At 43.4% G+C, this 144,179-nt stretch overlaps 2 protein-coding genes across 5 annotated transcripts in view; one reads left to right on the top strand and one right to left on the bottom strand.

The window, feature by feature from the left end:
- Positions 1-2,383: 2,383 nt before the first annotated feature.
- On the top strand, positions 2,384-95,154 carry VSTM5 (V-set and transmembrane domain containing 5). 4 transcript variants are annotated; one of them, XM_077484979.1, is made up of 5 exons: positions 2,384-2,728; positions 64,290-64,616; positions 64,709-64,846; positions 82,395-82,433; positions 94,471-95,154. In XM_077484979.1, exons 1-5 carry the CDS (start codon positions 2,647-2,649, stop codon positions 94,500-94,502), a joined length of 618 nt encoding a protein of 205 aa, XP_077341105.1. In that variant the 5' UTR covers positions 2,384-2,646; the 3' UTR covers positions 94,503-95,154. The 4 variants fall into 4 exon arrangements, with proteins under 4 accessions (XP_077341105.1, XP_077341107.1, XP_077341104.1 ...); XM_077484978.1 differs by having other exon boundaries at positions 2,386-2,728; positions 94,468-95,154; XM_077484981.1 differs by lacking the exon at positions 82,395-82,433 and having other exon boundaries at positions 2,385-2,728.
- A 28,793-nt stretch (positions 95,155-123,947) lies between these two features.
- The window catches only part of MED17 (mediator complex subunit 17), a gene marked incomplete at its 5' end in the record, with an annotated part of 40,679 nt that continues 20,447 nt past the window's right edge, over positions 123,948-144,179 (bottom strand). The window contains 6 exon segments of the mRNA XM_077484982.1: positions 123,948-124,267; positions 128,738-128,897; positions 130,420-130,537; positions 136,069-136,206; positions 138,970-139,154; positions 140,517-140,647. Coding sequence (XP_077341108.1) covers positions 124,062-124,267; positions 128,738-128,897; positions 130,420-130,537; positions 136,069-136,206; positions 138,970-139,154; positions 140,517-140,647 — 938 coding nt within the window.

Consider the following 144,179-nt stretch of genomic DNA (forward strand, 5'->3'; position numbering starts at 1 on the left):
CCCCTACGTACCAATATATAGCATTAAAATACTTTTTTTTGCAAAAAGATCAAAGCTTTCCATAAAATCTACGGACTCATACCTTACTGTTCTTAATCCATGTTTCCAAACATATCTATTGCTTCTGTCTTACTTCCTTACTGACTGTAGGTCATGACACAGGAAGGAGTTGACCAGCTGACCTCATTAGCACATACCCTGCATCATCTACCCTCCTGTTCCCAGCTGCATGTTTTTTAGGTGTATAAAGATGGCCATACACTATACAATCTGATTGTACAATCTCCTTTAGATTTACCAAATTTATATAATAGGAGGAAACACCTATCTATCCAATCACTCTCATAATATTCAATCAGGCAGGCCCTTGCACTACAAAATTGATGGCAGATCTAAAGGAGATTGTACAATCTGATTGTATAGTGTATGGCCTCCGTTATACACCTAAAATTACTAGTTGCGTTCAGTGCCATTAATTGTTAACAACACATCAAACACAGAAGCAAAGAACACATTTGGCATGTGAAAAAAAATGAGTGGAAAATGCTGCAAAACGCACAGTAAAAAACACGCAACCCACAGAACGCCAACATGTCCCATAAGCCACATATAGCACAGCCCATATAAATCAACAGTCTGCCCTATGCGTGGCACAGGAAAAACAAGCCACAAAACGTTGTGAATGGGGCCTGAAAGTGACACAAGAACAAGGAGGCTTAATTCACATCTGTGCGTTTCCTTACATTTCAGAAATAGCCAGCTATAGATGAGGGTGGTGGCAAGTTTTTTCATATCGTATTTGTATTGGTACAGCAATGCACCAACACCTTTGCAGCCATTGTGCTACATGCTGGGTGTTTGGTGTGCTGCATGCACCTTTAAGAAGGGGTGGGCTCCCCTTCAGTCCACCTCACCTCATCTATCCATTAGAATGCATGTGCCTCCACTGTGGGGACACTCATACTTTAGTGTTAGGACCACAGATACCAAGGTGCCTTGACGAGGCTCTGTGGCTTACGCATGCGTTTGCAAATGCGTGCGGACTAAACCCCTGTTTTTAACGTACTGTTAGGTCAATTTGGTTGTCTGCGAGCTGGTGGAAAGTAGGCTTGGATTTTTCCTGGGCATTCCCCAGGCCTTGTTGTTATCTGATTTAGCCTTCCAATGCCACTTACTGCTATAGCCAGCTATAGATGAGGGCGGTGGCGAGTTTTTTTCATACATTTCAGAAATGCGCTGCACCAAAAATCACAGCAAAAAAGTTCACTCTAAAAAAAAAGTTCTGAAGCTTCTTTGGGGCAATTGTTGTGTGTAGGGCATTCAAAACGCCTCCCCCGCTTGCTAAAAAAATAAAAAAACTCATGTGAGAATGCGAGTTCCCGTTATGCAAAGATGTGAATGAGGCTTGACACCCGAGTGTTTCTGTCCACTCCCTTCTATGTACTTGTATAAAGATGGCCATACACTATGCAATCTGATTGTATATTGTCTATTTAGTGAGATGTGTGATCAATGATTGATTGCATTTCATTTAAAAAATGTGCAGCTGGGAATGGGAGGGTAGAGGATGCAGGGTGTGTGCTAATGAGGTCAGCTGATGAACTACTTCCTGTGTCATGACCTGTAAAGGAAGTAAGACCGAAGAAATGGATACGTTTGGAAACATGGATGGAGAACAGTAAGGTACGTGTCTGTAGATTTTATGGAAAGCTTTGATATTTTCGCAAAAAAAGTACATGAATGCTATATTAGTACATAGGGGAGCTGGAATTTAGTATATAAAAAAAAGTGAACAAATGTGAACTTATTCTTTAACCTCTCCAGCAAAACTAGACCCTCCCCCCCGCCCCCCACAACAATAGATCCACCCAGTGACCATAACTCCCACCCCCTGCAGCCAGCATCAGTAGACCCTCCAGCACACTCTAGTACCCCTTGCCATTTCCTACATTCTGTGCTGGAGGTAGCAGAACTGCGTTCCTCCACGTTCCCACTGAAAAAAAGCCCCGGTCCTAAGTATAAACCTGCTCCAAATAAATAACTAGAAAGGTAATAAATATGTATGCTGGGTAAATGGGAACACATAAACATATATTAAGTTTCTCAAATTTGTCTGCAAAGTTGAAAACACACTTTAAGGTTTCTGGAGTTCCCCTTCGGGAATTAAGGGGGGCATATGGCGGGCATGCTAGATTTAGTTGCAGGGTATATCTATAAGCATCAATTTCCCATTAGGCAGAACAGTGCATGTCATTACAACCTAAGTGTAACGGCCTTCCCTCAGCTCTTTGTAGATGTGTCTTTGTACTGCTGCCAGCAAACAACCATAAATCAATATCTGAGCATGTGCTGTAAACAAGTCTGCTGCATTCGCCTTGTGTGTTTCTTTTAAAGGACGTGCCTATGCAAACTGGTTAAACCAGAGCGCCTGTGACAGCAGACTGCAGCTCCATATATAACGAGGCGGGAGGCACAGGTAACCACACAGTGCAGGTGCTGTGTGACTGGAGGGCTGCCAGCTCTGGAGATCCCCACTATAAATGACGTCATCTATGGAGAAGGATGAATACTGAACACTGACAGCAACATGCCTGGCTGCTGCTCCAGACACAAGGGAACCTGGGATGAGCTGTCACTATCTCTCCCATGAAGAATCTCAGAGACTGGGGACAAGCCAGAGCAACAGTGCTGCTTCTCATACTATGCCTTCTACAGCTGATCCCTCACAGTAAGTCTATGTTCTCTGCCTGTGTATGCACAATGAGGAGGTTGGCACCTATAGAGGTGCCTCTATACAAGGGGCGAACGATCGCTCGTATAGCATTTGCAACAGCTTTGTCTTCAGTTACGGGGACAACCCCAGCAATATTTTCCCTACAAATGTCCCTTATCTAAATGGATCTGGTTTAGGATTTCTTCCCCATTCATTTATTGTGATCTTGGCTTCCCATGTTTAATGATTAAGGTGATTAAAACTGTATTAGTGCACTTGCAACAATCAAGACAGTATTGTCACAACCATGACAGCATTGTTACAGTGTCATGACAATTAAGACAGTTTCCTGACAGTTCCTTGACAGTATCTATCATGACAGCTCCTGGACAGTATCATTACAACCAACCATGACAGTGTTATGATAATTTCATGACAATATCATGACAGTTCCATGACAGTATTTGGACAATTAAGACAGTTTCCTGACAGTTCCTTGACAGTATCTTGACAATTAAGACAGTTTCCTGACAGTTCCTTGACAATATATATCATGACAGTTCCTGGACAGTATCATTACAACCAGCCATGACAGGATTATGATAATTTCATGACAATATCATGACATGGCAGTTCGTGACAGTATTTGGACAATTAAGACAGATTCCTGACAGTTCCTTGACAGTATCTATCATGACAGTATTATAATAATTTCATGACAATATCATGACAGTCATGATAATAATGACAGTTTCTTGACAGTATCATTGCAATCATTTTTACTCAATTTGTTTTTATTAAATTTTAATTGACAGAGAAAAAAGGTACAAAAACAGAAAAAGTAGTAAAAGATAAGGGAGAATACAAAAATACTTCAGTATCCATATTTCCTAGCCATGTATAAAGTCTAGTCATATGTATTTCTATGCATGCCCATATATATCTTTCCTTCTCGTTTTATATAAATACTAATATCATCATTATTTTTTCTATTGGACTCCCTTAAAAAAAAAAAAAAAAAAAGGACAATAAGAAAGGCATACCCAAATAGGGGGTGTATTTCACTTTACTACCTCAATCAATTTCACAGATACAAAGCTTCACATTAAGGTCCTAAAATCATCTGTTTCTATATGTATAATCCAGGGGGTCCACCTTACAGTATCATTACAATCATGACAGTATTATGATAGTTCCGTGACAGTATCATGACAATACTTTGACAGTATTGTGGCAATCATAACCATTCCTTGAGAGTATCCTGGCAATCATGACAGTATCATGGCAATCATGACAGTTCCAGAACAGTATCATGGCCATCATGACAGTTCCAGAACAGTATCATGGCCATCATGACAGTTCCATGACAGTAATGTGGCAATCGTGACAGTTCCAGATCAGTATTATGGCAATCAGGACAGTATCATGGCAATCATGACAATTCCTTGACAGTATCATTACAACTATGATAGTACTCAATGGCTTTTATTGCAAATTACCTGTTTTGGAGAAAAGCTCAAATTCTCTAAAGCTGTCCATACGTTGCAATATAATTGTACAGTCTATTAAGATAGCAAAACACTGGAGACCATTGTTGATATTTTAAAGCAATACAATATATGAGTCCTAATAGTTAACCAATAAATCCTAAATGTTTCATGTGACACACCCTTTAAAAAAATGTGAATATTGTTGAGTCTCCACCTTTAAACATCTCATACATGAAGGAATGCATGCTTAAATCTATTAGAAGCATAGCATTTTGAATATATTTGAATTAATTTATTACATATTTTGATGATTGTTGTATTTTATGGCTTGAATATATTTATTAAATATTTTGATCAGCATTGTGTTATATGATTTGGATATATTTATTATAAGAATTGTGGGGTCTGAGATGCTTAAAGTAGGAGATCTCAAAATCTTTTGGTTTCTTTAAAGGGTATCACAAAGAAATTATCAGAGCACCAACCAATCATCTCAAAAGCCCATTAACATTTATTATTGGTGACCATGTGACAACAGGAAGAACAGCAATAAACAGACAACTCATTACAGGACCAAGAAATTCCCGTTCATCAGGGCTTAATGTCAATATTTCTCTTACAGAATCTTCTTTAGGGCAATCTCTTTCAGTAGAAGTAACCATGAAGCCTAATTTGGCTTGTATTCAATATTCTGGTATTTTTTTAAAGGGCATGCCATCTGACATGAAGGATGGGTTCTGATAACGTCACACAGAAATATAAACTTACAAAGCCTAGGTATCAGATTCACTGGGGTTTAAATGAGTAGAGAAGGTTCATATTGTAAAGTGAATGGTCCTTGATCATTGTCAATAAGGAGACGCTGTGTTCATTTCATCCATCTAATCATGGGCAAGCTAAAAACTTGCTTTTCAGTTTCCCTTGCACATCTTTGGGTATTCAAACTAAACATAGCTTCACCTTAGTTAATCTAAGTAAACATTTTCTTAGCAAAATCCTATCTAATCCTTTAGTAAACCTGCCCTAATGTGATGAGAGAGGATGAGATGTCATTGGGAAAGGAAAAGAGGGATAATTGCTACAAATGGTACATGGACATTACTAAAAGCCTGACAGAGGTTTTAGCCATTCCCCAGTCTATCCAAAACTTAAAAAAAAAAAAAAAAAGAAGTAGCTTGGATAAGACAATTGGTCATACCTTTCTATGGGAATCTTAACCTGCTTATACAAATCTAGACCAAGAAAGAGTTTACAAGTGATGGAGCTGACAGCCAATGGAATCAACCACAGAGCAGTGCATCAATCAGTCAAAGACTATAAGCTCAGACACACTGAGATTTGTAGTTCTACATTGGCTAGACACCATCTGCAAGCTGATACTAAAAAGGTTGATCTTCAATCATACATGTTACAACTGTAGATACTGTCCCACTGGAACCTACCTATAGTTCCCCAGAGTAAAGGAACTGCCAACTCTATCAATGGGGGCTGAAGGCAGTGAGTGTCAGCTGTTCTTGAACTTTCATGGAATTAAAATAGGTACAGTGGTAGATATAGATATCTGGTGACTCAAACCTCAGCAGCAAGAATTCAGGGAATAGCTTGGAGTGCATTTGATTGCATCCCCTTGATAATGCCTAGCGCAGTGATGGCGAACCTTGGCACTCCAGATGTTTTGAAACTACATTTCCCATGATGCTCAACTACACATCAGAGTGCATGAGCATCATGGGAAATGTAGTTCAAAAACATCTGGGGTGCCAAGGTTCGCCATCACTGGCCTAGCGTATAACACTTAAGCCCCGTACACACGAGAGGACTTATGTCCGACAGACTTCCGAAGGAGTTCCGTCTGAGTTCTGCTGGAATTCCGACGGAGTTCTGACAGACTTTTCGGCTGAGCGGACTTGGCCACACACGATCACACTAAACTCCGACGGATTCGAACGTAATGAACGTGATTCATAGCCAGTAGCCAATAGCTGCCCTAGCGTCGGTTTTAGTCCGTCGGAGTAGCATACACACGAGCGGATTTTTCGAAGGGGACCGGGTCCGGCGGAGTTCCTTCGGAAAAATTTGAAGCATGTTCCATATTCTAAAGTCCTTCGGACTTTGGCGAGTCAAAAGTCCGTTGCAGCCCACACAGGATCGGATAGTCTGACGGACTCAGTCCTTCGGACTTTGGATGTTGAAAAGTCCGCTCGTGTGTACGCGGCATTAGGGGAATATGTAGATGATGCACCAATAAATGATGAACATAAAAAAAAATGAAAATAAATGGATTATCTGAATACGCATTTGTTTATTGGGTGTATACATAAGCTGGACGTTTGCAAAAATTTGGGTAAAACAAATCTTTTTGTGAGAGCGGTCCATTGACTACCATTCCTGATCATCATAAAGGCCAGCTGTCTCTTTGTCATGCTGATTCTCTGTCTTCAATGCTTCCTACGTTATTGACTTAGATCAAGCGTTGAACTTGTGAAGTCAGAGAACAGTCAGAGAAACAGGTCTGCATACTTAGAAAGTACTGAATTTAGTGGATCAGCATGGCAACCAGTCAGCTACCATGTCTGGTAGGAGCCAGTATGCTGTATCAGGGGGCTTTCCTCCCTTTGGGTAGACTAAGGTTTTAGGGTTCTGCAGGTGCAAAGATTTGTATGTATTTATTTTTGTCTATTGATTGACCATGATGGACAGGAATGTAGCCAACAGCAGTAGCAGCCTATGTCATTCTGGCAGCACTGATTGTTGCTTCTCTCCACTACCTCTTTAGTGCTATCTCATTTAATCTACTACTAATTTACATTTTAATAACTGAAACCTGGTGTCATGAATCCGACACTGTTTCTCCTGCTGCCCTCTCCCATGGTGGCCCTCTCTGGACTCACTTTCTTAGACCCAATGGACAGAAGGGAGGGGGAGTAGAAATTCCTCTAGTCCCGCATAGCACCTTTCAGATACTTCACCCACCTCCCTCACTGTCACTCTCCTCATTTGGGGCACATTAGATAATAAACAGGGTATTCCTGCGCCAACACACAGAATACTAGCTAGCGTACTGCTGCACGCACTGAGGGAAATGTCTGAACCCACGGAAGAATAAAAAGGTAAGAGGATAGTGGTCGCTGTACAGAGAAATACTCAACTTAAAAATAGAAAATAAGTGGTAACCAGTGGCGGTGGCCACACTGATACTAAACAGAGGTATCGGGTGACATAATCCATAATACATAAAGTATGTATTCAAGAAAAATCTGAGGAGATTTCAGAGATGGCATGACATGACTTGATGTGCAATAAAGTGTTTTTAAAAGGAAAAAAACATACAAATAAACAAATAAATAAGTTTCCATAAATGTGGTGTGTATCAAAAAATATTAGCCCTTGTACACACGGTCGGAGAATCCGTCGGAATGTGTCCTATCGGACCGTGTTGTCGGATAATCCGACTGTGTGTGGTATGCATCGGACTGATTCCTTCGGAATATCCGTCGGACCCAATTTTCCAACTTGGTGGAAATATTTTCCGACCAACTGGTTCAATCGGACATACTCCGATCATGTGTAGAGAATTTTGATCGGATCAAGTGCCACGCATGCTCAGATCAAATTCCTACATCAAAGCTATTGGCTACTATTACGTCATCACGTTCTGAATGATCGGATTTTTCGACAACTTAGTCCGACCGTGTGTATTCAACAGTTTCGGACAAGATCCGACGGACAAAATCCGACGGATTTGGTTGTCGAAATCTCCGACCGTGTGTACAGGGGCTTAGACTTAAATATAATAGTGAGTGTGGATGATAATGAACCCACGTGCTAAGAAGGAATAATACAGTGCTGGTCTCCCAACGTGGAATCACAAGTGAAAGAAACAGATAAATGCAATCAATAATAAAACAAGCTAAAAAAATAATTTTCTAAAAAAATAAATGTAAGTGTCCAGGGTGATGAAGTCACGTGATCCGTGACGAACACGCGTCGGGACTGCTGCCAACGGAAGTGATGCTAATCGAGCTTGCCGCTCGTTTGTACACCGCTCATTGATTTATATGTTTTTGTTACCTGTCTTTAATCGAAATAAATGCTGTAAAAGTACTACACTATGGGGCTTCCCTCCTCTTTGCTTTAATCCCTATATATGGTACTTTGGTGAGACCCTCCAACCTGAGCATCCCTAAGCCACCCTTAAAGGGGCCATACGCCGCTTGGAATAGGCAGGATAGGAACGCCAGCCAGGACCTGGGTTACCACAGTAGGATCCTTAAAGGGGACGGTCACCAAGGACCCCAAAGATATATCATTTTTATGCTGTAACCTTACAGCAGTAAGGTAAGGGGACACTCATATAATTACCACAAAGGATTGCACGGGATACCCACCTCTAGCAGCACCTTATACCGAATTAGGTTTACAAGTACCAGCACTTTATGAATTGGATGTAGAATATCACTACACTGTGCACTTTAGGATTTATATCAATGGAATGTTTTATGGACACTTAAATTTACTTTTTTAGAAAATTATTTTTAGCTTGTTTTATTATTGATTGCATTTATCCGTTTCTTTCACTTGTGATTCCACGTTGGGAGACCAGCACTGTATTATTCCTTCTCAGCACGTGGGTTCATTATCATCCACACTCACTATTAAATTTAAGCGTCTAATATTTTTTGATACAAACCAAGTTTATGGAAATGTATTTATTTATTTATTTGTACATTTTTTTTCCTTTTAAAATCACTTTATTGCACATCAAGTCATGTCATGCCATCTCTGTTTTTCTTGAATACTTACTTGATTATGTCACCCAATACCTCTGTTTAGTATCAGTGTTGCCACCGCCACTGGTTACCACTTATTTTCTATTTTTAAGTTGAGTATTTCTCTGTACAGCGCACCACTATCCTCTTACCATTTGAGGCATATTGCATTCGTCTTTACCCTCCAGTCTCTTTAATGCCCCGTACACACAATCGGAATTCTCGTCGGAAAAAGCACTGATGGTTTTCATGACAGAATTCGGCTCAAGCTGTCTTGCCTACACACGGTCACACCAAGTTCCGAACGTTTATAACGTGATGACGTAGAACACGTATGACAGGACTAGAAAAAGGAAGTTCAATAGCCAGTAGCCAATAGCTTCTGTCTCGTAGTTGAATCTTAGCATGCGTGATTTTTAGCATGTCGGAATTGCATACACACGATCGGAATTTCCATCTGGAAAATTGAGAACATGCTATCAATTTTTGGCTGGCAGAAATTCGGACAGCTAAATTCTGATGGAGCATACACACGGTCGCATTTTCCGATGAAAAGCGGCATAAGGATAGTTGTGATCTACCAGCCACCTGGACCAGTAACAGCCTTTCTGATGACTTTTCCACCTAGCTACCCTACTTTCTCTCTTCTGAAATCTCTAGGTGACGTTAACATTCCTGTTAATACTAACACTCCTGCTACTTCCAAACTTCTCAGTCTAACATGCTCCTTTGACCTGAAGCAATACATACATGCTCCTACTCACTCTGATGGTAAAACCCTTGACCTTGTTTTCTCCCACCTAGGCACTCCATGCATCCTCTCCAACAATCCTTTCACTCTCTCTGATCACTACCCTGTTAGTTTCATTCTCTCCCTCTCTTCCACCACCTCTCTCTCCAACCGCCTAACATTTACCCATAGAAACCTTCGTCAAACCTACTTCAACCCGTCTCTCCTCTACTCTGCTACTGATCACCTCTATGACAAATGTCATCCCCGTCCTGCCCGAACTTAGCCACTTCTGTCTAAAACAGCTCACTGTCATCCTCCCGAGATACACTGACCCCCTCACTACACACAAAATCAGGCCCCTACAACCTTGGCAAACTGATGACACCAGAAGTCTGAAAAAACATAACCGCGCTCTTGAGCACCTGTGGCGTAAGACAAAGTCTCAGGAAGATTTCAACCAATATAAATCTGCCCTCCAGAAATACAATTCCTGTCTCCTTCATGCCAAGCAGCTCCTTTTTTATCACTCTCATTAACAACTTATCATCTCGTCCCCATCAGGTCTTCTCTACCTTTAACTCTCTACTTCATCCTCCACCCACTAACTCACTCACTGCCCAGGAGATCGCCAATCACTTCAAACATAAGATTGATACAATTTGTGAGGAGATCTCTACGTTCCTCCCAAGACCTTCTGCTCTCTAGCCTCCTTGTCACCTTATCCCATGTTCCGCTTCAGGACTTTTCCCAAGCCTCTCCCATCCTCTGGAACTCCCTACCTCAATCTGGCTGACAATATTCTACTCTGCTTGCTTTTAGACAATCCCGGAAATCCTTTCTCTTCAGAGAAGCCTATTCGGCCCTCACCTAACTGTACTTTTATTTTCTTCATCAGCTCTTCCCCCACAGTTATTACCTTTTTGTATCACTTGACCCTCCCTCTTAGATTGAAAGCTCTAATGAGCAAGGCCCTCCGATTCCTCCTGTATTGAATTGTATTGTTACTGTACTGTCTACCCTCATGCTCTAAAGCGTTGCGCAAACTATTGGCGCTATATAAATCTTGTATAATAATAAAGTATGCTAGTTTATCTTTATTTTTATTTGATTCAATATTGTTTTGGTAATCTAGAATAAGATATAAATTCCAGAAAATTTATTTTGGATTAATGTGGGGGAAATTAGTACCTCTGTCTACTTTGGGAAAATTTCCTTCCTGCATTATTGAGCCACTGGGCAAAGCAATTAATAGCATGGGTTAAAGCTGGATTTTATTCTGATTATAATATGCCTTCTTTGGCTTCTCCCTCCCTCTCATTAATATACTAATGACATTTTCCTTACATACGTTATTTTAGACCCAGTAAAGTCTTCTTGGTCTATGTGCTTCTCTATGCAGTGCGGGCAGATCATGGCTGGTGGGTAGAGCCAGCAAGATGTACATAGCTTCCTGAAAACCTCACAGTACTTCTCCCAAGAGCTCTAATGCAAGCCATGGACTGGTTGTTGGGAGGAGTTACATATTAAAATACCTTGGGATAGGTGGACATCAGTATGGAGGGGAGGGTACTCCCAGGTAGGCTCCATTTTCATGTAGATCATACTAGGTGACACCTACATGTAGTGCTGAACCTCCATGTTTGGAAAAACTGAAATCCACTGAATGAAAAGGGCAGTCCAGGGATTGTCAGGTTGGGGAAGAAAACTCTGGGTGATGCTGATTGTCCTGCAGCCAGGAAATGAGGCAGTTTCTATCTCACTGCAGCTTCTAATGCACTCTCTGAGAAGCTCACAGTGTGCAGTGAAATCGCACTACAGGAGAGGAGCCATTTCACTCTTGCAAGACTATAGGAAAGGCTGGAGTTTAGCTTTAACGCAGATTGAATTTGCCTACAAATTTGGGTTAATGCATGGTAAAGCCTGAGGAGCATGAAACTGTATAGTGAGCCGTTTAACAACATACACCCGTCGGTTTTTACAAGTTTGTTTTCCCATCGTCTAAATCTGGAGCTTTGATTTACCCACTTCAGCTCCAGGCCTTTCTGAGACTTTTGTTTATATGTAAAGATCATTGTTTTTTGCCAGAAAATTAGTTAGAACCCCCAAACATTATATATTTTTTAAAGCAGAGGCCCTAAAGAATATATTGGTGGGTGTGGCAATTTGTTTACATCGCACGGTATTTGCGCAGCAATTTTTTGTGAAAAATACACTTTTTTGCATTTCAATGCAAAAAACACAATACAAGAACCCAGCCCTCAAAATTTCCACTCGCCTGCTTGCATTTGGCGAGTAGAAATCAGTTGAGGGCGAGTGTTCGGGCTCGGCTCAGTTGGGGAGGCAGGCACAGTTTGGGAATATTCAGGCTTTCTTGATTTTTTTTCACTCTTAAGCCCCATACACTATCAGATTTTCTGCTGATTTTTGTCTTCCGATTTACCAAAACCATATAATATGAGGTCAAACCCTAGGAGTTTCAATGTGTATGCAATCAGGCCCTTGCACTGCATGGTTTTGGTAAATCTGAAGACAAAAATCAGCAGAAAATCTGATCGTGTGTATGGGGCTTTAGTCTTTACTTCCCCATGTATGGGTAGGGATAATCTGATGTCTTGTAAATTTGTAATTTTTACAGCTATTATTTTACATGTGTAGCACTGACTCCCGAAGGAGCTGCTGAGCTTGATTGGGCCGGTACTCTGCTATTAAACCCCCATTGAATTGGCTCAATCCCCTTTGACACAGCTGTGGTGCAATGTTGGTGTGAAGCTAATAGTAATGGATAACCCCACAATGTACAATATAACAACAGTATACCTTTGTTATTACCTAGGTATCCGATGCTCCACCTAGAGGAAAAGGAACACTTCACACCAATTGTACTTAATCAGAAACGTATCTTTACTGGAACTGATGTAAAATAGTAATTACAGTATTTGCACACAAGCATAATGCAACAGCACACTAGGCATTCACAACAGTTGGTACATATAGAGTTGTCTTAGACAATCCCTGAAAGTGTGTCTCCAATTTGGACTACTGCTCAGAGTGACAATGCCTGAACTCTGTGCACCTTCCCACTTCTAGCACACGCTGGTAATCTCAGGAATATAAAGCACAACACAACTACCAGGGAGCTCCCCCTACTTTGAAAGGACGCAAGGCCTTGCAATGAGAGATACAGTCTTTAGTCTTCTGTCTTCTGCTATTTGTGTTGTAGAAATTGTAATCCAACAGTTAAACAAACAAGGATTAAAGTAAGGTGAAAGTAAGGACTATTCTTTTAGTGCAGTACACCTGTAACTGCCTCCGGTGCAATTGGCTTGGTATAACACAGTGCCTGTAGTACAGTGAAGGGTAGGCTTGAGGCCTGCTTAAACTCAGTCCTTTTATTAAGTTCTCCTCCATGGGACTACAGGTCCCAGCAACACTGTGTTAAATGTGTAGGTGTACAAAAGTGCGTTAAGAAACTGTGGGCAACAGCCCTCTCACCAAACTGGGTCTGAAGAATAGCGCAGCTTCGCTCCACTGGTCTCAGTCTTGCTCCGCACTGGCCGGTGCCGTCACACCGCTCTGCTCTGCAAGATGAACTGGGACCCTCTGATGGCTCCAACAGATGTCTCTGGATCCTTTCCGATCCGGTCACGCAGTCTTTCCAGCACTCAGGTACAAGACAGCGTCCCTGGCTGTTCCGCTCCGCAGTGGTTGTAGGCCGCGCTCTCTAGAGACCTCCTCACAGGTCCTTGTAGGCAGGCCACGTGTCTAGAAGAGACAGAAAATTGCCGCGTGTGTCCTTTTATAGCCTACTCAGCATGCAGTTCAGTACTGAGTGTTCCTGGGTAGGTCACTTGGCATTCTAGGTAGGTAGGTCATTGTAAAATTTAAATAAACAGCCACGTCCTCTAATATTTCTCCATGTTCATGAAAAGAAAATAATTGAAGTCCATTTGACATATAGGCCACTAGATGGTACCAAATACCAAATTATAACACTGCTCATAGATTAACATTGCATTACATTAGCAGGCAAAAAATACCAGCGCTACACATGTACTTGCTTTATTTTCTGATTTTGCAAAAATGCTGCCAATATCCTCTTCCTGCTTATTGGAAAAAGCTAGTTATGCTGATTTGTTGTCCCATGATTAGGCTTGGGATAGAGAGGGGAAACCTGGAAGCCAATTGGCTGAACCAGTACACAGTATGTAAGCTTCCACTTGCCTGTTTTGATCATTTTTATTTTTGTAACTTAATTCTGCATAAAACATTTAACAATTAATTTAATGAGATACTTTACAATGGCATGTTTAGGGGCGGAATTGGGGAGGTACAGGGTAGGGGTTGGGTGGCGAGTAACCCTTTAGACCTGGGTAGCAGTTCAGGACTTGAAATTTTGAGCCCTGCACTAACCCAATTTTATTTGTAAAATCTAAAAGATGAAGTTACGCTGAGTAAACAGTTACCAAACATGTCCTGCTTTAACATTTTCTTTTGCTAGAAAATTACTTAGAACTGCCAAACATTATACATTTTCTAACATCCTAGAGAATAAAATGGCGGTCGTTGCAATACTTTGTCACAACGTATTTGCGCAGCGGTTTTACATGCGCACTTAAAAAAAAAAATACACTTTTTTGAATTTAAAAATAAGACAACAGTCACACTTCAAAATTGCGCCCGCTCGTGGAATAGTGACAAACTTTTAACCTTTAAAAATCTCCATAGGCAACATTTAAAAAATACTACCGGTTGCATGTTTTGCGTTACAAAGGAGGTCTTAGGGCTAGAATTATTGCTCTCGCTCTACCGATCACAGCGATACCTCCTCACACGTGTGGTTTGAACACTGTTTTCATATGCGGGCGCTACTCACTTATGCGTTCGCTTCTGCACGCAAGCTCAGCGGGATGGGGCACATTTAAAAAAAAATAAAAATTCTAATTTATTTTCCCTTTTACTTCTACACTGTTTTAAAAAATGTGCCACTTTTATTCCTATTACAAGGAATGTAAACATCCCTTGTAATAGAAAAAAACAAAAAAAAACATTTGTATGTTTTGATAATTTTTTTTTTTTTTTTTTTTGCATTATAAAACTATTTCCCTGTGGCTCTGTCATGTGGTACTTTGAACCATACCCTCTACCTGTTTTTTCATGTAAAAAATATGGCTGTCCGCAGCCCCTGACCACATCCTGTACAATGTCCGCAGCCCCTGACCACCTCCCGTACAATGTCCACAGCCCCTGACCACCTCCTGTACAATGTCCGCAGCCCCTGACCACCTCCCGTACAATGTCCACAGCCCCTGACCACCTCCTGTACAATGTCCGCTGCCCCTGACCACCTCCTGTACAATGTCCACAGCCCCTGACCACCTCCTGTACAATGTCCGCAGCCCCTGACCACCTCCTGTACAATGTCCGCAGCCCCTGACCACCTCCTGTACAATGTGCGCAGCCCCTGACCACCTCCCGTACAATGTCCACAGCCCCTGACCACCTCCTGTACAATGTCCGCAGCCCCTGACCACCTCCTGTACAATGTCCGCAGCCCCTGACCACCTCCTGTACAATGTCCACAGCCCCTGACCACCTCCTGTACAATGTCCGCAGCCCCTGACCACCTCCTGTACAATGTCCCCCCTTACCTTAGTGTATGCACTCAGCTGAAGGTGGTCTCTGATAAACGCTGATATATGGGGGGACTCTGTGCTGGCTGTGTTATATTAACCTGACCTTCATGTATGTTTTTTTACTTTTGTTTAAAATAAACACATTGCTAATTGCACTAGCTACATGTTTATAGTTTAAATATTGATATTTAAACTGTTTAGCACTGAAAACTGTAATTTTAGGTACTTGTATGCAGTACCAGCAAAAAATGCATCTCTGTCAGTAAATGTCATGATTTCTGCCAGTAAAAAGTTGTTGCAGTTTGTAAATTTTGGCATCCTGTAGGTAAATTTCACTTTGAGGGGGTTGGCAACACTGGTCTAAAGCAATGATGCAACAGATGCTGGAGAGAGTTCATGCAGTCTATATAGCTTTATTCTTGACAATGTAGTGACAATAGGTAGACAAACAGTAGCCAATGCATTTCGGTGGGCAAAGTAACCCCTTCACCAGGGCTTGCATTTGTATGCCAAAATCCTATGATGCCGCGACCGGTTTTTCCAACGGAGTTCTGACTGAGTTCCGCTGAAACTGTCTTGCCTATACACAATCACACCACAGTCCGACTGCCTAAAACGTGGTGACGTACAACACATACGACGGGACTAGAAAAAGGAAGTTCAATAGCCAGTAGTCAATAGCTGCCGTCTCGTACTTGCTTCAGAGCATGCGCCGTTTTTGGTCCGTCAGAACAGCATACAGACGAGCGGTTTTCCCGATAGGAATTGATTCCATTGTTCTATTTCTAGGACCGTCAGAATAAAAAAAAAAAAAAAGTCAGATGAGGCCCACATACGATCGGAATATCCAATGAAAAGATTCCGTCTGACTTTTTCTGCCGGAAAGTCCGACCGTGTGTATGCGGCATCAGGGTTAGTTTACACTCTCCTAGAAAGGGATCCCCACCAGAAGACAAGGATTTACAATGGCACAGTGACTGTAATGAAAATTACACTTTTTACCACTGTCTGGGCCTCTCTATTCACTCTCCTTACTCACCCTCTCTATTTGTCCTCTTTACCAATACCACTGAGAGTGAAAGTGAAAGAAAAATCACAAATTTACCAGAATAGGAACGTAGGGTAAATCTTCCAATGGGGACACCAGTTCTAGTGACGACCAGGATTCCCTCTCTTTGGAGGAATTTCCTCTCACTTCCTGTTTTTGCTATGGGCCAGGAAGTGAAGGGAGATCTCCCCAATGATACAGGGGTTATAGCCCTAGTTCACTTTATTCAAAATGGAGGAAAAAAATTGCGTTCAGTTCTTCTTTAAAGGTACCAAAATATAGTAATATATGCAATATATTGAAATGTACAGGTTTTTATTGATGTACCTTAAAAACATATTAGATTGGACTAGACATGTGCAAAAGGAAAAAAATTGTTTAGTTTAGTTTTGTTTTAATTTGTTAATTAATTCATTTCGTTTAGTTATATTAGTTAAATTAGTTAAATTAGTTAAATTCATTTTCTTATTTCGTTTTGTTTTCTGGCGAATTCGAAAAATTGGTCACATTCGAAAATATTTCAACCAAATTCGAAAATATTTCTACCGAATTCGAAATGATTTCAACCTGATTTGAAATTATTTCAACTGCATTCAAAACTATTTCAACCGGATTCGAAAATATTTTGCGACCCGAATTTAGGGCCATGTATCTCGGGGTCATTTGGTACTAGAAACCACAAATTTGGATATGTTATAGTGCTAGTTCTATTGTGTTTGCATACCAAATTTGGTGTTTCTAGCTATAAGTGACCCCGAGATATGTGGCCCCAAATTCGGGTCGTAAAATGTAATTCTCTGCCGCACAAAAGTGCTTGACATTTTGTTACCCGACTTTGGGGCCACGTATCTCTGGGTCACTTAGTGCTAGAAACCCCAAATAGTTTTGAACGTAATAACGTAAACAGGACTAAACAAGGAAGTTCAATAGCCAGTAGCCAATAGCTGCCCTTGCGTCATATTTGGTCTGTCGGACTAGAACACAGATGAACGGTTTTCCCGATTTTTAGTCCATTGGACTTGAGTCAATCGGATAGATTTGAAATATGTTTATTTCTAGGTCCGTCTGACTTTTGGGAAAAAAAAGTCTGCTGGAGCCCACACACGATCGAATTGTCTGACGAATTCCAGTCCGCCGGACCAAGTCTGCCGGAAAGTCCGATCTTGTGTATGTGGCATCAGTACTCTTTATTGAGTACACACTGTAGAGGGATATGCTTTGTTCATATTTCATGTCTGAGGTTTCCAACCAGTTTAACCTTAGACCTTACACCCAGTGACTAGGCAGATGTCCAGCAGGCAACTCATAAGGTGTCTCTTAACAGTTCCACATTTTAAACATCTTATAAAGTGGTAGAATAGCTAAATATGTTTTAGGCTACTCATCAACCTGCTTTCAGGGTTGTGGAGAACCCGCACATATCTTTGCACCTGGTGGATCTGCCCTCAAGTGAAATCTTTTTGGGGTGAAATCTTCTTACTTCTTTCCCAGCTGTTTGAAAAATCTATATAACCAGCTTCATAGACAGTATTACTGAATATGGCACCATCAGAGCTGACCGGGAACCAATCTGACCTCTTCTTTTATGCATCAACTGCTGCAAAACAAACCATCACCGGATCATGGACGTCACAGGTATTGTGTACGACAGCGACTGAAAATAAAGTGACCTAGGCGATGATCCATGCCAAGTTAGAGGCCACCCTCTAGGTAGGATAAGGTGCAGAGGTACATGAGAATTTGGGAACCCTGGATGGATAAGTATTTACCCCCTTTGATAAGTCTTTATTAGAACCTTGACACTATCCCTTTTTACCTCTGGTCATGGGACAACCCTGGATCCCCTCTCCCTCCTTCATTGTCTTCTTTCACTCTCTGTACCTATACTTCAAGGCACTGACTGGCCCCCATCTTGAACCCATAATTTTGGCTGTGGGGTACCAGCTAGCCACTGCTAGTTTCTCCCAACTTTGCCTCTATTGAATCTGACTTTGTGTATTTCTGTGTACTATACACTGTGAAGTGCTACCTACTTCAGTCTATGTTATTATTGGACCTTTCTGATACTTCTCCCTGCAAAGAGATTTTCACCTTTTTTTTTCTTACATGATTTTGTGTGTGATGGTATATGTAATACGCAATAAAATCTTTGAACTAGAAAAACATATACAATTGATTTAAAGACAATACTTATTTTTGCATTCTTCGCACAGTAACCTCCTAGCGCCCTAAAAAAACACCCCCCGCTCGGATCATATATCCACAAACAACTTATTGATTTAAGAGTACGATTAGTCTTCACATTTCCAAGCCGTAATCTGCAGAGGGGTGAAACCGCTTCTCAATGCGTTTCTCAGATAGAAATCTGCTTCCTCAGGAGATAACTAGGAGGAGAAAGATAATTATCAAGATCAAATTATCTCTCACTTCCAATTTATCTCCTGAGGAAGCAGATCTACATCTGGTAAATGCTTTGAAAAGTGGTCTCAGCCCTCTGCAGATTACAGTTTTGAAATGTGAAGACTATTGTACTCCTAAATCAGTAGGTAGGTTGCAGATATATGAGCCAAGCAGGGGGTACAAAATTCAAAGAGAAGTATTGTGGAATGGGATTGCATCCTACCTAATATATTTTTTTAAGGTATATAAATAGTACCCGTACAATTTAAATATATATTTGTGAATATATTACTGTATTTTGGTACCGTTAAAGTCCAATTGTTCTATATTTTGTGGCTATCAAATTGGGGACGATGGCTCTGTTATTAGTAACCAGTCCAATAAAATGATCAATACACAGTGCTTTAGTAAACGAAATGGCACCCTGTTAGGTTGTCTTTAAGTGCTTTTCTAGATCTAACAACAGTTGCAGTCATCTGTGATGACATATGAGAGGGTTTGAATGTGCACTCTCCTAATTGTGGATGTTCAGGCTTCATGCAGACTAAATGCTTTTCTCCTGGCAGTAGAAAACCAGCTTCAAAAACACGCCTAAGCAGCATTTAGGCGCATCAAGCATTTGGAAGTTTATTCAATTAATTGGGCAGAATAAATTAAATATTTGATATAATATATATTACACAGTTGTGCTCATAAGTTTACATACCCTGGCAGAATTTATGATTTCTTGGCCATTTTTCAGAGAATATGAATGATAACACAAAAACGTTTTTCACTAATGGTTAGTGTTTGGTTGAAGCCATTTATTATCAATCAACTGTGTTTACTCTTTTTAAATCATAATGAAGACAGAAACTACCCAAATGACCCTTATCAAAAGTTTACATACCCCAGTTCTTAATACGCTGTATTGCCCCCTTTAACATCAATGAGAGCTTGAAGTATTTTGTGGTATTTGTGAACGAGGCTCTTTATCTTCTCAGATGGTAAAGCTGCTCATTCCTCTTGGCAAAAACCCTCCAGTTCCTGTAAATTCTTGGGCTGTCTTGGGCGAACTGCACATTTGAGATCTCCCCACAGTGGCTCAATGATATTGAGGTCAGGAAACTGAGATGGCCACTCCAGAGCCTTCACTTTATTCTGCTGTAGCCAATTACAGGTCGAATTGGCCTTGTGTTGTGGATCATTATCATGTTGGAATGTCCAAGTACGTCCCAATGCGCAGCTTCCTGGCTGATGAATGTAAATGTTCCTCCAGTATTTTTTGATAACATACTGCATTCATCTTGCCATCCATTTGACCACATTTCCTGTGCCTTTGTAGCTCACACATCTCCAAAAATCAGCGATCCACCTCCGTGTTTCACAGTAGGAATGATGTACCTTTCATCATAGGCTTTGTTGACTCCTCTCCAAATGAAGCGTTTATAGCCAAAAAGCTAAATTTTGGTCTCATCACTCCAAATGACTTTGTGGCAGAAGGTTTGAGGCTTGTCTCTGTGCTGTTTGGCGTATTGTAAGTGGGATACTTTGTGGCATTTGCGTAGTAATGGCTTTCTACTGGCGACTTGACCATGCAGCCCATCTTTCTTCAAGTGCCTCCTTATTGTGCATCTTGAAACAGCCGCACCACATGTTTTCAGAGTCCTGTATTTCACCTGAAGTTATTTGTGGGTTTTTCTTTCCATCTGAACAATTTTCCTGGCAGTTATGGCTGAAATTTTAGTTGGTCTGCCTGACCGTGGTTTGGTTTCAACAGAACCCCCAATTTTCTACATCTTGATTAGTTTGAACACTGATGAGTGGCATTTTCAATTTATTGGATATCTTTTTATATCCCTTTCCTTTTTTATACAGGTCAACTACCTTTTCCTGTAGATCCTTTGACAATTCTTTTGCTTTCTCCATGACTCAGAATACAGAAATGTCAGTGCAGCACTGGATGAAAGATGCAAGGGTCTGTCAGGAGTCCAGAAACTCATTGACCTTTTATACACACACTTATTATATAGTTACATAGTTAGTCAGGTTTAAAAAAGTCCATCTAGTTCAACCACAAAAAAAAATAATAATAATATCATACAATCCCATATACCCAATTCTATACCCACAGTTGATCCAGAGGAAGGAAAAAAACCCCAGCAGAGCATGATCCAATTTGCTAAAGCAGGGGAAAAAAAATTCCTTCCTGATCCCCCAAGAGGCAATCGGATTTTCCCCGGATCAACTTTACCAATAAATGTTAGTACCCAGGTATATTATGTACACTTAGGAAATAATCCAGACCTTTCTTAAAGCAATCTACTGAGCTGGCCAGAACCACCTCTGCAGGGAGTCTATTCCACATTTTCAGCTCTTAGCCCTTGTACACATGGTCGGACATTCCGACAACAAAATCCGTAGGATTTTGTATGACAGATTTTGTCCGAAACTTGTGTTGCATACAAACGGTCGACAAAGTTGTCCGAAAATCCGATTGTTCAGAACGTGATGACGTTAATTCGTTACGACGGGACTACGTTCAGGCTAGTAGCCAATAGCTTTGGTCTACGAATTTGATCTGAGCATGCATGGCACTTTGTCCGATCGGAATTCTCTACACATGATCGGACAAAGTCCGATCGGATCATGTTGTCAGAAAGTTTTATAGCCAAGCTCTCAAACTTGGTCTGTCGAATATTCCGACGGAAACAGTCCGATGGAGCCCACACACTGTCGGATTATCCGACAACGCGGTCCAATCGGACATTTTCCATCGGAATGTCCGACCGTGTGTACAAGGGCTTACTGTGAAGAAACCTTTCCATATTTGGAGATTAAATCTCTTTTCCTCTAGATGTAAAGCATGCCCCCTTGTCCTCTTTGTTGACTGTAAAGTGAAAAACTTAACACCAAATTCACTATATGGACCCCTTATATATTTGTACATGTTGATCATATCCCCCCTTAATCTCCTCTTATCAAGAGTGAATACATCCAGTTTCTCTAATCTTTCCTCATAGCTGAGATCCTCCATGCCTCTTATCCGTTTGGTTGCCCTTCTCTGCACTTTCTCCAGTCCCCCGATATCCTTTTTGAGAGCTGGTGCCCAAAACTGAACTGCATATTCCAGATGAGGTCTTACTAATGATTTGAGCAGGGGCAAAATGACATCTCTCTGGAGTCCATACCTCTCTTAATACAAGAAAGGACTTTGCTCGCTTTGGAAACCGCAGCTTGGCATTGCATGCTATTATTGAGCTTATGATCTTCCAAAACCCCCAGATCCTTCTCCACTATGGAATCCCCCAGTTGTACTCCCCCTAGCATGTATGATGCATGCATATTGTTAGCCCCCAAGTGTGTAACTTTACATTTCTCAACAGTAAACCTCATCTGCCACATAGTCGCCCAATTAGACAGAGCATTGAGGTCGGCTTGTAAATTGGAGACATCCTGTAAGGACGTAATTCCACTGCATAGCTTGGTGTCATCTGCAAAGATGGAAATGTTACTTTTGATCCCAGACCCAATATCATTTATAAAGATATTAAAAAGTAAGGGTCCCAGCACTGAACCTTGGGGTACACCACTGATAACCTTAGACCAGTCAGAGTAAGAATCATTAACCACTTCTCTCTGAATTCTCTTTTAGACAGTTTTCTATCCATTTACAAACTGATATTTCCAAACCTGTAGACTTTACCTTACACATGAACCGTGTGTGCGGAACTGTATCGAACGCTTTCGCAAAATCCAAGTATACCACGTCCACCGCCACCCTTCTGTCCAAGGTTTTACTTACCACCTCATAAAAGAAATCAGGTTTGTATGACAACTTCTGTCTTTCATTAATCCATGCTGTCTGTTGCTTAAAATATTTTTTTCCTGCAAGAACTCATCTATGTGGTCTTTTATTAATCCCTCCAGTATCTTCCCAACTATAGAAGTTAAAGAAACTAGTCTATAGTTACTTGGTAAAGACTTTGTTCCCTTTTTAAATATAGGCACCACATTGGCCTAATTACAAGCAAACAGATCACAGGTGAGGAAGGTTACCTTTAATAGCCATTAAAGTGGTTGTAAACCCTTACAAACCACTTTGACCTACAGGCAAGCCTAGATTAAGGCTGACCTGTAGGTCCAATAAATATCTCCTAAACCTATACGGTTTAGGAGATATTTACAAAAAGACAGCCACCGCTGTCTACGCCGCATGCGCCGTAGACAGCGGCGCGCAGGTGCACTGGGCAGGCCGCAGATCACGGCGATATGCTGCTCGTGTCGGCTCCCTGCACATGCGTGGGAGTGACGTCATCGCGGCTCCGGCGAATCACAGCGCCGGAGCAGGGAGACCCGGAAGTCACTCCGGGATCCATGGCAGCGGTGAACATGAAGATGGAGGACTGCTTTGGGGGCTTCGTTCTCAGGTAAGTTATTCATAATGAGCTAGTATGCTATGCATACTAGCTCATTATGCCTTTGCCTTGCAGGTTCCTTTTTTTATTTTTTTTTCAACTGCCTTTACTTCCTCTTTAACCACTTAAGGACCGCTGCATGCCAATGTACGTCATCACAATGGCATGTACAGGCACAAGCACATACATGTACGTGCTTGCCTTCCAGCGGGTGGGGGGTCCGATCAGACCCCCTCCCGCTGGATGCGGCAGTCCGTTTCGCTGCAGGAGCGATCCGGGATGAGGGGATGGCAGTTGGTTTCTGGCCATCCCCTCTCGATCGTTCCTGGCGAATGAGAAGCTTCCTCCCACTGTGTATAGTAAACACAGGCAGGGAGGAAGTGATGTCATTCTCCTCGGGGCGGTCTTTTTGACCGGACTACGAGGAAAAGTGAAAGTAAGTGTGCACCAACACTACACTAACACGTAGGCACACAGAGGCACACACAGGCACACAAACCCCCCCCCCCGATCACCAGTCACAGTGTCACTGATTGCAGTGATCATTTATTTACTGATCACTGCATTCAGTGTCAGTTGTGACAGTAAAAACTGTCAGGGCAGTTAGTGTTAGGTCCAGGGTAGCCCCCTACCACCCCCCAATAAAGGTTTAACCCCCTGATTGCCCCTAGAGTTAACCCTTTCACCCCCTTTTGCCAGTGTCACTAAGAGATCATTTTTCTGATCGCTGCATTAGTGTCACTGGTGCCGCTCAGTAGCTAGTTACTTTTTTAGGTTCACCGCCAGGTTTTTATAGCGCTAGGTACCCCCATATACTACCCAATAATGGTTTTAACCCCCTGATTGCCCCTAGTTAACCCTTTCACCAGCGATCACCGTATAAGTGTCACTGGTGACGCTGGTTAGCCAGTTAGTTATTTAGGTTCCCCGTCAGGTTTTTATATAGCGCCAGGGACCCCCATATACTACCTAATAAAAATTTGAACCCCCTGATTGTCCCTAGTTAACCCTTTCACCAGTGATCACTGTATAAGTGTTACGGGTGACTCTGGTTAGTTTGCTTTTTATAGCATCAGGGCACCCACCATTTATTACCCAATAAAGGTTTAACCCCCTGATAACCCGGCGGGTGATATCAATTAGGTTTTAGGGTCAGGGTCTGCGTCGCCCCAGGCAGAGCTAGGTTAGTGCCAGTACCGCTAACACCCACGCGCAAAGCATAAACGTAGTAGTATAATCTGTAGAATCTGAACAGATCAATATCTGATCTGATCAGATCTATACTAGCGTCCCCAGCAGTTTAGGGTTCCAAAAAAAAAAACATTGTTAGCAGGATCAACCCAGATACCTGCTAGCACCTGCGTTTTGCCCCTCCGCCCAGCCCACCCAAGTGCAGTATCGATCGATCACTGTCACTTACAAAACACTAAACACATAACTGCAGCGATCGCAGAGTCAGGCCTGATCCCTGCGATCGCTAACAGTTTTTTTTGGTAGCGTTTTATATTTAAATCCGGAAAGGCAGTACTTGGTTTTCGGGGTTCCCGTACGTGGCTAGGCTCCAAAAAAGTCCCCCACATGTGGTATCCCTGTACTCGGGAGAAGCAGCAGATTTTATTTTGGGGTGTAATTTGACTTATGCCCATAGCATGTGTGAGCAATATATCATTTAGTGACAACTTTGTGCAAAAAAAAAAAAAAAAAAATTTTATATTCCTGCAACTTGTGGCAAAATATAAAATATTTCATGGACTCAACATGCCTCTCAGTAAATAGCTTGGGGTGTCTACTTTCCAAAATGGGGTCATTTGGGGGGGGGGTTTGTGCTATTTTGGCATTTTATGGCCTTCGAAACTGTGATAGGTAGTGAGGAGTGAAATCAAAAATTTGCACCCTTAGAAATCCTGAAGGCAGTGATTGGTTTTCGGGGTGCCGTACGCGGCTAGACTCCCAAAAAGTCCCACATATGTGGTATCCCCGAACTCAGGAGAAGCAGCAGAATATATTTTGGGGTGCAATTCCACATATAACTATGGAATGTGTGAGCAATATATCATTTAGTGACAACTTTTTGTAAACTTTTCTTTATTTTTTGTGTCATTATTCAATCACTTGGGACAAAAAAAAAAAATATTCAATAGGCTCAACATGCCCCTCAGCAATTTCCTTGGGGTGTCTACTTTCCAAAATGGGGTCATTTGGGGGGGGGTTTGTACTGCCCTGCCATTTTAGCACCTCAAGAAATGAGATAGGCAGTCATAAATTAAAAGCTGTGTAAATTCCAGAAAATGTACTCTAGTTTGTAGACGCTATAACTTTTGCGCAAACCAATAAATATACGCTTATTGACATTTTTTTACTAAAGACATGTGGCTGAATACATTTTGCCCTAAATGTATGACTAAAATTGAGTTTATTAGATTTTTCTTATAACAAAAAGTAGAAAATATTTTTTTTTCGGTCTTTTTCCATTTATATCGCAAAAAATAAAAATCGCAGAGGCAATCAAATACCATCAAAAGAAAGCTCTATTTGTGGGAAGAAAAGGATGCAAATTTCGTTTGGGTACAGCATTGCATGACCACGCAATTACCAGTTAAAGCAGTGCAGTGCGAAATTGTAAAAAGACCTCTGGTCCTTAGGCTGATAATTGGTCCGGGGCTGAAGTGGTTAAAACCCCTTTGTGCCAACTTGTGTGCATGTTATCAAGCCAAAATCACCAGGGTATGTAAACTTTTGATCAGGGTCATTTGGGTAGTTTCTATTGTGATTATGATTAAAGAATAGTAAACATAGTTGATTGACAATAAATGGCTTCAGCCAAACTAACCATGAGTGAAAGAAAACTTTTAAAAAACTTTTAGAAAACTTTTTGTGTTACCACTCATATTCTCTGAAAAATGGCCAAGAAATCATAAATTCTGCCAGGGTATGTAAACCTATGAGCACATCTCTCTCTATATCTATATCTATATCTATCTATATATATATATATATATATATATATATATATATATATATATAAAAACAGTATACACTATATTGTCAAAAGTATTGGGACACCTGCCTTTACATGAACTAGCATCCCACTCTTAGTCCGTATGGTTCAATATTGAGTTAGTCACCCTTTGCAGCTATAACAGCTTCAACTCTTCTGGGAAGGCCGTCCACAGGGTTTAGCAGTGTGTCTATGGGAATGTTTGACCATTCTTCCAGAAGCGCATTTGTGAGGTCAGGCACTGAGGTGAACGAGATGGCCTGGCTCGCAGTCTGCACTCTAATTCATCCCAATGGTGTTTCATCGGGTTGAGGTCAGGACTCTGTGCAGGCCAGTCAAGTTCCTCCACCCCAAACTTGCTCATCCATGTCTTTATGGACCTTGCTTTCTGCACTGGTCAAAATCATTTGGTGGAGGAGGGATTATGGTGTGGGATTGTTTTTCAGGCATTGGGCTTTGCCCCTTAGTTCCAGTGAAGTAAGCCTAGCCTAGAGTTATGCTTTAACTGAAAAAATAAAAACTACTTTTTATAGAGCCAGACAGATGAAGCTCGGATTATACACAACGCTGAAAAAACTAGGGGAATGGCTCATGCCCACTTTCTTCTTGCTTTGTGTAGATCTCTTTCAATTAGCGATGGACTGAAAAAGAAAGAGGCTACTGCTCTGGCTCTCTCATTTGTGCTATTGGATCCCCCCCCCCCCCCCCTGTTTTTAATGTTGATTTGTATAAGAAAGATTATATATAAAAATAGTAAAAACAAAATTGGGTATAAAAGTTTTTTTTTGTTTTTTTTAAGCATCGAATTAAAATGCCCAAAGTTTTCCTTTAATATCTGGTATAAATGGACGGGGCAAGAAAAGTGGAAGTCTTTTAGAATAGATGTGGCTATCCAGTATATGTACAGTACAAGGTTCAGTGTGATCGTCTCAATGGTGAACACGGGGCTGTCAGTTAACTTCTGCTATGCGTGTGATTAAACCTTCCATCCCACTTAGTACATATTGGCTGAGAGACTGCAAGCCGGCGAGAAACAACTATTATGTGTAAGTCTGGATTTCCCATGTGGGTGATTGTGTTTTAAGGGTGGACCCAGCAAGTGTTAGGGCCCATTCATACTATGTCCAGTGCGCTGCATGGATCTGCATGGGTCAATACAGGCTCAGCACAAACAATTGCTACCTATGTGCCCAGTTCACACCATAATCCTGCAGTGCGTTGCATAGAAGTGTGCATTTCTATGTGGCACAATGTATCCCACCACAGCATGTTGCAATGTCTTCCACCATAGCGTTGGCCTTGCAGTTCGCCTGGTGGTCGGTTCGCTGCAAACTTTGCTCTTCGCGATTCGCCAAACCGGCAGACTTCTGGCGCTGTTCGCCCAAGGCAGACATATGCGTTTACATGACCCATGACACATCCATCATGGGGTACAGGACAGCCAGTTGAGACATTTCAGCACATGGACAATTGGACATTCCCCCTACCTTATAAATAGACCTGATCTGGCGGCCATTTTACATTCTGTCTTTTGTCAGTGTAGGGAAAGGACGCTGTGTGGAGCAGGGACAGTAAAGTCTAATCACTAGCTAGCTAATTAGCTATTACTATTAGGTCCACAAAAGTCCTTTTAAGGATTGGTATAGGTGTACAGTATATAGGGTTGTAATACACTTATAATATAATTTCTTTCAAATATAGAAAGTGTATTATGGTGCACTGCTGACTGCTGTGCTGCTGAGTGCTGCCCGATTCTGCAGCTGTCTTTTATCAGTGTAGGGACTGAGGGACAATTTGGTGTTTGGAGCAGGGACAAGCTGCAATTCACTTGCTACTAGCTAGCTACTATTAGGTCCACAAAGGTCATTTTAACCACCTCGCGCCCGCCCTATAGCCAAATGACGGCCGTAGAGCAGGCGCGTTCGTCCGGGTGGTCGTCCCTGGACGTCCTGATGTTTACTTCCGCAATGCGCGCCGCCGCGGGCGCGCATCGCGGAAGTTCTGTGTTCGCCGTGTCCCCCGGGGACAGGCAAACGCAGATCGCTGTAAACGGCCAATCACAGCGGCCGTTTACAGCGTGATCGGCGTGTTCAATGGGAGATGATCTCATATGTAAACATATGAGATCATCTCTCAGCGCCGCTCTCCCTCCTCGCACAGACAGTGTGAGAGGGGAGAGATGAACGGCTGCAGCGGCAGCCGTTCTGCCTCTAGTAAAAAAAAAAAAAAAAAAGTAAAAACATAAAATAAAAAGTGCCATCCTCCCCCAGCAGTGCCATCCTCCCCCAGCAGTGCCATCCGCCCCAGTGCCATCCGCCCCAGTGCCATCCACCCCAGTGCTACCTGCCCCCAGTGCCATCCACCCCAGTGCTACCTGCCCCCAGTGCCATCCACCCCAGTGCTACCTGCCCCCAGTGCTATCTGCCCCCAGTGCCACCTGTCGTCAGTGCCACCTGTCGTCAGTGCCATCTGTCATCAGTGCCACGTATCAGTGCCATCTGTCATCAGTGCCACGTGTCATCAGTGCCACATAGTGCCACCTGTCATCAGTGCCACGTATTAGTGCCATCTGTCATCAGTGCCACGTATCAGTGCCATTTGTCATCAGTGCCACCTGTCAGTGTCACGTGCCATCTGTTGTCAGTGTCACGTGTCATCAATGCCACTTATCAGTGCCATCTGTCATCAGTGTCACGCGTCATCGGTGCCATGTATTAGTGCCATCTGTCATCGGTGGCACGTATTAGTGCCACGTATTAGTGCCATCTGTCATCAGTGCCACGTATTAGTGCCACGTGTCTTCAGTGCCACGTATTAGTGCCACGTGTCATCAGTGCCACATATTAGTGCCATCTGTCATCAGTGCCACATATTAGTGCCATCTGTCATCAGTGCCACCTGTCATCAGTGCCACGTATAAGTGTCATCATTGCCACGTATCAGTGCCATCTGTCATCAGTGTCACGTGTCATTGTCCTGGTGCTTCAAAAGTGTAATAAATAGTCAACAAGTTAGATGTGTAATTTATGTTCCTAGAACACATGATGGCGTTACCTGCATGTTGGGCCTCTCTATGTGGCCAGGCTGTGAAAAAGTCCCACACATGTGGTATTGTAATACTCAGGAGGAGTAGCAGAATTTTTTGGGGGGTGTCATTTGTGGTATACACATGCCACGTGAGAGAAATAACCTATTACAATGACAATTTTGTGGAGAAAAAAAAAATGAAAAATCTTAATTTTGCAAAGAATTGTGGGAAAAAAATGACAACATCAAAAAGCTCACTATGCCTCTTACTAAATACCTTGGGATGTCTACTTTCCAAAAAGGGGTCATTTGGGGGGTATTTGTACTTTCCTGACTTGTTCGGGTCACAAGAAGCGAGATAGGCCACCAGTACATCAGATGTGATCAATTTTGTGCGGTTTGCACCACACCTTGTAGACTCTCTAACTTTCACAAAGACCAAATAATATCCACTAATTTGGGTTATTTTTACCAAAGATATGTAGCAGTATAAATTGTGGCCAAAATTTATGAAGAAAAATTAATAATTTGCATAATTCTGTCACAGAAACAAAGAAATATGCGTTTTTTTTCAAAATTTTCGGTCTTTTTTCATTTATAGCGCAAAAAATAAAAACCCCAGAGGTGATCAAATACCATCAAAAGAAAGCTCTATTTGTGGGAAAAAAAGGACAAAAAATTCATTTGGGTACAGTGTTGCATGACTGAGTAATTGTCATTCAAAGTGTGAGAGCACCGAAAGCTGAAAATTGGTCTGGGCAGGAAGGGTGTTTAAGTGCCCAGTAAGCAAGTGGTTAAGGACTGGTATAGGTGTTCTATTTGGTGTGCAGTATATAGGTGTGTAACACACGTATAAAATACTTGCAAGTATAAAAAGCAAAGTATAGTGCATTTCCACTGTGCAGCATTGTGACTGCTGAGCAGTTCTGCAGCGATACTACAAAGAGTGACAAACGCAATTAGAAAAAAGTATTATAACTGGTGTGATAGACCAGTGGCCCCCCAAAATGACAGATTGAAGCGGGGTGTTATATACCTTCTTCCACATACATACTGCACTTCTCTAGAGACTTTTGTCACAGGGTAATTTAAAAAATGACAGGCAGAGGGAGAGGCAGGCCCTTCTGCAGAGGTGGTAGGGGTAGGGCAGGAGCAACAGGCTTGAGCCAAAGTGGCAAATTGCAGAAGGTGCGTTCGATTACGTCAAAGGACGCACCAGACTTGGTTGAGTGGCTCACTCAGCCTTACTCTTCTGCACCCTCCTCATCCTCTCGATCTGCACCCTTTTCTTCACTCTCTGCTGTGTGCACCCCCAAAGACACTACCACCAACACCACCACCACCATATACCCTCCTCTTGAGTCACAGGAATTATTTTCCGATCCATCACAAGACATTGCTGATGCAGTGTCAGTGCTCTCTATCTCGGTGCTGGTATCAGTGCTCTCTATCACGGTGCTGGTGTCAGTGCTCTCTATCACGGTGCTGGTGTCAGTGCTCTCTATCTCGGTGCTGGTGTGGTCTCAGTGCTCTCTATCACGGTGCTGGTGTCAGTGCTCTCTATCTCGGTGCTGGTGTGGTCTCAGTGCTCTCTATCACGGTGCTGGTGTCAGTGCTCTCTATCACGGTGCTGGTGTCAGTGCTCTCTATCTCGGTGCTGGTGTCAGTGCTCTCCGTCAGGGAGATAGCAGCGAAGAAGCCAATCAGCAAGCAATGCCAGCACCATAGCTGAGGATCAGCACTGGACTGGCACCTCCAGACCACCGCAGTGGAGCCCTGCATAGGTGGGGGTAAGGGCTGGGCAGAGGGAGGGGCTCAAGCACAGGTTGGCACACTGGGACACTGGCACAGGACTGCGCTGCCCTAACTGTGGCACTGATCATCTCCTGCACCCCCTTCATAGCCTGGCCTTACCTTGCCTCTCCTCCATGGCCTTCATGCGCTCCTGAATTGTCAAAATTTCACAGATAAAAAAAGAATGCTTGTCGTTGTCGATCCCAGATACACTGAATACGTTTGTGTCCATGTTGTGGGACTATGTGTGCACAGCCAGTAAGTATTTTGTGGCTAAAAATATGAACTGGAGGTTTTTAAGGTTCGCCTGCCATTAAAGTCAATGGGGTTTGCCCTTTTGGTCACGTTCGCGGTTCGCGTTTGCGAATCGTTCCGCCGGAAGTTCGTCCATCACTATTCCACCACACCACAGCATGTTGAAACCATACCACAACACACTGAAATGTAACCCACCACACCACATCATGTTGCAATGTATCCCACCAAACCACATTGCAATGTATCCCACCACAGCATGTTGTAATGTATCCCACAACACCACATCACGTAGCAATGTATCTCAGCACACTACGGCACGTTACAAGTATCCCACCACACCATGTTGCAATGTATCCCACCACACCACATCACGTTGCAATGTATCCCACCAAACCACATTGCAATGTATCCCACCACACCACATCACGTTGAATAGTATCCCACCACACCACAGCACGTTGTACTGTGTCCCACCACACCGCAGCACGTTGTATTGTATCCCACAACAGCACATTGCAATGTATCCCCCCACACCGCAGCACATTGTATTTTATCCCACCACACCACAGCACATTGCAATGTATCCCACCACACCGCAGCACGTTGCAATATATCCCATCACATCACAGCACATTGTGTTGTATCCCACCACACCACAGCACATTGCAATATATCCCATCACACCACATCACATAGCAATGTATCCCAGCACACTACGGCACGTTACAAGTATCCCCCCACACCATGTTGCAATGTATCCCACCACACCACAGCACGTTGCAATGTATCACACCACAGTGTGTTACAACCACACCACAGCACACTGATATATCCCACCATAGCACATTGCAACGTATCCCACCACACCACAACATGTTGCAACCACACCACATCACATTGCAATGTATCTCACCACACCACAGAACGTTGTATTGTATCCCACCACACCAGAGAACGTTGCAATGTAGCACACCACACCACAGCATGTTGCAATGTATCACACCACAGCACATTGCAATGTATCATACCACACCACAGCACGTTGCAATGTATCCCACAACACTACATCATGTTGCAATGTATCCGAGCACACCACAGCTGTTGCAATGTATCCCACAACACTACAGCACGTTGCAATTCCCATCACACCGCAGCACGTTACAATGTATCCCACAACACCACAGCATGTTGCAATGTACCCCACCACAGCATGTTGAAATGTATTCTACCACAGCATGTTACAATGTATCCCACCCCACCACAGCTTGTTGCCATGTATCCTACCACACCACAGCACGTTGCAATGCATCCCGTAACACCACAGCATGTTGTATTGTATCACACCACAGCATGTTGTATTGTATCACACCGCAGCACGTTGCAAAGTATCCCACCACACCGCAGCACGTTGTATTGTATCCCACCACACCACAGCACATTGCATTGTATCCCACCACAGCATGTTGCAATGTATCCCACCACACCGCAGCATGTTGCAATATATCCCATCACACCACAGAACGTTGTATTGTATCCCACCACACCACAGCACGTTGCAATATATCCCATCACACCACAGCACATTGTACTGTATCCCACCACACCGCAGCATGTTGTATTGTATCCCACCACAGCACATTGGATTGTATCCCACCACAGCACATTGCAATGTATCCCACGACACCGCAGCACGTTGTATTTTATCCCACCACACCACAGCACGTTGCAATGTATCCCATCACACCACAGCACGTTGCAATGTATCCCACCACACCACAGCATGTTGCAATGTATCCCACCACACCACAGCATGTTGCAATGTATCCCACCACACTACAGCATGTTGCAATGCACTGCAGTACGTAGAGTTGTCATTTTGTGACACTTCAATAAAGTAAAAAAAAAAAAGTTGAGGAAAAAAACACAATAAAATGCATTACACGCACTAAGCAATCAAAAGAAGATCACTTTTCAGAGTACACAGAGAGCAACCGCTGTCGGCCGTTTAGGAGCAAACAGTAATATTTAATGGAACCAACGCACCACGATGGCAAGCCAAGTGCTTGGCTCACGGTTGAATCACAGCCCTATTAACTTAAGTCAGGCGATGCCACTTGTCATCTTGACATGGTGCTGTAAATTTGCTGCGGCCACCACACAAAGCATCACAACCACAGCACATAACAGCCCCCCCCCCCCCCCCCCAGCTATATTGTTTAGGTAGGTGGCCAGGGGTGGTAAAACTGTTTTTATGGCTTAACCCCCCCCCCCCCCCCAGCCGCTGATGTGAAAGGGGCCTAAACCTGGCAATACACTAGACAATTTGATTGCATAATCTAATTTAGACTTGTAATAGAAGATGTTAGTTAACCTACCATTGTAATTTACAACCGTAAACTGTCAATTGCATCTCTGTTCACACCATGCAGTCTCATAATCTGATCAATCAAAATACAATCGTGTTCACAAACAAAACATCTCAGTGCTGTCGTTTGATGCAAAAATATTGACAATAATCTGCCCTGAAAAATGACTCAGTTTGACTGAATCCGATTGAATTTGAGTCCAAATTTATCGGAAGGGAAGTTACGGCTGCTATTCAATTGTTTGCAGATTTGATTATTTCAGTTGAATCAAGTAACGAGTTTATAAAAAATTGAAGCATACAGCGGGTAAAATAAGTATTGAACAAGTCACCATTTTTCTGGGGTTGTTACCGACATGTGGTGAAATTTTCACGTCAATAGCACCTTTAGATATATATTTACCTAAAAAATGGTGATGTGTTCCATACTTATTCAATACTTATTTTACCTGCTGTATAGGGCCAGCATAACAGGGATTGTAGATGTACTCTGGTGTATTTTTGATGTATTTAGATGCTCTGTGGTGTGTTTTTTTTTTTTTTTGATGCATTTAGATGCTCTCTGGTGTATTTCTTATGCTTTTAGATGCTCTTTGGTGGATTTCTTTATGTGTTTAGCTGCGCTCTGGTATATTTTTGATGCGTTTAGATGCTCTCTGGTTTATTTTTGATGCGTTTAGATGCTCTCTGGTATATTTTTGATTTATTTAGATGCGCTCTGGTGTATTTTTGATGCATTTAGATGCACTTCATTGTACAGTCTGATTGTATAGTTTATGATCACCTTCAATACTTTTAAACATAGATCTACACTCAAAGAAAAAAGTAAAAAAAAAAAAAAAAAAAAAAGACTTGATTGGTCCACTTGGTGATTTTCAGTCTTCTATGTTTCTATTTTCTTCCCATGATAGAAGGCCCCGCCCCCCATCCTTCTCATACTCCAATATAGTTCCACCTGTCATTTATAGTAGATAAGGCTGGGATGGGCCATGTGTTTGTTTTACAGTAACCGCTCAGCTATGGCTTGTAGATAAGTCACCGTCATAGCTGCCAACTGTCTAGGAAGTCCCTGGTTAAGAAAATAGAACTATGAATAAGCACAGCAAGAAAAAAATGTATAGTGCAGCCATTGACTTTTATACAGTAAATATTTGACACTGTATACATAAAGAATGGCATTATATATCATATGTCATCATAAACAATAGGAGCATAGAAACAGACATGAGACAGATACCGGAAGAGCAATGAATCACAGGACGAAAGTGGATCAAAGTTGTAAGGCATAATATACACATACCAAGCATACATTCCTTTATATGTGTAGCGCCCTGCTCCTATTGTTTTTGTAAATTTAAATTTGTCTGAAGCTGCAGTTTGGCTCAGACTAATTATGCCAAAGTTCTGGTTTCTGTACCAGTTCAGCTGGGTTGTGCTAGTTTCCATTTGGCCGTGAGTGTCGCTGTCACCACCGGTAAGTGTTGGAAATGCAACAGGCTGCATGCATTGGGTACCCCTTTCACTCAGAAATATCCCAGTGGGAGTGGGTCACCCACTGTGCGTTCTGGGTAAGGGTACTTAAGGTACAGTCGCCATATTTTTGGGGTTCGTTATCCAGACCTCATGGCCCTCCTGGCCTGAGGTGTGTGCTGCCTGTCTCTATGTCTCGGGGCCGGCTAGCCCGAGGTTTTGTAACTGAAAGGCTGGGCCCAAAAGTCTTGGGGTCTACCGATCCAGGGGTGGTCCTGTGCTGTCTTGCCTGCGGGGAGAAGCCAAGCGACTGGAGGATCCAGGGGAGGACTTTTTCAGGAGAGGACCGACTAACAAGGCTGATATCTCTGGAAGAGCCTAGAGACTCAGTTGGAGGACACATCCCGGGTCACCTATCACACAGTATCGCCGGATTGGCTGAAAGAAACTGGTACTATGTGACAACTCTTTAATTTTACAACAAGTTGCTGGTTGTGCTTTCCTGTGGCAGAGGATTGCACAATGATTCCGTTATACTGACAAGTCTGTGGCAGAGACTTTGTTCGAGCATCTCACCGGCTGCTAGGTCAGTGAGAGAGACCTATCCGGTGGTTGCTAGATCCAGCCTGTGGAAGCCATTTATCCTCTGGATCAAGGGAATACCTCTAACCCACAATTATAAGGTACCTGAACTCCCCTTAACTCTCTATCCCTCTATTGCAAAACTTCATGTTCTTTCAAATAAATATTTGGAAAAAGGGCTAAGTGTCGGAGCTAACATTCTTTAATCCACTTAACAACGGAACCCCTAAGACGGACACAGTGAGCAGGTGAGGTAATGGTAAGCCCAACAAAAACCAGCAGCTCCTTCGGGGGTTAGTGCTACACATGCAATACCGATGTAGCAAGGAGGAGAGAACCGGGTTTGGCAACATTTTGTTGGCCAAGCACCCACTTTCTCAAGTCTGTCCTCATCACAGTGTCGTCTCCATGTGTAACAGGGTGACAACACAGGACTGCAATTGGGAGATACTTGTCACCCTATAAAAGAAAGTGCCTGAACAAGAAAATGCCAGGATGACCGGTTAATAAAATATATTTAATAAACAAAAACTAAAGTAAAACACCACTATATGCAAAAATCTTCGACAGCCGCTGTACACTGATTAGTGATTCCAACCCACTAAATGAATATACTGACATATTTGGTATCTATGTAGTTGACACAACCTTATCTTTTATACTTTGGGGAATATGATTGGTTTTGTATGCACAAAAATGACTTTGATTGCATTTAGTAATGAAAATGTAGATTTGATAAGCAGTTGCAATAACATTGTGCAACATATACAGTGCCTTGCAAAGTATTCGGCCCCCTTGAACTTTTCAACCTTTTGCCACATTTCAGGCTTCAAACATAAAGATATAACATTTTTATTTTTTGTGAAGAATCACCAACAATTGGGACACAATTGTGAAGTGGAACGAAATCTATTGGATTTTTGAAACTTTTTTAACTAATAAAAAAATGAAAAGTGGGGCGTGCAAAATTATTCGGCCCCCTTGCGTTAATACTTTGTAGAGCCACCTTTTGCTGCGATTACAGCTGCAAGTCGCTTGGGGTATGTCTCTATCAGTTTTGCACATCGAGAGACTGAAATTCTTGCCCATTCTTCCTTGCAAAACAGCTCGAGCTCAGTGAGGTTGGATGGAGAGCGTTTGTGAACCGCAGTTTTCAGCTCTTTCCACAGATTCTCGATTGGATTCAGGTCTGGACTTTGACTTGGCCATTCTAACACCTGGATACGTTTATTTGTGAACCATTCCTTTGTAGATTTTGCTGTATGTTTGGGATCATTGTCTTGTTGGAAGATAAATCTCCGTCCCAGTTTCAGGTCTTTTGCAGACTCCAACAGGTTTTCATCCAGAATGGTCCTGTATTTGGCTGCATCCATCTTCCCCTCAATTTTAACCATCTTCCCTGTCCCTGCTGAAGAAAAGCAGGCCCAAACCATGATGCTGCCACCACCATGTTTGACAGTGGGGATGGTGTGTTGAGGGTGATGAGCTGTGTTGCTTTTACGCCAAACATATCGTTTTGCATTGTGGGCAAAAAGTTCGATTTTGGTTTCATCTGACCAGAGCACCTTCTTCCACATGTTTGGTGTGTCTCCCAGGTGGCTTGTGGCAAACTTTAGACAAGACTTTTTATGGATATCTTTGAGAAATGGCTTTCTTCTTGCCACTCTTCCATAAAGGCCAGATTTGTGCAGTGTACGACTGATTGTTGTCCTATGGACAGACTCTCCCACCTCAGCTGTAGTTCTCTGCAGTTCATCCAGAGTGATCATGGGCCTCTTGGCTGCATCTCTGATCAGTCTTCTCCTTGTCTGAGCTGAAAGTTTAGAGGGACGGCCAGGTCTTGGTAGATTTGCAGTGGTCTGATACTCCTTCCATTTCAAAATGATCGCTTGCACAGTGCTCCTTGGGATGTTTAAAGCTTGGGAAATCTTTTTGTATCCAAATCTGGCTTTAAACTTCTCCACAACAGTATTACGGACCTGCCTGGTGTGTTCCTTGGTCTTCATGATAGTCTCAGGGTTCTGTTGAAAGTGCAGAGAGCATCACAGAGCAGGTGCATTTATACAGAGACTTGATTACACACAGGTGGATTCTATTTATCACCATCAGTCATTTAGGACAACATTGGATCATTCAGAGATCCTCGCTGAACTTCTGGAGTGAGTTTGCTGCACTGAAAGTAAAGGGGCCGAATAATTTTGCACGCACCACTTTTGAGTTTTTTATTTGCTAAAAAAGTTTAAAATATCCAATAGATTTCGTTCCACTTTACAATTGTGTCCCACTTGTTGGTGATTCTTCACAAAAAATTTTAATTTTATATCTTTATGTTTGAAGCCTGAAATGTGGCAAAAGGAAAAGTTCAAGGGGGCCGAATACTTTCGCAAGGCACTGTAAAATTGCAATAACCATTTTATTCTGAAGATCCCCTGCTTTCAGAAAATATGCATGCTACTCATTTGGATGCAATCCTAACATAACTTGCTGACTGAGAAGGGCCACAACACAGTGCACAATGAAGCAACAAAGTATGTGCGTTGCAGTGCTGTGCACTGTCAACAAAAAGGCGCAGGTCAAAACTTCTGAATCACTGAGCTGTGTGACAGTCAATTCATTTTGAAAGGGCTGACTAACGGCAGCACATGTCTCAGGGGACCCCTGCTATTAGTCCATTGTTGGTCAGTGGGAAAATGCCTCTTACATTGGTGGTGGTAAGTGTGAAGAATGCCCCTTACATTGGTGGGGGGTCAGTGGGAAGAATGCTCCTTACATTGGTGATGGTCAGTGGGAATAATGCCCCTGACATTGGTGGTGGTCAGTGGGAAGAATGTATCTAACATTGGTGGTTGTCAGTGGAAAAATTACACTTACATTTGTGGGGGTCCGTGGAAAGAATGACCCTTACATTGGTGGTTGATGAGAAAAATGCCCCTTACATTGGTGGTGGTCAGTTGAAGGAATGCCCCTTACATTAGCAGTGGTCAGTGGGAAGAATGCCCCTTACATTGGTGGTGATTAGTGGAAGACTGCCCCTTTCATTGGTGGTGGTCAGTGGGAAGAATGACCCTTACATTGGTGGTGGTCTCAGGGAAGAATATCCCTTACAATGGTGATGGTCAATGGGAAAAATCCCTACATTAGTGGTCAATGAGAATAATGCCCCTTACATTGGTGGTGGTCAGTGGAAAGAATGCCCCTTACATTGTTGGCGGTCAGTGAGAAAAATTATCCCTACATTGGTGGTCAATTAGAAGAATGCCCCTTACATTGGTGGTGGTCAATGGGAAGAATGCTCCCTACATTGGTGGTGGTCAATGAGAAGAATGCCCCTTACATTGGTGGTGGTCAATGGGAAGAATGCTCCCTACATTGGTGGTGATCAGTGAGAAGAATGTTCCTTACATTGGTGAGCAATGAGAAGGATGCCCCTTATATTGGTGGTGGTCAGTGGGAAAAATTACCCTTACACTGGTGATCAATGAGAAGAATGCCCCTTACACTGGGGTGGTCAGTGGAAAAAATTACCCTTACATTGGTGGTCAATTAGAAAAATGCCCCTTGCATTGGTGGTGGTCAGTGGGAAGAATGCCCCTTACATTGGTGATGGTCAGTGGGAAGAATGACCCTTACATTGGTGGTGGTCAGTTGGAGAAATGATCCTTACATTGGTGGTGGTCAATGGGAAGAATGTTCCTACAGTGGTGGTCAATAATAAGGATGCCCCTTACATTTGTGGTGGTCAGTGGGAAAAATGCCCCTTACATTAGTGGTGGTCAGTGGTAAAAATTACCCTTGCATTGGTGGTCAATGAAAAGAATGTCCCTTACATTGGTGGTGGTCAGTGGGAAGAATGCCCCTTACATTGGTGGTGGTCAGTAAAGAAAATGACACTTATATTGGTGGTCGATGAGAAGAATGCCCCTTGCATTGGTGGTGGTCAGTGTGAAGAATGACCCTTACATTGGTAATGGTCAGTGGGAAGAATGCCCCATACATTGATGATGGTCAGTGGGTAGAACAACCATTACATCGGTGGTGGTCAGTTGGAGAAATGATCCCTACATTGGTGATGGTCAGTGGGAAGAATGTTCCTTACAATGGTGGTCAATGAGAAGGATGCCCCTTACATTGGTGGTGGTCAGTGGGAAAAATTACCCTTACATTGGTGGTCAATGAGAACAATGCCCCTTTCATTGGTGGTGGTATGTGGGAAGAATGCTCCTTACATTTTTGGTGGTCATTGGGAAGAATGACCCTTACATTGGTGATGGTCATTGGGAAGAATGACCCTTACATTGGTGGTGGTCAGTGAGAAGAATGACCCTTACATGTGTGGTGGTCATTGGGAAGAATGACCCTTACATTGGTGGTGGTCAGTGAGAAGAATGACCCTTACATTGGTGGTGGTCAGTGAGAAGAATGACCCTTACATTTGTGGTGGTCATTGGAAAGATTTCTCCCTACATTGGTGGTGGTCAATAGGAAGAATGTTCCTTACATTGGTGATCGGTCAGAAGAACGCAATCAGCAGAATCACTAAAGCTTATCTGAGCCGTGGGGTGGAGGAACTTGACTGACCTGTAGTCTTGACCTCAACCCGATAGAATACCTTTGGGATGAATTAGAGTGGAGACTGTGAGCTGGGCCTTCTCCTCCACATCAGTACCTGACCTCACAGATGCGCTTCTGGAAAAATGGTCAAACATTCCCATAGAGACACTTCTAAACCTTGTGGACAGCCTTTCCAGAAGAGTTGAAGATGTTATAGCTGCAAGGAGTGGGCCAACTCAATATTGAACCATACGGACTAAGACTGGGATACCATTAAACTTCATGTGTGTGTAAAACCAGGCGTCCCAATACTTTTGTTAATATCGTGTATGTGGTGTTAACAGCTGTAGGGAATGGCTATTCCTATTTACTGTGCAGCACACAATGACAGGTCTTCTCTAAAATCTAGGCTTCGTTTATTCATTCATTTCCAGCTGCCAGACTGGCATTTGCTGAATAGATGCTTCCATGGTGATCTGTACGAAAGTGTACAACACCTTCCATGCTTAGAGAACAAGGATTGCCATGGCAACCCAAATCCATTGCTTAGATTAATACTGTAGTATAATGAAGAACTTTCAAAGGTCAGCACAGCGGCTTTTTTCCTGCGGCAGTACACTTTGTGCAGCTCTCAGATGTAGCTAAGGCTCGGGCCCCGGCATTTAGCTATGCTTGCTTTAAAATGCACATATTTGGACAAATTGGTTTTTATATCAGTAACATAAAAGTCCAACTTAATTGCATTAGTGATTATAATTGGATTGAATGATTCCGGCCAGAAAAGTGGTAAAATACCAAGTCTAAATATAAGCCGTGGGGGAGATGGCTCACTCACCACCAATCTTAAAGTGGAACTATGGTCAGAATCAAAACGAACATACAGCAATCAGCCATAACTTTTTCACCAGCCACCTAATATTGAGTAGGTCCCACATTAGCTGCCAAAACAGCTCTGACCCATTGGGGCATGGGTGCCACTAGACCGCTGAAGGTATGATGTGAGATCTGGCATCAAGCTGTCAGTAACAGATCCTTTAAGTCCTGTGAGTTGTGAGGTGGAACTTCCATGGATCAAACTTGTTTTTCAAGCACATCCCACAGATGCTTGATTAGATTGAGATCTGGAAAATTTGGAGGCCAAGTCAACGCCTCAAACTCATTATTATGTTCTTCAACCATTCTGGAACCATTTTTGCAGTTTGGTGTGCACATTATCCTGCTGAAAGAATAGAGTGATAAGGGGATAAATCCCTCCCTATTTGTTATGGTGGCCTCTGTCACCAGGACTAAAGGTGAAAAATCCAACATTTTTAATTGTCATTAGGTCAGCTATAGTTGAGAACTCTTCCAAAGGGGACACTTATTCCAGTGACACCTGTCTAAGCCCTTGTACACACGGTCGGAGAATCCGTCGGAATGTGTCCTATCAGACCGTGCTGTCGGATAATCCGACTGTGTGTGGTATGCATCGGACTGATTCCGTCGGAATATCCGTCGGACCCAATTTTCCAACTTGTTGGAAATATTTTCCGACCAACTGGTTCGATCGGACATACTCCGATCATGTGTAGAGAATTTTGATCGGACCAAGTGCCACGCATGCTCAGATCAAATTCCTACATCAAAGCTATTGGCTACTAGCCTGAACGTAGTCCCGTCGTAACGAAATTACGTCATCACGTTCTGAATGATCAGATTTTTCAACAACTTAGTCCGACCGTGTGTATGCAACAGTTTCGGACAAGATCCGACGGGCAAAATCCGACGGACAAAATCCGACGGATTTGGTTGTCGAAATCTCCGACCGTGTGTACAGGGGCTAAAAGGGTACAGGAGAAAGATGGGGCTCTGGATTTGTTTGCTCAAGTAGGTATTCCATTTGGAACTCATGTGTAGGAGAAGGTTTAACTTTTTAGGTTTCTCTCGAAAGGGGGATGGCCGAAAGCATGTGTTTTGGGTTGACTAGTGAGGAGCTGTACATTGTATACATCCTAGAAGCTGTATTTATTGAAAGTCTGCTTTTGTTAAAGCCAACGTGTTTGAGGAATGAAAAGGTTTCTGTCTATCAAGGCTTGGCAGATGCAATATATTGGACTGATAAATATAGCTTAGTCCTGAAGAATAATTTATATGGACTGTAATAAGGATATGCTTTAGAAACTGGTTTAACCAGCCTGCCTAGAGGCAGCGTTCTCCAAGTCTGCAGGCCATTAGGGGTTCCATAGCATAAATATTGTAAAAGAGACACACCACAGCCTGCTAGAAGCAACTTCCAGAATAGACTTCCCAACTCATCCTTTTCCTTTCTCCCAGTGTGGTAAGTAGGGATAAGTGGTGTGATTTCAATAGATTTTGCCTTAAATTACCAATTTTGCTTTGGGTACAGCAGAAACTCCCAATTGAAGTCATAGAGCTGCTAAGGCATAATTTATAAAACAAACAAAGGTTTTTTTTCTTGTTGCCTTTACTTTAAAGGTTCCTTTTTTTTCTTTATTTAGAGTAGTTTAGTTTATTTCATTTCATATTATTTCATTTTTTTTTCTATTCTCTTTCTTTGCATTTAATATTTTTTATGTGTTTTATCAAAAAAAAATCTGTTTTTATGTGAAAAAACATAAAATAATTAAAGTGGATTTTTTGATGTCATAATGTAGAGTATAAGATTTCCTATCATTTGAGCCCAGTCTTGCCACAAAGAGTTAATCCATCTCTGGGCAATCCTCTTTTATTGTTCAGTCAGATAAATCTTGACAAACAGAGAAAAATGTTGTCAAATCCTCCCCCTTGCTGTGAGTGACAGGTGATGTACATATCTCGTGCACTAGCCTAAGAGACATGCGTTATTTTTTAATTCCTCTCACTCCTTTCTTCTGCTGCTCTGCAAGGATCGGCTGTTCCACACCTCAGCATAATTGGGCATGCTGAAGTCACGTGGTTACTTTCGTGTCTTTTCACTGGATGTTAGAGATCATAACAGAAGTTCAGTGTAAGAAATACACAGGAGAAAATGCATATTGATAAGGGGAGTGTAGAGGTGGGAGGGGAGTCTACTGACATCACAACTCCACCCACCGAGCTCCAGACAACAGACCCACCCACAGAATCTTCAGATTTTCGGGTCTCATAGCAGACAGGGGGGAGACATTAGACAGGTAAAGATACATGCAGGAGGCATCTATATCCTTATAGATAACCCCTATGGCAGTAGTTTAGAAAGGATGACATTGGGTTTACATCCAGTTTAAGCTAATGAGGAGCTATTTTTTGGCACAAGAACAGGTCCAGGAGACTTGAAAGAAGTAGATACCCTCAGGAGTCATTTAAAACTCATTAGCACACTTAAAACCCACCAAGACCACTTTAATTTTACCTTACCGTTGTCTCCCAATAGTCAAGCAATTTTGAATTGAGGTCTTTAAAATCTCAACGAAATTGTTAGGGTTCATGTTACCCCCTATAAGCAAAATGCTTTGCTCGCACCCTATTGTCTGCATTGGAAGCAGTCAAATCAGTGCGATTCTATCGGAGTCGCACCGATTTTGAAGGAGGGAGGGGGGTGGGGTAAGAGGATTTGTGCTAGAAGGGGGGATGTTTGGGGGTTTGTGCTATAAAAGTAATATGGTAGAGGGGTCTTTTTTTTTTTTTGGAAAGGGAGGGTGGGGGATTTGTACTAGTAGGGATTGGAGAGTATTTGTGCTAGAAGGGGAAATTTGTGGGGGGATATGTGCTAGGATGGGGTATTGGGGACGTGAATTTGTGCTGGAAGGGGGGGCTTTGGAGTGGAGGCGGAGTTTGTGCTTTGAGGGGGAAATTCCAGGGGTAGATGATTTGTGTTAGGAGAGGGGTTTTTTTTTGGGGGGGGGGGGTGGTTTGTGCTGGGGACATATGAGAAAGCGAAGATTTGAGCTGGGGGATGAGGGCAAAGATTTGTGCTGGGAGGGGGGATTTCAGCAGGGAGTGGATTTGTACTGGGAGGAGGGGGAATTTGTGTTTAGGGGATGTTAGCGTTTATTTTATTTTTTTTTTGGGGGGGGGGGGCTGCTGCTACTGATGAATCTGAAAAATGCAGCATACTATTCTAGGAGGGTGTATAAATATTTCTAGACTTTGTAGTCAGAAAGTTACACAGTACTAGTGATTTCTCATTTAATAAAGTTTTTTTATCTTGGTATTAAAATAAACTTTCCAAAAGCAAATATTTTATGTACTTACTGTATGTTTTCCTTAACCCTTGAATACTGCCCCCCTTTAAGTGGAGATGGTGCAGCTTCTGTATCATTTGACCACTGTTATTGGCTCTTACAGTGGTCACATAATAAGGAGCCCATTCCACTGAGCCCTGATCACAAGCTGTAACTGAGAGCTTTTGGTGACAGCTCGGTCAGTGTGCTGGGAGCGCACATCGAGCACATTCTCAGCACAACCTCTGATCATCGTAGACTTATGTTCAAGCAGCTGGGCACTAAAGCCCACCCTCTTTGCTGCTGCATACAGTGGAACCTTGGTTAACGAGTAACACGGTTAACGAGCGTTTGGAAAGACAAGCAACTTTTTTTTTTATTCTGACTCAGTTTGCGAGTGTTGTCTCACAAAACGAGCAGAATTCAAGCTAATGGGATGTACAGTACCGCATTTGGTCAAAGGTGTGGGGGCGCCAGTGACACTCGTAACGGTTCGGAGCCATTCAGAGACGTTTGGAAACACTCGGAAATACTCCATTCCCAAGTGTTCCCGAGGCTTTCCCAGTTCAGCCAAACTGTCCCCGAGTATTTCCGAGGCTCTCTGGAGCCCCCCCACCTCTGGCCACATGCGGTATTGCAATCAATAGAAGTCAGTGCGGAACAAATTATCTTGATTTCAATTGACTTCAATGGGGAAACTCACTTTGATATGCAAGTGCTTTGGATTACAAGCATTCTCCTGGAATGGATTATGCTCGTAAACCAAGGTTCCACTGTATATGCGTTGCGTGGTTGACGAGAGGTTATAGTCTACTTTAAGACTCCTTATTTAACTGTAACGCAGTCGGGCTGCATAAACAGTAATAGACGGGACGTCTTTTTTTATTGCACTATTGTGCTGCAGGGGGAGTGTCTGACCACTGCTCAACTCCAGCGTGCTGCCAGCACAGGACATTTTCTATAGTACATAAAAAAATTTAAAAAGATGTTTTGCCATCTGAGTCCCATTTGTTGGGGAGATTTTCCTTCACTTCCTGTCTCATATGTAAAACAGGAAATGAGAGAGAAAAAAGTGAAGGAATCCCAGGATATCACAATGCTCACCAGAACTAGCGTCCCCATTGGAAGATTTCCCCTCTATTACTATTGTAGTGTTGCGGCTGTAGAAGCTGCTGTTTAGGATGGGTTCTCTGCTCTTTGCCTCGACCTCCATAGGAACTTCAGCCTCTCTGATACACTAGGTTGGGTGTACAAAGCATGCAATACCACAGAAATAACCTAAAGTAATATCTGGTAACCATTAATACTACCATGCCGATGAAAACAGGAACCAGTTAGAATTAGCAAAATTAATATATTGTCACTCAATATGGTGGCTAGAGAGGCAAGCATAAAAATGGATTAACAAAGCAATAACACAATTTAGAATGCAGAGTGATTAGTAATAAGGACTTGCCATAAGATGACATGTGTGCCGCATATACGCGATCGGAATTCTCGTCGGAAGAAGCTCTGATGGTTTTCCAGATGGAATTCCGACGGAATTTCGCTCAAGCTGTCTTGCCTACACAAGGTCACACCAAATTCCAATTTAGAACACGGTGACGTACAACATGTACGACGGGACTATAAAAAGGAAGTTCAATAGCCAGTAGCCAATAGCTTCTGTCTCATAGTTGAATCTGAGCATGCGTGAATTCCGATCGTGTGTACGTGGCATTAGGGTTGGTTTACTAAAACTGGAGAGTGAAAGAATCTGGTGTAGATCAGCATAGAAACCAATCAGCTTCCAGGTTTTATTGGCAAAGCTTAACTGAACAAGTTGAAGTTAGAAGCTGATTGGTTACTAAGCACAGCTGCACCAGATTCTGAGTGCACCAGTTTTAGTACATCTCCCACATGGCATCCAGATGAGCATAAAGAGTAGCAAGGTGGGCAGTAATGTAGTTGAACCTACCGAGTGTTGGAACAATACTTCCAGAGCACATTTTAAGTAGCACATGTGAGTCCTAGACTGACTGGGTATACACTGTTTAAAAGAAAAGGGGATTGGTAGCGGAAGGGGGGCAGGGGAATAAAGGGGCTTGAAGAATTAGTATTACGGGAAGGGGCATTCCTTTGAGATGTTCTTCTGCCTCTCACCAGTCCCTGTGGTGCAGCTGCAAAGTCTTTCTGTGGAAAGGGTTCCCTCTCTCTCTCAGATTCCTCTGATGATCAGCGGTGGGAAGCAGAGGGTGAGAGTACACTCTGGTCCTCCTGCTGCAGTGGTAGAATCCGACCTCTGTGGTCTATGCTGCATGGTCCCAGGCATCTCTCCCTGGGTCTCAGGCCTGGTCCCTGCCAGTCTGGCCCCTCACCAGTTTGTCAGCTTGCAGCAGATATGCTCTCCTTGCTTTCCTCAGCGCCAAGACAACCCACTTTCCCGTGCAGTTTAATAAAGAATCTTTTACTAACTCTTGCTGTCCAGGGCACACTGGAAACTGCATTTCAGAAAGTCAGTTCCTGTTTTAAATGGCTACTGTTTCAGACTACAATGCTCAGGATTCCAAGTGCCCTGCATTGAAATCTATGAGGTTGCTTGGTTTTAGCTCTCCCCTTGCTAGACAGAGGAAATGGAGTGGCATAGTGTCAGTATCTCAGTAGAAAGTGAATGTAAACTAATTGTAAAGTGGTAAATATCTCCATGTTTCTGTAGTCCAGCACCTGGCTACGGTGTTCTGGGGACAACTGAAAACTTTGGACTTTCTTTCACTTTTTGTTATAACAGTAAACGGGACAAAGAGTGAATCTCTCTAACAAGGACACAGACATCGATGAAAGCCCGACAGGGGCTCTAATCCCTCTCCACTCGGTCCAAAACCAAAAAAAAAGTTTTGCCTTTAGTTATATTTTATATTGTATTACATACATCCAGAAACTCTCTATCTAGAAGATATCTGAAGTTCACTGCAGTCACTTAGGCTCCCCAATAAGACACTGCTGAGTTAAAATGTCGGAGACATAGGGCTTGCATTGTTTTCAGTCATTCATACCTGACAAATAAGCTGACTATACACTTTCTATACACTTGACAATTTTTGCAGCGTGTCAAGTTTTCCATCAGCTTTGCGACTGCATGGAATTGAGTAGTCCACAGCAATTTACCACCCACTGTTTCAATCATTTCACAGTTTTAAAGTAAAACTGTGACAAGGCTATGGGAATTATCTAAACCTAATTATATACTTGTAACTAGCAATAAATAAGCTATAAAACTATTCCTCAATGACCTCTGTAGCTGCAGCCACTGTGGTGTAATTAGCCCTCAAATCCCATTTGAGAAACCCTGCTATCCCCTCACTTGTGCACGTGCTCTGTGTTTGCATTGGAGAGTTATGCCCCATGCACACGGTCGGACATTCTGACCACAAAATCCATCAGATTTTTTCCGACTGATTTTTGGGCAGAAAATTTTAGATCCAGCTCTCAAACTTTTTCAGTCGGAAATTCCAACAGAAAAAGTCCGATAGAGCCCACACACGATCGAATTTTCGGACAACATAATCCGATCAGACTTTTCCTGTCTGAATTTCCGACTGTGTATATGGAGTGTAAGTGATGATCTTGTAATGGAAAGTAAAAGTAAGGCCCCTTTCACACTGGGGCGGTTTTCAGGCCCTACAGCGCAAAAAATAGCGCCTGTGTAGCGCCTGAAAAACCGACCCCTTTCACTCCAAAAAAGCCGGAGGGCTTTCACACTGGAGCGGTGCGCTAGCAGGACGTTGAAAAAAGTCCTGCTAGCCGCATCTTTGGAGCGGTGAAAGGAGCGGTGTATTAACCGCTCCTAAACCGCTCCTACCCATTGACGCCCGCACCGCCCCAGTGTGAAAGGGGCCTTAGTGCAACTCAATGGTGTCTGAAACAACAGTGGTCAGCTAGTGTGAAAACTATTTTACTGCTAGTTAAAGCTGAATTTTAATCTGCTTCTATTATGCATTCCCCGGTTACTCCTTTTCCCATCATTAGTATACTAATGAACATAAAAAAGGCTTGTGAAACATTAGCATGTACTGATAAAGTATTTTGTATTCATCTGATCACTTTCATTTGTATATCTAAAAAAAACTTAAAGACTGTAATTCACACATAAAGGGGGACTCAGCGAAAACTAAATAAATACTCAATATAAGGGGGATGCAATAAAAACTCAATAAAAAGGGAGACTCAATAAAAACATAATAAAAGGGGGGACTCAATAAAAACTCAATGCAAGGGGACTTAATAAATACTCAATACAAGGGGGACTCAGCGCAGGTGGGGGGGGGGGGGGGCTCAAATCCTCAATAAAGGGGGGACTCAATAAAAACTTAATACAAGGGTGAACGCAATAAAAACTCAAAACAAGGGGGGACTCAGTAAAAACTCAGTACAAGGGGGACACAATAAAAACTCAATACAAGAGAAACTCAATAAAAAAAAATACAAGGGGGACTCAATAAAAACGTAATAAAAGGGAGAACGAAAAAAAAAAACTCAAAACAAGGGGGACTTGATAAAAACTCAAAACAAGGGGGGCTCAATAAATACTCAATACAAGGGGGATGCAATAAATACTCAATACGAAGGGGACTCAATAAAAACGTAAATAAATGGCACTCAATAAAAACTAAATACAAGAGGGATGCAATAAATACTCAATACAAGGGGGGCTCAATAAAAATGTAAATAAATGTGACTCAATAAAAACGAAATACAATGGGGATGCAATAAATACTCAATGTAAGGGGGACTCAATAAAAACTCAATACAAGGGGGACTCAATAAAAACTCAATAAATATTCAATACAAGGGGGATTCAATAAATACTCAATACAAGGGGGACTCAATAAATACTCAATACAAGGGGGGCTCAATAAATACTCAATACTAGGGGGACTTATTTAAAACTCAATACAAGGGAGACTCAATAAAAGCTCAATGCAAGGGAACTTAATAAAAACTCAATAAATACCTAACACAAGGGGTCTCAATAAAAACTCAATAAATACCTAACACAAGGGGTCTCAATAAAAACTCAATAAATACCTAACACAAGGGGTCTCAATAAAAACTTAATACAAGGAGGACTCAATAAAAGCTCAATACAAGGGGGACTCCATAAAAACGTAAATAAATGGGACTCAATAAAAACTAAATACAAGGGGGGGGGGGGGGCACAAAAAACACTCAATGCAAGAGGGATGCAATAAAAGCTCAATGCAAGGGGGGCTTAAGAAATACTCAATAAAAACTCAATACAAGGGGGATGCAATAAATACTCAATACAAGGGGGACGCAATAAATACTCAATACAAGGGGGACTCAATAAATACTCAATACAAGGGGGATGTAATAAATACTCAATACAAGGGGGACTCAATAAATACTCAATACAAGGGGGACGCAATAAATACTCAATACAAGTGGGATGCACTAAAAACATAAATAAATGGGGCTTAGAAAAAACTCAATGCAAGGGAGACTCGATAAAAACGTAATAAAATGGGGACTCAATGAAAAATCAAAACAAGGTGGAATTTAGGCTCAAAACCTGAAAAGGTGACTCAATAAAAATGAAATAAAAGGATGATATAAAAAAATAAATAAAAGCGAGACTCGATGAAAACTCACCAAAAGGCTCTCAATAACAAGGACATCTGCTAAAACAGTTATTATGAATGCTTCACCTATACAGCCTGTCCTTGGCTCTGTCAGTATCTTCTATTCTTTAAGGCCACAAACTTTACCTTGGATGGGGGGGGGGGGCACAATTTTGCTGGCAAGAAGGACCCTTTCTTTCTGTGTGGAAGTAGTAGTTTCTCTCTAGAGGTCTGGCACATATATCCAATCAGCAGGAAGCATTAGCTTTGCAGAATAGGGTGCTCTAGCAGGGGCTATCTGTAGAGAGTCCACTGCTTACACAAATAGCAAGTATTCTTTTCTGCAGCATGCTGCCAGGGAACAGGCTTGATGGGTGGCACCTCCTGTCAAACTCACCCATTGAGATCAGTGGGGCTACAGTGCAAATGCAAGCAAAGCACAGTTTTGGAGGGGCCCCACATATCTCAGTGCGACTGGTTGCGTCGCCTGCAACCCAAAATTAGCAATTAAAGAAAAAGGTAAAAAAAGAAAAAAAAAACAGGTATCAGGAGGCAGAATTAGCTTCTCCTGAACACCTGCCAACCACTGTTATACCACCCTCTGAAAAATGATCCACTATGGATCATCAATTTTTAGAGGGAAGTAAGCAGCATCACTGCCTGTCTGAAAGAGACCTCAGAGTTTGAACACCTTTAGTTTTTTTGAAATGTATTATGCTGATTTAAATGGAAAGTTCAGTTGGGATAACTGTTATATTAGGCGTTCTGCATTGATATACGACATGACTTGCATTAATATAATTGGACCAAATCCATTCACCAGTCATTAATGTATTCCTATTGTCTCCTGCCAGGAACTGTCTTATAGCAAATCAATTGCTGTCTGGTGATAAATTCCCATGAATAAAACATTATTCAAAATAGTCTCAAAGAATGAATACTGAAGTTTATATCAATAAATCATATGTCCTATTAGAATATATAGACAAGTCCACACAAAAAATGACTCCTAGCACATCATTAGGGATGACATTTCAATTCTTTTACAGAATCCGGATTTTACTCACACAATAAGCAATCATGGTGGGTTGGATAAATAAAAAATAACAGAAGGGTAAAAAGACTTACCTGTCCTGGAGAAAAGTTCTTCCCACATACCCAAAGGCCACACAGGTAGCAATTTGGAAGAATGATCCCGTGGTCAAATCCATTTTTTTTTTAATCGCAGACATAATATCGAAGGTCCACAAGGTGACGGGATCTAAGACTGGATTCACATCTATGCATTTTTAGTGCTTTTTGCATTTTGCAGATTTGCACTACAGAACGTGTTCCATAGGAAACCATGTTAGATGGACTGTAGTGCAAATCTGCAAAATGCAAAAAGCACTAAAAATGCATAGGTGTGAATCCAGCCTTAGAAAGGGGACCTTTTTCTCCTGCAAAAAATCTTGCATGTAATAGACTTCAATGGACCTGCATCTAAAACGCAAGTAGTGTGTTTTTACCGTGATTTTTATTGCGGTTTCGCCGCAATTAGTGTTTTTATTATTTAGCTGTACATTCACTGTATATAACTGGTTGCTAAAAAAGGGGCCAGGAAGCCGGCAGGCATGTCCTTAACAACCAATGAGTATTCAGCTGTTAGCAGGCTTCCCCGCTGACAGCTGAATGTAAAAAAAAGAACTGCTGGCAAAAAAAAATCATGAAAAAAAAATGCGTGGGGTCCCCCCCAGGTTCATACAAGGCCCTTGGGTCTAGTGTGGATTTGGAGGGGTTCGCCCCCAAAATCCATACCAGACCCTTATCCGAGCATGCAGTCCGGCAGGTCAGGAAAGAGAGGGGACGAGCGAGTGCCCCCCCTCTCCTGAAATCTACCAGGCCACATGCTCTCAACATGGGTGGTGGGTGTTTTGATGGGGACAAGGGCCTCTACCTGACAACCCTTGCCCGGTGGTTGTCTGGGTCTGCAGGCGGCAGACTTATCGGAATCTGGAAGCCCTCTTTAACAAGGAAGCCCCCAGATCCCAGCCTACCCCCATGTGAATGAGTATGGGGTACATTGTACCCCTACCCATTCACCACAAAAAAGTAGTGTATTGTGAAAAAATACAGTAGACAGTTTATGACAAATCTTTTATTAAAAATATCTTCTTCTTCCTCTGGTCTTCCTACATCTTTTTCCGCATCTTCCTCCTCCAGGCTTCTCCTTCTCCCGCTTCTTCTTCTGCTCATCTTCTTTCTCCTGTCTTCTTTGTCCAGTATTCTTCTTCCTCTGCCGCAGCCCCCACCAACGACCCTCCTCCGATGCTGCGTCCTGCTGATCTGTCCATAACGATGTCAAGCATGTCTTAGATAATGATAGGGGCATGGCCATCGGATGATGTCACCCAGAAGCCCTTTCCCCTTGTGATGTCACAGACCCATCACGCCCTGGGTGGTGACATTACAAGGGGGCATGGCCCCTGGATGATGCTGTCTGATGGCCACACCCCATTGTTAGCTAAGAAATGCTTGACATTGGTACGGCAGATCAGCTGGACCCAGCATCGGAGGAGGGTTGTCGGCAGTAGCGGCGAAGAAGAACACCGGACAAAGAACACAGTAAAAAGAAGAAGAAGAGCGCAAGAAGTAGTGGGAGAAGGAGAAGAAGCACGGAGCAGGAAGATGCGGGAGAAGATGGAGGAAGAAGCAGGGAAGAAGAAGATATTTTTAATAAAAGACTTGTCAAAAACTGTCTACTGTATTTTTTCCCACTACACTACTTTTTTGTGGTGAATGGGTAGGGGTACAATGTACCCCATACTCATTCACATGGGGGAGAGACTGGGTTCTGGGGGGCCCCTTGTTAAAAAGGGTTTTCAGATTCCGATAATGCTTTTTGCAGAAATACAGGACATTATACAGGAGTTTTTTAACATGGGTTCCTATGGAACACATTCACATCAATGCATTTTTGTGCCTCTGCGTTTTTAGAAAGGGTCAGGGACTTTTTTTAAAGCAAAACAATGCTTTTTTTGTTCAATAGACCTGAATGGAGATGCTGCAGAAAAGCATGTAGTGCGTTTTTAGGCTTGATTCACATCTAAGCATTTTTAGTGCTTTTTGCATTTTGCAGATTTGCACTACAGTCCATCTAACATGGTTTCCTATGGAGCACGTTCTGTAGTTCAAATCTAAGCACTAAAAATGCATAGATGTGAATCCAGCCTTAGTGCACTTTTGATGCATTTTGCATTATTTAATCTGCCCAACAACAAATTGGCCAAATAAAAAGAAAAAAAGCATCAAAAACGCATCACAAACGTGCCAAAAACACATGTCTAAAAACGAAGAAAGCACTGCAGAAATGCTAAAAGTAACATGCATAGATGTGAATCGAGCCTTAGGGCTGGTTCACACCACAAAAATGCACTCCATTTCTGCATGCGTGTGTTTAATGCATTTTTGGCGCGTTCCAGTGCATTTTCTATGCATTTCCGAATGCATTACGGAAGCTTTTTTTCTTTCTTTCCCTGTTTTTTTTCCACTGTACAGGGGTCCTGTGCGTTTTTGATGCACTCGGGCCGATTTACACACACCAGAAACTGCACATAGCTGCACATTTTTGACTGCATGTTTACATGCATTTGAAGCGCGCTTGACGGCCACCTGACTTGCACTTTGCATGTGTTTTGTGCGGCATTTGCAGTGCATTTTTCAATACGTTTTTGGGCTTAGCTTAAAGAGGTGGAGTGCATTAGAAGCACGTTTGTAGCGTAAAAATGCAGCATGCTCTACTTTTTTTTAGCCGCACTGAACTGCACTGCAATGATATGAACTTTACCTTGATTTTGGGCTGTCGTTGGAGAGCAGTTCAAAATGCTTCCAACTGCGTTCGGTGTGAAAGGGCCTTCCAGTACATTCCGGTGGATTTTTAATGCGTTTTGCTGCTTTTCAGTACAGTCCAGTGCAGGAAAAATCCAGCATGTTCTACTTTTCTGGATCTGGAAAGCACTGGAACTGACTGCACGGGTGTGAACTATGCCATTGGAAACCATATAACCTACTTTCCATGTGTTTTTGATGCAGAAAAAAAAACACACTGGTCTGCATGTGGTGTAAACCCTTAAAATGGTTGTACACCTTAGACCTGAAATATGAACAAAGCATATCCCTCTATATTGTGTACGTGTCTCAATCCAGAGCGCAAAGTATCATTTCTGTTTGATGCTTCGTTCTTCTGCTATCTGCATGATCGACTTCTGACTAGTTTTCCTAACACCAAGTGAAAAAAGGTGATGGGAGAGCTCCAGCACACAGCCTGTGATTGATAGCCTCAGCTCTGTTCCTTTGTGCTGTGTGAAAGGGGGTGAGTTCCCTTCCCTCCAATCAGCTCTCACTGAGCTCTACAGAATATACCTTCAGCTCACTACCGCCTTGCTTTCTGAAAGCTCAGACAAGCTGCATAAATTCTGCACTCAGAACGGCTGTTGAGAAGAGAGGACTGCAACTAAACAGGTGGAATTGTTTCATCTGTGTACCACCCAAGGCCAATCACGTCACTGGGTATATGTAAGGATTTACAACCACTTTAACCACTTCCCGACCAGCGCACAACGATGTACGTCGACAGAATGGCACGGGCAGGCATATTGGCGTACAGGTACGTCCAATATTCAATGCCGCCCTGCCATCGAGAGCGCTGGTCGGGGCCTCCGTGAGTCCGGTCGCGGGACCCGCGGACTCGATCGCCGCGGGCATCCCTGCAATCGTCTCACGGAGCGGCCGAATGGAGGAAATGCTGTGTAAACAACATTTCTCCATTCTGCCTAGCAACTAGTGACGCTGATCTCTGCTCCATGTGATTGGAGCAGAGATCAGTGTTCACTAAATGAAAGCCCAACCCCCCCACAGTTAGTAACACACCCCTAGGAACACTTAACCCCTACACTGCCACCCACTGGTTAACCCTTTCACTGCCAGTGTAATTTACACAGGAATCACTGCATTTATATAGCAGTGATTACTGTATAAATGACAATGGTCCCAAAAATGTGTCAAAAATGTCCGATGGGTCCCCCACAATGTCGCAGTCACAATTAAAATCGCTGATCACCGCCATTACTAGTAAAAAAATAAATAATAAGAAATTATTAATTAAAATGCTATAAAACTATCCCTATTTTGTAAACGCTATAACTTTTGCGCAAACCAATCAATAATCGCTTATTGTGATTTTTTTTACCAAAAATATGTAGAAGAATATGTATCGGCCTAAACTGAGGGAAATAAATGTTTTTTTATATATTTTTGGGGGATATTTATTATAACAAAAAGTAAAAAATAATGCGTTTTTTTCAAAATTGTCGCTCTATTTTTGTTTATAGCGCAAAAAATAAAAACCGCAGGGGTGATCAAATACCACCAAAAGAAAGCTCTATTTGTGGGAAAAAAAAGGACGCCAATTTTGTTTGGGAGCCACGTCGCACGACCGCGCAATTGTCAGTTAAAGCGACGCAGTGCCGAATCGCAAAAAGTGGTCTGGTCTTTGACCAGCAAAATGGTCCGGTCTGCAAGTGGTTAAAGTAGAGATTTAAAATTCCACTTTTAGGACACTATCTGCAACAGAGGCTCACGAAGACCTGGCATTCCTGCCAGTATCTTACATGGCCGCCAGAGGCACGCCAGCAAACACAAATGTATGCACACAGCCATGCACTCTTCCGGCCTGGAGCCAAACGGCCTTTATAAGGGAGCCCTCTATGATTGGTGGTTGATCTTCAGCTCTCCAGTGCATTTGTTCCTGTGATACCCTTGCATCTGTGGCTACCCATTACCAATTCGGCTTGCCCTTGGACTTGGACCACGCTGGCTCTTGTCCACACCCGGTACCTTGGCTTTAAATTGACTTCTCCTGACTCCTGCTCTGCCTGAGTCATGCTACTTCCCACGGATGCCACCTGTCTGCAGACACTCAGACACTATACTGGTGTCTCACCTGAGTACCTGGACATCTCGTCTGACAACATCATAGTTGCCAACATTGTAAAAAAATGTATAGGGACGCTTTTTTGCCTGTAAGTGGAGTGTTATTATGATTAGGGGGCGGGTCATGTGTTTGTAGGCGTGACATAGTGGGGAAAGAAAAATGCGCGCTAAGCACGCCGTGGCGAAAATTGGGTGTGGCTAACACACAATATTGGGCCTAGTTTGAAGGGGCATGGCTCAAAGGGGTGTGGTTAGAGTCTGGGATGACCGTGTGATGGAGGGAGAGAGAGATGGAGGGAAAGTGGCGCCAGATCCTACACCACAATAAAATTATGTGTATTCCATAAAGTTTAACAATCAGCAGATAAAGATACTCCAAACCCTGAGATCCTATCAACCCTGGACAAGTGACTACTCTCACGGTGTGATATATTAATACACTCAGTATGCCCACTCTTTGGGTCCTTCCCCACTCCTCCTCTCCCTCGTAATCCCCTCTCCTCGATTTCTAGAAGTATTAAAGTTTAATTTTTGTACAACTGATGACACTGTAACCTGAACTTTACTGGCCTTGTTCTCTATTTCTATTTCCTCTGATTGATTATATTCTCCTGTTCTTTTTTTTTTTTTACATCTTATGATACTGACAACTATTTGATGTTACTTTTTTCTATGTATCTTTGAAGACTTTCAATAAAACATACAATTAAAAAAAAAAAAAACTCCATACACCAAACACCAGATAATCCAAACACCTGGTGTTAACGCTTCAATCATCCTGGCACCATGGTTGTTATGGTGTCATGATGATTGAAGCACATTCTTACATTGTAATATAAAATTAAATCATTCAACTCGCCATAATGCAGAATCAGTGGCAGCCCTGTGCGTGTCACCTGCCACCTAGCCTGCCACCAGATGCCATCACGTGACCCCAGCAGAGTCCGTCCTTTCATCAGGTGTCCCCAGCAGAGTCCGTCCTTGGACTGGGGGCTTGATCAGTCCTTACTGCTGCTGACTGGGGGAGTGCCGCCTATCAGTGTCACCTCATCAGTGCCGTCTGTCAGTGCCCATCAGTGCCACCTGTCAGTGCCCATCGTAGCTGCCTGTCAGTGCCATCTCATCAGTGCTCATCAGTGCCAACTCATCACTGCAGCTTATCAGTAAAGCCTATCAGTGCCAACTCATCAGTGCCCATCAGCACAGCCTATCAGTGCTTATCAGTGCTGCCTCTATCAGTGCCCATCAGTGCAGCTTCATCATTGCCACCTATTTGTACCACCTCATCAATGCCCATCAGTGCCCTTTAGTGCAGCCCATCAGTGCCCATTAGTGCAGTCTCATCAGCGCATTCATCAGTGAAGGAGAAAAACGTATTTGCAGAATGTTATAACAAATGAAAAAAGTTTTGTTTTTCTTTTTTTTGTTTTCGTTTGGCATCAGGTGTGAGAAATTCTTATTGCCCAACGCCCCAGACATACAGTTCTGGGCGCTGGACAGCTGATTTAAAAAAACTGTCTTCTAACTTTTTTAGCTGGCTCCTAAATTCTAAGCACAATTGACACGCTCTGCAATAACACATTTTACTTCTTTTTGGAAGGATTAGGTTTCTATTGCAATCTGGGGCTCCATTAGAGAGATTTCCCCTCACTTCCTGTCCTGCTGGCAACAGTTTCACCAGACAGGAAATAAAGGAACATCTGTAACAGACACAAACAGAAATAAAAACCTGACAGGGGTTCTAGCATTCCCCTACAAATTTAAAAAAAAGCATTCGTATTTTAGCCTGTGCTGCTGTTAAAGAGTTACCATCACCTCCTGTTTGGTAAAATGTCAGCAGTACAGGAAGTGAGGGGAAATCGGGGCCCCATTTAACAGTAAAAGACCTGACCGGTTCAAACCCTTCCCCGAAATGTCAAAAGCAAGGAAAAGGTTTTGGCTGAACATACTGTACAGTTTAAATTCTATTTATTTTATTTTTATATTGATGAGATAAAGCTGAATTCCACCTTCCAACAATGTAAGTATGTATATGCCACACACGTGGGGTCCCCTGGAGATTGGAAATCACTGTAGTAGTCACCGCTATTACTGTGATCAGCACTATGCTGGGACCGATGCCGAATAGCTGCTCTGCTACATAGTGAACACAGGGGGTCTACGGTCTACTGCCATTTACAGAACGCCTTGAGCTTTTGTCAATGAATGCAAGGTGTTCTTTGATTGGACGATGAATAGAGGCAGCCGGTGACATCACAATATCCCCTCCCCCCCATCCAATAACAGAATGCTTTGCATTCTTTAACATTCACACTTAGCATTTTCAGACTTTTTTTCTGGTACAAATAAATATATTTTATTACATTTTAAAAGAATAACAAAAAGCATCCAATCTGCCCACGCAGGGGCTTGGAGTGGCAACATAACTCAGATTAGTGATTTTCAGACATTTTTTTCAAGTGTTTTGTTTTTCAGGTGTTTTTGAGCATTTTTCGGAGCAGATTTGCAACTATAATAGGCGTTTTTCAGGTGTTTCTCAATTAAAAGGTGTGAAGTGCTGCTGAAAAGTGGCAGAGAGCTGCTGTTTGAGCAGAAATCGCACGACAAAACGATTGAAAAAAACTTTCATGTTGCTTTTTTTAAGGCGTCTATGGGGACAAAAATGCTAAAATCAGCATGAAAAGTAGCTCATGTACTTTTTTCAGTGACAGGTGTTTTGCTACAAGTGACAAAACGCTCAGATGTGAACAGGGGCCATTGAAATTAATGGGATTTTTTCTTGTTGAGCTTTTTTGAGCTTTGAGCTGAAAAAACACTCAAGTGTGAACGGGTTCTAAGAAAAATGCCAGGAGTACAGGCGACCCCCATGTTCACTATGCAGCAGGGCAGCCAATCAGCACAGGACCTAGAAGATAGGAGGGATCACTGTAGTACCGGTGTCTTCTACAGTGATTTCCAACCTCCACAGGGATTGGCCAGCTGTGGTGCATCCAAGCTGGGCCATTGTAATTGTGCTATATAAGTCATAGCTAGAATTCACCTTTAAAAGATCCTAAACATTCCATAGACATACCAGCACTGCGGCACCTTCGTATTCCAGGTTATTCATCCCGGAGACTCCCTCTGATTTATTACCTATATAAAACATTAATCAGTTATAAAGCTGCACTGATAGTGTGGTTGTAAATGGCAGTTCTGTGTTTCATTTACTATTAAGTTAATGTTTATAGTATTACTAAGGAACGTGCCCAAGCGTTACAGCATATGACTAACATTAAAGGCTCAGTTCACGAAAAGTGCATGAGCTGTTAAACATAAATGTCCTCTATGTCTTCACATGAAATAGATATTTACTTAAAGTTTAACTAAAGGCAAACTATTGTTAACAAGCACTCTCTATCTTTGCAGATCTATTGGGACTCTTTAAAAGCCTATATAAAAGGCTTATTTATTTCTAAAAATTAAAAAAAAAGAAAAAGAGATCTAGGGCTTGGGAACAATCTGCGTTTGAAGATGTTCTACAGACAGAACTTCAATATATAGCGAATCCCACTATAGAAGCTCAACAGATGTGGATCCAAAAACAACAGACATATGCCAATATTTCCCGTAAAAAAGCAGAACAGGAACGTTTCTTTCTTCAGCAACCTTATTTTGAGGATGGGGAAAATACGGGCCATCTCTTAGCAACAATAGTAAAAGCTCAAAAAAAAAGTGTCATTAGTGGTAGAATTGCAAGTATCCCCAAATTGCACGTACTACCGCAGAGATATCATCTGTGTTTTTGGATTTTTTTTAAAAACTTGTATAGTAGTAAAGTATCTTATAAAGAGACCGAAGTGAAACTTTTTCTTAATTCCATTACGCTAACAGAATTGTCTGCAGCTGACAGAGAGGCACTGGATAAACCTCTGACTTTAGAAGAACTCCAGTTTGCTTCTTCCGGTATGCCTAATAATAAAACCCCAGGTGCAGATGGGTTACCAGGGGAGGTCTATAAAATATATGGAGCTAATTTGTTGCCTTAAATTTTAGAGGTACAGTGCCTTGCAAAATTATTCACTCCCCTTGGAATTTTTTGTGCTTTGTTGCCTCACAACCTGGAATTCACATGGATTCTTTGAGGATTTGCATAATTTAATTTACAGAACATGCCACAACTTTGAAGATACTTTATTTTTTTTATTGTGAAGCAAATAACAAATAGGACAAAATAACAGAAAAAGTCTTTAAACAAGTGGGGAAAATTTGGAGTAAGTTACCTCTAACAGTAGTTGACAAAGCCAATCTGATAAAGATGTTTTGGATGCCACAACTACTATACTTTCTACATAATTGTCCTGTATGGTTGCCTCAGAAATATTTTTTAGACAAGTAGATACTTTGTTTAGAGATCTTATTTGGAGATATAAATGCCCTTGGATTAAACTGGGAACTCTACAGTTGCCTAAGGATGAAGGAGGTTAAGCTGTTCCTAATGTCTGGAATCACAACTTCAGCAAATATATGGTTGGAATGATATAAATCGAGAGGACAGCATATTATATTTTCCCAACTGCCAATGGATCCCCCAGTGCAGCTAATAGTAGCTTATCACTTCCATAGTAAACACTGTTTTCCCACATTTCATTTCATTTATAAAATTTGGACTACTGTCAAACAAGAAACTTTTGATGAGGGATATACCTAATGTATGCCCATGTGGAAAATTTGCAACTACCTAAGGTAGCAAAACTCGAAAATTTTGACTCATGGAAGAGAGCCGGTATTGTGTTACTTCATCAACTTTTTGATAACGAGGTTCTACAACCATCTGATATATTGGCAGAGAAATATCATCTGTCTAATAAATTTTTTTTTCAATATTTACAGTTACGGCATGCTCTGCAGAGTCAGGCCACGACCTTTCAACTAAAATATACTCCATCCTTAATTTTAGCGATGGCAGTAACTATAAGACACTCTAAACAGGGACTTATTGGGGATAGGTACTCTTCCCTACAAAGGACAGTTGGAACTAAAATACAAGATGGTAGTCTTGGACGATGGCGTAGAGACTTGGAGACTCTTAGTGATTGGGAGTGGGAGCAAGCTTTGAAGAATTTATTCAGAGTATCCTTATCCTCCTCAAAATGTCTGACCCAATTATTCATTATTCATAGATCCCACTATACTCCCTTAAAGTTACATTCTTGAGGTAAAGCAATTACACCAAATTGCCCAAGGTGTACTAATGATCGGGTACACTTATGCTATGGCGATGACCCAAATTGCTTTGCTACTGGGTGTTTGTATTTGATACCTTAAATACCCTACTTTCTACACAGATGCAGCCTAATCCAAAAATCGCATTGCTAGGGATTGTACTGGAAGACACTCTCCCAGTTGAAATGCATGTGATGTGGTTAAGATCTATGTATATAGCCAGTAAACTTATATTACAAAAATGGATATCAAACTTTGCCAAAAATAGCACAATGGTTAGAATTGATTAATTTTAAAACTGAGTTCCATCCAAAAATGGAACTTCCGCTTTAAAGAAAGGTGACCCCCTGACATGCCACATTTGGTATGTAATTTTTTTGGGGGGGGAGTGGAAACCCTCTTTTTAGAGGGTTCCCGCTCCCAATTCCTCCTGGCAAACCTCTCCCCCCTCCCTCTCGGCAATCATCTGGGACACATCACAGGTCCCAGATTGCCCGGCCAGTCACATCGCGTAGCCAAGCGCCCACAGTGACAAAGCCAGTGCCACAGAGAGGAGGGGGATATGAGTGAGGCTTCATTCCCCCGCATCGCTGGACCCTGCGACAGCTAAGTGTCCAATTATTAAAAGTCAGCAGCTGAAGTATTTGTAGCTGCTGACTTTTAATTCTTTTTTTTAATTGTAACTCTGCTTTAAGTTAAAAAAGGGAGAAATTGGCATATAAACATAGGAGAAGCCCTAAAAAAAATTTTTTTTTTAAATTGGTCCTGGTGGTTAGTTTCTAACTTAGTTGAGTAATTTGTCGACCATAATAAAGATGTTGAAGAAAGTTAACAATGAGATAGATCTTTGGAGGGGGATAACTGAATATGCATATGTATGTTGTTAAGGTATAGTAATCTGATTGAATATAATGGTTAGATTTATATGTCATTAACCTTATATAGGAAAAAGGTAATCATTGAGTTTGATGTGATAAGAGGTCTTAAGTAACAGTCAAGGTATAATCTTGACAAAAAACAAAAAAAGTGTGTTTTTTTTTCTTTGTTTTGTTTTTTCGTTGTTGTTTGTGGGGTTAGATAAATTGGAAATAAAGTAAAAATTACTTTCGTTTTGGCTAGAGTGAAGAAAGATTATAACATTTGTTATTGCTGTCTGTGCCCCCTTTTCCACTTTCTCTATTTGTCCTGTTTACCGTTATCATTGAAAGTAAAAGTAACAAAAAAATCCCAAATTTTGGGGATGTCCCCATCAGGGGCGTAACTAGAAATCACAGGGCCCCATAGCAAAATGTTGTATGGGCCCCCCCTGCAAACAGCCCCCCCCCCAGTAAATTCATTCATCAGTGACCGTAACCAGTAAAATCATTCGACCGTGACCAGTAAAATCATTCATCAGTGACCGTGACCAGTAAAATCATTCGACCGTGACCAGTAAAATCATTCATCAGTGACCAGTAAAATCATTCATCAGTGACCGTAACCAGTAAAATCATTCGACCGTGACCAGTAAAATCATTAATCAGTGACCAGTAAAATCATTCATCTGTGACCAGTAAAATCATTCATCAGTGACCGTAACCAGTAAAATCATTCGACCGTGACCAGTAAAATCATTCATCAGTGACCAGTAAAATCATTCATCTATGACCAGTAAAATCATTCATCAGTGACCGTAACCAGTAAAATCATTCGACCGTGACCAGTGCAGGACATTAATACAATTACAGTGACCAGTGCAGGACATTAATACAATTACAGTGACCAGTGCAGGACATTCACCCCCCTCCCCCCCGCCATGCTGCATATTATAAAAATCAGTTAAACTCACAGACAGTTCAAAATGTTTAGACTGCAGTCTGGCCCCATCATTGCATCAGCTTACTTTAGCTTGTACAGTACCTCTGTCTGATTGCAATGAATGGTCTGCAAATTTTGCAAGTGAGGGTGAGTCTGGTTCCTCCTCGGCGGTGCTGCCTGGTTCCTGTGTATGCAGGCTGCAGTAGCTCTGCATTGACGCTCCGCCCATCGAGCCTCCGGCCGAGTGACGTCACGACGCTGGGAGGGGGCTGACGCCGGTGTTCTGGGCAGGACAGAAGCTTGCCAATGCATTGCCGAGCCCCGGACCGCTCGGCAGCGGCCCCAATTCGGCAGCAGTTCCACTAGGCTTCGGGCCCCATAGCGACTGCGGGCCCCATAGCGACCGCGTGGGTTGCTATGGCGGTAGTTCCGCCACTGGTCCCCATATAAAGTAATGCGGGGGAAATCATTCAATGGGGACACTAGTTCTGGTGAGCTGGGGGGGGGACTTCCCATAGTTGGCAGGGGTTTCCTCCTCACTTCCTATTTTGCCTATGGAACAGGAAGTGAAGGCAAATCTCCACGATAACACAGATAGCAAAAAAAAAAAAAAAAACTGATGGGTCACTGCCCTCCCTTACTCTATCCAAATAAAAAAATAAGTTTTGCCTACATCTGGGGTACCAATGTTCACCATCACTGCTCTAGTCCATTAGTAAGTCAACCCCTGAAACATTCTAGTCCAGATTTAATCAACCTCTTTATCCCTGATGAACCCTTAAACAAATTTTCAGGTCTTGGGAAACCTATTCTAAAACCAGTTTAATAAGTGTCAGTGGGAAAAATGTCCCTAACATTGGTGGCCAGTGGGAAGAATGCCACTCTTTAAGTGGTGGTCAAATTGCTACACTTTCAGACTGCTAAGAAGATCATTGGTGTCATTCGATTGTCTACGACAAGTGGCATTAGCCCTGCAACTAGAGGCTAGAGGCCTAGAGGCGATTCAGTTCGCATTGTACAAGTATTTCATTTATTCATTCATTCAACTATGCAGGAACCTTAAGATGGGAGGTCCACCAACCACATTTCAAGGAAAACCCTAGAAACCTCTGGAGGAACCCTAAAGTTCCACAGAGCCCTGGTTGAGAATGACTGATCTAAACTATAATCAATCGCTTAGCATTATTTTTTTGGCCAACATATTAACACTTGGTTTGTCCTAAAACATTTGAATTGATGCTTGTGAAGAGAATATCAAAACTAAAGTGTCCTGAATATTTTCTCCTTCAGGCAAAGGTATCATGTTGCTCATCCCAGATCCCATCATAAACGCCACAGTGATGCAGAATGTACTCCTGTCCGTCGACTACACCTGTAATGGAACATCATGGATTCAGTGGCAGTTCATGTCCAGCTGGAAGTCGCAATGCATCATAGAGTGGAAGACGAACTCTTACATCAACATCTCCAGTAGTTACAGTGGGCGCGTTCACAACTACGACAATGGCTCTATACAGCTCCTGAACGTGGAGGTCAGAGATTCTGGGTTCTACATGATCACCCTGAGCGATGAAATTGGCAACATCAAACAGAGTACAATCATCCTCAATGTCCATGGTAGAAGCTGTCCTTTGATTTCTGATGATTCTTTTAGACATTACTCAACTTACTGCCTATTGTATGTCTTATTCACATCTCTCTCCTTCCAGAGGTCCGCTATGAGGAGTTATATTTTGTGGCGGTGTTTATAGCATTCCTGGCTGCTGGGTCGGCAGTTTTAGTCTGTCTCATGTGGGTGTGTAATAAATGCATTAACATCTGCCAGAAGAGAAAACAGCACCGACGAGGTAACGCAGTCTTGTACTAGAACACAGTTGTGTTTTATATTAGTATGTGTTGTTTTGTTGTGTATATGTGTCTATGCATTACCCCAGGCCAGGGTAGGACAAAGTTGCCCCCTGGGCTATTTCTAATGAGATAAATTGCCAGTGGCTTTGAGTAGCTCACTAGTCAACCATTGATCAGAGCGGGACCAGGGCAGGACTTAGGGTGGTGGGGGTCCCTGGGCTTGAGTCACTTTCGGCCCTACCTTCTATACATTACCGTATTTATTGGTGTATAACACATGCCGGCATATAACACGCATCCCAAGTTGAGGAGGGAATTTTAAGGTAAAAAACTTTTAGGAGGGAAGTTTAAGGAAATAAACATACATTTAAATGCCCATCAATGCAGCCTTATCAGTGTCCATCTGCAGCCTTGCCCATCCATCTGCAGCCTTGTCCAGTGTCATTTGCAGCCTTGTCAGTGTAGTCTTGTCATTTGCAGCCTTGCCCCAGTGTCATTTGCAGCCTTGTCATTTCAGTCTTGAAGTTTACAAATGGCGCCACCGAGATACAGAGTCCTGTGTATCTTGGCGGCTTATGGGTCCTCTCTGTGGCTCTCGGGTCCTCTCGCAGTCCCGAGCGGAGCCGAGAGTAGCCGAGTGTACTCGGCTCTGCTCACAGTCACGCCCAGTTGCTGTGTTATGTCCATCATAGGGCGGGACTGGGCGGGACTGTTGGCTATGTATCTCGGCGGGGCCCACTGGGCCCCCTATTGGGTGGGGCCCATGGGCTTGAGCCCAGTCAAGCCTTATGGTAAGTCTGAACCCTGAGCGCGACACATACTGGGAATTATATACGATGCGAGTGACCAGCCGGCATGATGACCACCGGGCTCGTGCGGTCACTCATGATACAGCGAAAATCGGAAACTATGTGTGTAAACACAGAGATCCCGATTCTGTGAGGGGAGAAAAGAGAGAGATTCTGTTCATACAAAGTATGAACAGCAATCTGTCATCTCCCCTACACAGCCCCTCCCCCCTCCAGTTAGAACACACACTAGGGAACACATTTAACCCCTTGATAGCCCCCTTGTGTTAACCCCTTCCCTGCCAGTGACCTTTTTACAGTAATCAGTGCATTTTTATAGCACTGATCGCTGTATAAATGCCAATGATCCCAAAAATGTGTCAAAAGTGCCCGATGTGTCCGCTATAATGCCGCAGTCCCGATATAAATCGCAAATTGCCTCCATTACCAGTAGAAAAAAAAATAATAAAAAAATTGTTTTAAATTTATCCCATATTTTGTAGACGCTATAACTTTTGCGCAAACCAATCAATATACGCTTATCATTTTTTTTACCAAAAATATGTATAAGAATACATATCAGCCTAAACTGAAAGAAATTAGATTTTTTTTTTTAAATGGGAATATTTATTATAGCAAAAAGTGCAAAATATTGTGTTTTTTTTCAAAATTGTTGCTCTATTTTTGTTTATAGCGCAAAAAATAAAAACCGCAGAGATGATCAAATACCACCAAAATAAACCTCTATTTGTAGGAAGAAAAAGGACGTAAATTTTGTTTGGGTGCAACGTCACACGACTGTGCAATTGTCAGTTAAAGTGACACAGTGCAGAATCGCAAAAAAGGGCCTGGTCATTCAGCAGCCAAATCTTCTGGGGCTGAAGCGGTTAAAGTGTTACTAAACCCAGGACCCCACATTCCCTATATCTGGTCTCCCACAGTACACACAACAAGGAAATGCAATTATTCTAGTAAATATAAACTGCTAAATACCTTTTCTCATTAGCATTTAGAGCAGAGAGTCTTGTGCCTTCTATCAGTGTCTGGTTAAAGCAAGAGATTTCGTCTGGCTCAAATGATTGCTGAGAAACCAATTCTAGGGCTTTATTTAGAATTAAGGATCAGCGGTATGATTTTACCAAATCTGATTCGCTGTGAAATTTTTCATGTTGCCTTCAATGGAAATAACATCAAAATGTGCCTTATGGTCAGCCTAGGTGAGATTTGCAAACAATAAAACAAAAAAAATTTAATTGCTCTGTCTTTTTTATCAAGTAGTCATGTCATTGAGGCCGCGTACACACGCAGGGACTGTTCGCTCAACTTTGTCCGTCAAACAGTTTCAGCAAACAGTCCGCTCAAAATTAGCATGGACGGACTTGCCCACACACGACGAACGAACAGTTTGCTGAAACCGTGCGCGATGACGTGAACGGCACGTACGACGGGACGGAAAATACGACGTCCTATACACTGCATTACAACTTTCGGCGTGTAAATCCTTTCTGAGCATGCGCGGAACTTAGTTTGACGAACAAGCCTACACACGAGGGGACTGTTCGCTGAAACCAAGTTTCAGTGGACAGTTTTTCGGAATTTCCGAAAAACTTTGTTCAGCAGACTGTTCGCTGAAACTGTCCGCTGAAAGCCCACACACGGGCGGACTGTCCGCCGAAACACTGTTCAGCGGACAAAGTTGGGCGAACAGTCCCCGCGTGTGTACGCGGCCTGACACCTGACACTTCACTGTTTCTTTCTAGCTGCTATTCAATAGAGAAATACAAGCGAACAAAAACCTAAATAACCAAGTATTCTGTTTGTTTTGATTTGTATGAAATATGTTCCTCAATATTATGTATTATATATGTTATGTTAATATATATTAATATATGTTAATATGTTCATATTAATATTATATATATATTATGTATTATATATATATAATACTATGTTCCTCAATATTAAACGCCATCTTCCCAGCCAGGCATGTACTGGCCATTGGGACTACCGGGAGTTTCCCGGTGGGCCGATGGCTCAGTGGGCCACTCTGATGTAAGGGGGTGCTGATGGGACACTCTGATGTAAGGGGGCTGCTTATGGGACACTCTGATGTAAGGGAGTGCTGATGGGACACTCTGATGTAAGGGGGCTGCTCATGGGAAACTCTGATGTAAGGGAGTGCTGATGGGACACTCTGATGTAAAGGAGTGCTGATGGGACACTCTGATGTATGGGGGCTGCTCATGGGACACTCGGATGTAAGGGGGCTGGTGATGGGACACTCTGATGTATAGGGGCTGCTCATGGGACACTCTGATGTAAGGGGGCTGGTGATGGGACACTCTGATGTTAGGGGGTGCTGATGGGACACTCTGATGTAAGGGGACTGCTCATGGGACACTCTGATGTAAGGGGGTGCTGATGGGACACTCTGATGTAAGGGGGTGCTGATGGGACACTCTGATGTAGGGGGGTGCTGATGGGACACTCTGATGTAAGGGGGTGCTGATGGGACACTCTGATGTAAGGGAGCTGCTCATGGGACACTGTGATGTAAGGGGGTGCTGATGGGACACTCTGATGTATGGGGGTGCTGATGGGACACTCTGATGTAAGGGGACTGCTCATGGGACACTCTGATGTAAGGGGGTGCTGATGGGACACTCTGATGTAAGGGGGCTGGTGATGGGACACTCTGATGTATGGGGGCTGCTGATGGGACACTCTGATGTAAGGGGGCTGCTGATGGGACACTCTGATGTAAGGGGGTGCTGATGGGACACTCTGATGTAAGGGGGCTGGTGATGGGACACTCTGATGTAAGGGGGCTGGTGATGGGACACTCTGATGTAAGGGGGCTGGTGATGGGACACTCTGATGTATGGGGGCTGCTGATGGGACACTCTGATGTATGGGGGCTGCTGATGGGACACTCTGATGTAAGGGGGTGCTGATGGGACACTCTGATGTAAGGGGGTGCTGATGGGACACTCTGATGTATGGGGGCTGCTGATGGGACACTCTGATGTAAGGGAGTGCTGATGGGACACTCAAAATGTAAATGGACCAGTCTGGATGAAGTCCAGGGCCAAATTTCTGTCCCAGTCCAGCCCTGTTCCCAGCTAACAAGGGGCCTTAATTTGCACAAGAATAGTTGTAGGCTGGTTGAAAAGACCTTCCCTAACCATAGACAGGTTATCTCTATTCCACCTTTAAAAACCACCTTAAGGTGATATTAAACCCAAAAGCAACATTTATTATATTGCAGATTACCATTTCCTTGATGTGATGGCTACATTAGTTTCCTTTTTTTTAGACTTTATGTTCTTTATTTTTAACTGGTGATTCAGCCAGCAGGTCTGTTGTTCTTCAACAGAAAAAACTGTCTTGAAAATGTAGCAGTTAGAGGTGTTAAGACAAACCATTTATCACTGGCAGGGGTGCTTAGAGTGATCAGCTTTTATTTCTGTAAAACTTTTCTCCCAAAAGAAAAAAAACTGTTGCTATAACGCTTATAAATATTAGCTGGAGTTTGGCTTCAATTTTTTAGTATGCCTTGTTTTTTAATGTAGACTTTTATTAAATCCAACCACAAATACAGAAAAACTAATAATGATAATCAAAGGTCCCATACATCCCCGACCCATGAAGTGACCAGTACGACAGCTACACAAACAACAATAGGCTGTGTAAGGAATCATCCATATCTACATACGGGGCGTACCATCACAGAATATTATCGCCTGCTGATTACCGGCTGCGTAGGAGGACCCATCATTTTATGTTTTAACAATAAACCAAAAGTATACAACTTCCAAAATGATAAGAGACAGAGAGAAGAAATACAATTATCATCATACGCGTATCATCAAGTACAGTAGGCTACCCCAGCGTAGACATGAGCAGAACTAAAAAAATTAGTTTTGGATAAATTCGTTACTAATTTTGTTTCATTATGAAATTCGTTTAGTTTGGTTTTAGAAATCGTTTTGTTTTTTTTTTGCAAAATTTTGTTTAGTTAAAATTTGTTACATTTATAAATTTTCTAACAAATTCCAACTTTTCTGAAAGATAAGAATTCAGATCGGCCAAAAAAAGATCAACCAATTCGAATTCTGTGTGAAGAGATATTAAGGCTTACTTGTAGGTGCTGGAAATATCTCCTAAACCTCCACGATGTCTACATTGCATGCGCACTTTAGAAACGGCAGATCGTGCCTTTTCTAAAGGGGGTCATGCCATGACTGACGGCTCCCGTGCGCATTACATCACAGGCTTCGGTTTCAGGTAAGTGACACATAATGGACTACTATGTGATGTATAGTAGTCCATTGTGCTTTACCTTTGCAGGGAAATAAAGCGGAAGTAAAACCCATCAGGGTTAACTTCCTCTTCAAGCAGCGGGCTGGGAAGCTGTCTGCCCGCCGTCCTTAACAACCATGAGTCATCATCTGTCAGCGGGCTTCCCCACTGACAGATAAATATAAAGATAAAAATGCCGGCAATTGCTCGGCAATAGAAAAATAAAAAATAAATGGCATGGGGTACCTCTTAAAATTCATACTAGACCCAAAGGGCCTGGTATGGACTGGGGGGGGGGGGGTAGCCCTACCCAATATTTTGCTTTACATTTAAAAAAATAAATAAACACGGCATAGGGTCCCCCCCAAAATCCATACCAGGCCCTTATCTGAGCATGCAGCCTGGCAGGTTATCACTCTAATTTAGTTAATAAAGACAGTTCAAAATTTATAGGCATGGCCCCTTGAAACAAATTTTTGTCAATACATTTGGAAGGCACAACACATTAGATTGCCAAATGGTAAGATGTATAAACCTCATTTTTTTGCCAATTGTCAGTCGATTGGTGTTGTGTATTATATGGAATGCCAATGTGGCATGTTTTACATTGGGAAAACCAAGAGGCCATTTTTCCATAGAATTAGGGAATTCGCGAATTAGGGATCATGTAAGGCTGGTCAATGCCAAGAAATTTGAAAGCCCCATAAGCTGTCATCTGGGGCTTTATCATCAATTCGACAGCACAAAGATGATGTTTTTTGCTTCGGAGCATACCCCTATCGAGGAAAGGGGAGGGGGATGTAGATAAGTTCCTTTTACAATGAGAAACTAAGTGGATTTTCAATTTATCTGCCACTAAACATCCAGGGCTGAATGATTCTCTCAGTTTCAAACCATTTTTTGAGTTTGATCTATTTAATTTATGGAGTCGATTTCTTCTAGTTGTTTATATTTTTTCATTTGTCGATGTGGAATAATATATGGGGGGAGTGGGCTCTTTTTTCCATGGTTGGTTATCTGTGTCTTTACAATGTATTGATTTTTTTTTGTATGAATTAAAACAATGTGAAGGTCTTTTGATGGTTGATACTTGTCTCTGCGTTTCCTGGTTCCTTGTAGACTATTGGGGCCCCTGGTCAGTCATGCAGAGTGGGTTGTCACACGGACACCCAGGGTATCACCGTGGGTGTGGGAAGAGAACCCCTTTGGGTTTTGCCTTGCACCTGGATGGCGCCAATTCTGTTCTCCCTTCCTCCTAATTTGTCCCTTCTCCCTATGTATATGAATTGTCTGTTCCTCTATTTAAAATTATAGATGAATTCCCTGCTCCCCTATTTAAAATTATAGTTGAAGGCACATATATGGACGGATAAGATTACAGGTAGAGTTGCCCTTTAACTAGGTTGACTGATACTGTTTTTCATTCTTGCCATCGTTGTTTTTATTGGCAGGGTGAGGTTGGCTGATAGAGCCTTGTGGTTGGTCGGCGGGTTGCTTCTCTATTGATTTGTTCCCATCCATTCTTCCCCTTGTCTCCCAAAACCATCACACTCGCAATGGGGGATTTGTGTCACAATCACCACTGTTTCGCGATGTGCGATTAGCGGAGATACGTGGTTAAGGGAATGAGGATTTTCTAAAGACATGGGTTGAGCTTGTCTGAAGTTAATTAATCGTATGCCCTGTACACACGCTTGGAAACGGTCGGACATTCCGGCGACAAAATCCGTCTTTTTTCCGGATTTTGGCCCAAACTTGTCTTGGATACACACAGTCACACAAAGTTGTCAGAAAATCCAATCCTTCAGAACGATGTGATGTAAACCACATACGATGAGACTATAAAGAGGCCAGTAGCCAATAGCTTTCGTCTCGTAATTTTTTCTGAGCATGCGTGTGTGTCGGAATTGTATACACACACAATCGGAATTTAAACAATTGGATTTTGTTATCGGAAAATTTTAGATCCAAATCTCAAACTGTGTGTGTTGGAAATTCCGATTTAAAATTTTTATAATGTTTATTTAAATCGGAGTTCCACCCAAAAGTGGAACTTCCACTCGTTTGTCTCCTTTCCTCCTCAGGTGCCACAATTGCCACCTATCGGTGTGGGGGCGGGGGGGGATAGGATACCTGCCTTTGACAGGTATACTGTTCCCACTTCCGGAAGTCCGGGCGCGGCCCATGACATCACCGTGGGGCTCCCTCCTCCTCCTCTCCCTGTCGCCGGGCCAGTAGGAGAGAGGATCGGGGCCTCGAGAATGCGCAGTAGGGTTCCTGGCGTGAAGCTGTAAGGCTACACTGCCGGGTACCCTTACCTGCAATGGCAGCAGCACTTGACAGCTGATGGAAACATGGCGACATCGTGGGACTCCAGAACAGGTAAGTAGCCTATTGTTAAAAGCCAGAAGCTGCAATATGTGTAGCTGCTGGTTTTTAACTTTTATATTTGTGGATGGAACAGCGCTTTAATAAAATTTTGTCAATTTTTGATTTTGTTTCATTTGATTAATTTGGCACCTTAAAACTTAAATTTTCGCAATTTATTACTAATATTAACCACTTTAGCCCCGGTAGGTTTTACCCTATGCCCTTGTACACACGGTCGGACATTCCGATGGAAAATGTCAGGTCGGACCGTGTTGTCGGATAATCCGACCGTGTGTGGGCTCCATCGGACTTTTTCCATCGGAATGTCCGACCAACAAAGTTTGAGAGTTGGATATAAAATTTTCCGACAACATGATCCGATCGGACTTTGTCTGATCGTTTGTAGAGAATTCCGATCGGACAGTAAGTGCCACGCATGCTCAGATCAAAGTACGAGAGCAAAGCTATTGGCTACTAGGCTGAACGTGGTCCAGTCGGAACGAACGAATGTCATCACACGTTCCGAACGATCGGATTTTCCGACAACGTTGTCCAACTGTATGTATGCAACACCAGTTTTGGACAAAATCTGTCAGAAAAAATCCGACAGATTTTGTGGTCGGAATTTCCGACCGTGTGTACAAGGGCTTAGACCAGGCCATTTTTGCGATACAGCATTACTTTAACTGACAATTGCACAACGCTGTACCCAAATAAAATTGATGTACTTTTTTTTCCCCACAAATAGAGATTTCTTTTGGTGTTATTATATCACCTCTATGGTTTTTATTTTTTGCCCCATAAACAAAAAAAAGCGACAATTTTTTATTTTCTGCTATAAAATGCATCCAATAAAAAAATGTAAAAAATCGAATTTCTTCATCAATTTAGGCCAATATGTATTCTGTTACATATTTTTGGAAACAAAATCCCAACAAGCGTATATTGATTGGTTTGCGCAAAAGTTATTGTGTCTACAAACTATGGGATAGATTTACGGACTTTTTATTTTTTTTATATTTGTCACTAGTAATGGCGGTGATCAGCGGTTTACAGTGGGACTGTGACATTGCGGGGGACAAATCTGGCACTTTTTGGGAACCAGTGACACCAATACAGTGATCAGTGCTAATAAAAATGCACTGTCACTGAATAAATGACACTGGCAGGGAAGGGGTTAACATCAGGGGTGATCAGAGAGTTGTTTCTAACTGTGTGGGGGATGGCCTAACTGGAGGAAGAGAGAGATCCGTGTTCCTGATTAGCAAGAACACAAGATCTTTCTCTTCCTCTCTTACAGAACAGCGGTCTACCTTGTTTACATACTTGAATTACATTAATACTTTACATTACCTTCTGCCTCTTCTGTTACCTGTCCAGGGCTCCCACGATATCAGCACCCAAAGCTGATCTCTCGGCTCTCGGGTGCTGCCACCGCCACCTTCGGTAAGGGTAAGGGTTCCCTACCATGCTGCGCAATCGGAATGGTCCCCGCTGTCTCTGGGACCCGTGTGTGTCCCAGCAGACAGAGTGGGGGGACAGGAGGAGGCATAGATTTCCGTGGGAGTCTATGCCCGGAAGTCGGTCCAAATACCTGTCTTAGACAGGTATCTGCACCCCTCTGAAATGTGCCATCGGAGGGGGGGAGGGTTCGGAAAAGCGGAAGTTCCATTTTTGTGTGGAACTCCACTTTAAGGGCTGCTCTGCCGCAGTACATGTACGTGAGGCAATCCTCAAGACCCCTTTCACACCAGGGCGTTTTGCAGGCGCTATAGCGTTAGAAATGGTGCCTGCAATCCGCCCTGAAAAAGCTGCACCATTGTCTGTAGTGTGAAAGCCCGAGGGCTTTCACACTACAGTGGTGCGCTGGCAGAACGTCAGGGAAAAGTCCTGCCAGCAGCTTCTTTGGAGCGGTGAAGGAGCGGTGTGTTTACCGCACCTCCACCGCTGCTCCCCATTGAAATCAATGGGGGCAGCGCTGTAATACCGCCTTTCTCGGCCGCTAGCAGGGGGTAAAAGCGCCCCGCTAGCGGCCGAAATGCGCCGCAAATCTGGCGGTAAAACGCCGCTAAAAGTGGTGTGATGTGAAAGGGGTCTAAGTGGTTAAGCACTGACCTTTGGTTCCAACCTCTACCCAGCTCCCAGTATGGCCCCTTTTAGAGAATATAGAGCCAAGTATAATTTTTTACTAAGTCATTTGTATGGAATTTGATAATGATAACAAGAAAAGCAATAAAATAGATCCCCCTGCAGCCAGCAACAATAGACCCCCAGCAGCAACAACAGATCTCCCAGGAGCCAACATTAATAGACTCTCTTGCAGCCAGCAACAGTAAGCCCCTCCCTAAACAGTAGATCACTTCCAGTGACCACCAGTAACAAAAGATCCTTCAAAAGATCCTGTAATGCATGTCAATAGGCATCATTTATTTGCAGCAATAGCTCCCAGATGCCACAACAACAGCCAGATTTTAGATGAACTCAAGGTAGATTTAAAAGTGTTGTTAAATGTATTTTCATATAAATACCTATATCCGCACACAGACTGGCAGAGGGAGGGCCAGCGCTTATTCCTTTTTTGGGCTCTATTGCTTTGCATAATACTGTCTCTAAATATGCTTACAAGAGGTCAGAGCAGAGGGATGTGCAGAGGGACAGTGTGCTGCTCCTTCATTGCCCAATCACAGGCTGGGGTAGGCCCTTGACCAAGCTGTATTGTTGAACTTCAAGAATTTCAAGACCTGGGCTGTTTTCTGGCAGGGGTGTCATATGCCACCTTTCACATGGGCAATCCCATCAGGTTCACCTGTCAGATCTTCAGGTGGACTTGATCAGACCCTCCAGTCTCTTCTATAGTGTGGCAGATGTCAGTGGACACGTCTGCTGACTCCTGCCACCATCCGTTACGATCCAGTCCACCAAAAACATAGATGGTGGTCCTATTCCCCATTCTTCTGGTGGATCAGATCAGATGGCATTGGATGGAAATGGACAGGTGGTCTGTTTCCATCCAATTGCCCCATAGAAGAGAGCGGGACTGTATAAGTGGTGATAGTGCCAAGAGCTTTGTGGAAGAAGACCACCTTCCCATGTCCCTGTTAGACTACACAATGGGACAATCTTCCTCTTGTTAGACTTTAAAGTCCCACAAGAGGAAAATCGTCCCATTGCATAGAAGAGAGCAGGACTGTGTCCATATCCACTCTGCATACCAGAGAGGAGAGGAACATATCTTCCGCCTGCTCAGCGGGGATCAGCAGGGAGACTTCCACTGAGCAAGCAGATTACGATTCATGGAGGCACCCATGTGAAAGAGGCCCTAATCATGTCTGGCTGAACACAATTCCAAATCCTCTAGTCTAGCAGGTAGCACAGTTCACATATACTTTGTTTTATAGTTGTCACATTTGATATTTCCTTCCATGAGAACATAAATTGGTCATCAGAAATCATGTTGGACATGCCAAACTGCAATGCACGAGTACAAGTCCCCTCCAATGTCCTTCAAGGGACGTGTATCTGCACATATACATACAGTGAGGGAAAAAAGTATTTGATCCCCTGCATTGGTTTTGTATGTTTGCCCACTGACAAAGAAATTATCAGCCTAAAATTTTAATGGCAGGTTTATTTTAACAGTAAGAGACAGAAAAACAACACAAATATCCTGAAAAAGCATTTTAAAAAGTTATAAATTAATTAGCATTTTAATGAGTGAAATAAGTATTTGAACCCCTATCAATCAGCAAGATTTCTGGCTCCCAGGTGTCTTCTATACAGGTAACGAGCTGAGATTAGGGGCACTTTCTTAAAGGGAGTGCTCCTAATCTCAACTTGTTACCTGTATAAAAGACACCTGTCTACAGAAGCAATCAATCAATAAGATTCCAATCTGTCCACCATGGCCAAGACCTAAGAGCTGTCCAAGGATGTCAGGGACAAGATTGTAGACCTACAAAAGGTTGGAATGGATTACAATACCATAGCCAAGCAGCTTGGTGAGAGGGTGACAACAGTTGGTGTGATTATTCACAAATGGAAGAAATACAAAATAACTGTCATTCTCCTTCGGTCTGGGGCTCCATTCTAGGTCTCTCCTCATGGAGTTTCAATGATTATGAGACGAGTGGGGAATCAGCCCAGAACTACACCGTTGAATCTTGTCAACGATCTCAAGGCAGCTGGGACCATAGTCACTAAGAAAGCAATTGGTAACACACTACGCCGTGAAGGACTGAAATCCTGCAGTGCTCGCAAGGTCACCCTGTTTAAGAGGGCACATGTACAGGCCCGTCTGAAGTTTGCTAATGACATCTGAATGATTCAGAGGAGAACTGGGTGAAAGCGTTGTGGTCAGATGAGACCAAAATCAAGTTTTTTGGGATCAACTCAACTCCCCGTGTTTGGAGGAGGAGGAATGCTGCCTATGACCCCAAGAACGGCATCCTAACCGTCAAACACGGAGGTGGAAACATTATGCTTTGGGGATGTTTTTCTGCTAAGGGGACAGGCAACTTCACTGCATCAAAGGGACGATGTACGGGGCCATGTACTGTCAAATCTTGGGTGATATCCTCCTTCCCTTAGCCAGGGCATTGGAAATGGGTCATGGATGGGTATTCCAGCATGGCAATGACCCAAAACACATGGGCAAGACAACAAAGGAGTGGCTCAAGAAGAACCACATAAAGGTCCTTGAGTGGCCTAGCCAGTCTCCAGACTTTAATCCCATAGAAAATATGTGGAGGGAGCTAAAAGTTACCAAATGTCAGCCTGGAAACCTTAATGACTTCGGGGAGGATCTGCAAAGAGGAGTGTGCAAACCTGGTGGCCAACTACAAGAAAAGTCTGACCTCTGTGATTGCCAACAAGGGTTTTGCTACCAAGTACTAAGTTATGTTTTGCGAAGGGGTCAAATACTTATTTCACTCATTAAAATGCAAATCAATTTATAACTTTTTTGAAATGCATTTTTCTGGATATTTTTGTTGTTATTCTGTCTCTCACTGTTAAAATAAACCTACCATTAAAATTATAGACTGACCATTTCTTTGTCAGTGGGCAAACATACAAAATCAGCAGAGGATCAAATACTTTTTCCTCTCACTTTATTTTAATTGTGCAACTGTTTGCCTTTAAAGTCTAATACAAAAACTTCAAACAAGTAAAATATACAAAATAAATGCAGTGCTAGTAAAATTAGTGATCAATTAAACAAGTGATGAGAAAACAAAAGCAGAGTCCCATTGAAATTCAAGTCCATATATCAAACGATGAACACCCATCCTTATAAAGTAAGTAAAGGTGGTAATCTGCATTGGAGGAAATCGGGAAACAATCCTTCATATAAAGTGCATCCAACTCCACACCCAGGTGAGTACGTTTTCTGCTTACCAGATCACCGTGACCACTAATCAGTAGTCTCACCAAACTCAGGGAAAAGACAGGTCTCCCCAGGACCTTTAAAAGACTCTGTGGAACTGCAGCTGGGACCAATGATACTCAGAAAACATAAAAAGAAATGCTCCCATAGTATAATACTGTATAAAAGAGAATTTAATAGGCAAGTAAATTTGCACTTCCAAAATAGAAGCCATTTACTGTAAAAGCGATACAGCAATGTTTGTTTAAAACAAAACCGCGGCGTCTTCAGAGACTTCTCTTCACTTCCTGTGTAACTTGCCCATCCACCTCCTGAGAGGAAAAATGTGATGACATCACCGTCATAGGCTCCACCCTATGCATTTCGTCACTAACAGACGTCGACTGGAGATTGGTCTATGTCAGTTAGTGACGAAACGCATAGGATGGAGCCTACAACAGTCACGTCATAACATTTTTTCTCTCAGGAGGTGGATGGGCAAATTACACAGGAAGTGAGGAGAAGTCTCTGGAGACACCGTGGTTTCGTTTTCAACAAACACTGTTGCATCGCTTTTAAATGGCTTCTCTTTTGTAAGTGCAAATCTACTTGCTTTATTAAATTTGCTTTTATACAGTATTACACTATGGGAGCCTTTCTTTTTGTTTTCTGAGTATCACTGGTTCCAGCTGCAGTTCCAAACAGTCTTTTAAAGGTCCTGGGGAGACCAATCTTTTCCCTGAGTTTGATGAGACCATTTATTTTGTATATTGTAACCTGCTGCTGCCCACGCTATAGCCGAATGATGGCCTTGGCATCTATTGACATCCTCCCGTTATCACGCTTCCAGGTCTGAAAGACTCAGCTGATCACAGATCGGGGTAAAGGGCCAATCAAAGCAAAACTTTACCACGTGATCAGCTGTGTCCAATGAAAGCTGATCATAGATGTTAACACAAGCTGGTTATCGGCTTTTCTCTCCTTGCGTTGCCAGCATAAAGAGAAAAGAAGAAAGCCGATAACTGGCTTGTGTTAAAGGGACATCGGCACTAATAATCAGGCCACTGGTTATCAGTGCAGTCCCAATAGTGCCCACCAGTGCTGCCAATCAGTGCCCATCAATGCCACCTATCAATGCTCACCAGTGCCACCTATCGGTGCAGCCTCATCAGTGCACATCAGTGAAGGAGAAAAATTACCTGTTTGCAAAATGGTACAGTGTATGGCCAGCTTTGGTAAATCAAATCCAATGTGTCGAATGTCACTGCTTTCGTAAGCCAGTAATAAATCAGTATGTCAAATGTAAATGCCTAATACCAGTAATTATTGTATGATTGTATATCAAATCCTAACTGCAAGTTAATTGTCACTTTGCAGTTGTATAAGTGGTAAATGTGGCCACTTAATCGTTATTATAATAGCCTGCTATTTTACTTGATACTCACATTAGGTTCCAGATATACCGGACAGTTCTGTGTGTTTGTGTTGGATACAACTGATTTCTCTCTGGTCTAATTAGAGGAAAATTGCTCTGTTTTGTCCTACAACCATTACTTAGTTCTGACTGCCAATTGTCCTGAAATTTACAAAAACAACAATTGCTGGATAATTCAGTGTCTGTAAAATCTAAGGAAAAATTATCTGTAATAAGTGTTTTTTTTTCCTGCAGTCGAATAAAAGCGGACTAAAATGGATCAATGTGCAAAATCACTATGGGGTTGATTTACCAAAGGCAAAAAGATTGTACATTCTGCAAGGGCATTTTCTCCAGAGCTTAGTAAATGAGGGGAAGTTCTGCTGACTTCCATCATCCAATCATGTTCAAACAAAAATGTTGTTTTATTATTTTCCTTGCATGTGATTGGGTATTGTTTGCAAAGTGAAAGGTCATCTCTTTTACTAAACTCTGGTGCAAATGCCCTTGCAGAGTGCAACTACATGTGCAAAGTCTGTTTGCCTTCAGTAAATCAACCTCAGTGTATATGATACAGTCTTCCCTACCGGGCCAATTGTGCCATTTCTCTGCTACATGTAAAAATCATATTTGTTTTGCTTGAAAATTACTTAATTACTTAGAACCCCAAACTAAATATATATATATATATATATATATATATATATTTGAGCAGAGGCCCTAGAGAATAGAATAAAATAGTAGGTTTTGCCTTTTTGTATGTCACACGGTATTTGCACATCAGTTTTTCAAACACAAATTTTTGTTTTTGGAGAAACACACAATTTAATGAATTTTAGTGCACACAAACACAATATAATACCCATTTTTATTGTATATTATAAATAATAACTAACATGTCACACTTTAAAATTATGTACGCCCATAGAACGGCGCCAAACTATGGTACCTAAAAATCTTCATGAGCAAAGTTTTAAAAGCATTTACAGGTTACAAATTTAGAGTTACATAAGAGATCTGGTGCTAGAATTATTGCTCTATAACGTTCAGGGTGATACTCACATGTGTGATACGAACACTGTTTATGTATGCGTGCATAACCTACATATGCGTTCGCCTTTGGCCATGAGCATGGGGGGGGGGGGGGGCGGGGGCACTACATTTCTTAATTATTTTTTACTTAAAAATATATTTTTTTACACTGTCCATTTACATTTTTTTTCTCACTTTTATTGCAATCATAAGGGATGTTTAGCAGCAACAGGTACTCTTTACTGAGAGATCTGAGATCTATTAGAAAGAATTATGTTTTTCACGAACAGTCTCAATCAAATACAGTAAAACCTTGGATTACGAGCATAATTTGTTCTGGAAACATGCTTGTAATCCAAAGCACTTGTATATCAAAGCGAATTTCCCCATAAGAAATAATGGAAACTCAGATGATTCGTTCCACAATCATTTATTCATAAAGCTTTCAGTTTATAGTCCATATAAAAAGATTATAACAATTGTGCAAGCATAAAATGTCCATCCACAAATGGAAGCCTCCACAAGGGGATTAGGCTCCATGCACACTGGGCTTAAAAAAAAAAACTCCAGTTCCTTTGGCAGAAAACAAATCGCTCATGTAGAGCGTTTTTTGTACAAAGTTTAGACGAGTTTAGGAGAGTTTTACATTTTTTTTTCTGCCAATAATCTCCAATCAGAAACGCAAACCAGAAGGTTTTTTTTTCCTGCCTCTAATAATACAGTTGAGCTCAAAATATGCCTCTAATCGTCCTAATGTGCACACACCCGCATAGGATAACATTGAGCTGCTTCTAAAGGCGGAACAACTCCTGTAGAAGCAACATTTTTTAACCAGTGTGCATGGAGCCTTAGCCCCTGTACACACGATCGGAGATTCCGACAACCAAATCCGTCGGAGTAATTCCGACGGATTAATTCCGGAAGAGGTCCGGAAGTGATGTTGCATACACAGTCGGACAAAGTTGTCGGAAAATCCGATTGTACATAACGTGATGACGTTATTTCGGTATGAAGGGACTACGTTCAGGCTAGTAGCCAATAGCTTTGGTCTAGGAATTTGATCTGAGCATGCGTGGCACTTTGTCCGTCGGAGTAGGCTACACATGATCAGAGTATGTCCGATCGGAGCATTTTGTCTGAAAATTTTACCGACAAGTTGGAAAAGTTGGTCCGTCGGAATATCCGATGGAGACCACACACAGTCAGAATATCCGACAAAACGGTAGGACACACTCCATCGGAATCTCCGACCGTGTGTACAAGGGCTAAGAAGCAAAATCCATCAGGAGCTATAGAATATAAAAGAGAAGAGATGTACCTCTAAGTGTAGCAATATGGTTACATTAAGGTACAACATTTAGCAACTTGCATTGTTGATGATTAAAAGAGGAGCATCTAAATATGCAGACATCCGGGGTAAAGTTGTCCACATAGACCATCCCCCGCACTGCCGGCTCTCACCGCTGTCAGTTTGCAATCATGACCAGGAAGACTACCCCGCGGTAGAGTGATCTGAAGGCGAGGCTTGAACCACTTGTGGAGCACAGAGTGGAAAGTATGACGTTGATGGCAGTGAGGATAGTTTATGTGGACCACTTTACCCCAGATGCCTGCAGTGCCTGTTTTAATCATCAACCATGTGAGTTGCTAAATGTTGTACCTTCATTAAATGTAACCATATTGCTACAGTTAGAGGCGCCTCTCTTATCTTTTATACTCAGTTGTGACATGACGCTACTTGTATATCAAGACATCGCTTGTACAGTATATCAAGTCAAAATGTAATACAAAATGTTGCTTGTCTTACAAAATGCTCTCAAACCAAGTTACTCTCAAACCAAGGTTTTACTGTAGCAGTATACCCCCTTTTGACTGGAAGATATAAATTGGCCAGTCATTTGCTGTGGCTGTCCCTGTTCTCATTGATGCAAAACTGTCCAAGCCAGTGGTCAAGTTCTATCAGGTATTATTAAAAATGTAAAAATTGCAGATGATACAACAATGTAAAACTGACCAGCAGTAGAACATCTTTCATTAAGGAGAATTTACAAAAAGTACTAGGGACAAAGAGTACAGGCAGGTATTTTACTACAGTAATGAAGAGATAATAAATGATAAAACTGGACAGCAGAAAGGATACAAGGATAATAGGCCTAACAGGTGAATGTCTAATATTTATCTATGGAGATAGGTGTCACACTGAGTGATATAAGTTGCGGTGGTTTGGTTGCACGCTGTTCATGCACTTGTTTTTTGTTTTTTTCTTTCAAACAATGCAGCGGTGTACTGTGAACAAAAGACAGCTTCAAGAACACATGGTCAGTAATAAGTGAATGCTCTACTTTGAGCAACCTATACCTAAAAAAGGCTCTATTAACATAAAATTAAATTAAAACACTCAAAAGAAATATAAACCCCCCGAAATACTATGCCTGAAACAAAAGCCTACATTTTTTTTAACTGGAAGCCTTGTAGAAAAAAAGCAGTTCAACCTAAAATAAAAGTCTCAACATATAATAAAAAAACAATATACCCCTAAAATGTTAAAATCCCTAAATACTGTCCATGAAACAAAAGCCTATTTTTATTTTATTTTTTTTAAGGGAACTTTGCAACACAAAAAAAAAAAACATTTTCATAGAGGGGACAGCAGCTAAAAGTGACCGCTGACCTGAAATCATCTACAAAATAAAATTAAATAAAAGGCAAAAAATGCTCCTAATAAATAATAATAATAATAAAAGTCAGCAAACAGGTTGATTTCCTAAACAGCTAGCTATCAGGCTTAAAAGAAGTATGGGAATCAGAGTTATTGCAGATTTATACTTACCTAGGTGGATGCAGCATTGGTCCGATGCTGCATCTGTCCCCCAGCACCTCTGCACTGAGAATTGAGCGATCGAATACTGCCGATCACTCGGTTCTCACAGCTCCCTGAGCAGAGAGCTGGTGGCTGCCAGTCAATGGCTCTCTGCTCTTCCCCCTCCTCACTCATTGGAGAGCTGGGCTGTGGAGGGGCGGCAGCGGACAGCTCCGGCTCTCAGCAGCTCACTGAGAGGCTGAGCTGGGTGTCGTTCCAGGGATCTAGGTGGTTCCCGTGATGACACGGAGCTTGGACCGACTCTGTGACATCAGCAGAGAGCGGACTTCAGCCCACTCTCTGCTGAAAACGGATCACAGGAGTGTAGAACAAACTGCACTCCTGTGATCTATAGGAGGAGTACAGCCAAACAAGCTTTATCTGTTCTTCTCCTTTAAAGTAAAGTTTGCTAAATGTCCCTAATCTCTCCTTAGGTAGTTTGTCATCTTTTGCTATCCTTCCCCTACAACAGCTACCCATACACTAACACTGTGGTTGTTTTACCTCCCACCCCACACATTTTATTGTGGAGGGCTGGCTTATCCAAAAATCCCCCTTTCCAGAAATGTTTCAATGGGGGGAATTGTTTGTCTAAGAGGACATTTCCCTTACTTTAAAGCAGGGGTAGGCAACACGGGGCCCTCCAGCTGTTGCAGAACTACAAGTGCCATCATCCCTCTGGGAGTAATTGTAACTGCCAGCCCTGCAATACCTCATGAGAATGTAGTTTCACAACAGTTGGAGAGCACCAGGTTGCTTACCCCTGCTCTAAAGTAATGAAAATGTCCTCTTAGACAGACAGGTCCCCCCACTGAAATATTCCCAAAAGGGGGATTTTTGGATAAGCCAGCCCTCCACAATAAAAGGTGTGGGGTGAGGGGGCAAAGCAACCACCTGCTTTAGAGGTACTTCCTTTCACTTCCTATTAAGTTTTAACCTAATAGGTTGAAACGGCAGTTTCTGAAGACCTGAAAAAAAAAACAGGTTTAGGTCCCACAACGAGTCAACATAGATTGCACAGACAGGAGGAACAATGTACATGACCTTCTGTATGAAAGCACTCATCTAGGAATAAAAAACAAAAACACTGAATGGTCCAAAGCTTTTAAAATAAGGACACTTACCTGTCCAGGGATCCAGCGTCCTCACTCGAGCCGATCCTTCAGTCGGATTTGGGTCCAGGCGCTGGCGTGTAAGTAAGGAAAACTGGCTGTGAAGCTGCGAGTCGCACTGCGCCTTGTGAATGGTTCCGTAGTCTCCTGGGACTTGTGATGTGTCTAAAAAGGCTGCAGAGGAAGGAAGGGGGGTAGGTATTTCCTCTTACTTCCTGTTGAGTTTTCAAGAACAGGGAGAGGAATATCCCTGATAGGTTCAAATTATAGTTTCTGAAGATCTGACATAACCAGGTTAAGGTCCCACAGAGTCAACGTAGATTGCACAGGAGGTACAATGTGCATGACCTCCTTTGTGAAAGCTCTCGCCTAGGAATGAGAAGCAATAGGTCACTGAATGAGCCAAAACTTAGATCTGACCCTTAATGGTACTTAAAGTGGTTGTAAACCCCATTCATAAAATTTGAACTAAGCACGTATGTCTGTAGTGTGTACTTGTCTATCTCCAAAGCTCTAAGTGTGGTTTCTCTCTGGTGCTCCGTTCCTCTGTTATCAGCATGTCACTTCTGACAGGTTGTCCAACATAAGATAACATGAGCTCAAAATTTGTGTCAGGGAGGGTGCTTAAAGGGAAGACAATCACTAAGCTTGTCTATTCAGAATACAGCTCTGCATGTTGCTTCTGCCTATGTGGGGGGAGGGGGAGGGGGGAGTCCCTTTGCTCCAATCAGTTCTCACACAGTGTAAGTGCTCTCACTGTTAAAATAATAGGATTTTTGTACGCACCGTAAAATCTTTTTCTATGAGTTCATTGACGGACACAGCTTCTTTAAATCTTGACCGTATGGACGCCCCCAAGCAGTGTCAAAACGAGGGGTGAAACAGCAAAACATAACTTCACCCACAACCAGAAGAACGCCTCAATGGAGGCGTTGTCTGAAATGGCCACACCAGAACTTGCGGCCAACGTATGCATCAAAAATGCGTTTATAACAACATTGTAAGTTTAAAAAAGTTTAAATTGCAACCTTACACAGCTGCCTGCAAAACTTTGTGGCAAAAGCAAGCATCTGAAGATGCACTTACATCAACTTTGTAGAATTTTGTGAAAGTGTGAATGGACGACCAAGTCGCCACCTTACACACCTGGGAGACAGACGCTTGATGTCGTAATGCCCAGGAGGTACCAGTTGCCCTAGTGGAATGGGCCGTGACAGGAAAGGGGGGCACCTGCCTCTTCAAGGCGTAAGCCTGCACCATGATCTGTCTGATCCAACGGGACATGGTGGTCAACGAGACCACCAGACCTTTTTTCGGACCAGTCACGGAAACAGAGTCTGACTTCCGGAAGGGAGCCGTAGCGGACAGATATACCCTCAGAGCCCGGACCACGTCCAGGGAATGTAGGGCAACTTCTTTTGGATGTGTCGGCTTAGAACAAAAGGATGGTAATACGATGTCCTCATTGAGATGGAATGCCAAAATCACCTTTGGAAGAAAAGAGGGTTGTGGACGTAGCACCGCCTTATCCTTGTGGATAATCAGATAGGGCGACTTGCAAGACAAGGCTGCCAACTCAGAAATCCTCCTGGCAGATGTAATAGCCACTAGAAAGACAACTTTCTGGGAAAGCGTCAACAAGGGAATATCCCTGATGTTCTCGAATGGCGATTGCTGAAGTGCTGATAACACCAGGTTCAGGTCCCACTGAGGTAGGGGTGGCTGAACCGGAGGGACTACATGCCGAACCCCTTGTACAACCTTCCACGTACGATGGTTAATCGATGGTTAATCTTCAGAGATAAAGATTTCCGTGCCCTCAGCATAGTGGAAATTACCGAGTCTGACAGACCTCGGTCCTTTAGCACCTGGTTTTCAACAGCCATGCCGTTAAAACCAGTGATGGTAAAGCAGGATGGAGTATCGGACCTTGCGATAGAAGATCTTCTCGCATCGGCAACCGCCAAGGAACATCCGCCACCAAGCTTACTAGGTTGATGTACCAGGGATGCCGAGGCCAATCTGGGGCAATCAGTATTACTGGAATCCCCTCTGCCTCAACTCTGCGTAGCAGACTAGGCAACAGTTTGAGTGGGGAAAAGTCATAAATCAGCCAATACTGCCCCCATGGGGCCACCAACGCATCTGACGCGTCCGGCCCTAGGTCTCTTGTTCTGGAAACAAACCTCCGCTGCACTTTCCGATTGAGCCAAGAGGCCAAGAGATCCACATTTGGTGTACCCCACCACAGGCAAAGAAGCCTGAATATCTCCGGATGTAATGCCCATTCTCCTGGGTCCAGCATCTGGTGACTTAGGTAGTGCGCCTGCCAGTTTTCTACGCTCGGGTTGTATATGGCCGACAGGGCCGAGATGTGTCGCTCTGCCCACTAGAGGATTTGATCGACCTTCTGTGCTGCGGCTGAGCTCCTTGTTCCTCTTTGATGGTTGACATATGCCACCGCAGTGGCGTTGTCTGACTGGATCCTGATCGGATGCCCTTGGAGCCTCGCTGACCATGTGGATAGGCATAGCCTGACAGCCCGAAGTTCGAGCACATTCATTGGCAGCTGGGATCCAAATGTCCTGGGTCGACTGTACCCCCAGCACTCCACCCCAACCGGTCAGGCTGGTGTCTGTCGTGATCACTGTCCAAAGGAAGGAACAATCTCCCGGACTAAAGGGTCGGAGACCTCAGCCACCAGAGAAGGGAATCCCTGAGTAACTGGCTCACCTGAATTTGAGGATCCAGGGATAACGGAGATTTGTCCCATTTGGACAGGATCCCCTTCTGCAAGTCTCGGGTGTGAAATTGAGCGTACGGTACTGCCTCGAAGGAGGCTACCATGAGGCCCAGAACTCGCATGCCGAAGCGCAGCGATGACCACCTGTGGTTCATCAACATCTTCACCACGGCTCAGAGAATCTGCAGTTTGTCTGAAGGGAGAAAAACTCTCGCTTCCACTGAGTTCAGTAGTAAGCCCAGGTACTCCAGGCTCTGAGTTGGCACCAACACCGACTTCTTTAGGTTCAGCACCCAACCAAACTCCTGTAGAGTTTGCATGGTGATCGCCACATCCTCCCTTAATTCTGAGGCGGAAGCTGCTCTCAGAGGTCATCTAGGTAACCCATGATTGCGATCCCACGTTGCCTTAACAGCGCCAGAATTGAAGTTAACACTTTGGTAAAGACTCGGGTGCTGATGCCAGGCCAAAAGGAAGAGCTACGAATTGGTAGTGCTCTTCTCCAACTGCAAATCGCAGACACCTCTGATGCCTGAGGTATATGGGTATATGCAAGTACGAGTCCTGGATATCCAGAGACGCCAGGAAGTCCCCCTGATGGAGTGCAGTTACTACGGAGCGAACTGATTCCATCCTGAACCTTTGCACTTTTACAAAGCAGTTGAGGGCTTTTAAGTCCAGGATTGGACGTACCCCTTCCTTTTTGGGGACTACAAAGAAATTGGAGTAGAATCCCTGAAACCTTTCCAGCCTCAGAACAGGTACTATAACTCTGCGTGGTAGCAGGTCCTTTACTGCCCCTAACAGGGCTTTCCGGTGAGTCAGGAGTAAAGGTATGTTGGAGGGAAAAAATCTGTTTGGTGGACAAGAAAGAAACTCTATCTTGTAGTCCGATGAAACCAGTTCGCAAACCCATTGGTCGGACAGCAGGGAGGTCCACCGAGCTGCAAACTCCCGAAGGTGACCCCCCCACCCAAGTGTCAGGCGGGGCAAACCTTCATGTGTTAGCATTTGTGCTTGCAGATTTGTTTGGCTTGCGAAACCAGGGACCCTTTTATCTATCAGCAGACGCACTGTCGGACTGGGAGAGCTTACCTGTCGACCCGGGCGGGCGAAAAAGCCGCTTCTGAGTGGAAAGGAGGGCCCTTGCCTACGGAGTAGCTCCTTACCCTTCCTGGATTGTGGGAGTAATGTGCTCTTCCCACCTGTAACATTCTTAATAATGTCATCCAGCGAAGCTCCAAATAGCCTTTCATCAATGAACGGCAAATCCGTCAGAGCTTTTTTTAGATGCTTGGTCCGCAGACCAGCATTTCAGCCAAATCAGGCGCTGTAGCACCACTGCTGATACAGATGCTCTAGAGAGCAGGGGGACTGTATCCAGGGCCACATCACAGACATACTTAAGGCCGTGCACCAACTCGTCTGCTAGCTCTATGCAGACTGGGGGAGACTGTTGCTTCTCCAATTCACGGTGCAATAACTTTGCCCACTCAGTAAGCATCTATGACACCAAGGCCATGGCCAGTACAGGTCGTAATGCTGACCCCACTACTGTAAACATGGACCGGGCCACTGCCTCAGCTCTCCTGTCGGTAGGGTCCTTGAATGCAGCAGTCCCTTCTACCGTAATCAAGGTTATTTTTTTCATCCTAGATACCGGGGGGGTCAATGGCCAGAGGAGCGGTCCATTTTTTAAGGAGGCTCTCTTCAAAGGGGTAATGCACCGCCATTCTTTTTGGGACTGAAAAGCCCGTCGCGGGCCTCCCCCTTCCTTGTAGATTAACTTATCAAAATAAGTCAAATACGGAAACACGGAAAACAGGTGTACAGGTCGGTTTACGGGACCCAAAGGGGACCGACACCTCAGCAGAAGATCCTGCTGCATCTTGTATCTTCAGGGTATCCTGCACGGCTGTGATAAGTGCTCCTACTAGCGCTTTTTCTTGCCCTGACCCGGACACGGAATCATCCTCACTGTCTGAATGGTCCTGGTCTGCATCCTCTGACACGTCGGAACAGGGGCTGCCAGTCAACGCGGGGCCTGAGTCTGAAGCAGAGCTTTCCCCAGAGGACAGGGGGGCAGGGGACGTTTTTTACCCCCCTTGCGCCCACACGCCACCTCCACCCTGGTAACGAACGTTTCCAGGACCGCCGACAAAGGGTCCATAGGCACTACATTAATTGCAGGTGAGCTGGTTGTAATTACAGGGATATCTGGGGAAGAAGCGCCAGCTCCTGACGCCATGCTGACCCACCTTGCCTGCCACACTTGGGGACTTAGGGCAAGGTATACAACCCCACCCTCCTAGCTGCTCACAGACTGAGGGGCCCAACCGCAGGACTCGCCACCCTGACCGAATGCTGCTCCCTGCTGCCGCTGACAGCTGCATTCTGTGTCCAGTCACAGGTGCTCAGAGTGAAAAAACGCACTGTTCTGAGATAAAACGAGCAAGCACTGGAGGTAAAACCGCGCTTAGGCTACAAGAAAATGGCCGCTGGTCATTTTCGTATAGAAAACACCAAGAAAATGGCCGCCGGACCTCTAGAAAATGGCTGACAGCCATGCTCTGCATAGAAACTACAGGAAAATGGCGGCGGCCGCTGTAAAATTACGCCAGCACATTCTGAGGTAAATTTTACACAGGCACCTCAGCAGGGGCGGATCCAGAGTCTAATCTCGGGAGGGGCACTGCTATAAAATATGTTTTTTTGGGGGACATTTATATGGGAAATGGCTGGTATTTGCGCTTCAATCATTACGGCACCATGGTTGTTATGGTGTCAGGATGATTGAAGCGCATTATTTCTATTAATACATTGTAATATAAAATTAAATGGTTCAACTCACCATAATGCAGAATCAGTGGGAGCCCTGAGCATGTCACTTGCCATGTCGCCTGCCACCAAATGTGGATTGTCACTTGCCACATCACCTGCCACACATTGCGGATTGTCACTTGCCACGTAGCCTGCCACACATTGCGGATTGCCACTTGCCACGTAGCCTGCCACACATTGCGGATTGTCACTTGCCACGTCACCTGCCACACATTGCGGATTGTCACTTGCCACGTTGCCTGACACACATTGCGGATTGCCACTTGCCACGTAGCCTGCCACACATTGCGGATTGCCACTTGCCACGTCACCTGCCACACATTGCGGATTGTCACTTGCCACGTTGCCTGCCACACATTGCGGATTGCCACTTGCCACGTAGCCTGCCACACATTGCGGATTGCCACTTGCCACGTCACCTGCCACACATTGCGGATTGTCACTTGCCACGTCACCTGCCACACATTGCGGATTGCCACGTAGCCTGCCACACATTGCGGATTGCCACTTGCCACGTCACCTGCCACACATTGCGGATTGTCACTTGCCACGTCACCTGCCACACATTGCGGATTGTCACTTGCCACGTCGCCTGCCACCAGATGCGGATTGCCACGTAGCCTGCCACACATTGCGGATTGCCACTTGCCACATCACCTGCCACACATTGCGGATTGTCACTTGCCACGTTGCCTGCCACACATTGCGGATTGCCACTTGCCACGTCACCTGCCACACATTGCGGATTGTCACTTGCCACGTTGCCTGCCACACATTGCGGATTGCCACTTGCCACGTCACCTGCCACACATTGCGGATTGCCACTTGCCACGTCACCTGCCACACATTGCGGATTGTCACTTGCCACGTCACTTGCCACGTTGCCTGCCACACATTGCGGATTGTCACTTGCCACGTCGCCTGCCACCAGATGCGGATTGCCACGTAGCCTGCCACACATTGCGGATTGTCACTTGCCATGTTGCCTGCCACACATTGCGGATTGCCACTTGCCACGTAGCCTGCCACACATTGCGGATTGCCACTTGCCACGTCACCTGCCACACATTGCGGATTGTCACTTGCCACGTCACCTGCCACACATTGTGGATTGCCACTTGCCACGTAGTCTGCCACACATTGCGGATTGCCACTTGCCACGTAGCCTGCCACACATTGTGGATTGCCACTTGCCACGTAGTCTGCCACACATTGCGGATTGCCACTTGCCACGTAGCCTGCCACACATTGCGGATTGTCACCTACTGTATCACTTTTCTGCAATCTCTCTGCTGCACACAGCTTCCTACACAGTGAGGGCGGAACTGGAGGGATGCAGGGCAGTGAGAGATGATGTCATCTCCCTGCTCCCCTGCCTGCTGGCTTCCTGATTGGCCAGCAGCCCTCCTAAGCCGCCCAGCTGCCCCCCCCTCACCGTCCACTCAGCCGCGATTGGACCCGCGGAACCGGCCCGCTGGTACCCGCAGAACCGGCCGCGATTGGACCCGCGGAACCGGCCCGCTGGTACCCGCGGAACCGGCCGCGATTGGACCCGCGGAACCAGCCTGCCGGTATTCTCGGGGGGGGCAATTGACCCGTTGCCCCCCCCTGGATCCGCCCCTGCACCTCAGACACAGAGAAAAGGGGCAGAAAGACAACGAACGTACCCAAACAGCCAGCGCAGCCCCTGCCAAGGTAACGAGCCCTCCCAGAGGACCCCCGGCCCAGGTACATACACCGCACCTCATGCCCAGCCATGCAGCGGCCCCCACGGGGGAGGGGGGAATAGGGATAAGGAGAGAGGAAAGGGAGAGTGAGAGACCCCCTAATCAACCTCCCAGGGAATGCCCAGCTGCTCCATCCTGCCGAGGCAGGGAGAGCTGTACTTACCCGTCCGGCTGGAATAGCTGAATACATTCCATCACAGACCCATCACCCGAGCACTACGGGGTGGCTGCTGGCCACGGCACATTGTGACACAGACAGCAGTTGGCCAGTCACATGTGTGCCCCGGAGCATATAGCTCACGACCACCCCTGGAGCACCATGGTTGTTATGGTGTCAGGGTGATTGAAGCGCATTATTTCTATTAATACATTGTAATATAAAATTAAATGGTTCAACTCACCATAATGCAGAATCAGTGGGAGCCCTGAGCATGTCACTTGCCATGTCGCCTGCCACCAAATGTGGATTGTCACTTGCCACATCACCTGCCACACATTGCGGATTGTCACTTGCCATGTTGCCTGCCACACATTGCGGATTGCCACTTGCCACGTAGCCTGCCACACATTGCGGATTGCCACTTGCCACGTCACCTGCCACACATTGCGGATTGTCACTTGCCACGTCACCTGCCACACATTGTGGATTGCCACTTGCCACGTAGTCTGCCACACATTGCGGATTGCCACTTGCCACGTAGTCTGCCACACATTGTGGATTGCCACTTGCCACGTAGTCTGCCACACATTGCGGATTGCCACTTGCCACGTAGCCTGCCACACATTGCGGATTGTCACCTACTGTATCACTTTTCTGCAATCTCTCTGCTGCACACAGCTTCCTACACAGTGAGGGCGGAACTGGAGGGATGCAGGGCAGTGAGAGATGATGTCATCTCCCTGCTCCCCTGCCTGCTGGCTTCCTGATTGGCCAGCAGCCCTCCTAAGCCGCCCAGCTGCCCCCCCCTCACCGTCCACTCAGCCGCGATTGGACCCGCGGAACCGGCCCGCTGGTACCCGCAGAACCGGCCGCGGTTGGACCCGCGGAACCGGCCCGCTGGTACCCGCGGAACCGGCCGCGATTGGACCCGCGGAACCAGCCTGCCGGTATTCTCGGGGGGGGCAATTGACCCGTTGCCCCCCCCTGGATCCGCCCCTGCACCTCAGACACAGAGAAAAGGGGCAGAAAGACAACGAACGTACCCAAACAGCCAGCGCAGCCCCTGCCAAGGTAACGAGCCCTCCCAGAGGACCCCCGGCCCAGGTACATACACCGCACCTCATGCCCAGCCATGCAGCGGCCCCCACGGGGGAGGGGGGAATAGGGATAAGGAGAGAGGAAAGGGAGAGTGAGAGACCCCCTAATCAACCTCCCAGGGAATGCCCAGCTGCTCCATCCTGCCGAGGCAGGGAGAGCTGTACTTACCCGTCCGGCTGGAATAGCTGAATACATTCCATCACAGACCCATCACCCGAGCACTACGGGGTGGCTGCTGGCCACGGCACATTGTGACACAGACAGCAGTTGGCCAGTCACATGTGTGCCCCGGAGCAAATAGCTCACGACCACCCCTGGAGCAGAAGGGGCATGTCAGGGCCGACCCAGCACGTAGCTAGGGCCTGCTCATGCTTGATGGCCAGGCTGGGGAGACTACAAGGATTTATATTATCCAGCCTGTCACCCAGCCGGCTGTTGATAGAAGATCACTGGATCAAAATCTTGTGGAAAAATCTAAATTCCCAGGACCAATGGTCCCCTCAGGGAGCCAGGTCCTTCTCCTTCACTAGGCAAAAAAACTGAGCTGCAGGAAGCAGGCTGAGGGGTTATAGCCAGAGGAATCGCCCCCTGGGCGGAACTATGCAGTCTTGCCATTTTTACATGTTCTGCCTAGTCCTCTCCTGAAGGTGGCGTGATAACCCTACGTCAAGATTTAAAGGAGCTGTGTCTGTCAATGAACGAAAGAGAAAAACCTACCATTAAAATTATAGACTGATCATTTCTTTGTTAGTGGGCAAATGTACAAAATCAGCAGGGGATCAAATACTTTTTTCCCTCATTGTACGTGATCCGACACTTCCGGGTAGAGGGCGCTCAAATGCAAAGCTGTGATTATACACAGATGGAGCTGTTTGGGGTGTACCACAGACTCGATGTCCATTGGCACCCACCGATCCTTTGGTACACAGGCAGAACGGTGGTCTGCCTATGTAAACAAGGCAGATTGCCGTTCTTTGAGGAGGGAAGGCATGGATCCTGTGTTCCTGCAAAGCATGAACATGGATCAATGCCTTCCCTTATTAAAAGCACCTCACACACAGTACAAAAACACTGGCTAGGCACACCGTTAACCCTTTGATCACCCACCCCTGATGTTAACCCCTTCCCAGAATTTTTTTTTTTATTGCCGTATCGCAAGAAATTGCCTGGTCATGAACGGGGGGTAAATCTTCCAGAGGGCAAGTGGTTAAGCATCATGCTGACCTCTTTTATGCACAGTATATGTGAAATAAACATGTTTATGAAAACGTTAATTTTTATTTTATTATACTGTATTTCTTTGTTTGTTTTTTCAATAAAAATTTTATTAAAAAGATAAAGAAATTGTAACAGCGGTACAATTAATTGACTGTAAAGTATACATACAAATTAATACAAAGCTCACATAATAGATAGTTAAAATAGAATTGTTGCATAGTGAGTCTGCCGCATCAGGCAGTAAGAACTTCTTCCATAACACTTAAGCCCCATACACACACTCAGATGTTCTGCTGATTTTTTTTCCTTCAGCTTTACCAAAACCATATAATATGAGGTCAAACCTTAGGAGTTTCAATTTGTATGCAATCAGGCAGGCCCTTCTACTACATGGTTTTGGTAAATCTGAAGGAAAAAATCAGCGAAAAATCTGATAGTGTGTATGGGGCGTAACAAAAAAAAGTTAATCGCCATTGTATTTAAAAAAAATATATATATTATATTTTATTTAAATTTTCATATTAACTCTAATCCTTTTAATTAATAATATTAACATTGATAATAAAGTAACTTTTTGCTTTTAAACTCTACAGCAGAAGAGATCGAGCTGCGCATCATTTCGGACTGATCGATTTTCTACCTCAAGCTGCCACTTTGGTCCAGTCTAAAGCGATGTTTACTAGTAATGAGAGTATTAGAAGATGGAGCAGTATGTTGGCTAGTAGCCGGCTCTCAGCACTGGAACTGTTCCTACTGAGCCTGTTCTGCTGTATTTATTATTGATGTTCAAAAAAATAAAAAAAAAACAAGTCCATCTAGTAGGCCTCAAGCCTGAGTTCCTCCACACAAAGAGGAGAATTATCTGCACAGAACTATTGGGAACCGGTCCGTTCAGCCCCCAGAGGCCATTTGCACTTGCTATTGTTGTTTAGAGTCTTATCAGTTGATAGAACTAGTCAGAGGAGATTCCTCTATATCACACATGAGGTACATTGAGACCTGTCACAACACGCTCGGCCATCACTCCTAGATGGTATAATGCCGGGCAGAGTAATGACAGGGTCAACCTACCCATCTATATGGTCAGTCGTGTGATTATGTGACGAGTGGATGCTTTGTTTACAACAAAGCTTGTGTTGTGGAAGCCGGAGACACACTGAATTCAACAAACGGCTCTAATATATATCGAATTCATGTCTTTGAGTTGTGAGTTATTGTACAGAGGATGCACTGTTATAAAATATTTTGTTTTTTATATAAAAAAAAAAGTGTGAACTGTGGGCTGTGATGTTTCTTTTTCTTTCCAAGGAGTGCACTGAAGGATAAATGTATCTTTAGGGCCCATTCACACAAGTGTACAGTTTTGTATGCATCTAATGCCACGTACACACGACCAGACTTTCCGGCAGACTAGGTCCGACGGTCTTCCCAACGGACTTTTGGCGGAGTTCCGACTGACTTTCCAAACAAACAGACCTGGCCACACATCAACAGACTAAGTCCGTTCAAAAGTCTGTTAGTTTTGAACATGATGATGTAAGAGGGGACTAAAAAAGGAAGTTCAATAGCCAGTAGCCAATAGCTTCCCTTGCGTCGTATTTGGTCCGTCGGACCAGCATACAAACGAACGGTTTTCCGGATAGGGATTGAGTTCGTCAGACAGATTTGATACATGTTCTATTTCTAGGTCCATCTGATTTTTTATGTGAAAAATGATCGAATTAGCCCACACACAATCGTATTGTCCGATGGACTGATTCCGTTGGACCTAGTCTGCCGGAAAGCCTGGTCGTGTGTACGCGGCATTAGGCTTCTTTACCATGGGGCACATGTAAGCATACACCATTCAGACATCCCAACCTGCAAAAACTCCTTTCAGTATTCTTTTTGCAGTGTTTCTGGGGAAGGGGATGGGGGTATGTGACAGTGGATGGAGTCATTCGTTTTTTTATTTTTACGTATTGATTTTTTACAATTTTTAATTTGTTTTTACATTTTTTTCACAATTCTTCTTGGGGCAAGGGGGTTGAGGCAGTGGACAGTGTCAGTAGTTTTTTATCTTATATATTTTTTTACACTTTAATTTTTTTTTTATATTTTTTGGGGGACTTTGGTGAGATATCAGGGGTCTAAACAAACCCCTGACATCTCCCCTTTAAGACAGAGAAAGGACTGAGGACACAGATTCCCTAGTCCTTTTCTCAGCACTGAAGATGAATGGAGAGGAGACAGAGGCTCCTGTCCATTCATAAACTGAAGCAGAATAAACACAGTTTACTGTGTTTAAAAAAAAAAAGGAAGGGGTCAGCAAATTACATATTTACCCAGCCCCTCCCTCCGCTCTCCATCCTGAAAGGTCCCCCTTAGCCGGCAGGAGAGGAGAGGAGGGAAGCCAGCTGCAGGGGACGAGGTGGACCGGAAGAGAACGGGGGGGGAGGCGTTGAAGGACAGGGGGAGGAGGAGCATGGGAGCAGCACAAAGGGGAGAATGATCGGTGCAGTGGGGAACAGCTGTGAACACCGATCTCCCTGTATAGATTTTTAGCTGACAGCCACGGGAGGAAGAGAAGGAGAAGCGTCTGTCAGCTAAAAATCTATACAGGGCGATTGGTGTTCATAGCTGTTCCTCGTCGCACCAATCATTCCCAGGATATCGGAAGGTGCTTGTGGGTGTGTGGGAGCCGGTGCCGAGATGCGGGAGACTTGGTATGCCTGCACCATTGGAGCGCCATGCTTACCCAAACGGGGATACACAGGTTCATTCTTCTTCAGGCAGTCTCATTGCTGTCAATTGGGATGCAGTAGCTGCATGGACACAGCCGCTGCTCCCAAATTGACATCCGTGCGGGTGCAGCACTATAGGAATCAATGGTGCCATATGGCGTTGCACTGATACCGTTTTTTTACTAGAGAGTATGAGTACCAATACTTTTGGTCAAGTGCTTGCTGATGCCCTTGTGGTGCGATTTGAGTCCATACAAAATGAATGGGCTCAAATCACACTGCAAAAGAATCACATGTAGTTTGAAAAGGAATGCAGTGCAATTCCTGGTCAAATCAAATGCTGTTTCCCCACCGCTCCTGTGTCAACCTAGGCGGAAGTCACTGTAACAAACCTTGGTTCACACAAAAGTTGTCGGGGGAAACTGAATGCGATTCGAACAGGAATCGCACCACATTCTTGTTCAAATCGTATGCGATTCTTTGCAGTGCCATTAGAAACCATTCATTTTGTATGGGCTTAAATCGCACCGCAAAGGTATTGTTTTCAGGTATGGGAGCATTTGCATTTGTACGCCTATTGGTTGTCTACAAGTGAAAATTTGCTCTGTGTTTAACAGCATACAAAAAAGTAGGACGCAGGGGCTTCCTGCGCTGCACATTTTACGTGTAGAAGTGTAAATGCATAAAAAACACATATACACATATATGCCTACAGTCACTGGAATTGTACGTGTCCAAATGCATGTAAACACAAGTACTTTAGGTGCGTATTTTAAGCAGGATTTTCTACTAGCTCTGCCAGCAAGAACCTGCGTTCCATGCTCAAAATACGCATATGCCAGGTTGAGTTAGCCCTTAAAACAGTATTAAACCCAAAAGCAAACATTACCAGTATTACAGGGCCCTGAAAAAGTATTCATACCCCCTTGAAATTGTCCACATTTTCTCATGTTACAACCAAAAACATAAATGTATTTTATTGGAATTTTATTTGATAGACCAACAGAAAGTGGCACATAATTGTGAAGTGGAAGGAAAATGATAAATGTTTTTCAAACTTTTTTACAAATAAATTCAGTATGTGAAAAGTTTGGGGTGCATTTGTATTCAGCCCCCTCTGAGTCAATACTTTGTAGAACCACCTTTTGCTGCAATTACAGCTGCAAGTCTTTTTGGGGATGTCTCTATCAGCTGTGTACATCTAGAGAGTGACATTTTTGCCCATTCTTCTTTGCAAAATATCTCAGGCTCTGTCAGATTGGATGGAGAGCGTCTGTGAACAGCAATTTTCAAGTCTTGCAAGAAAGTTGCAACAATGGCAAAAAGAATATTGGGACCAATATAAATTCCAAATATTCTTTTTGCCATTGTTGCACATTTCTTGCATATAACAGGGATGGAGGCAGATGCATTTACCCATTCGTTACCTCAAATAAAGTCCCAATAACCCCGTCCTCTCTTTTTTTCGCCAATTTTCAAGTCTTGCTACAGATTCTCAATTGGATTTAGGTCTGGACTTTGGGTAATTTTAACACATGAATAGCATCCCCACAACATGATGCTGCCACCACCATGTTTCAGGGTGGGGATGATGTGCTCAGGGTGATGTGCAGTGTTAGTTTTCTGCCACACATAGCGTTTTGCTTTTAGGCCAAAAAGTTCCATTTTGGTCTTATCTGACCAGAACACCTTCTGCCACATGTTTGCTGTGTCCCCCACATGGCTTCTCACAAACCAGACTTCTTGCCACACTTCCATAAAGGCCAGATTTGTGGAGTGCACAACTAATAGTTGTCCTGTGGACAGATTCTCCCACCTGGGCTGTGGATCTCTGCAGCTCCTCCGGTGTTACCATGGGCCTCTTGGCCGCTTCTCTTAATGCTCTCCTTGCCCGGCCTGTCAGTTTAGGTGGACAGCCATGTCTTGGTAGGTTTTCAGTTGTGCCATACTCTTTCCATTTTCGGATGATGGATTGAACAGTGCTCCGTGAGATGTTCAAAGCTTGGGAAATTTTTTTATAACCTAACCCTGATTTAAACTTCTCCACAACTGTATGCCTGACCTGTCTAGTGTGTTCCTTGGCCTTCATGATGATGTTTATTCACTAAGGTTCTCCAACAAACCTATGAGGGCGTCACAGAACAGCTAAATTTATACTGAGATTAAATTTTACACAGGTGGACTATTTACTACTTAGATGACTTATGAAATAAATTGGTTACACTAGATATTAGTTAGGGGTATCAGAGTAAAGGGGGCTGAATACAAATGCACGCCACACTTTTCACATATTTATTTGTAAAAAAAAAATTGGAAAAATGTGAAAACCATTTATTATTTTCCTTCCACTTCACAATTATGTGCCACTTTGTGTTGGTCCATCACATAAAATACCAATAAAATACATTTACGTTTTTGGTTGTAACATGACAAAATTTTGAAAAGTTCAAGGGGTATGAATATTTTTTCAAAGCACTGTATATTGCAGCTTACTAATTTCTAGCGATAATCACAAGTGAATCCAGCAGGCTGGCTGTACGCAACTTGATTGATCGATCAACTTGGTACATTTAGCCTGCCCACACACGGTTCGTATCTCGGACGGTTTCTGCTGAACCAGCTGAGATTTGAACGGTCTATGACCAGCCTCACGTGACCAGTGACACAACGCGTCAGGTGGAGCCTTGAGACGTCACTTCCGGTGTCTAGTGCGGAAGCGTGGTGAGGAGGCGAGTGTGTCACTATTGCTTTTTTTGCAAGCTGCCGATGTTTTTCTTACTTGATGTAAGCAGATTTTTAATAAATTGTTAAATTTTACTGCCAATACTGCACTATGGATGTCTTTGTTCTCTCTGAGTGACGCCTATACAAGAAGCAGTCTTACTTGAGCGAGCCTGCTTAGACCTGCGGGGATATTCAGTGGTGAGTGCATGATGTTCTGATGCCAGGATCATATCTGGACTGGAGTAACGTCTTAACTTGGTACTGAAGGGTGTCTTTGCAGATGTATCAGCAGGATTTCCCATCTGTTGTCTGTTGAGCCTTGTTTGACATTTTGGTAATTCCTGGAGGTGAGCGGCCAATCCTATATTTTCCTATATTTTGTTTGGTATTGGATTGATGTTTGGTCTCCTTCTATCAAGTTATAGACTAATCAGTCACCTAGTTTACAAACTGAAACGTATTTTTATTTTTCATTTGGACTATTTTTTTGCACTTTGTTTTATAATCATTTGCATTTGGTTTTTAGTTAATAGTAGTATATTCACTTATTACTGCACCATTATTCTCTGTTTTTTATTTGCATATTTAGTGTATTGAGTACTCTTTAACCACTTCAGTCCCAGAAGATTTTACCCCCTTCCTGACCAGATCACTTTTTGCCATTCGGCGCTGCGTCGCTTTAATTGACAATTGCGCGGTCGTGCGACATGGCTCCCAAACAAAATTGATGTCCTTTTTTTCCCCACAAATAGAGCTTTCTTTTGGTGGTATTTGATCACCCCTGTGGTTTTTATTTTTTGCGCTATAAACAAAAAAAGAGCGACAATTTTGAAAAAAACACATTATTTTTTACATTTTTCTATAATAAATATCCCCAAAAATATATAAAAAAAACTTTTTTTTCCTCAGTTTAGGCCGATATGTATTCTACATATTTTTGGTTAAAAAAAAAAGGGTTTATTGATTGGTTTGCGCAAAAGTTATAGCGTTTACAAAATAGGGGATAATTTTATAGCATTTTTATTAATATTTTTTTTTTTTTTTACTAGTAATGGCGGTGATCTGCGATTTTTATCATGACTGCGACATTATGGCGGACACATCGGACATTTCTGACACATTTTTGGGACCGTTGTCATTATACAGCAATCAGTACTATACAAATGCACCGATTCCTGTGTAAATGACACTGGCAGTGAAGGGGTTAACCACTAGAGGGCTGGGTAAGGGTTTAGTGTGTCCTGAGGTGTGTGTCTAACTGTGGGGGGGCGTGGCTACATGTGACACGTCACTGATCTCTGCTCCCAGTCACAGAAACTGTTACTAGGCAGAACGGGGAGATGCTTGTTTACATCTCCCTGTTCTTCCTCCCCCTGAGACTATCGCGGGTATCCCCATGGCGATCGAGTCTGCGGGACCCATGACCCGACTCATGGAGGTCCCGGCCGACGCGCATGCGATTGCACGGCGGCAAATTTAAAGGGACGTACCTGTATGCCCATTTGCCTGTCCTTGCCATTCTGCCGACGTACATCAGTGTTCTCCGGTGAGGAACCGGGTTAAGTGGTTGCAGCTGTTCACAATTGCATTGTTCTGAAGTCAATTTATACACACCCCTTTTTTGATGGTTTGTTGATGTTTCATTTTTGAGTTTCCACATAGCAGCGAGCAAGTCTCTCACATATACACATTCAGACACGGAGCTGTGGTCCAGGCCCTGCCCCCTCTCTCTCCTGATTGGCTGACTGACTTTGATTGACAGCAGTGGGAGCCAATAGTGCCGCTGCTCTGTCTCAGCCAATCAGGAATGAAAGTCTTGGAAGGCCAAGACACTCGTGGACAGAGGTGGGGCTCCGGTAAGTAATAGGGGGGCTGAAAGGGGTCTGCTGCACAGTGAACGCCTTTTATCTGAATGCATACAGATAAAAAACCTTCTGACTTTACCACTCCTTTAAAGTGTTTGTCCGGCCCAAACTTTTTCTTTATGTATTAGAAAGAGTGAGAAAGGGATAGAAGTCGGGTTTTTACAGCTCTCTCATTTTCTGCGTTGATGACTACAGTTTTACCAGACAGGAGGTAAGAGGAAAAAATGCAACAGGAACACAGGCTGCAATTAAAAGCTTATGTATGGACATCCAAACCACAAGGAGTCATTAACAAGGTGAAAGTAAAAAATGATTCTTCGTTATTAATTACAAGGAGTAAAATGTTCCATAGGACAACCAAAACTGATGCGCTTCAGTCTATGAAGACCTTATGAGCTACGAATAAGGTCTTCATAGACTAAAACACATCAGTTTTGGTTGTCCTATGGAACATTTTACTCCTTGTAACTATTAACCGCTTCCAGACCAGCGCACGACGATATACGTCAGCAAAATGGCGCTGGTGGGCAAAGGGGCGTACAGCTACGTCCCCTTAAAAAAAGCGGCGCAGCAGGTGCACGGCGCATTCTCCGTGACACGGGTCCCGCAGACTCGATGTCCGCCGGGTGCCCGCGATCGAGTCACGGAGAGGTAGAACGGAGAGACGCTTTTGTAAACAAAGCATTTCCCCGTTCTGCCTAGTGACAGGACAGCGATCACTGCTCTCTGTCATCGAGAGCAGTGATCACTGTCGTGTGTTGTAACCCACCCCCCCACAGTTAGAATCACTCCCTAGGACACACTTAACCCCTTGATCGCCCCCCTAGTGTTAACCCCTTCGCTGCCAGTGTCATTTACACAGCAATCAATGCATTTGTATAGCACTGATCGCTGTATAAATGACAATGGTCCCAAAATAGTGTCAAAAATGTCCATTGTGTCCACTATAATGTCGCAGTCCTGATAAAAATTGCAGATCGCCGCCATTACTAATAAAAAAAATTAAAAATAAAAATGCCATAAAATGATTTCCTATTTTGTAGACGATATAACTTTTGCGCAAACCAATCAATATACACTTATTGCAATTTTTTTAACCAAAAATATGTAGAAGAATACATATCGGCCTGAACTGAGGAAAAAAACTTTTTTTATATATTTTTGGGGGATATTTATTATAGCAAAAAGTAAAAAATATTGTGTTTTTTTCCAAATTGTCACTCTTTTTTTGTTTATAGCGCAAAAAATTAAAAATGCAGAGGTGATCGAATACCACCGAAAGAAAGCTCTATTTGTGGGGAAAAAAGACGTCAATTTTGTTTGGGAGCCACGTCGCATGACTGCGCAATTGTCAGTTAAAGCAACGCAGTGCCGAATCGCAAAAAGTGCTCTGGTCAGGAAGGGGGTAAGTCCTTCCGTGGCTGAAGTGGTTAAAGAATATTTTTTTACTTTAACCTTACTGCAGACTCCTCGTGGTTTGGATGTCCATACATAAGCAGACGGAGACTGCTAGTCTGGCACAGTGATGTATAAGCTCTAGCTCGGGAACCGTTGGATCGGGTTGTAGCACTATACTTTGGTCCTGATTTATACTTGCAATTAAAAGCTGACAGGGGTTCTAGCCTTCCCTTGAAATTGTCAGCACAGGCAGGAAATTTATGTAACAAAGCCCTGCAGTAAAATCCCCACAGGAGGTCTAATCCTAACCTACTTCATCCAACACAGGAAATACATTTGTGTGGAGATACACATAACCTAAGCCAAATCCACATGTAACAGACACCCTTTAATGCAATTATGTGTTCATTAAAAAATAATAAAAGTACAACTCCAGTCCAAACATTTTACCCTAGTTTTGGATATTGTGTTGACGGATTAGTACCTCTATCATGATTTTTTTGTTTCCCTTTTAGGGAGATTCATATTCACTATTGATTCATACTCACTATTTGTCCCAGGGATCATTTTCACCAAGAGAGAAAGTGGAAATCCTGCATTTAACAGCTATCACTAATATACACTATATTACCAAAAGTATTGGGACACCTGCCGTTACATAATAGGTGAGCTTTGTAAAAAGACACAAGTCCATCAAGTCCAACCTATGTGTGTGATTATATGTCAGTATTACCTTGTATGTCCCTGTATTTTGTGGTCGTTCAGGTACTTATCTAATAGTTTTTAAACTATCAATGCTCCCTGTTGGGACCACCGCCTGTGAAAGGGAATTCCACATCCTTGCCACTCTTACAGTAAAGAACCCTCTACGTAGTGTAAGGTTAAACCCCTTTTCTTCTAATTTTAGTGAGTGGCCACGTTGTCTTATTAAACTCCGCAAAAACGTTTTATCCCTATTGTGGGGTCACCAGTACAGTATTTGTAAAATGAACTCATAACCCCTTCTCAAATGTTTCTTCTCCAGATAGAATAAGTTCAGTGCTTTCAAACTTTCTTCATAACTAATATCCTCCAGACCCTTTATTAGCTTTGTTGCCCTTCTTTCTACTCGCTCCATTTCCAGCACATCCTTCCTGAGGACTGGTGCCCAGAACTGGACAGCATACTCCAGGTGAGGCAGGACCAGAGTCTTGTAGAGCGGGAGAATTATTACTTTATCTCTGGAGTTATTCTCCTTTTTAATGCATGTCAATATTCGGTTTGCTTTGTTAGGCTCAGCAATGGCATGCAATGCCAAGCTGCTGCTATCATCTACTAGGACCCCCAGGTTCACTCCCTAGTGAGTAGATTGCATTCATATTTTTGCCACCCAAATGCATTATTTTACATTTTTCTACATTAAACCTAATTTGCCATGTAGTTGCCCATCCCATTAATTTGTTCAGATCTTCTTGCAAGTTTTCCACATCCTGCGGAAAAGTTATTGCCCTGCTTAGCTTAGTGTTGTCTGCAAATACAGAGACTGAGCGGTTTACCCCATCCTCCAGGTTGTTTATGATCAAATTAAACAGGATTGGTCCCAGCACAGAACCCTGGGGGACCCCACTTCCCACCCCTGACCATTCCAAGTACTCTCCATTTATCACCACCCTCTGAACTCGCCCTTGTAGCCAATTTTCAATCCATGTACTCATCCTATGGTCCATGCCAATGGACCTTACTTTGTACACTAAACATTTATGGGGAACTGTGTCAAATGCTTTTGCAAAGTCCAGATACACCACGTCTACGGGTCTTCCTTCATCTAGATGGCATTTCAGCTCCTCATAGAAGGCTAATAGATTGGTTTTGCAAGAACGATTCTTCATGAATCCATGCCGATTACTGCTAATGATACTGTTCTCATTACTAAAATCTTGTATATAGTCACTTATCATCCCCTCCAAGAACTTGCATACTATTAATGTTAGGCTAACTGGTCCATAATTCTGAAGGATATATTTTGGCCCTTTTTAAAATATTGGTGCTACATTGGCTTTTCTCCAATCAGCTGGCACCATTTCAGTCAGTAGACTGTCAGTAAAAATTAGGAACAGTGGTCTGGCACTTACTTGACTGAGTTCCCCAAGTACCCTCGGTGCAAGCCATTTGGTCCCAGTGATTTATTAATGTTAAGTTTCCCAAGTCTATTTCTAATTCTGTCCTCTGTTAGCCATGAGGGTGCTTCCTGTGATATGTCATAAGGACAAACACTGCAGTTTTGGTTACTGAAGCCCCCCAATTCCATTGTTAAGACTGAGGCAAAGAATAAATTCAATACATTTGCCATCTTCCCATCCTTTGTAACCGAATGTCCTTCCTCATTCTTTATAGGGCCAATATGGTCTGTCCTCCCTTTTTTACTGTTTATATACTTAAAGAATTTCTTTGGATTTTTTTTGCTCTACTCACTATGTTTCTTTCGTGTTGTATCTGAGCCGCCCTCATTGCACCCTTACATATCTTGTTGCATTCTTTGTAAAGTTTGAATGCTGCAGCTGATCCCTCAGCCTTGTATTTTTTTGAAGGCCTTCTCCTTTGCTTTTATATTTGCATTTTTACATTGGAGTTAAGGCATCCAGGACTTAAGTTCGCTCTTTTAAATGTATTTCCCTATGGGATGCACTGGCTACTGCCCTTATTTAATATGCTCTTAAAGCAAACCCATTGTTTGTAGTTTAGGGAAGTTGGTGTAACACAGCACTCATACTGTAGGTGTAAACAATCATGGATAAAGGTGGTCTTGGAGGAACCAACACAGACCGAATATTAGAAATATGGCTTAAGACTACTGCATGGTTTAAGACTATCACTCATGTTGATCATCGGTCTTTCTTGTCACCTCCAAGTATTATAATAGCAGCCAAGCAATTATAATAGTAAAATGAATCAATGGGAACATTTTGTACTCTGCAATGATATTTTCTTGTGTAGCTCCAAAAACACTTGGCAATGTTGTGCTATGCCCACGTTATGTACTATTACGCAATCGCAGCTGTGTAGGATGACTACATGCAGGGCGACCCCTGCCGAGATCTGAACTCCTCACACGCGCCAAGTTTACACAGATGTCGGAATGTTTTAGCTTAGAGATCTCAGCTATCTTTTTGATGCACCATATTGACACACACAACATACATGAAGAGGGCACGACAATGTCTGCATATTCCAAGAACAAGATCTCGGCCATCTTGTTCCTGTACATCCTGGGAATTCTTCTGGTGGAAGACTCGCAAGTTAGGGGTGAAATAAGGGGAGTGATGTAGCTAAAACCTATTTCTATGGAGAAGAAAAACAGAAATAACCCCTGTGGTTTGTTTTTGGTGGCATCAAGCTGGGAAATTACATCTGACCTTGTATGACATAACCTTTAGCTCAGTATGTCCTGCCAGCAAGCTGCAAATTATTCCAACAGGCATTGTGCTGTGAAATGACTTGTTTTCAAAGCTTGTCTTGATATGACAAACTGTGCTGAGAAAATGACAAAAAAAAATTGTAATAGCCCTGGCCACACATGACTGTGTTTGCCTATTTGTTGAGTGCTCAGTTTGGCCTTATAAGTTTAAGCCCTAACCCATTTACTTGAGAGAATAGAATGGTTCCTGCATTGCACATTACATATATTTTTTTTAGCTGACCTAGTCTTGCATTATTCTGCATCTACAATTTTCTTTGACCGCCGTTTTAAAGGTGTGGTTAAAAGAGAATCCCACTTTCAAAGCTTATAAATTTGTCAAAAATACCAAAGCGTATTTTGCAGTCCACCTGCCATATTTCCACATCTGGCACACAGATACTGGACATGGCTGGGAACATGTAAACGTGCCCGAGAGGGGATCAAGTTCAGTTTCTTTTGAGTGGTATGACTAGTATAAGTCATGTGGCTTTGTCCAACTGGCTTCACGATGGGTAACCCAGCCAGTGAATGATACAGGATAATGCTCCAGCTGATCCAGAAGGGCCCATGGAGAGTCTGCCTCAAGTTTGTTTAAAGTGGTTCTATGCAGAAGTTTTTTACCTTGTGTGAGGCAGCCGCCCCCCCAGCACCCCTAATACTTACCTGAGCCCCATTTCGATTCATTGATGTGAACAAGAGCGGCAGCTTTCCACGACCTGTCCCTCTTCTTTGGCTGAGAAAGCAGCAGGCGCTACTTCAATTACAGCCAGTGAGCCAATGAGGAGAGAGAACTGACACACAGGGCAGCGGCTCGGTAGCGAGCCTGCTCAGGTGCCCTCTGGTGGCACTCAGAAGGATAGAGGGGCCAGAGGCTCCAGTGGGATTCCCCGGGAATAAGATGATCAGGGCTGCTCTGTGCAAAACCACTTCACAAAGCAGGTAGGTATAACATATTTGTTACTTAAAAAAATTAAAAAAATTTGCCTTTACTATCACTAAGTATTTTGCCCTCCTGAGTCAGTTTGAAGTGATAAGAATCACCAGAATGCCCATCATATTGACCCTGTGGAGCAGATGATGGAAAAGCTGGAAAGGCATATAACAGGTGGAACTGATTCCACTGAGTCACCAGAGTGTCCCTCTGTGAAGGCCTGAGGGTCCCTGAACCTGGCAACATACCTGTCCCAATTTGTTGTTGAATTTGGATGCCAGAGGTACCATGTCCACTATCCCTCATCTGTATCAAAGGGCTTGGAACAATTCTAGATGGAGAACCAATTCCACTGTATCCAGACACTAATGAGAAAGTCCACCTACCAAATTTCCACATCTGGTACATGGATACTGGACAGGGCTGGAACATGTAAACGTGCCTGAGAGGGGATCAAATTCAGTTTGAGTGGCAAGAGTACTGTAAGTCATAGATGTGGCTTTGTCCAACTGGATTCTTGATGGATGACCCAGAAAACAGGGGGTCCAGCATTGAAGGGACCACCAAAATGCCCTGAGCTCCAAGATGTTGATGGACTTCCACCTGTAGAACTTTGAAAAGATATGAACCAAGGACCAGGTTGGCAGCACTACAGAGCTGAGCAACAGAAACTTGATGTCAGCATGGTGAAGAAACACTGACCGAGCCGAGGAGTGAGCATACAAAAGCCCAGGAGTTGTCCTTTAGACTGTAAGCTCTGGAGATAAATTGTCTTATCCATTTAGCGATGATGGACTTTGAAACAGGACGTCCCTTGTGAGGTCCTCATATTAGAATGAATAGGGAAGTTCGTCTTTATGGTAGAGGCTGTAGTTTGAATTAAACGTTGATGGCTCAGACAACAACCAGGCAATGAAGAGCAATATCCTTTTGGTGCTTTGGACCAGGGCACAAAGTGGGAAGGACTACTTCTTCATTAAGGTGCAAGCCTGATACCACCGTAAGATGAAAGGATACCCTTAGATGTTGAAACCATTGTCCTTGTGAAGAATATGCAATGGCTTCTTAAAAGATAGAGCCACTAGTTCACATAAACACCTGACAGATATTCTAGCAAACAAGAAGGCCACTTTGCAGGAGAGATAATCTAAGGGGATTTCCCAGATGGATTGAAAGGGTGGTTTATCCAGGGCACACAGAATGAGATAAATGCCTGAGGAAGCACAAGATGCTCTAAAAAAAAGTCCTGATCTGAGAAACAAAATTAATGTTCTTTACAAGGCAGAGTAAGGCCAGTTTATGTAGCTGGTAAGTTTATTTTTTTGGGGGTAACTGACTGCAAAGCCTCTTTAAAACCAAGTTATGTCCTACTGGGTGTGGACAGCAGAGAATGCTGGAGTGTTTTTCCAACCCTGAGATGATCAGATTTACTTACTTCAAGGCTACATAACTCCTTTAAACACCACAGCCATGGCATTTTCTAATTGTACCCCGATGGAGTGACCTTGTAGAAGGGGGTGTCAAGGGCTGCTGAGTCATCTTTAATTATCTAAGCTCCAGGATGTTCATGGGGAGCTAGTCTTCTTTGGAAAACCATGTTTCCTGAATATAAAAGACTTGCATCTGTAATTATCATTTTCCATAGGGCAGAAACTACTTCCCAATAGTCAAAGCTGGTCTGGAGATCCACCAAGCAAGGAAATTAGAGTGTTGCTAGGGAGATATGTTTTTAAGAGATAGGTCATCTAGATAACCTGTGACCCGAATGCCTCGAGTTGCTAGAAAGACCAGAAACAATTGAGTACTGTTCTTGATAATTTTTTTTTGCACTAATATACAGTTTTTCAGGACAAGTTTTCGGGGTATGTCCCCTTCAAGGTCCAAGCAGTACTAATACACATACGTTTTAGCAGAATGTTAAAAAAATAAAAAATCTCCGTGGGAAAAGAAAAGTACTGCTCGGACCATAAATTGTATGTTAGGGCAAATAAAAAAGCATCACAGACAGTACCCAAATGCTTCTCTCACAAGTGCACTAATACAGCTACAATCACCTCAAGCAAGAAGAGGTGCAAAATCCCTTGTGAACACTGTATCACACGGCTATGTGGCTTGTCCACTTCTCCCAAACTGGAGACAATTGGCACCTAAAACAAACTAGAAATTACTGATGACGTGGACACAGGTTCTACAGGTGTCGTTTGATGGCGGCAGGTTGGCTCTCCTAAGCAAATCACTGCAGCTTTATGGAGGGCACTTTAAGGGATATAGGGGTATATGTTCAAAGACATGCTGGTAGGTCAATTGGCTTTTGTCCAAAATTAGCCCTAGTATATGAATGTGAGTTAGGGATGGCCCCTTGAGGGTAGGGACCAATGTGAGTGTTTGATGTCCAGTTGTATGCAAAAGTTTAGGAAACCCTGACAATTTCCATGATTGTCATGTATAAATATTTGGTTCAGCGATTTCATTTTGATCTATCAAATAACTGAAGGACACAGTATTATTTCAGTAGTGAAATTACGTTTATTGGATTGACAGAAAATGCGCAATATGCATCAAAACGAAAATTAGACAGGTGCATAAAATTTGAGCACCCTTGTCATTTTGTTGATTTGAATACCTGTAACTACTTAGCACTGATTAATTGGAACACATAATTGGTTTGGTGAGCTCATCAAGCCTTGAACTTCATAGACAGGTGCATCCAATCATGAGAAAAGGTATTTAAGGTGGCCAATTGCAAGTTCTCTTTGACCCTCCTCTAAAGAGCTGCAACATGGGGGCCTCAAAACAACTCTCAAATGACCTGAAAAAATAGGATTTTTGTACTCCCCGTAAAATCCTTTTCTCTGTAATTCACCGACTGACACAGCTCCTCTCTGTAACTAAATGGGGTTGTTAGCCTGCCACTAGGAGAAACTAGGCAAAATTGTAACAAAATACACAGAATTGTCAGTACTGCCCAGGGGGGCGGACCCTGTGCTAACAACCCTCCCTGCTTCCCCAGCAGCTTCAGCACGTCAACAAGCAGTACAACGTAGAGAAAAGGAGGGGTGGGTACTGTGTCGGTCGGTGAATTACAGAGAAAAGGATTTTACGGTGAGTACAAAAATCCTATTTTCTCTTATATTCACCGACCGACACAGCTCCTCTCTGTAACTAAATGGGACGTCCCCAAGCAGTGCCAAACGAGGGGTGGGAAAAACCGCATAAAAACTTCATCCACCATGGCAAGTGGGAACTAGTGAAACTAAACCCACAAAAAATAACAGCAGTGTGTGGAAAAAACACCACCATATAACCGGGTATCCTCAACCGGAGTGATCCCCAAGACCGCAACATTGCGGAAGTAATGCAACCGTGCATTAACAAAACAGTACAGCGTTTTTATCGAAAAACCAGGAAAAAATCTCAATTGCATATATAGAATTTCAACTACACGGCTGCCTGCAAAACTTTGCGGCCAAAACAGGCATCAGCCAATGCACTGACGTCTACCTTGTAGAACTTGGTAAATGTATGGACAGACGACCAGGTCGCCACCTTACACACCTGAGCGACAGACGCTTGGTGTCGGAAGGCCCAAGACGTTCTGATTGCTCTTGTAGAGTGGGCCGTGACTGGAAAGGGGGGCGCCTGCCCCTTCAAGGCGTAGGCTTGGATTATAAGCTGTCTGATCCACCTGGAAATGGTGGCCGACGAGACCGCCATACCCCTCTTTGGACCAGCCACTGAAACAAACAGTGAGTCTGACTTCTGAAAGAGAGCCGTGGCAGACAAGTACACCTTCACAGCCCTAACCACATCGAGAGCGTGAAGGGCCACCTCCTTGGGGTGCTTCGGCTTAGGACACAACAATGGTAATACAATGTCCTCATTGATATGAAAAGCCAAAACCACCTTTGGTAGAAAGGACAGTTGCGGACGCAACACCCCCTTATCCCTGTGGATGACCAGATAAGGCGACTTGCATGACAAGGCCGCCAATTCCGAAACCCTCCTGGCCGATGTGATGGCCACTAGAATGACCACGTGGCAACAGTTTTAGAGGAGGAAAGGCGTAGATCAGCTGGTACTGATCCCACGGAGCCACCAGCACTTCTGACGCGTCTGCCCACGGATCTCTTGTCCTGGTCACAAATCTTGACACCTTCCAATTGAGACGAGAGGCCAATAGATCCACATCTGGCGTGCCCCACTTCAGGCACAGCAGCCTGAATATCTCCGGATGCAATGCCCATTCTCCTGGGTCCAGCATCTGTCGACTCAGTCCGCCTGCCAATTTTCCACCCCCGGGATGCAAATGGCCAAAAGGGCCGGTACGTGTCGCTCTGCCCACCGAAGTATGTGAGCAACCTCCCGAGCTCCTTGTTCCCCCTTGGTGCTTTATGTACGCCACATCCGTGGCGTTGTCCGACTGTACCCTGATCGGACGCCCTTGAAGACTCAACGACCATGTGTGGAGGCACAGCCTGATCGCTCTCAATTCGAGCAGAGTGATCAGCAACTTGGATTCTTCAGTCGACCAGAGGCCGTGAGCCGACTGAATCCCCATTAGGCAAAATAAAACTGAAGCTGCTGGGGGAGTAGGGAGGGTTGTTAGCACAGGGTCCACCCCCTGGGTGGTACTGACAATTCTGTGTCTTGTGTTACAATTTTGCCTAGTTTCTCCTAGTGGCAGGCTAACAAACCCATTTAGTTACAGAGAAGAGCTGTGTCGGTCGGTGAATATAAGAGAAAACAGATTTTTAAATACAGCTTACCTGTAAAATCCTTTTCTTTGAATACATCACGGGACACAGAGCAGTTATTCATGACTATTTGGGTTATATGCTACCTCTAGGTGATTGAACACTGGCAACCAATAGCAAGAAGGTTCCTCCCATATAACCCCTCCCATACAGGAATTACCTCAGTTTTGTAGCAAGCAGAGTCCCAAGAAAGAGGGGAGGGATCTCTGTGTCCCGTGATGTATTCAAAGAAAAGGATTTTACAGGTAAGCTGTATTTAAAAATCTGTTTTTCTTTATCATACATCACAGGACACAGAGCAGTTATTCACGACTATCTGGGATGTCCTAAAGCAATGCACCTGAGGGGAGGGATACACAGCTTAGACAAGTCCCAACTGTCGTGTGGCCCTATAAGGCCGCCTGCAACACGCTATGACCAAAGATGGTCTCTTCTCGAGACCTGACATCCCCCTGATAAAATCTGGTTTATGTGTGAACTGAAGACCAAGCTGCTGCCCTGCAGACCTGAGCCATAAACACCTGTCCATGCACTGCCCACGAAGCACTAATCCCCCTAGTGGAATGTGCTTTCAGGTCTCTCTCTGGAATCCTATGCCTGAAAAAATATGCCTGGATAATAGTTTGGCGAACCCACCTTGAGATAGTTGAAGTCGTAGCTGCCTGTTCTTTCTTAGGACCCTAAGGCAGAATAAAAAGAGGTCTGAAAGTGAAAGGGATATATGCCCTTAAGTTACCAGCGATGAGAGGAGACTTCGATCGTATATTGTTGCAGAAAGAAAAATGATGGATATATACCTTGAAGTCCCTTGTCCCCGCCGGAATGAATAGAGAACTAAATTTACAATCATTTTTAGATCAGTGACATATATATATATATATATATATATTATATATAAAAATGGGGGTTGATGAGATCTGTATATCTAAGTGCCGGTGTTTGAGGTTGTATGCCCCCTCTTCTCTCTATTTAAAAGCCATGATTTATTTTTGTGCTTTATGTCTTCGAGGTATATGTTGTCTGTGTGATTTATGTGTTTGTAAAGTTGTCTTACCTTGTTGCTTGGTGTCCGGGCCCCCTTTAGAATTTAACAAATTCAAGCTTGTTCCAAGTTGAAAAAGTTAAGGAGGGATGACAACACCTTGATACACTATAAAAGGAAAGGTGGTGGTCGGGATCCCTCACGTTCAGTTAAAGCTACGCGACAATGACGTTGCGAAACGCGTCAACGTAACTGCAGACTGTATGCTCTCACAATACCGCTCCCAGTACGGAGAGTGAAGGTCATACAAACCTGGAGGTCGTACTGCCTTTGAACTATTGAGTGATACTTGCAAACTTGCTAAGCGCTCTTCCCAAACTAATACTGGCTGCTTGAATGTGGACTAGCATTGCTTCGAATTGAGATGCATTTTTTGCTGACGAGACTTTGGAAAATAACCGAAATGTACCGTCCTTTAATCTATCATTTTGGCTAATATCTGCCTTGCTGAATAAATGGTGTCTGACTTGGCCGACTGATGGACGGATCTGTATCTGACAGAGAACTTTAATCTATATCGTCAACGATCAGGTTGGTTATCTGGATACCACCTAGTGATTCACGTCATTGAACTGATACGACACTACAGTGTGGGGAGTCCGGATGTCTCTAAGTCAGCGAGCAGCCATCTGAAAGATAAGTATAACAAACTAGTGAACTGCGATTTGCTCAGCTGTGTGAAACAGTACTTCACATGCTGAATGAATGAAGAGCATATCATTTGTTGTGTAGAAGGTTTTCTTTGGAAAGCAATATTATCATATTTTGATAACAACGAGAAATATGGACTGACTGTGCTACTTTGTAACGGAGAAAGGCAACTATTGTGAGCAGCGGATCTTGTTTAAACATAGGATTTATTTAAAGTGCACTTGATATCCTACAAATTGAAAACCAGATGACACCTGAAAAGCGATAGTTGCAATATATTGAACTACAACAAGGAGCTAATTATCAATAGAGCAGTCACTTTTTCTTCAGAAGAACAAATACATCTTTAGATCTAATTTACGGGAATTGCTAGTTGTATCTTTAGATTTTCACTACCTCAGGGAAATACATATACCTGGACTCCCACTACATGAATTATTATTTAAATATTTATGGGGCTTTTGCCCCCCTCTTTCTTTAAGGAGTCCTAGTATATGTTCGGTGTGTGAGGTGCCTCTGTCTGTGTATGTTTTATGATGGTCTACTGTTTTAGGTGTCTTTTTGATATTGGTTATAGGTCTATAGCGTAATCACATAGGTGGTGTGAAGTGAGTATTGTGTGTAAAAATACAATAGGACTACACAGATATGAAGTTATTGTATTCAATGAATATTTTGCTATAATGGTATTCTCCGCTATTTAAAATAAAAAGTTGTTGATTTTTATAAAAAAAAAAAACTTTATATTTATCCACTGCGGCCAAAAGTAGCCATCTGTTTCTTTCCCCCCTTGTTTTCTCTTTGGTGGCGAACCTTTATTGTGTTCCCCCCCAAGGGGGATAACTCTTTATGCAAATTGTTTTGGGTTACAGCAGCAGCCTCCTATACGAAGAGAAGCAATATTAGTTGACTAGAAATATACCATTCTTTTGAGTCAATTGGAAGTTAAGGTCTCTTTTTCGTTTGTTCAGAATAAAAAGTCAGTTTTCCTGAAAGGGGCCGACGCAGTTAAGTAGACTTTAATAGCCCTTACTGCATCCAGCGAGTGGAGTAAATTTTCTTCCTTTGACATGGAATTTGGAAAAAAGGAGGGCAGAATGATATCCTGATTCAAATGAAAATTGGAAACTACTTTTGGCAAAAATTCCAGACGAGGGCACAAGACTGCCCTGTCCTGGTGCAGAATCAAGTAAGGTTCTCTGCGTGAAAGGGCGGTTAGCTCCGACACTCTTCTGGCCAAAGTTATGGCCACCAAGAAGACTAATTTACTGGTCAATAGGACTAAAGGAATCTGCTTAATAGGCTCAAAGGGCTGATAGTACCAAATTCAAGTCCCAGGGGCATAAGGGGGGCTTAATCGGTGGTCTTAGGTGCGTTACCCCCTTAACAAAAGGTACGCACCAAGGAATGGGCTGCAATAGATTTTTGGAAAAACAGATAAAGGTCAGATTTCGGCCTTAATTTGCCCAAGGCCAATCTTAAGTGTACTCCTGCCTGAAGGAAAGCAAGGATCTTTCCAATTGTATACTTACGAGGGTTCCAACCTTTCCCTTCACACCAGGAAATGTAGGATTTCCAAACCCCGTAGTAAATTGCCCTGGAAACCGGTTTCCTAGCATTTATCAAAGTGGACAAGGCTGCACCTCTAACCCCGTGGTCCTTTAATACCCTGACCTCAAGAGCCAGGCCGTCAAATTCAGCGACCGTAAAGCAGGATGGAATATTGGTCCTTGGTACAATAGATCCGGGCGTAACGGAAGGAGCAACGGGCCCCCTACTGCCAATTTCCGTGTACCAGGACCTCCTGGGCCAGGCTGAGGCCCACCAGGACCACTGGTCTTAGTTCCTCTTGTATCCTGCGCAGCAAATGCGGCATGACTTGAATTGGAGGAAAAGCATAGAGCAGGGAATACTGGAGCCAAGGAGTCACCAATGTGTCTGTCCCGACTGCAAGAGGATCGTTGGTTCTGAACATAAGTCTGTCCAGCTTGGCATTGAACCTGGATGCTAGGAGATTCACATCCGGGGTCCCCCAACGCCGACAAATCTGGAGAAAGACCTCGGGATGAAGGGACCATTCCCCTGGCAACAACTTTTGGCGACTTAAATAGTCCACCTCCCTGTATGAATACTGCCGACAGAAACGGAACATGCCTCTTTCTGAGCCGCTACGCTCCTGGTGGTTGATATAAGCGACCACTGTGGAATTGTCAGTTTTAACTCCGACTGGGAGACCCTGCAGCTTGGTTGTCCAGAAACTCAGAAAGGGACTGCGCTGAAAGACGACACCATTTTGCCCAATAGCCTCATACAAAGGCGAACAGATGGTTTCTCTTCTCTTTTCACCCTCCGAACGAGCTCCACTATGGAGTTGACCCTTACTGGAGGTAGAAACACCTTTTCTTGTACAGTATCCAAGTTTAGGCCCAAGTACATTAATACTTGAGTAGGCTGAAGGTTTGATTTGTTTATATTCAGAATCCAGCCTAGGTGTTGCAAAACTTGGTCTTTAAGATGTTTTGGACCAGGACGGGATGAGATTGATCCTTCAAAAGAAGATTGTCCAGATATCCTACCACAGCAATTCCTTGGGATCTTAGGACCGCCAATACAGGGGCCAGAATTTTTGTGAAGACCAGAGGAGCCGTGGCTAAACCGAACAGCAATGCGACGAATTGAAAATGTCGCCCTTCTACTGTGAAAAGCAGAAACCGTTATTGCAGCATGGAGATGGGCACCTGAAGGTATGCATCCTTGACATCTATGGATGCCAAGTAATCCCCTTTCCTTAGGGATGTTACCACTGAGTGAGTTGATTCCATACGGAAACTTCGGACATTTAGAAACAGATTGAGGGATTTGAGGTCCAAAATGTGCCTTACCTCCCCATTCGGTTTCGGTACAGTGAACAAGTTTGAGTAAAACCCTTTGAATCTTTCACCCTGCGGGACCTCGATTACACCCTGCTTTTGCAGATGCTCTAAGGCTAGGAGCAGACATTTCTCTCTCTGGTTCCGCCGGAACCCCTGAGCTCAAGAACCGAGTTGGAGGGAACTCCTTAAACTCTATCATGTAACCGGACGTTATGATGGAAATGCCCCACTTGTCCTGAACCTGTTTTCCCCAAGCATCCAAAAACAGCCGAAGTCTTCCCCCCACCCGTAAGAGCGGGGGCGCCCCTTCACAGGGTAGACTTGGAACTGGGCTTGTTTGACCTTGGTGTCCAGGGTTTTTTCTGACCCTGCGGGTTTTTAAAACCGGACTGTTGAGGCCGTCGATACAGATTGGGAGAAGAAGAACTAGGTCCTGGAGCACGGGGAATCTTAAAGGAGGGTCGCTTATTCTTCCTATTAACAGGGAGGAAAGCGCTTTTCCCACCTGAGATTCTTTGGATATACCTATCCAGATCTTCGCCAAACAGGTGTTCACTATAAAAAAAAGGAAACGCTGCAAGAAGCTTTTTACATGGTGTTTCGGCCGACCAGCTTTTCAGCCACAAGACCCTGCATATATGTACCAACAGAAGTGCACAGTGAGACATCTGTTGGATCGCATCTTTTAATGCGTCTACTGTAAAGCACAAGGTGCGAGGGAGCGCCGATAATTCCTCGGTAGCTTCTCCTTGACAAGGAAGGTTCCTGACCAACTTCTTAACACGGTCTTTTAAGGACTGGCAGATGCCAATAGCCGCTATCGCTGGCTGAACAGCCGCACCAGCTACTGTAAAGGAGGCCTTTAGCAAACTTTCTAGCTTTTTATCGGCCGGATCCTTAAATACCTGGGCATTATCCACCGGGCAGGTCAAATTTTTATTTACTGAAGAAATGGCGGCATCCACCAGAGGTGTACCCAACTTCTTCCTGAATTTCTTCTCCATAGGTTACAAGAGGGGAAACCTTTTTGGAGGCAAATATATCCTGTCAGGATGATCCCAATCTGCATAGATCACCTGTTCCAACAATGGATGCACAGGAAATGCCTGGGAACCCTGCTGAGGTTGAAGAGAACCCAAAGTAGAACAGGAGGGTCCAGTCTCCTGAAATGGGGGTAAATTAAACCCAGCTCAAACCATCACTGTCAGAGAATGGAAAAATAATTTTTGGGAATGGGAGGAGAATGGCTCGTCCGAGCTAGACTTTCCTATTGAAGAGTCCTCAGCTTCCCCTTCTTCCCGTTCCTTTGCGACCAGATCCTCCTCCCACTCAGGGTCTGGGTCCCCTGGCCCTGCCTGGTTATTAGAGTCCTGAGGCTCAGATGACTCACCATCATGATCAGGCTCTGGAGAGGGAGATCTGTTACGTTTTCTCCCTGCTTGTGTTACCGAGGCAATCATACCTGCTATTTTACCTTCAAGGCCAGATAAGACAGATGCCAATTCAACTTTAGTAACATAAGCCGAGGCAGGGGCACCAGCAGTAGCCACAATGCCTGCCAAATGCAATTGCTCAGCCAAGCCAGAAGCCGCAGGACCTTCAGGGGAAGCTGGGATAATATCCTCAAGAGCTTGATCTCCTGCTTTTAAAGGAGGTACTCTTAACCCTGTATTGGTCTTGCTCCCTGTTCCTCTTTTACTGGAAGACATTACTTACAAGTATGGGAAGACAGCACTCCCTCTGAACTTCTAACTGTAATCCAGTATACGGCAGCTATTACAGTTTCAACACGGTCCCCTTTAACCTGATGCAACTGTGTCCAAAAACCTGCAGACTCACGTGCCCCACAAGCTCTATGCCTCCACGCACACACCAGGTGAACTGTTCCAAATGGCGCCATTCGATCCGCGTGGGAGGCGTGGTATCCAAACGTATACTGCAAGTGGCGCCAAAATATGGTGCATGCGTGCCTGAAGACCGCACGAAGCGAAATCACCTCAATGGCGCGCGCGTATGACCATATGGCAACGGCACGTTCGTACGGCACCGGAATCTCTGCATGCGCCAGCGTTTTATCGTTATAAAAAACAAAAGCATAGAGACATTCTGTAACAGCTTTGAAAGACACAGTAACAGAGGGGAATACAGCAATCCCAGAGGGAGTACTCACCAGTCCACGCTGCAGGACCTGAGAAGCCAGGCCCAATCTTCCCCCATCACGGCGGGTAGTGCCTCTGTGGATCTTCAAGGACTGGGTCCCCCATCTTGGGGTCCACACCCTTGGGCCTGTAAAGCACCCTTTGGGTTTATCTTGGGCAAATTAATGGCCAGAATACCACTATCCAAGGGTCCAGCGCCTAGATAGGACACATTACAAGTAAAACCTCGTTCTTGCATCGAGGCTCGGGTACCATTCCTTTAGCTTCGTGCCATCCGAACAGATCCGATTACAACGTCCTCACTGGGACGCTCAATTGACGAAATTCTGAAGAGCTTCACGTTCATGACCATCACCTGAAGACACTGGCGAAAAACGGAGGTAATTCCCGTATGGGAGGAACCTTCTTGCTATTGGTTGCCAGTGTCCAATCACCTAGAGGTAGCGTATAACCCAGATATACTTTTCTGCACACACGTCACAAACAGTCACTTGAGGTATGCAAACGCACATTTGGAAAAGCCAGCTTCATTTTTGGAATAAGGTGCTGTGGGCTGATGAAACAAAGACCAAGTTATTTGGTCAGAACAATGGGCGGCGTTATGCATGGCGGCAAAATAACACAGCATTCCAAGAAAAAACACTTGCTACCCACAGTAAAATTTGGTGGAGGGTCCATCATGCTGTGGGGCTGTGTGGCCAGGGCCGGTACTGGGAATCTGGTTAAAGTTGAGAGTCGTATGGATTCCACTAAAAATCAGCAGATTCTTGAGAATAATGTTGAGGAATCAGTCACAAAGTTTAAGTTATGCCGGAGCTGGATATTTCAACAAGACAAAGACCCAAAACACTGCTCAAAATCTACTCGGACATTTATGCAGAGGAACAAGTACAATGTCCTGGAATGGCCATCCCATTCCCCAGACCTGAATATCATTGAACATCTGTTGGGTGATTTGAAGCGGGCCGTCCATGCTCAGCAACCATCAAACCTAACTGAATTGGAGATGTTTTGTAAGGAGGAATGGTCCAAAATACATTGACACAGAACACTCATTACAGGCTATGCGAAGTGTCTAGAGGCTGTTATTTCTGCTAAAAGAGGCCCTACTAAATTTTGATGTGATTTTTCTGTTAGGGTGCCCAAATTTATGCACCTGTCCTAATTTTGTTTGATGCATATGGCACATTTTCTGTTAATCCAATAAATCTAATTTCACTACTGAAATATTACTGTGTGCCTTCAGTTATTTGATAGATCAAAATTAAATTGCTGATCCAAACATTTATAAATGACAATCATGGAAATTGTCAGGGGTTCCTAAACTTTTGCATACAACTGTATGTGTGGAGAGCTGCTTAAATTGACAGTGCTATATGGGTACCTTACATAATAATATAATAGATAAGCATCTTAATGAGACCAAATGTACAGGGATAGGGACAATTGTAGACACACACCCACAATTACTCAGGTTGAACTGGATGGACTGGTGTCTTTATTCAACCTTACTATGTAACTGTTTCCATAAAGCCCCTTTTGCCTTTTTTTAACCACTTGCCGACCGCCGCACGACGATATACATCGACAGAATGGCACGGGCAGGCATATGGGCGTATATATAAGTCCCTGCCTTCCCGCGGGTGGGGGGCCCGATCGGGCCCCCCCCCCGGTGCCTGCGGCGGTCGGTATTCATTCGGGAGCGATCCGGGATGAGGGGGCGGCCATTCATTCATGGCCACCCCCTCGCGATCGCTCCCGACGAATGGAAATCCTTCGTGACATCACTTCCTCTCCTGTAATGTAAACACAGGCAGAGGAAGTGATGTAATCTCTCCTCGTGTCGGTATTTTTAGTTCCGGCACCGAGGAGAGAGGATCAGTGAGTTGCACCAACACGACACTACACAGTAGAACATGCCAGGAACACTCACACCCCCCCTTTACCCCCCCAATTACCCCTGCCCCCCCCCAGTCACAGTGACACCAATGCATTTTTTTTTTGCATTGGTGTCATTTGTGACTGTAATAACTGTTAGGGCAGTTAGGGTTAGCCCCCTTTAGTTCTAATGTACCCCCCTAACCCCCCAATAAAGGTTTAACCCCGTGATCACCCCCCGTCGCCAGTGTCACTAAGGCTGGGTTCACATTGCAGCGGTTTATGAGAACGGATGTGATTCGCACCGCACTGCAAATCACATCCGATCTCTGCGATTCGAGTTCAGCCATTCGCCGCACCCGCCGCAAATTCGCACGGGACCCTTTTTTTGGTCCGCAGCAGAATCGGATCGCATGGGTGTTCACACCATGCGATCCGAGTTTGCAGATCGCACTGCGATATGCGAACTGATCTGGGGGTGTCATTAACATTTCACCGACACTCCCAGCAGTTCGCATAGGGCAGTGTGAACTGCCGCCGGGAGGCATGCGCTGCGGGAACCCGCCGCGGATTCGTGGCGTTCCCGCATCGCTCCAGTGTGAACCCAGCCTAATAAGCGATCATTTTTCTGATCGCTGTATTAGTGTCACAGGTGACGCTAGTTAGGCAGGTAGGTATTTAGGTTCGCCGCAGCTTTTTATAGCGCCAGGGACCCCCATATACTACCGCATAAAGCCCCCTGATTGCCCCCTAGTTAACCCTTTCACCAGTGATCACCATATAACTGTTACAGGTGACGCTGGTTGGTTAGTTATTTTTTTATAGTTTCAGGGCACCCGCCATTTATTACCTAGTCTCACCCGTAAATTTAGGGGTGTCTACTTTCCAAAATGGGGTCATTTGGGGGGGGTTTGTGCCATCTTGGCATTTTATGGCCTTCAAAACTGTAACGCCCTTAGAAAGCCTGAAGGCGGTGCTTGGTTTTCGGGGCCCGTACGCAGCTAGGCTCCCAAAAAGTCCCACATATGTGGTATCCCCATACTCAGGAGAAGCAGCAGAATTTATTTTGGGGTGTCATTTCACATATGCCCATGGCATGCGTGAGCAATATATCATTTAGTGACAACTTTGTGAAAAAATAAAATAAAATAAAAAAGTTTGTAATTTTCCCGCAACATGCCTCTCAGCAAATAGCTTGGGGTGTCTACTTTCTAAAATGGGGTCATTTGTGGGGGTTTTGTGCCATCTTGGCATTTTATGGCCGTCAAATCTGTAATAGGTAGTGAGAAGTGAAATCAAAAATTTACGCCCTTAGAAAGCCTGAAGGCGGTGCTTGGTTTTCGGGGCCCCGTACGCGGCTAGGCTCCCAAAAAGTACCACATATGTGGTATCCCCGTACTCAGGAGAAGCAGCAGAATTTATTTTGGGGTGTCATTTCACATATGCCCATAGCATGTGTGAGCAATATATCATTTAATGACAACTTTGTGTAAAAAAAAAAAAAAAAAAATTTTTTGTCATTATTCAATCGCTTGAGGCAAAAAAATAAAATATTCAATGGGCTCAACATGCCACTTATCAATTTCCTTAGGGGGTCTACTTTCCAAAATGGGGTCATTTGGGGGGGTTTTGTACTGCCCTGCCATTTTAGCACCTCAAGAAATGAGATAGGCAGTCGTAAACTAAAAGCTGCGTAAATTCCAGAAAACGTACCTTAGTTTGTAGATGTGACAACTTTTGCGCAAACCAATAAATATACAGTTATTGACTTTTTTTTTTACCAAAGACATGTGGCTGAATACATTTTGGCCTAAATGTATGACTAAAATTGAGTTTATTGGATTTTTCTAATAACAAAAAGTAGAAAATATCATTTTTTTTCAAAATTTGCGGTCTTTTTACGTTTATATCGCAAAAAATAAAAATCGCAGAGTCAGTCAAATACCTTTAAAAGAAAGCTCTATTTGTGGGAAGAAAAGGACGCAAATTTCGTTTGGGTACAACATTGCATGACCGCGCAATTACCAGTTAAAGCAGCGCAGTGCCAAAGTGTAAAAAGACCTCTGGTCATTTACCAGCAAAATGGTCCGGTCTGAAAGTGGTTAAAGGACCCAGACATTCCTAAATGCACCTCAGAAACCATCAACCATTCACCTTATTTAAATATGGATTTGATTTAAAAAAATGTTGTCAGGACAAGTAGATTGGGACCCTGATTTAGTCCCTTTCCACAACCCGAGTTATAACATGTCAACGCATACTATTCAGGATTGTGGGGCTGCAGTAATGGTCACAGACACTGGGTAACCTGTATACATTGATGGTCCCTAAAGAAAAAAAAATATGAGCATTTTTTTGGAGTTGAGGGAAACAATATGTCTTAAACAGCCAGATTATACCACTACCAACAGGAGGATTGAACACGACCAAACCAGCCCTGGGATAATCCTCCCATTGCCAGCTTGGCTGAGTTTACTAGCAAAACAGTACCAAGAGCATAAACCATAAGCAGAGGGGTGAGACCTGCGTGTCATTGGACTCCAGTTCCATTTGAGGCAAGAATCATTGATGTCCCCTGAGGCCAGAAAGTCCCCTAGATTCAGAGGCAATGGATCTCATCAAGTCCATGTGGAATCTGTGGGCATAAATTTAAGCATTTAGGTCTTCAGGTCCAGAATGGGGAGAATGTCTTCTCTGGGCTTGTGAACCAACCGGACTAAAACTTGTAAATGTGTTTTGCAGCAGAAACTGGGGACCGTCCAGCATTATGACATCAGCACTCTTATCCCTTCCAAGATAAGGCAGCAGAAAAATGGGGCATTGAAAGTCGACACCCAGCGATTAATAAAGATGAAGGAGCTCCTAGCTGCCGGCGCGAATTGCAAAGGATATGCCAACATCTCTGGATTTGAAAAGCACTGAAGAGAAAAAAGTTGCTACTTAAAAAAAGTAGTTTCAGTCTTAAATTAGGGGAGTTGAGAAAAGACGTCCATCTAGGACACTGAAGAAAACTGAGGCATACTGGTAATAGGAAGGATTATCCCAGGGTTGAACTACAGTAGTTATTATATTTCCTCATTTTCATTTTAATAATTACCTGAATGCATGTTTACACATTTTTACACATTTTTACACATTTTGCAGAGCACACGTGGAGCCTTATGGAAACCTTATTATTTCTATGGTCAAGAGATTGGGGCAGCTCCCTTCCCCATCTCACTACTCATAGTTATGGCCCAATAGTAATAGTCACAAGAGGTAAGGGGGGGGGGGGGCAAATCAACACTTACAAGAGTGAGCAAGAGAGTTCCCCAGGTGTCTGGTCTCCTAGGTCACTCTATATACTATACAAGAATTTGTGCCAGACAGACTGCAAAACTAGGACTTATTAGGAAGTCCGCAATTGTAGCCCAACTTTAAAACGTCTGTTTGGTGGGGGTGCGTGCACATACAAAACAAAAAACTACCACAAGATTGGCAGTTGATGAAAACACCCCCACTATCAGCTAAAGGCCAGCAGCTGACAGAACACTTTACAAGACAGAAAAAGTTTACAGATGTTCAATTTTGTCAATCATCTAAAAATAAGATCAACATACTAAAATTAGAACACATACACACAAAGTAGTAAAAAAAGTAGAAAAAAAAAAATATACAGGTTTATTTGACGTAAACAATGCAGAAAAGCCTGTTGGTTGTTTCTTAGAAATAAAAGTTCAAGCAACCTCACTGGTGTCCATGTTTGGGAAGGTTCTAGCACGGTATCAGGGCTGCCATTAGCAATTCCATCTTATAGACAAAATTCCGGCCTTCCATTTTGTTCCACTGAACTTCTTTAAAAGGTCCACGTAGGTGCTGCCACTTGTTATCCTGTAACACGTCACTCTTCGAGAGCTCCTTAGACTGACAGCGAGGAAACTGAACCATCACCTTGCAGCCGCTCTCAGGCCCATTTCTCACTGTGAATAAAAGTACACAAAGCTGTCAGATTATATATCCACGTGTTCTTAAAAAGTACTTTTCAGCCAAAACAATGTAAGCAGCCATTTTGCCTATTTAGGCATTGTTCTTGCATACAAAGAAAAACAACAAAAGACTGCTGGAATAAAATTACAGCCCTGGTTAGTAATACTGCCCCTCCCTTGTTGTATTCTACCGCTTGCTGCTCTACACAATCCTTCTGTGAAATTTCCTGACACTTTTCTCTGCTCTTTGTTCTCTAGAATCATATTGTGAAGATGCCCCAAGATTCATCCACTTGTTGCTTTACAGAATCTGTAAAAAAATGCCCCGACACTTTCCCACCCTCACTGCTTCACAGAAGCCTCTGGGGTCTGTTCCTCTTGCACACAATTCAACAAAATTCTGGAGCAGCACACCCCTTCCAAGGGTAAAATCAACTTTACTGTTCTGCACAAACATGGGATTCGGGGTGAAGTGTCTGTGATTGTGCTGAACAATCCAACAGGATTTTCGACTTGCCTGAAATATCCCTTTCTTTGAGTACATCACACAGGTATAGATTATTTCTTAGACCACCGAGTTCACCCTCCAAGTGAATGGACACCAGCAAATTGCAAAGATGAAATCCAGCCCTGTATAAACCCTCCTATGACCAACATAGCTCAGTTTTGTACGTAAGCAACATAAAACCCAACATAAACATATAGGGGGAGGTCCTGTGATATACTCCAATAAAAAGATTCAAAGGGTAAGCCAAAAAGCCTGTTTTATCTTTAATCACAGGACAAAAATAGGTTAATTCTTAGATTAGGGCATTCAAAAGTAATCCCATGGCTCAACAAAAAAGCCACAAACAAGGCAAGATAAGGCCCTTTTACACACGGTGCCCCAGACAATGTCATTCTGTGACGAAACATGCTTTGGGAGGAGCTGACGCCATCGCCTGCTGCAGTCTAAGCGGACGGGTGTTCGCACAAGCCAGCCGGCTGTTTGCTTGAAGTTTTCAATTTGGATTTTGTAAGTGTATTTTATCTTTTTAATAAATGATGGTCCGTCAGAATTACGCTAGAGTGAGTTTTTTTATTTAACATCTGAGCAACACCTGAATACGTTGAGTACTCTGTTGGAACCTCTTGACCCGGGAGATCCGTGCCCTGGAACCCATTCAGGCATCGGTTCCTTTTTGGCCACGGTAAAAGGCCCTAGTCGGGTTATTGGCTGCAAGCTTGTATAGCTTGCCTTGCGGTAAGCGCACAATCTGTGTGGTGCCGACACTTTGTTTATGGTGGAGGACTGTCACTTGCCACTAACACTTTGCTGTACACTTGGTCTATGGCTTTTTGTCACGGACAATCTTGTCACTGATGAATAGTCATATTACTGATGAACTTTATTTCATATTTATTCATTTATTTTAATAATTTATTATTTATTTACAGTAAGTTAGTAAGGTTGACTAAAGACACCAGTCCACCCAGTTCAACCTGAGTGAGTGTCTTCAATTGTCCCTATCCCTGTACATTGCACACTCGCATCAGTCCCTACCCTCAGGGAGCCCATAATCCAAGGTCCCCATTCATATACTAGGGCCAATTTGGGACAGAATCCAATTAACCTACCTGCATGTCTTTGGAGTGTGGAAGGAAACCGGAGTACCCGGAGGAAACCCACGCAGGCACAGGGAGAACATGCAAACTCCAGGTAGTGTTGTGGTTGGGATTTGAACCAGCGACTCTTTTTACCGCTAGGTGAGAGTGCTACCCACTACACCACTGTGCCGCCCTGTGTACCATTTCACTTATACTATTTCTATGTATACATGTTATTAATCTAATACCTACAATTAATATCAATTTGATTATTTGGGTTGGTTAGATATATATTATTTATTATTCAGTTTATATTCAAGTCATATTAATCTGAAGAGTCACATTTTTTAGCGCCGCTTCATTTTTCTACAATTATTTTGTGCGTGTATCTCACTTTTAGTGGCTGCTTTCAGTTAAAAAAAAATTATTTTCTTCTTAGTTTCACTAGCGCTGTTTTTTTTCCCTACCATTTACATGGCTGCCTGGAGGACCTTTTGACCGAAACCAGCGTCCACCAAGGCCTGAACTTCCACTTCAAATTTTGGCAAATATGTGAAAACACCAGATGGAAGCCTACAAACCTGGGAAATTGAGGCCTGATGTTAAAAACGCTCATGAAGAGCCAACATTTCTAGTAGAATGTGCTTTTACAGGGTGTAAAAGCCTGAATGATGAGTTGCTGAATGCACCTAGAAATGGTGGAGTGGGAAACAGCCTGGCCTTCGAAAAAAAACCTCAGGTAGCACAAAGAGGCAATGAGAGTGACTACTCAGAACTTTAGCCATGAAGAAAACTAGCACAACCCTAGCCACATCCAAGCAGTGGAATGCAATCTCCTTAAAAAGGAGGTCCAGCCCCCCACGAAAAAATAAAAAGTCAGCAGTTATAAATACTGTAGCTGCTGACTTAATATTAGGAGACTTGCCTATCCTGGAATCCAGCGATGCCGGCACACCAGCCAATGGAAACATCGGCTCTTGGGTGCTGCTGCTGTCATTGCTGATAAGGGAAACCCGACTGTGCATGCGCGAAGCACTCTGCGCTTTGTGAATGGCCCAGCAGTGGGGGGAGGAGGAGAGGGGCCAAACTTCCAGGGGACCTCACTGTGGCCATGTCTCTGGAAGTGAGGGTGGGGGGTACCTGTCAACAACAGGTATCGGTATCCGGCACCCACACTTGCCACTCCCCTATGCCTGTGTAGTGGGAGCACAGCACATAGGGACTAAACACAGCGGCAAGTTACAACTTACCTACGGACAAAAGTATTAAGCAGAGGCATGTTGGGTGTGGAGGGTTTATGCACGGCTAGGTTTTGGCTATGCTATTTGCCAGTGTCCAATCACCTGGAGGTGGAGCATATGCCAAAGGTCTAGGAAATAACCAATTTCTGTGATGTACAATAAGTTTGTTTCTACCCTTCAGAACCCTACTGTGAAGATGCTCTGACACTTTCCTTTCCTCATTTCCCTAAAGAATTCTATTGTGAATATGCCCTAGCACTGTCCACTTACTGCTCTACAGAATCCTTGTATGAAGATGCCCCGACACCAAATCCTTAATTGTTCTACATAATCCCACTGTGAAGGACCACTCTACAAAATGCTGCTGTACACTTCCTGACCATTTCCATCCCTCACTGCTCTATGCAATCCTTCTCCAAGTTCCCGACACTTTCTTCCCTTTGCTGTTCCTTTTGTACCTCCATCTAGTACATTTGTCAGACTGACTAAATAGAAGGAGATCAATAGAAGAACTTGACAGTGGTAATGATAATGTGTTAGATATGACTAGAGACATTTACACCCACAACGAAAACAGTACTTGATTTTTAAATATTTACCACTGCTACTAAACTATAGTTCTAGCCACAATTTAAATATAAAAAAAATACAATTTGTTACAAGAAAGCAGTAAATCCATCACCGCAGCTCTCCTGGTTCCTACACTCTAAAATGTAATAGGGAAGTCGGGTGACTGGTCCATCATGGAATCAGAGGGGCAAGGCTATTGTGCGGAGCAGTTTAAATTTTTAAAATCAGCACTTTAACAAGAAAGGTTAAATATATTTAAAAAAGAATGAAGACTAAGCACCTTTTTGCACTAAAGTTATCATGTAAATTCAAAAAAGCTGAGCAGCGTTCTAATACAAATCATTATGGGATGCCACTCAGCCACTTTACTTTAGCACTGTGGAAATGCTTATTTAGTAGACTCAGCATTAGATAAATGAGTATCTGTAGCCTCATAATGCACAAGCACTCTGGATTTCCCTGGAGATCAGGCAGTCTGATCAGTTCCTGAACCGTCCTATTTTGTACAGAACAGGATTCAGTCAGATAATACTGAACTCCACAGCATTCAAATGCCAGCCCCTGTCCACATAAACTGCACAGCTACCCAAGGAATTCTTTTCTGTATAAAACCAAGGGAAAGCAGCTAGTAGCAGCAGTATTCTAGTTTAACCACTTGAAAATCCAGAAGGTTTTACCCCTTCATGACCAGGGCATTTTTTGCCATTTGGCAAAAAATGCCCTGGTCATGAGGTTATTTTAAACTGGCAATTGCTCGGTCATGCAGCACTGTAAGCAAATGACATTTCTATACTTTTTTTCACACAAATACTTGAATAGGCTGCTGTGCCTACATTTCCTGCAGAAAAAGGGCATGCCCCCTTTTCAAAACGCCCTCCCGCAGGAAAATCGCATGGTTCCTGCACAGGCACTGCGTTTTTACATGCGTGGGGCAGCCCCGCGCATTCTGAAAGCAGCAAAATTTCGCTGCGATTCCTGCACCTGCAGTCACAAGCATAGGTATGAACCTAGCCTGAAGCATAGCTTGGTGTAGTTAAACAAAAAGCATTAGTGAATACTGACATACCTGAAACAGAGTAATCTCCATTAGGAGAGGCCACTGTTATAGATGAGGCGTTCCCAATGCTCTCCACTGGCCCCAGGCCTACGTGGTTACTAAAGCTTAGCACATGCCATCCCATCACTTTGGCCAGCTGCTGGACAGCAAGGATCTGGTGCTGAGACATCTGAAATAGAAGCATATGTTAGACCCGTTAACTTTTCTCTCAAAACATTCTTTACCTGCAGTGCTGAAGACCTGTCCTAGAGCATTACATTTTTTTTTTAACTGAAGCAATATGAATTCGTATTATTATTATTTTATTTTTTTAAACCTGAAATACAGGGACAAAAAAAAAATCCTTACCCCAGCAGTGGGTTCCCTCAATGCAAGGATTAACTTCTAATTTTGCCTAGACGATGATGAATAAGATGATATAGTCACCTTATTCCTTGGGCTGTCCGTGCTCTCCTCTGATGTCCCATAATGTGGGTGGGTTCTTTGTGCCCTCCTGTACAACACAGGACTAGTGGCCCTGCATTGTGCAGGATGCAGCCAGATAGCTGTGACCGGTTTGGCAGTGAAATGAAGAGGCTTTGGAGGACTGGTCGCACAAAGAGAAAAAAAAAAACCTGTGGGAGCACGGAGTAAGGCAAGTATATCACCCTATTCATCATCCCCTAGGCAAAATTGCAGCGGGGTGGGGGATCTACTGCAAAAGTAACACTTTTTGTATCTCTGGAGTTCAGTTTAAAAAACACAGAAGCCAGTTATGTCAAGTTAAACAGCAATTCAGGCTCTGCATTCATACCATGGACCAAAAATGTAGGTGCACCTATATTTAATTGTCAACTTAAAAACACTTTAATTTGCAGGCATCACAATCGCCTTGAGGCGATTCAGTTCGCATTGTGCGCTATAAAAAAGTATTTCATTCATTCAATGTGCTGCACCACAGCACCACCGTTGAAGTGGAATGTCACCGCTGCTTCAATCCCCTTGCCCTCTTCCAAACAGACATCTTCAGAAATTTCCTGCAGATGTGCCAACAATCTCTGCCAGGTATTTGAAACAATTTCTGCTAGTTTAACTTAGAAGCCTCCTAGGCAAGGTAAGGTTAACATTCAAGTTTACATTCACTTGGATCCATTAGACAAGACAAAATTTGTTCTTCCAGCTGAAACCGACTTTTCAATTCTACAAAATGTATTCTGGAGTTCTAATACACAATAAAAATTTGAGTCAATATTTAGTGCATTAAAAAATAAAAAAAAGGACCCAAATCTAGCTATTTCCCCCACCCCTTTATGTATACCCGGATGTCGCCTACAGTCTGGTCACGTGACACCAGTGGTCCTCTTCTATCCAGCAGTGGTCGGCCCTGAAGGCTGCAGAGAGGCAGAGAGGGGTGGTAGATAATCTGTCCCCGATCTCTGCAGAATTCTCTTGGGAGTCCAGGGTGGCCTTTAATGCTCTGAGCTCATGGCAAGGGGGTTGAATGGCACTGGGCACCATTTAACCCAGAAGAGAACCAGGGCAGCAAGTTTGTATGCAAGAGCACCAAGAGGAGTGAAATATTGTAGTGGGAGATGCTTTTTTATTTAGGCAAGGATTGGGCTTTTCTTTTTTTTTTAAATAAAAGCTGAAGTTGGGCTTTAACCCTGACTATCCCATGTTATTAATGCATTTGTAATATTAACAAGTAGCACCTGTGAAAGGAGGAAGTCTTGCAGCTCTTGTTCCTGATGAGACAGCGTGATGACCCTCCCATCTCTGTGTACAACTTTGATTTGGTCCACCCCAATATTCAGCTGCAACTGAATGGACCTGGAGGAAAAATCATATTGAAAAATAATTTAGCCATCATGAAATTAAACCAAATAACCTTTTTAAAACCACTGTCCATGCCACAATATACAGTGCATCCGGAAATTATTCACATTGCTTCACTTTTTCCATAATTTGTTGTTACAGCCTTATTCCAAAATGGATTAAACTCATTATTTTCCTTAAAATTCTACAAACAATACCCCATAATAACAATGTGAAAGAAGTTTGTTTGAAATCTTTATACATTTTATTTAATTTATTAAAAATAAAAAAACAAAATCACACGTACATAAGTATTCACAGCCTTTGCCATGACAATAAAAATTGAGCTCAGGTGCCTCCTGTTTCCACTGATCATCCTTGAGATGTTTCTACAACTTGATTGGCATCCACCTGTCAAATTCAGTTGATCGGACATGATATGGAAAGGCACACACCTGTCTATATAAGGGCCCACAGTTAACAGTGCATGTCAGAGCACAAACCAAGACATTAAGGCTGGGTTCACACTGAAGCGATGAGGGAATGGCGCAAATCCGAGGCAGGTTCCCGCATCACATGCCTCCCGCCGGCAGTTCACACTGCCCTATGCGAACTGCTGGGAGTGTCAGTGAAACCTTAATGACACCCCCAGATCAGTTCGCATATCGCAGTGCGATCTGCAAACTTGGACAGGAATCGGATCGCATGGTGTGAACACCCATGCGATCCGATTCTGCTGCGGACCAAAAAAAGGGTCCTGTGTGAGTTTGCGGCGGGTGCGATGCAAATTCAGCCATACTATCTGTATGGCTGAACTCGCATCGCACAGAGATCGGATGTGATCTGCAGTGCGGTGCGAATCACATCTGGTTCTCGTAGCCGCTCCAGTGTGAACCCAGCCTAAGGCCCGGTTCACACTATTGCGATGCAAAAACCCTGCGAATCAACTGTGGTTTCCCGCATCACACCCGACACAAGTGGCAGTTCACACTGCCATATGCAAACTACTACGGAGTGTCATATGTTAACGACAACCCCATTTCAGCTCGCATATCGCACTGCGAACTGACAGTTCGGATATGAATCGGATCGCATATGAGTGAACACACATGCGATCTGATTCTGGTCCAAACAGAAAAAAGGGTCCTGTAAGTGTTTGCACCGAATGCGGTGCGATATCAGCGATACTATCTGGCTGACATCGCATGTAGTGTGAACAGAAGTGCGCTGCACATTACATGCAATGTCTGCCATCGCAATAGTGTGAACCGGCCCCAAGTCCAATTGTCTGTAGACCTCCGAGACAGGATCGTATTGCGTTTGTAGGATTTTAAGGAAAATAATGAATTGAATCTATTTTGGAATACGGCTGTGACATATCGAAATGTGGAAAAAGTGAAGCACTGTGAATACTTTCCGGATGAACTGTAGATGCAAGGAATAGATTATGGAAAGCTTTTACTTTCTTGCATACATAACGCCTATACAGAGAACTTTAGATAAACTTGGTAAGATTAAATGGGAACAGTGTTTTGCAGTGCTTACATTAAACTACAAAGAACTTTATAAGATATCAACCAGACGAGTGAGTGCATGGTCTTCAGTCAATGGATGTGTGTTTGACTTACAGGTAAAATCCTTTTCTAGGAGTAGATCACAGGCCAGGGGGGCGGAGCCAAGTGCGGCATGTGAGGACCTGCTTCTCTGAGCTCCCATGACTGATCCACACACCGATCCTCTCCCCGTCTCTCAGCCCTGAGTGCTCTACACACTCCCTGGAGCCCACTGCACTGAATGACTCACTGCCCGCATCACTACATGGCCGGGATAACTAGATCAAAGGAGGATGATGGAGAGACCCCAGACTCACAACATAGTGCCATTGCCTTGCCACAGCAGACAACAAATGGGACGGACAAACAGAAGGAAGCTGGAGCTTCTAAAACACAAAGAGCCAAGACAACAGGTAAAGATGGCCCCAGAGACATGCTTTACTACACTCAAAGGCTGCCCTTGCCGTGTGCCCACTCTGATAACCTGGAAGATGAGGCTGCAGAGTACATCACAAGACGCTGGATTGGTTCATTCTTATGCCTCGATCAGGTTGTTGGAAGGGGGATTGCCTGTTGACAGACTGTGAGCATAAAATCTGACCGATAGTACGCTCCTTTTGACAACTGTTGTCCAACTTTCTGCCAACAAAATGTTGGGTGACATGCCAGTACATTTTCGGCAGACAACGGTCTGTTGTCAGATTTTCTGCTGGTTTCCACAGTCATAATACTGTGAATATATGAGTATTACTTGGTGCAGTGGGGCACCTGTGAAATGTGAGTGTGTGGTTTTATAAAGGAGTTTCAGTGTAACAGGGATAATAAGGAAACATTGCTGCCCCCTTGTGATCCTCTGCACAATTACATGTTAAACAACCCCATCGAACAAGTTCATCATGCTACTAGTAAGGACTCTGTAGTTTTGTCATCGTGCCTTAATGATCCAGCAGAAGCCAACTCCTAATTTGATAACATTCTCTGTGTATTTCCTCAAAACCGTGCTTTCGCCCCTTATAGTCATCATCGGACAACCTAGAAAGAGCCGTTTGATGTTTTGCAAATATGCGAACAAGGTGCCAGTGCCATAGACAGTGAATTACATTATCACAACAAAGATCATGCCATGAACAGTGTGCCGTGAATGTAGGATAAACGATGCATGCGCAGGTGATATCAACCACCACAAAAAACAGAACAGCTTTGAGTAAAAAAAATAAAAAAATAAAAAAAAAAGTGAACCCATATACTGTGTTCTCCTTACCAATCTGAAGGGAAGACTGGATAGCTCACGCAAGAACCCAATCACAGATCTTAAGAAGGCAAATTATTCACTGTATGGGACATTACATGGTCATGTGACAAAAGGGCTACAACCCAGAGCCAGGTCATCTAAAAGGCAATCTAAAGAGAATCCTGGGGCCCAACAGAAGTCCAAGGGCCCCTGATACAATCTTCAGCTCACACAGCAAACCAGGGATAGTAAAACTAGTCAAGTCTGTGCAACCCCCCTTTACAAAAGCAAGTGTTCGAGCGGTGTCCAGGTCAAACCGGGACTTTTAATTTTACAGGTATAAAAAGGGATGCTAGGGAGGCAGTACTACTCGCAGTATTAAGTGGCAAGTGTGTCCTATTATTGATAGGAGGGCACACATGTCAGGGGCCACTCCAGAGACCGTTAACTTCCTGTGTGCAGAATCATGTACAGGTAGGGGATTCTGCACTTCTGGGTCGGTGGCGCACACACACAGCATTGGACACAGAAGGAGCTAATCAGCAGGTCCAGCAGACTCCATGTCCGCCAGGACCCACCCACTGTTCCCAACAAAGGCAGAACGGTGGTCTGCCTATGTATAAAAGGCAGATTGCCATTCTGTTAGTAGGGAAGACAGAGATCCTGTGTTTCTGCTAAGCAGGAACACGGATCTCTGTCTTCCCACAGTAGAAGCACCTCCCACAGTTAGAACCCCCTAGGGACACATTTAACCCTTTGATCACCCCTGGTGTTAATCCCTTCCCTGCCAGTTGCATTAATACAGTGACGGTGCATATTTTATAGCACTGGTGTCACTAGTCCCTAAAAGTAGCAAAAAAAGTCTCACTTGGGGCTCTTTCACACGGGGCAGATCAGTGATGATCCGCCCCGTGGACATCCGCTCGCTCAGCGGGGATCACTCCTTTGTTCCCTGCTGAGCAGGAAGATGACAGGCCTGTATCTGCACACTGTGCAGGGACGGTCCTGTTAGAGCGCCGCTCTCCCCTATGGGAGATTGGGTGACGAAGGAACGCAGAGTCCGTCGTCACCCAATCCAATGATGGATGGAAAAGTAGGTCTTTTCCCCCCGTCACACTTTTTCAGATCGGAGTGGGTCAGATGTCAGCAGACATGTCACCGCTGACATGGAGCATCCGTTCAGGTCCACCTGAAAAACTGACAGGAGGACCTGAATGGATCGGCCATGTGAAAGAGGCCTAAGTGTCTGATTTGTCCGCTGCTCCGCTATAAGTCGCTGATAACCGCTATCGCTAGTAAAAAAAAAAAAAAAAAAAATATGTGTGTATATATATATATATATATATATATATATATATATATATATATATATATATATATATATATATATATATATATATACACACACACACACACACACACACATATATACACACACACATACACACACACACACACACACACAATAAAAATATCCCATAGTTTTTAGACACTATAAAACGTATCTATATATGCTTATTGGGATTTATTTTCCCAAAAATATGTAGCAGAATACATATTGGCTGTATAGCAAAAAATTGCCTGTTCATGAAGGAAAGGTAAACCTTTCAGGAGCTGAAGTAGTTAATCAAGATGGCAGATAACAGAGTTTGTGAGTGCATAAAGCAGCGTGTGGGGATGAAGTGCCTTGTGAATGAAAAATTTTGAACAATTGCATCTGCAGGAAAATTGATGGCAAGTGTTTTCTGGGACAAACATGGCATTATTCATGTGGATTTTCTACCCCATGGTGCCACCATCAACAGAGAATATTATTGTCATGTTCTGAGTTAAAAAAAACGACCTTGTTTGATCGCTAAGGGCAGCGTGTTTCTCCAGCACAATGCACAAGCTCAGACTGCTCACCGCACTACATGTGCATTATAGCAACTCAGCTGGGTGGTATTGGCACATCCCCTTTGCAGCCCAGACCTCACTCCCAGTGATTTCCACCTGTTTGGACCCCTAAAAAAAAAAAATTAATCGGAGGTCAGCATTTCAGCACTGATGGAGAAGAGAAGAAGGCTGTCCTAGGATAGTTGAGGCTCACTGACAAATCTTTCTATGCCGAAACCTTGCAGACATTAAACGCTGGGGTATGTGTTAAAATGTAGAAGAATATGTTGAAAAATAAATGCAGTTTCCACTCCTTAAAATTTGATCTTTCATTATATAAGCTCAAAATTCCCAGTTTGACTTAAATGCCCCTTGTACATGTAGGCGGTTAGTGTCCGATGGGGCAAGCCGTACCAGTACAGAGTGCAAATAGGGAGGCTCCTATTGCAACTCTTATCAAATCAATGAAAAAAATAAAAAATAAAAAATAAGATTTCCAATGCTTAGGGGAACAACAACTGACATTGGTTCTAATCTCTCCCCAATCTGTTCAAAACTGAAAGAAAATGTTTGGGCTGGAGTTGTGCTTTAAACAAAAACTGCTAATGCTGTGTGAAGCTCTGAACCTTGCAAAAAGGTTGGTTTTCCATTCGCAAGTTTCAGTATCCAGTGGCAGAACCTGCTACTCCTAATATTAGTCTCTCAGCTAATATGCTCACTTGTAAGTGGCACATTCAGTGAATTATGCCAGGATTCAATCAGTCTTCTGGCTCAGGTTTCCAAGCTTCTATTGGCTCTCTGGGGAACAATCCATTCATAAAAGTATCTCTAAAATTCAAAGCCTACCGTTACTAACAAAAAAATATAAAAATAAAAAAATCACTCACTTGCATATCTGTTCATAACCTTGGGATGTTATCAGGACTTTCACACTGGACTCGTACACATCATTGATACTCGACCAGTGAGCTTGTATCTGGGGGTCCTCAATCCTGCTGGCCAGGCTGTCGATGGTGCGTGCAGTTCTAGAAACAAAAACGAGATTTACAAAAGGATCAATTCAATTCACATAATGTTTTGTCTTTTTTTTTTTTTTTTAAATTGTATTTTTATTGAAAATATAAAGATAACAATGACAAAGTGTTGGCATAAATGCACAGATAAACAGTAAGTCCATCAAATAGAACAAATCAGAAACAGCGAGGGGGGAGGGAGGAGAGGGGAGGGAGGAGAGGGGAGGGAAGAAAGAGGAGGGGGGGGGGGGGGGGTAGGATATTTCAGCACATTCTGTATATCCTCACATTAATTAACAATTATTTGTGGTACAAAACAGCAATCGTCACAATCAAATAGGCATAGGACAGTGAGCAGGAAATGTGGAAACTTCATTCCTTTAGAAGGGCATGGAACAGTGTGAACATGCAATTTGAGCCTTAAACTCAGCGTAGGAGGTCCAAACTCAGAAGACTATATTAAGTAGCAGTATATAGTTTAGAGCGATACCACAGATCCCAAATCATTGAGAACTTAGGCATAGTGTCTTGGACTATGGCTGTAAGCTTTTCCATACGGCCGATATGTTCTAGGTTCTGCAAGACTTGGGGGAAAGTGGGCGGGGTACGTGATAGCCACCGTGTAGGGATAGCTCTCTTAGCTGCTAACAAAATAAAGGTGGCAAGCTTCTGAGCATGTCTAGAGAGTCCAGGAATCGGCAACCCTAGTAAGAAATACAGAGGGTCTAATGGGAGGGAAATCTCCAACAAGTCTTGGACGAAGGATTGTATTGTAATCCAAAATGTAATGTTTTGTCTTTAATTGTGCAAAGAAATAAGCTTTTAGTTGGTGCAGCTGTATCATTGCATGTCCTGCCAAAATTTCAGTAAAACGCCTGCATTACCATATTCAATGTGCATGTAAACCCAAACCGTGTACAACGTGCAGCAAGTGAGAGGCAACACGTAAAGACCTTTTCCAGACATCCAGTGACTACCTAGCTTCACGTGCTCCGGTACCTTCTGTATTGTACTGTAATTGTGTTGTCCCCCCATACATTGTAAAGCGCTGCGTAAACTGTTGGCGCTATATAAATTGTGTATAATAATGTGCTGCACTGAAATCTAAAGCAGTCTCATCAGCCCTGCCCTAATCCCCTCTGAATAACAAACAACTCCAACCCAAGTTATTTAGATGGAGAGTGGGAGGTGTTCTGTAGTTCTAACATGACCTAGGACAACAATGCTCCCCTTACTCAAGGACAGGAAGTGTGATACTCCAGGATGAAAATGATACCAAGTGGAAATTAAGTTATAAAAAAAATAAATAAATAAAATAATACATAAAATAAAATGCAGCCACCACATACTATATTTTTGTTCCTGGGTTTAGATACACTTTAAATCTATCAAATAAAAACTATGGTGTTAACGCCAGTGTGCCTCATTCTGAAGATGCTTTTTTGAGGCACTGCACCAAACAAGTCCCCAAAAACCGGCCTGCAATGTGAGCCCACTGCCAGGGCTGGGCTCAGCCCTTCCTTCTCTGAGCTGACCGCTCAGCTGTCTGCAAATTGCCAGCTCCCATCTCTCTCCACAGTTACTCGGCTGCTGATGATATCCTGCTCGTCAGTCCTGCCTACTTAAGCCGTCCATCCCAGAGGATCTCTGCCTTCTCCTTAGGCCTCTTTCACATGGCCGATCCGTTCAGGTACACCTGTCAGTTTTTCAGGCGGACCTGAACGGATGCTCTACAGAGGTCTATGGGGCGTAGGATGTCAGCGGTGACATGTCCGCTGAAATCTGACCTGCTCCGATCTGAAGAAGTATGACGGAGGAAAAACCTACTTTTCCATCTGTTATCGGATTGGATGACGACGGACTCTGCGGTCTGTCGTCATCCGATCTCCCATAGGGGAGAGCGGCGCTCTGACGGGTCCGTCCCTACACAGTGTGCAGAGACGGACCTGTCATCTTCCTGCTCAGCGGGGATCAATGGAACGATCTCCTCTGAGCAAGCGGATATCTTAAACAAGTGGGATTCAACTGTACTTCTGTCTCGGTGTGATTTCATGGTTTGACACCCACCTTTTTTTCCCAGCATGCACAGGTTTCACTCCCAGGAGCGTTCAGTGTGCATTTTTCTGATAATTGAATGAATATATGCTTCCCTAACACTATACTAGCATGCGACCAAGGAGTCAAAGAATGGCAGCATCTAAGGCTTTTCATCCAGGTAATTTTGCTTTGCAATAGATCTATAAAGTAGATCTAAACCCAAATCTTTTTTAGTTAATAAAAACGAACAGGGTTTTTATTGAAAAGGATAACTAAACCTTCATTTAAAAACACGAATGTCATACTTACGCCCTCTGTGCAGTTGGTTTTTCACAGAGTGGCCTGATCCTCCTCTTCTGGGGTCCCTCAGCAGTTCTCCTGCTCTTCTCGAGTGCCCCATTGGAGAAGCACTCTTCCTCAGGGCGCTCGTGCGGGTGCGACCCTGTATCCTGCGTCTATTGACACAAACAGCAGGACTCTGTCATGCCCCCGGCTCCCACATCATTGGATTTGATTGACAGCAGCGGGAGCCAATGGCTGCGTTGCTATCAATCTATTCAATCAGGACCCAAGACAATGACTGGAAGCATAGAATGTATTAAGGTGAAAAACCCAGGAGGGTTTACAACCCCTTTAAATTGCTAGCTTATACAAAATAAAAACACGTTTTGGCATTAGCTATATACACCTTAAAGGGCTAAAAACAGGACTTGCTGCATTATTAGTGTGACCACTAACCTGCGCCTGAGGAAAATGTGTTTTGCTTGTTTGATTATTTTCTCCAGCAGTCCCTCGCTCTGCTGCATGAGGCTTATTTCATTCTTATCGAAGGCTTGGGGACCGGCAAGACGCATCCTCTTGTGTCCAAATGGAGCGCTGGCCGGATGTGGCATCACAATATTACTCAAAGTTTGTTTGTGAAACTAAAAAACAAAAAACAAAAAAAACACGGTAGGTTATGCCTCCTTCATTTACCACCTGCCAAAATGTGCAATGGATTGCTAAATACACGCAAGGAGACTTCAGCCAATACTGCCCTTGGTAAAGGGCGCAAAAAGGACTTTCCAGCTGGAGAAATGACTTATGGTTAAGTACCATTTTAGCAAGCTTGTAAGTAAATTCCTTCTGCAGCTGATACCATTTAACCACTTTAACAGCTCCGGAAGGTTTACCCCTCCTCCTCTTACTGACCTAGCAATTGGTTTGCGATAGGGCACAGAGTTATTTTAACTGACAATCACGAGGTCATGCGACGCGGTACCTAAGTAAAATTGATGTCCTTTTTTTCCCCACAAATAGAGCTTTCTTTTGGTGGTATTTGATCACCTCTGTGGTTTTTATTTTTTGGCCTATAAACAAAAATAGAGCGACAATTTTGAAAAAAACACGCATTATTTTTTTTCTTTTTGTTATAATAAAAATATCCCCCAAATATATATATATATAAAAAAATTCCCTCAGTTTAGGCCGATACATATTCTTCTACATATTTTTGGTAAAAAAAAAAAAATAAAAAAAATATTTTTTACTTTCTGCTATATAACACACCCAATAAAAAAAAATCGAATTTCTTCATCAATTTAGAGGTATTCTGCTGTATATTTTTGGTAAAATAAATAAATAAATAAATCCCAATAAGCGTATTTTGATTGGTTTGCACAAAAGTTATAGTGCCTACAAACTATGGGATAGATTTATGGAATGTATTATTTTTTACTAGTGATGGCGGTGATCAGCGATTTTTAGTGAGACTGTGATATTGCAGCATGCAAATCTGACACTTTTTGGGGACCAGTGACATCAATGCAGTGATCAGTGCAAAAAAAAAAAAAAAAAAAGTCACTGTACTGATGACACTGGCAGAAAGGGGTAAACATCAGGGGCAATCAAAGGGTTGAAAGTGTTCCCTGGGGGGGGGATGCTTTGACTGTTGGAAAACAGAAATCCATGTTCCTGCTTAGCAGAAACACAGGATCTCCATCTTCCCCTCTGACAGAACAGCGATCTGCCTTGTTTATATAGGCAGACCACCATTCTGTCAGCCTCTGGATTGAGCGGAGGGTCCCAGTGGGGCGGTCCTTAAGCAGTTAAACAAGGCAAACAGGACCTGTATGAAATCTGGTATGGCATTCTAATACGAGCTAAAAAAGTATACTTGTTCTGAGTCTGTAAAAAAAAAAAAAAAAATTGAGATATAGAGATATATATATATATATATATATATATATATATATATATATATATATATATATATATATATATATATATAATCTCAGTTGGCTCACCTCTCTAACAATCTGGTGCAGGTTGTGTTCCAAGACGTAAAGGTGATCTTCAGGGCTCGTCTTTTCAGAAGATAATTTCTGAGACTTCTTGTCATTTGTTGAGTGGCAGAAGGAGATAGACAGCTGGAGTCCTGTAGGAAGACGACAGTCAGATGACCAATGAGTATAAAAAAAAATATTCGGCAGTTTGGTGCTACGATTTACATTTTATAATGCTAGATTTGCCAAAATATTTTTACAGCTACTCTCTACAGCAGGGGTCTCCAAAACTTCCTAAAAAAAAAAAAACAGCCAGTTTGCTGCCCTTGAGACAGGAATAGGTACATTCTGTTGGATTGCTCCCATCACCGCTATCGGCAGTGTCTAAAGGCCAATGATTAAAGAGGAAGTAAACCCTGTTTAGTTTACTTCCTCTTTCATTCCCTGCAAAGGTAAAGCATAATGGACTACTATGCATCACATAGTAGTCCATTATGTGTCACTTACCTGACACAGGAGCCAGCGAAGTCACCGCTGTCCCCTGTAGTCTGCCGCATCCATCTTCTCGGTGGGTCTCGCCACTTCTCCGCTGTCATTCGGCGAAGCCGCGATGATGTCACTCCCGCGCATGCGCACGGGAGCCGCCACTCGCATGCGCCGTAGACAGCGGTGCCCGTCTTTCAGCAAATATCCCCTAAAGTGTGTAGGTTTAGGAGATATATCTTGGACCTACAGGTAAGCCTTAATCTAGGCTTACCTGTAGGTTAAAGTGTGTTGTAAGGGTTTACAACCACTTTAAGACGGAATTGCACCCAGGATTACTTTAGGGCGGCTACACTTAAAGCAAGATTTTTGACAAATGGATAGAACAAGGGAGTTTTAGATACCCTCATACAGTAGGTGGGGGGTAGGAATCGCCAACAATGGATTACTGATGGCCCCCCAGGAGAGGAGAACATCGGGTGATTTTGGCACAGCCTTCCTCACTACCTATTCAAGCCACCTTTGGCTAATTAAAAAAAAAAAAAAAAAAAAAAAAAAGCATTTGCCAGTTTTTAAAAAATGACCGTGTTTTGGGCCCTCAGTTACCCAACCAACCGCAGGTTAATTTTAGGGGAGCACCCAGCTTGAGGAATATGGTGGCACAGAATGTTTTAGATCCCCCAACTAGACCCACATTGTTTTGGTGATCTGAAAGGTCATCTATGAGGGAGGTTTAAAGCATGCAGGATTAACCAAATAAGAGGCAGGAGGGTCACGGAATTTACCTCAGGTTGTACAGGTGCCACCTTCATTTAGTTAAATATCCATTGATGTTAGACAGCTTTCACACTGCCGTGCCCATAGCGTTGGCGGTTTTACCGTTGGCTTTGCAGCTCATTTTAGCCACTAACGGGGTACTTTTACCCCCGCTAGCAGCCGAGAAAGGATTAAAAATGCCCGCAATAGCGGTATAGCCGCGTTGCCCCATTGATTTCAATGGGGAGCAGCAGTGGAGGAGCGGTAAACACACCGCTCCAAAGAAGCTGCTGGCAGGACTTTTCCGGATGTCCTGCCAGTGCACCGCTCAAGTGTGAAAGACCTCGGGGCTTCACATTGGAGAGACAGGAGCAGTTCTTTCAGGGCGCTTTGCAGGTGCTATTTTTAGAGTTGTAGCGTCTGCAAAGTGGTCTAAAACCAACTATCTACAAAACAAAATTAATAAAAATCCATGTAAAAAACAAAAAGGTACAATACTTACCTATCCTGCCACCCGTGCCTTGGATCTAGGTCAGCTTCCAAGTGTCAGATGTTTAGTCCCCCACTGCGTGTTGTGGTTCAGTCCAATGACTGCTACGTCACTACTGTTTCCTATATTAATATAGGGACTAGTCGCAGTGGTTCTCAACTCCTGTCCTCAGGACCCACTAACAGGCCAGATTTTAAGAATTACCTTGTAGACTACAATACTGCAAAAAGCTGAGCATCAAAAGATATCACCTGTGATGTATTTCAGTTATCTTGCAAACCTGGCCTGGTAGTGGGCCCTGAGGACAGGAGTTGAGAACCACTGGACTAGTAGATGGAACCACAGGGCAGAGCAGGGGACAGTTACCTGGTAGTGCCATGTGTCTAGGATGCCAAAGATTCTTTAAAGTATTATTAAACCATCAGTAACACATTGAGAGCAACATAAAAACATTCCCCAGTAAACTTTTTGTTAAAATGTTTAACTCAGCACTTGCATCTTTCAATGCTGTTGGCTTCTGCTCTCTCAGTCGGCTTCCTTGAACGTTCAGTTTTCACAGGAAAGAGTTAACAGTGGACAGGGCTGTCTCCAAGAGAGAACGCACACACAGCCCTGAAGTGCCCGGTCATCCTAGTATACAGGGCTGTGTGTTTCTATTGATGCACACATTGTAATGAGACTTAACTATCTCCTGCAAACAAGGGTGGCTGCACAGGCTGTTGCTTACCTCTAACTTTACAGGTTTTTTTTTGTTGCAACAGTCGCTTCAAGGCTCCATGAATGGTGTGATTTTGATCCAACTTTATATTCTATGAATCAAAGTTGCATCAAAAGTCACGCCAAAGTAGTGCAGGCACCTTTTCAAAGTCTCTGTGACTTTAAAAGCATTTATTAAACCAGCACTTCATGTCCCTGCTGTGTGATGTATGAAAGTCTCCTGTTCTCTTTGTATTGCTTCCTGTGCGTGAAATCCCTTGTGTTCCTGCCAGTCCCTGTGCTTTACTATTAAAAACAGACCACATTAAGCAGGAGAGCACACTGGTCAGTTCTCTAGCTTTACTGGGAACTCAGTCAGCTCTCCTTCAATGATCAGACTTGTCCTGACACTCCTTTGCTGCACAGCCATTCACTGGGAAGCTCAGTGTGATATTGCTTCTCCTTCTCCAGCTCTTATGAAGCTGGGAACAGAGGGAATCTGATCACTTCTAAAAAAAACAAAAAACAAACAAAAAATAAATAAAAAAAGGTATTTATACACAAAATATTTTGCCTTTCATTTCTATTTTAAAATGAATGGGTTGTTTTACAAAGGTAAACCTTTACAATCACTTTAATCCCTTGGCGCTGGCCGCACACAAAATATACGGCGTCTCAGTGGCCGGTCCTTGGTGCAGAGAAGCTGCATATATGCATGAATTGCGGTCAATACAGCTGTGCCGAGAGCGCACACCCTGCACACTCCCGGCACGGTTGCCAGTGCCCAACCGGTTTTTCGGATCACGCGACAGCCAATCACGGTGGTCACGTGATCTTAAGCTCTGCCTCCCGGCACCCTAAACATCGCAAAGATGATTTGAATGGGTGCCATTGAAAAGAATGGTGTGCGATTTGTCATGTGACTTTAATGTCCTAAGTTACATGACAAATTGCACAAGTGAGTGAAGACAATGTACATGTTAAAGGCTGATTTATTGAAAACACTAATGGTACGTAAAATACATATACCCTGAACAGGAGCAGAATATGACTCGGTCCTCAGAAACACACGCTGCATACAAAAATCAAGCCTCAGTCACATGCTAGCAGCATAGAGCGGCAAAGAACAGGCTGTGCACATTGGAAGATGGATGGGAGACCTCTACAAAAGATACCAAGGAAACGGCATAATGGGGGAAGGCCGCTAACTGTGCCACTGTCTACGCCAGGGAACTTCCAAACAAACCAGTCCTATTAAA

Source organism: Lithobates pipiens, unplaced genomic scaffold (genome assembly GCF_037356315.1).
Source record: "Lithobates pipiens isolate NorthernLeopardFrog02 unplaced genomic scaffold, aLitPip1_a1.2 Scaffold_17, whole genome shotgun sequence".
In the NCBI taxonomy this organism is placed as follows: Eukaryota; Metazoa; Chordata; class Amphibia; order Anura; family Ranidae; genus Lithobates; species Lithobates pipiens.

Excerpts from the sequence above, each read along its gene's own strand:
- VSTM5 (XM_077484978.1), top strand. The coding sequence starts at position 2,647 with ATGAAGAATCTCAGAGACTGGGGACAAGCCAGAGCAACAGTGCTGCTT. Across the intron at positions 2,729-64,289 it reads TCTACAGCTGATCCCTCACA|GCAAAGGTATCATGTTGCTC; the intron begins GTAAGTCTATGT and ends TTTCTCCTTCAG. Across the intron at positions 82,434-94,467 it reads GACAGCTTCAAGAACACATG|CAGAAGAGATCGAGCTGCGC; the intron begins GTCAGTAATAAG and ends TAAACTCTACAG.